Consider the following 144,179-nt stretch of genomic DNA (forward strand, 5'->3'; position numbering starts at 1 on the left):
GCAAGTAGATAAATAGGTACCACTCTGGTGGGAAGGTAAATGGCGTTTCCGTGCGCTGCTCTGGTTTCGCCAGAAGCGACTTAGTCATGCTGGCCACATGACTCGGAAGCTGTATGCCGGCTCCTTCAGCCAGTAAAGCGAGATGAGCGCTGCAACCCCAGAGTCGTTCACGACCGGACCTATTGGTCAGGGGTCCCTTTACCTTTATACCATGATAATATGCCTTTTTGTCAATGAAAACAGCAACATTTATACATGTCAACATTCAGTTGCTTCATGTCCCTTTCAATGTGGTGGTGATGTTGTTAGGAATCTATGTAACTTAGTGCTTTCACCCATGGATGAAGGATTCATGATTCTCAGGTCAGTAAATCATGAAAGCTTTATTGATAAAATCATCACACGATCTTAGCATCAACTCCAAGTACAGTACAGGTTCAATCGTAAGCAGAGTTCCAGGATACATGGCTAGGCATAACCAAAACTATTGTCCCCAAACTGTTGACACATACAGTCCAATACCTACCTAGCTATTTCCTGCTTCTGATATATTTAATGCAGTGTTTATTGTTTATCTTTTTTGCCATTTATTTATTTCTTACTTTCTTTCCCCTCCCACTTATTGTTACCTGCAATTCTTTCCCCCAGTATTACTGCTTCTTTTCATTCTCCTTGCATGAACAAGACCCTCCAGGCTCCACGGAAGCCTTCTCAACTATTATAGCTTCCCTGACTCTACTTGTAAACCATATTGGCAAGCTCTTGGATTGTTTGCAGCTTTTCAATCAGTAGCATACATGCTAGCCAAGCTTCTGTTATTGTGGTTTTAAATAACTTCCATGCATCCTAAAGAGAATTGGCCCTCTTGATACCCTCTTTTAACCAATTTCCTCATCCCCCCCCCCCTACTTTGAAATTAAATGTGGCTATGCCTTCCACTTACATATTTGTTAGCACTGTGATTACTGTTTCCAATCAGTCTGACAGCACATATATCTCACTTCAGATCTTGGGCACCTCTTGGGATGCAACCCTGGACTGAATCCTATGATTAAATGTTCCAAAGCATTTACTGTATCAAAAGGTTTTGGGTCTTTCCAAGAATTCCAATGTGCACTTTCCCAGTAATTGAAAATAAAGAACCATTTCAAGATTATTCTCATAGCTTTGGCAAAGGCATGACAATACAATTCTCGTATCAAATCTACCTCCCTCAGAACAAAGCAAAGCATGCAAGTATGTTGCTGCTACAGTTCTTCCCATAGGAAGCATTCCTCCCCTTTTTCATCTATGTCATGTCATGACTTCTTGCATATTCTGCCCTATCGTTAATTATATGACCTGGAAGACTTACACCATTATTCTTTATGGAAGGATCATCCTGAACCCGATGAGTCTAAGCTCCTGATGGCTTTCAAACAGGAAAGAATTTAAAAGCTGATCTGCAAGCTTTCTGATATCAAGTGGCAGTTTTCCAGTTCCGCAGTGGTTTAACCACTCTACCAGCTTTGCTTGAACCAAAATCTCCCCAGTACCCATGCTATATAAAGCCTTTCCCCACACCACCACCCTGTTATCCATTCGCTGAAAGTAGCCCCGGATTTGGACATTTATAAAATGTCCTGAAATGCTTCTTTGGAGATCCTGAATTTAAAAATCTTAGCTAAGTTTTCTTCTTCTAGGACTGCAGCACTACTTTTCTCAACAGCACTTGGATCAACGTGCACCAAAGCCACGGATTTCTCTTCTGCATTTTCTAGATGGCATTCAATATCCATATCCTTCACACTTTGCAGGCAAGTCACCTTGCAGTAAACATGCCTATTACAGCTCCACCTCATTGCTGTTCATCATCAAATGGGCCCCTTTTAAACAACTATTTCTCTCTTCCTCAGTATGATGCCTTCCTATCCCCAAGGCTCCATTCTCCATCACAACAGATTATATTGTGCCATAACCTTGAAGATCTCATATACATACCTCTCTTAGCTTCTCCAGGTTAGCTACCCTAGCCTCAAGGGAACAAAGAGCCAGGAGCTCATTGTCTTAGGGACACACCAACAATTTGTTCCCTGCCAGCAGATAACCATACATGTGATGCCCTGTACATTACACAGGAAGTTACCTACTCCTGCTGGCTTTCTATCTCCATAACTGATTGATTAAACTGAGTATAAACCTGTTTTAAATTCAAAAGTTAAGGACTAAACCCAACAAAGTTAGGCATGGTTAAGCCTGCTGAAATCAGTGGGATTAAGCATGTCTCCGTTGGATTTATGCCTACGTATTTAAAGGGGCATCATGAATAATATAAATACTGTTGGCTGCAAATTGGTTGGTTATATATTGCATAACCTAAGTATAAACAAGGAAAGAATGCCTTCTTGAGAAACGTCTTCTTGAATATCTGAAAACTTTGTAGTTTGTACCTGGAAGAATTGAGTTATTCCCCTCAACAAACACCCTGTATTCCTCTTAGAAATCTACTGTGATTTGCAGGGATAAGACAGGGATGAACAGTCTATTGCTGGACTACAACTTCCTTCATCCCTGGCCATTGACCATGTTAGCTGGGGCTGATAGGAGTCAAACAACATTTGGAGGGCCATAGGTTATCCAATTCTGCCTTAAGACCTATGCTACAAACAAACTTAACAGCCATAGATTCTTTCCAAAGAATTTTGGAGTTAAGAGTCTTTGAAGTGTGGGAAGCAGGCAGGAATCTAGCAGCTTTGAACACAATTTTACTATCTATAAAACTGAATTCTAACCAAAACTTTAAAAAAGAACAACCTATAGTTCTCAGATTTCACTGCAAGAAACCAAATTGATCTTAGTTAAAACAAAGTTGGTAGCATACAGATGCCTTAAGACTGGATGTGCTGTAGAGAGCAACTGATCTCTACTGGATGAGGGGGTGACCCATGTATTTGCTTCATCTTTCAAATGTCAGGAGATGTGCTGGAAGCATAGCTATATTCATAACAGCTGTGCTTTTAGAGATGACAATGGCCATAAAACGTAAGGTAGGAAGAACCATGGAAGAAGCTGGACAGAACACATGTTTTGCTGGTGTGGCGCTCTCTTTCGTAGCCCAGTTTTGATCTGAGAGATGAAAACTATTATTGTGCTTTACGGAAAGTTTGTCTCAGAAGGGGGGGGGGACACAAGTTGATAATTAAGAGCAGGAAATTAAGTTTGAATTCTGATTCAGAAATCTCACTTGAAATCAGCCTTTCCTACCACAAGCATTTGCCAGATGTGAAGTGTGGCTGTGAACTGAGCTGTTTTACAAACCTGGCACTAGAAGGCTATATTCCCAACCAAATTTTGGGTTTCCCAATTGTGTCCCAGTATTAATCACAGCTTCCGTGAACTCAGCCACAGTTCACAGCCTTACATAATGCTCCTATTAGTCAGCTACTCTGTGGAATACACAGCTTGAGCAGTTTTCCCGCCTTGAAAACCAGTGCACATAGCCTTCCAACTGGAAAGGGGAGGGCAATATAGCTTCCACAAGCAGCAACTACATCTTTTCGAAGTTATAAAGCACATACACTTTAAAGGCATATGAATGGTGGGACTTTCACCAACCAAGCACGGAAGCCTGTCCCTAAGTAAGCTAACTCCAGAAGAAAATAGCCACTGACTCCAGAATTGCAGCCTGAAACTACTACAAGGAAGTAGGACACAACTATTGAGTTCTCAAGCAGCTGAGAAGTGGAAAATACAGCAAGTAGGGTTGCCACTTTTGGTTGGGCAAAACATGGGGCAGGTCAGGCAAAGAAAAGGCAGGTTGTGGGGGGCGGGGATTGGGGGACTTAAAAGTGCAAAAATGATTTCAAAGCAATCTATTACAATGATCAAATGGAAGCAAAGTTCAAACTGTAACAGCAAACATTCCAACAACAATCCTGAAAGGAAATCCTCCCCACCTGCTGAATTTCTGCCTGCTGGAAGGATGAATGTAGAAACCCAAACAAACAAACAAAAAGAGAAAAGGAGGGGGGAAGGGACGAGAGAGACAGCAACAAGTTCTGCTTTTCTTCCTCACAGAGCTTCGCCTTCAACATCGTAAGGCTTGCATAACCCCTCATCGAGGTACAGTGAATTTGAGAGATCGTAAGTTTTGGGGAGAAGAGAAAAGCAGCGGTGCCAACTTGAATATAAAAAAATGGGAGGGGGGCTCCCAGGTAAGCCCCGCCCCACATAATCCATCACATGATGCGCTGCACACACACTATGTGAATGGCAATGCCCATCAACTGGGGGTGGAGGGGCTCAGCCCCTTTAAAAATTTGATTGGTGGGGTGAAGACACCCTCGGCCCCTAGGAGTCGGCTGCTATGGAGAAGAGTATTCACACGCGGGCAGCAAAAGCGAAGTGGGTTTATAAAGTGGAGTCACTGACGGCGCCCTCCCTCACCCCACGAGCCGCAATTCCCACAGACCCCTCGTGACCACTCCACGCGCGCCACAGGCTCCCCGCTCTCTTCTCTCCCGGCAGGCCTGGCGCGGCCCTCTTCTCCTGCTCCCGCCTCCTCGCGGCCGCCGACGTCGCCACGGTCGTCCTGCGCGAGCCGCGCCGCCCGCTTCCCTTCGCCCGTGACTCCTCCCTCCCCTTCCCGCTCTGTCCCAGGGCTGACATCACGCCCGGGGTTTCCATCGGACGAGGGGAGGGGAGGGGGTGACGGAAAGAGGAGGAGGACGCTGTACGGAGCGGCTGCGGCAGCGTGATGGCGGCGGCGGCCGGGAGGACTTAAAGCAACGGCGTCGCGCGCCCGCTCACCTCGGGGTGGTTTTTTTAACCCGTTCTCTTCCCTCCCGCCGCGCTCTTCCCTATTAAACCGCTTCTCTCTGTTTCTGAGGGGGCTCGCGCTGCTTCTCCCTCCCTCCCGCCCCCCTCTTTTTTTCCGGGTAGGCCAAGAGGGAGGGCCAGAGAAGCGGCAGAGGGAAGAGGAGAGAGGGAAGAGATCCCGGCAGGCCCCGGAGCGCTCCTTCCTTCCTTCCTTCCTCGAGGCCCGGCTGCAGCGCTCTCCCCCTCGCTGGCTCCTCAGGAGAGGCCCAGGCAGGCCTGGCGGTAAGTGCGGCCCGACGGAGAGCGAAGGAAGAGGGCAGGCTGTGGGGATCGGAGAGAGGCACGCCATACCTGGCCTGGTCGCCTTGTGTAGGCCGCGGTGGGGCAATGGAAGGGCGGAGAGAGAGGGAGGGAGCCAGCCAGCTAGACGGGAGTTGGGAGCCGAGGCTCCGGCTTGAGGAAGGAAGGAAGGAAGGAAGGAAAGGGCCCGGCCCAGGCGGTTTTGCTCGGTTCTGTGTGGAAAGCGGGCGAACTGAGGTGGAGAAACGCCGCTTTTGTTCAGCCGCTGCGCCTCAGGCCGGTCCGTTTGTCCGACCGCCTTCGCTTTCTCGCTCTCAGCCCCCGCCCTCCACCCCCATATAGAGGCTCGCAGGAGCCGACCGCGGTGCTGCTGCTGGTTGTCTTTTTCCCCCTCCTCCGGCTTCCCCCGCCATCTCCCTTTGTTTACCAGGCGGCCGAGGAGAGGCGGTTATGCAGGACGCAGCGAGGCTTTCGCAAGCGGGGCGAGGAGGGGAAAGGCGGGAGGACCGCGGCCGGCCTAAAAAAGAAGCGGCGGCAGTAATAGTGGGAAAGGCGCCCCGCGAGGAGCAGCAGGAGACACCCGCCGCGATAAGGGGGGAACCGGAGGGAGGGGAGAAAGCCCATTTGTTTTGGCACCCACTAAATCCACGAGGCCCGCTGCTCATTGGCTGACAGGCTGGCTATCAGGGACTCGGTGCGGTGCCTTCCTGCTGCTCTGATCAGTGGCCCCGCCTTTTGCTTGGTTCCCTTAAATATATATATATAACTGGGTTGATTGAGACCAAGTAGATGATCTTTGCTGCTATGGTATTCCCTGTTAGCTTGTATGGTGCCCAAAGGACGCTGACTTTCTAAGTAGCTAGAAATTGCTCTTGTGCTGGTGGCAGTAAGAATTAGCAGCACAAGAGTAATTCCAGCTACTTAACAGAGCTGGCCTTAGTATAGGATTTTGAAAGGGGCAATGCCATAGAAATCATAGTTGGGATCTGTGATTTGTACATTCACTATGGGTCAGGAAAACAATTTTGTTATAAATCAGTCTTACCTATGTTTACTTGCAGTTTCAGTTCTCAAGTAAGCAGTCAGGAGACTGTAGTTTTAACGGGAGTGAGCAAGCTGCATTTTACTGGTGCAAATTTATAAAATGGTTCATGTATGCATGTTGCTTACAACACAGTCCTATGTATGTTTACTCAGAAGTCAGATGAATTGTTATAATAGGACATGCTCTAGTGAGTTGGTTTAGGATTGCAGCTTTACTTTCAGAAGAAAAAAGTTCCAGCCTGCACCAGCACTACTCCCTTGCTTTCCCTTGGCACTGCCACTAATGGCACTGCTAATTAGATCAATGTCAGAATGCTTCAGAAAGGATCAAATTGGGTTTTCCTGTGTATGAAGTTACTTAGCCTCTGAAGAATAATACTGACCCTTCTGTATGAACTTACAGGTTAAAGATCACTGAGAGAATCCATTATTCAATGTCAAACTAGGACTGGAGAGACTCAGGTTCAAATCCCCCACTCAGCTACAAAGCAACATTGGGCCAGTCACTATCTCATGGGTTTGGTGTAATTCGAAAATGGATGGGGGATGGGAATGCAGGGTTATAAATGTAACAAATAATTCAAGAATCTGATGAACTGCACATATCCAGCTAGTTTACTGCAGTATCCTCAAATAGATTACAGATTTGTAAACATTTCACATCTTTATTATTTGTGTATTCATTTTTTAGGGTAACTTGGGAAAAACAAATAACCGCTGAAGTTACATGTGAAATATCTGAAGAGCGAGGAAGACGACTCTCTTAAGTGGACATTTCATATCCAGCTTCCAAACTGGAAGAACTTTATTTATATTTTTATTTTGGTGAATATTTACAATGAATGGGCACAGTGATGAAGAAAGTGCAAGGAACAGTAGTGGAGAATCAAGGTATGTACTTAAAGATTTGTCTCTGGTAAATCTTACATTTTTGTGAAAGTGAAGTCTTTACCATAATTAAATTGCTTATTTTGAAGTATCGGACCAAGCATTCTTATTTCAAATAAGGACTCTGGAAACTAATTGAATTTACTTAGAAATAAGAGTGTGCACAAGGCTCAGGACCCAATTCTAGTGAATCCATTAATGGTGTGCCTCAAACAGTAATGGAATATGGTTAACTAACACTCAAATATGCATGTCTTTGCAACAACAGTATGTGTAATGGTTTAGATAGGGTGCTTAGCCCAGCCTGTCATATGTATCTGATTACACAGGACTAAGTGATCTCCATAGGATACATTTTGTGACCATATCTTAGAAGGTTCCTGCTCCAGAATCATGTTCCTCACTTGAATTTCTCACTTTCTGTCTCAGTGGTACTTCATGTCCTCCTTGTGTTGTGTTTTAAGGGTGAGAGGAGGGAGTACCACCTCCATATTTGCATGGAACCAAGGAATGGTTTCATCTAGAGTGAGTGCTGGAACTGGAGTAGCTAATTCCTGCATTCCATACTTACCTGGTTAAATAAACTTGAATCCAATTCTATACCATCTTAAGATTTGAACCTTATTTCAGAGCAAACCCATGTGAAGTAGCACATAGTATCTTGGGACTTGTACCAGTGAGGGTTATGTTCATTCTCTAGTGTTGCAGGCAGTATGCATTTGAATACTGGAAATCACAGGTGGGAAGGCTGCTGTTGTATTCAAATTCTCCTTGTGAGCTTCCCATATGCATTTGGTTGGCCACTGAGGACAGGCCTTTGGCCCAGTCCAGCAGAGTTCTTATATACACTTATATACACTTGTGTGTTGCCCAGTCTTGCAAATAAAGGATCCAATCCTATGCCATTTTATTTGCAAGTAAACACTGTTGAATGGAACTTAAGAATGTATATATTGAATTGTACTGAATTGTACTATAGTGAATTGAATTGTATATATCATGTAGTTTTCCTTGTATGGTCATATCTTACGTGCTGTAGGGTGTCTTGAGCAGTGGTTCTCACAAGCTAGATATCAGAACACCCCCTAGCTGAGTAGCTAGCTGTAAAATTGGACTTGCCTCTGATAAGGCCTGTCTTAGAAGGCCACTTAATGTGTCTCTTTTTGTTCTTTAAGGGATTCCAAAAAACAAATGGATAGGTTTGTTTGTTCATGTATGTTGAAAACACTACATGTTTATAAATTAGAAGCTTTAGAGAATGTAAGAGGAGCCCTGCTCTAATCCAGCATCCTGATCACAGTGTGGCTATACAGTGGTACCTCGGGTTACAGACGCTTCAGGTTACAGACACTTCAGGTTACAGACTCCGCTAACCCAGAAATAGTACCTCGGGTTAAGAACTTGGCTTCAGGATGAGAACAGAAATTGCGCGGTGGCAGCGGGAGGCCCCATTAGCTAAAGTAGTATCTCAGGTTAAGAACAGTTTCAGGTTAAGAACAGACTTCCGGAATGAATCAAGTTCTTAATCCGAGGTACCACTGTATGTAGTGAATTCTTCTGGAAAACCCACCAGTAGGACATGAAAGGAATAGTCCTCTCCCCACAACCCAGTAACTGCTATTCAGTAGCATAGCGCCTCTGAACCTGCATGCACTGCGTAGCGTATATTGATGGCATGCCTCGGAATAACAGTTGGTGGGGAACGCAAGCGAGAAGAATGCTGTTGTCCTCATATCTTGCTTGTGGGTTTCTCATAAGCATGTGAGAACGTGATGCCAACTGCTGCTTATTCCTGTACTTCACGACCATCTAATCCTCCTTTAAAGCCATCTCAGGTAGTGGCCACCACACCAAATTTCAGCAGTGAATTCTATAAATTGTGTTGTATGGAAGATGTAGTTTGTTTTCTCTCTCGAACCTACTACCACTCTGAACTTAAAATGTGAGGAACAGCTCAATTATTTTCATGGTTCTTGTAGATTAAAATTACAAGGTTTCCCTTTATCCTAACACTCCCATGAATATTCTGTATTTGGTAATGTTTTGGTACAAAAATAATGTGACCCTCCATTTTTATTGTAGTATGGAAACTCAAGGGCAGCTGTCATTTGAGCCTTAGCTATTATGGCACAGACAGCTGTGTCACAAAGATGGTTACTTGATTTGTAGATAGGTGATCCCCATCAGTACTAGTTGTGGAAGCAGCCTGTAGTTACTAGTGAGGTTTGGCATTGCCTGTTTCTGCAGCCTGGTGGAATGTGTAGCAGAAGCTACCCAGAATTGCTCCCGCTTTCCATCCCAGCCTTCATCTCCTGCAGACTGCAGATTAGTAGTTTGTCATTTCTCTTAATACATCTGGAAATATATTGGAGACTTGGAAGTAGTGCATGAGAGGTAGTATAATTGTGCTTATATGGATACAACTTGGGATGCAGATGAAATTGCCCGATTATGTTCTGTTTTAAGAATTTTGATAGTTTGAGTATGCTTTTCTTTAAGTGTATTTGGTGGAATAATTCATATATTTTCCATATTAGTGGAATATTAAAGGGATTCCCAGGTCATGCTCATTGGCAGGCTAATATGAAACAAGATAAATTTGTAATCAAGCCATTCTTATCATTTATAAAGATGCTCTATATGTCTGAATAATCCAGTCTGCCTGTCTACTTGCTGTTCTTAACAGCTTTGTTGCATTCGTGGGAAAGTTTTGGTCAGAAAGTTGTGGAATGCAATAGAGTGTCTTTGTGGCATCTGACTTCTCAGCTGTGGAAGTGCCCCTTCAAAACCCTCCCAAAATGTCTATTTCCCTCAGGGAACTACATTGAGTAAAATCACTTTAAGGCAGCCTGAGAAGGCTTTGTGATCTTGCCAGCCACTACCACTTCAGTCCCATGCTTTTGTATTCTTTCAGCTATTTGTATTCTACTGAGAAGGTGTATTAGATACCCAAGGATTAACTATAGCTATGTAAGACAGGAGGAAAGATGACATGGAGAGAGGTGGGCTAGGGTTAGTTAGCAGACAGAGGCCAGGAGGCTGAGGAAATGAGAGAGGAGGAGGGCTGGAACAGTGTCTGTGGAGTGGTGTGGAAATTATAAAAGCATGACGTACCGTATATGGTTGTAGGAGAAAATGAATGTAGGATGCATGTACTCAGGGATGAGGGAGGGGAAATGGGTTCTGACCAGGGGCATAGCATGGGGGAGGACTGCTGGAGTGATTGACCTGGGTGCCTTTTTTCAGGGGAGGGGTGCTGCTGCTCACACCGTCCTCCCCAAGCCAGTCCTGTGCTGCTTTGTGAGGCTGGGATCATTCCAGCCTCACAAAACAGCTCAGGGCTGGTGCTGCTCCAGTGGCAGCAAGGGCTGGGCTGGTGCGCAGTGAGCTCCTTTTCCCTCCTGCACCTGTCCCCCCCAGCGCATGTGCGCCCCAGGCACTATTAAAGCATGCTCTGCGGCTAGTTCTGACTCTTGCTTACCACATTAAAATACATGTTCCCATCTGAATGTCTCTTCTGTCATGAATTTATAAGATGGTCCCTCTGTCTTAATCATCATTTGTGAAAGCAGGGCAATACCAACAACCTACCTTATGGGGTTTTCTTTTCTTTTTGAATAGTCTGATATGTATGTATGTATTTGAAACACTTTAGAGACTAAAGAATGGAATAAATGTGTGTGGTTATTATTAGCAGTTAGCATGATGATACTACTTTTCTCTGCTGGGTTTGCCACGCTGATCCTTAGAAGTATGCCTAATTAAAATAATGAAAAATTTTGAAATCTGGGTTTAGCATTTGATATCTCAATTTATTGTTTAGTAAATGATCTAATTATTTGATTAATCAAAGTAGCATATTGTAAATCTATATTCAAAAGAATAGAATTTCTTGATTGGTTGACAGCCCTAGTAATAAGTAAATGTGTCCTATCCGACAAATAGTTTGTTGGGGTAGAGCCTGTTTTATGTGTCATGGTGCATATTCTCAAAACTGATTCTAGATTCTCAGTCTCCCCTGGAATCAACAGATTGCAGCCTACTGTCTCTAGTTCTTTTGTCTGAGACAGTTTTAATTATAACTTAATTTATAAATTATAAATCAGGGTGTTTTTTCCCCTATTGGTACACTGTCCTTTTGCCTCAACACTGCTATGATCCAAATGAGCTGTGACATCTGTAGTTACAAAACTGCTTTGAATTCAACCAATTTGATTTTCAGCGGAGCCTGGGAAGCACTGAGTACTTTTTTCAACTAATACATTGAACAGGCTTTATTGGTTTGGTAGTGCTTCAATTCTTTGCAAGGCAGAACAATAAAGCTAGGCTTCTAAGGTCAGTTTAAGGTCTTTAGTAGTCAAATCTGGTCACAGAGGTCATATTGTGGGAGGTAAAAATTCTTAACTTGTGAAAATTGGATAAATGTAAAATTTGTAGTAGAGATTATTTAAAAGTGCCAATACATGTACAGGAAATAGTTTTGAACTTAAAAGTTCTTTTCTGAACTTAAAAGATTAACATGGCATAAGTTTTAGACTGAAAATAGTAAGTAGACTCTGTTGGTCTGCTTATTTAATGTGCATTTGATCCTGGTCCAATTGCACTGGGTACCAATTAGTTTCCAGGCCCAAATCAAAGTGCTGGTTTTTACCTATAAAGCCTTAAACAGCTCAGGACCACAATACTTCAAGGATTGCTTCTTTCCATATGAACCAGCTGGACCCTGAGATTATCTTGTGATGCCCTTTCTTCGTGTGCCTCTTCCTTGAGAGGTCAGGAGGGTGGCAACACAAGAATGGGCCTTTTCTGCAGTGGTTCCCCATGTGTGCCAGGGAAGTTCGCCTGGCACCTTCACCATACACCTTTAGGCGCCAGGCAAAAATGTTCCTTTTTAACCAGGCCTTTGCCTGACCTGATCTACATCCTATACCCTTTTTAAAATGCTGGCTCTTTTTAGGTTTTTTTTTAATTCGGTTGTTTGTATTTTGATTTTATGTATGTGATCCTCTATGTGAACCGCCCTGAGACCTTCAGGTATAGGGCGGTATAGAAATAAAATTAATAATAATAATTAGGTGGTCTGCTTTTATGAGCAAAGTATTTTTTAACGTGAGGTTTTTGAGACTTAATTTTGTTGGTGCAGCTGTTAGTATGTAACATCATTAGCTCTTTGCTTTCAGTGTGACACTGAAATGTATCATAACGTTGTAGATCCTACTATTTTCTGAAATGGTACCATTAGTTGTATGTACTTTGTATTCATTTGAGACAATGTTACTTTAAAACGTTTTTTTTTTCAAAGGCCTGTTTTTCGATCAAGCTGTGTGTTTGTTTTTTTAAAAAAAATGATAATAACAATCTGTGGCAAATCTTGGCCTCACATATTCCTCCCTTTTCCATTTGCAAGGGGAGGAGATTGAAAGATTCCATGTTAAATTGCACTTGTTCGGATTCTGTGAGTTCAAATTTGAGTTTGTTTGAACTAACAATTGGAATAAGCCAGTTTCCTGATTTTGGATATCACAGAAAACGTACGTACAGTGGTACCTCGGGTTACATACACTTCAGGTTACAAATGCTTCAGGTTACAGACTCAGCTAACCCAGAAATAGTACCTCGAGTTAAGAACTTTGCTTCAGGATGAGAACAGAAATCGCACGGCGGCGGCAGCGGGAGGCCCCATTAGCTGAAGTTGTACCTCAGGTTAAGAACAATTTCAGCTTAAGAACGGACCTCCAGAATGAATTAAGTTCTTAAACCGAGGTACCACTGTATTGAAAGTAGTAGAACAAACTTGAACCAAAATTGCACATAATGCTTTAGAGACAATTGAGGAGCTCATGAGTTTTCATATTAAAGTTAAGGATTGGATATTATGCTTGCTCCGACAAAGTCCATTCTTGGCTAATTTAAAATACTGTTACTGATAGTGTATGAAGTAAATATAGCAAGATACTTGTCTTGTTTGGATGATCATATCTCAAAGGATATATGAATGAGACCTGTTCCTCCCCATGCAGCTATTTCATGTTGCATGAGCAAATGAAAAGCCAGGAAGTTTCAGTTAACTATAGTTTCTCACTATATCCAAACTGGCCACAACAGGTTAATGGTTTCTAAATATGCCATGTTATGAAACTAACTTTAAACTGTGACTTTATATCTTGACTTTTTTAGAAGCCATAGTTTCCTAGTTCAGTAGTAAAACTGATTCTGAGAATTCCTGGTTTATTTCCCAACCTGTGAGAAGGAAAGAAAAAAATTGTCTATGTGTTTTTTTGTTACTAGGCCAAGATGTGATCATCTGAATGCAATCTTATACTCAAATATGAACACAATGATGTCTAATTAGTTTGTCTGAAACACTTACAAATTTAACTGATACTTACATAATTGCTTTTTATTAACTGATTAGTAGGTGAACAGGAAACTGAAAGCTGATAATGAAATGCAATGAGGGAGGGGGAAATGATATTTCAATCTGGAGGCACTTGTGTAGTATGGTCAAATTGATTAAATCAACACCTTAGCTAGCTTGGGAACAGATGAATAATAATGGATCCTAGCCAATATAGAAATTGTATATGACTAACATCAAGTTTTAATAGGGAAATTATATCCATCTAGTTAGAAAAAACATACTGAAATAATAGAAGTTGAGATGTAGCAAATAGTAATGAAGAGATTATTCTGCTACAGATGTGAAAGCTTAAAAAACACATAAAATAAAATCTTTGCATCAACGGACCTAGGGAGCTTATCAGTAGAATAGCCCCCTCCTTGACCTGAAGAAAATCATTGTTTCCAAGACTCAATGTTAATCAATTTAGTATTTGGAAATCATTGGAAATCATAAATGGAATAGTCTTATCTCAAGTACTCTGCAGACCACCTGATACTTTTAAACATTACTAATGCAAGCTGTGGTGATGAGTGAGAGAGAGAGAGAGAGAGAGAGAGAGAGAGAGAGAGAGAGAGCGCGAGCGCACTCCTACTTTATTCAAACGACCATTTGGAGGACACCTCATTTCCATTGGATGTGTAGGTGTGATAACATTTATAATAACATAAAGAGAGCCCCTGCTGAAAATAGGCCACCATCCGATTTTCCACAGTGGCATACTAGATGTCCCTTGACAATAATGGCCTTCACCCTTTAATGTTCTCCACCAACAGGTATTCAGAGCCATAAGATCAATAACTATTGTCACTTATAATTATTGATGGAGACCTTTCTGCAGTGCTATTTTCCCATTAAAAATAGTATAAATGGAAACAGGACCAAGTCAGAAAATTACTTAATGATGCTGAGCCAGAGTGGAGTACTAGAAGTTTGTTATTTCTCTTTCAAATTTACTGCATTCCTGGGAGTTTATGGCGTTCTACTGCTCGTCAGAGGAGGAAGGGAGGAACATTCATCTCTTTCAAGACAGGCAGAGTGTGGACACTGTCAACTGCTGTTTCAGTGACCATGTTTTCTGATGAGTACAGTTCTTGATGGTACTCTGCCCATTGCTTCATCTGCTTGTTGCAGCTTGTGATGATCTCTCCCAACTAGGTTTTCAGTGGTCCATTTTTCTTGACTGTTTGTACAAGGCTTTCTTCATGCCTGCATCCATTTTGCAAGTGTTACCACTGACAGTAGCACGTTGAATGCTCTGGCAGTAGTCATTGGCACATTGTCTGGCAATCCACTGGGCATCACTCCCTGCCAGTCTTCTTGCAGGGTGCACACTTGTAGGTCATAAGAGCTCTCACTTTGCAAGCAATAACAGGCTCCATTTCCTTAATGTCAGCCTCAAACCAGTCAGAGATCTGTGTCTATCTCTCCGTTTGAAATATATCGACTATTAGTTGCCAAGCTCCACAACACAAGCCATTAGAAAATCTACATTTTAAATATATGAGTCTGAAGTTTAAAACACATTTTTGTCTGTCTGTTGGAGGAAGTTGCTTGTGTGCAAATGTAAGCAAAAGCATGCAACTGCACGTCCATAGCTCTAAAGCATGTGGCAAATTAACATTTGAGCAATTGTTACTTGGATGGGGAAACATTAACATTCCTGTGTCCAGCATGCAGTGTTCAGTTAAATAGCAACTAGGTGTCTAAGGTCATTCCATTCTGTACTTTATCCTATGTTCTAAGTATGTGTGTTTTTTAAAAAAAAGCATATTCAAGGCTCCTTAATTCATTGACACTCCATTTGAGGGATTTATTGCGAGAACTCCAACTTGCAGATGCAGGCATTACTGCAAAGACTGATAATCAGCTGGTCATACTGTTGAAGCAGCAACATTTACTATCTAAGGCTAACACTTAAGGGGCTTTTAAATGAGGACTGCACACCTGAATCTGTTCTTCAACCTTCTTATAATATTTACTTTTAACTTAAAATTGCAGCCAGTCAGATGATGATTCTGGTTCAGCATCAGGTTCTGGATCTGGTTCAAGTTCTGGAAGCAGTAGCAATGGAAGTAGCAGCCAGTCGGGAAGCAGCGATTCAGACTCTGGTTCAGAGTCTGGCAGTCAATCAGAATCTGAGTCTGATACATCTAAGGAAAAGAAAGTCCAAGCTAAACCTCCAAAGGTTGATGGAGCTGAGGTAAGGTGGACTCTCTCCACAAATGAGAAACTCTATTTAAATGGTTGTTGTATTAAGTGAGCATCTGCATAAATAGTGTAAATTAGAAAGTACTTTAGTAATATGAAACATTGGAAATGCTGATAAAAATATCAGATGGCAGCAGTGCCAAACTTTCACCTTTCTAAGAAATACCCAGTGTTGACATTAACACTGCCTGGGTTATTCAGCAACGTGTGTTGTATCCACTGCTGCCATTCTACTTGTGGAACAGACTTGCGCTTGCACAACTTCACCCTCCTCTCCCATGCACCCTCAAAATCTGCTCCAGAGGATTGGAACACCCTCCAGAGCAGGTCTGGTGGGTGCAAGGATTCAAGAGGAAAGAGAAGTACCACATGTGGAACTCAGTTCATGCAGCAGTGAATACATTGGATGTTTCTGGCAACTCTTAAGTAAAAGTCTCTTTTAAGTTTAGAAGGAACTTACAAAATAGTATATTAAAGAATCGTGTCTAATTTTTGCCACACAAAAGGCAACAGTATTATAGCCTTCTAGATGCAATTTTGACGATGGCATGATATCCTTAGCATATCAATATAACTGTAACCGTTTCAGTTGAATCAAGTCCCCAGGCCACCCCACCCAGTGGAATAAATATATTTCAATTGTGTTCATTTGTTTCTTGATAACTTTTCTTGTATTTTGCATCTACCTGTTACTTGTAAAGTTTGTGGACTTTACTGAAGAATGTATTTTATTGCTTGTGTTTTATGTGACTACATAATTGTTTTTATTTGAATTCTGCTTTAGTTTTGGAAATCAAACCCAAGTATTCTGGCTGTACAGAGATCAGCAATGCTCAGGAAACAGCAGCAGCAGTCAAAAGCAGCATCCTCAAACAGTGGCTCAGAAGAGGTGAATAGTTAGCTAGTATTTTAAATATAAATGTAAACACAGATCTTTACTAGCCAATGCCAGTATTTTAAAAGAAAAATTGGAGTCAACGTATCTTTTAAGTAAAGTACCTTTCAAATCATTGACTTGTATACTACTGTAGATGCCAACTGTTACCTTTCTTGGGGCCAGCACAGTATCTTTAAGACTGTATGTCATACTTGCTTTCAGTATTCACAAGATTATAATATATGTAGTTGAATTCCCTTGTAAAAGAAAAAAGGTGTCGAGTTCAAATGGGCTGGAGGACCAATTCAGGGGCTAATTTGACAAGCAGCTTTAATGAGGCAACCAGTAGTTGGACTGAGGATCAACTTTTCAAATGTCCCTTGCCATCCAAACTTAATGTGCCATCCTTCCTCATCTTACCTGCAAAATTTCCTGCAACTTCGGTGTTGAAATGGAATAGCAGTGTTAAGAGAATGACTGTTTGTTTACTTCCTTATGGACCTTATATTTTGTTTTTCTATGCAGGACTCATCAAGTAGTGAAGATTCTGCCGATGACTCATCCAGTGAAATCAAGAGGAAGAAACATAAAGAGTAGGAAATTAAGTATTACATAGCTTGATGTAGTGTTTTAAATTTATCTGATCAGTAGAGCACATGACGTTATCAATGTTATTTTATCTCAGTGGTTGCTTAGTATCCAGTGAATAAACTACTTGCTTATCTGTATACTTGTATGGCTATCCATATAGTGACACGTTAGGATTTGCATATTTAAGATCTTTGCATGGAAATATTCTCATTTTAGAAACAGACAACTGCAACAGTATTAGGAGTTTAATTGCCCAGAACATATTTCTTTCCAAGAGGTTAAAGCCCCTTAAGCATCATCTGGTGAATGTTTTCTGTGCAACTGGCCAACCAAAATGTTTGCTTTCTATCACCCCATCATTCTCTCACTGAGGCAGATCAGGTCTCTGACATCACACTGTTTTATATATACTCATAAAATGCCTCAAAAGCATGTTACTAGCTCAGGAAAATTCCATGCCCCTTCCCTCCTGAGCTTGATACTGAAGGGAGAGAGAGTAGTCATCTCTGCAATCCCACTGCAGTTCTGAAGCTTTCAGAAGTGCATCTGATGTTGAAGGAGCTCTAACTGTCCTTTTGAATTTGGAATTTGCCCCTGCCCCTTCTCCCACTGTCCTTTCTACTGAGCTTAACCTTAGAAATTATCCACCCCAAGGAATTGTCCTTTGGATTATCCAAAGTTGTGCTTTACTTCTCCGAGTGCCTCCAAAAAGCAGTACAGTACAATTATAAGGATGGTCCCCTACCTCCAGCTACAGAATTAGAAGGAAGGCTGAGGCTCATTAGGGTTGGGGAGAATTTGGAGCATGGCCAGTGCTGCTAACATATTTGTGGACCACAGCAGGTCTCATTAAGGTTCATATATTCAGTTCATATTTGGGTTTTTTAAGTAGCCCCTTGCTTCACTGAGATTTGCTTCATTTAAAGGTTTTTCCTAGAATTTACATATTGCTTTGTTTATTTAATATATGAAGGTTTGAGTATTGATGGCAGTGAGAAAAAGTCATTAATGTGGAAAATCTATATAGTTAGCATTTCATTTTAATGAATCTGGAATTATTCCAGATAGTTCTCCTATTGTGTGAAAGCTGTAGAGACAGAATTTTTAAAGAAAGTGGCAAATAACTACTTACCGAAATATTCACAAATTCCTGTAAATCATTAACTATTCATTTTAGTCGTGCAAAGTTAAAGGTTTAACCCTTTTCCTGTTAAAGGTTTAACCTTCCATCTACATTAAATTTTCTGCTAATTTCACTTGTTCAACATTGTTGTTTTCAAAATGTGTCAGGATAGTGGCTCACTCCCTTTAAAATTTTATACTAAAAACTTGATTTTGTAAGATTATTCTTACTTCTATTGATCTACATTTAGGTATATAAATGTTCTTTTTGTAAATTTAATTTATGTAGTGAAGACTGGCAAATGTCTGGGTCAGGATCTGTCTCTGGAACTGCTTCAGATTCTGATTTGGAAGAAAGCAGAGATAAAAGTAGTTGTGAAGAGAGTGAATCTGACTATGAGCCAAAAAACAAGGTCAAGAGCAGGAAGCCTCCAAGCAGGTATGTGAAAAATATTTTCGATTGTAAAGTGTCCCCCTTGTTTGGATAAAAAAAATATAAATATCCTCCCTACATGTTGCCATCTAGGAGTCCAGTAAGTAGATGAGGTAGTCTTTGTACACTGGGATGCAGAAGAAAGAAAAGTTGTCTTCTTGCTGAGGGGGCATCTCCCATTTTCTCCATATATCTACTATTTTTCTTGCCTCCATTGCAGAATGATCTGCTACCTAGTTTAGACTGCTTTAGGCCAAAGCTTCTCTTTGTTTGCGAGCTAGAAAGAAAGAAGCTAGAAGTCTTTTTGAGCACTCAACCTACTTGGGCTGAGTTTGTGTCTTGCAATTTTTGTGTTCCAAGGACAGGTGGAGTCTATTTTACAGCTGCCTGTCTTCCTCCTTTATTGAAGATAGTTAAGAAACATTATGATGATTATGGTAATTATTAGGGTGGTGGTTTATTACCCACTGTTCATCCTAAAGTCCCAAGGTGGGTTACAGTGCTACAAACAAACAATTTAAAACAACTTTTAAGAACAATTTATTAAATTAAAAACAACTTATAACTTTAAAAACAAGGTGCGTCCTTAAAACATACTCATGGGAGATGCTTCCTAGTTCAGCCGTCAGCTTAGTTTTTCTTCTAAAGAACTTGCTTTCTATTCTATAGAGATATCGCCCTGTGTCTGGATCATTTTCAGATGAGACAGAAGGAGAAGGCACATATAAGCTAGTTCTCTATTTTACAGTGTTCAAATGCATTCCTAGGTCCTGTCAATATTATATTTTATTCCTTTTGATTGACCGGAGTGGCAGCAACCAGAGTACAGAAAGCATTGGGCTGTGGCAAAGTCAACTGATTAGAATGTGGTGACAAAGGCTTTAGAAACTAATATGTCACTCGCAATGGCCGTTCTTATTTGGATAGTGTGCAATTGGGCCCGTTGAATCCTTTGTCCATCTGCTTTGTTTTGCTTTTGGAGAATGAGATGACTTTTTATTTCCTAGCGAGGCCAGGTCCAGTTAAGGCTCTTCTGTGAGAAGCTTGCAACCTCAGGCATGTTAATTCATGCTGATGTGCTTCAATGTGGCAAGAGAAGCCACAATGCTTCTTTAGGGTGGAGCCTAGAAGCCTGACCTAGAACCCAGCTGCTAAAAGAAACCGGACCTGTTCAAGAAGAACCATCTGATAATAGAAAGATGGGAGAAGTGGTTGTTGGGAGCTCTTACCCCACCCCCAAAGAGAAAACCTTCAACCATGTGTTTTCGCCACTTGGAGCATAAAAGTAATAAAACCCAGCAGATTAACTGTGGGAAGCTGGCTGTCGAGAGAAAGCATTTTAGATGTTTCCCTGTTGTGGCTGTCGCTGTACTTCAGAATCCATCCACAGTAAATGCTATGCCAGCAATGCCTGCGGATTAAAAACAAAACAACCAAGGTTATAATGTGTCTTAATGCCCCAAAGGGCTACTCTTTTCACAACCTTGGCCCTTGCCTTCTGATGTGTTCAAATTCCATTGGCATGGTATAAGAAACTGGCTAGACTCAACTCCTTAATGGTGTTGGGACGGTTGGGTATTTTATTTGAATAGACAAACATTTAGTATAATAAAAATGTTTTTAAAATGTCAAAAAAAGAAAAGAAAAGAAATCTGATTCAGATTCAGAGATTTACTACAGGAAGTTAATAAAAATTGGTGCTCCGGCACAACCTACAGGGTTCTGAGCATCTTTGCCTGCCATTTATTCTAGGGCTTTTACTGATGAGTGTTATGAAAGTCTGTTTTTCTTTTATTTTTCTTCAAATGTTTAAGAATAAAGCAAAAAAGTGGAAAGAAAAGTGGGGGGCAGAAGAAAAGGCAGCTTGACTCATCAGATGATGATGACGATGACGACGATTATGATAAAAGAGGATCTCGCCGCCAGGCAACAGTAAATGTTAGTTATAAAGAAGCTGAAGAAGCAAAGACAGATTCAGATGATCTGCTGGAAGTCTGTGGAGAGGATGTCCCACAACCTGAAGAAGATGAATTTGAGACAATTGAAAAATTCATGGATAGCCGCATTGGAAGAAAAGGAGGTAATATTGACTTATATTTGTAAAACTTCTCAAGCTGATGAATAATGTTTCAAATTATTTCTATTGGATGAAATATATGAGAAGTACATGTTGTGAATGGTACAGTAACTGATACTTTAACAACCTTGTTAATAAAACTGCTAGGGTTTTTTGTATGTATTACAAAATATTTTGGTTATATATGTTGTTTCAGTGCTGTCCTATTTTTCACTTTCTTTGCTGTAGTTTTGCTGTATATGTTGGTGTCAACACATACTTTTGGCATTAATATAGTTTGTATTGAACTTTTAAATAGCACAGCGATGTACCAGCATTCTAGTACAACTTCACGGAGTGATTATAGATGCTTCTGTCATCTAAAACCAATCTAACAATGTTTGTTGTGCTATCTAAAGCCATTTAGTATTGCAGTTGATGCTGTTGTCATGCTCTTTTTCAGCAACTGGTGCTACAACCACTATCTATGCAGTTGAAGCTGATGGAGATCCAAATGCAGGATTTGATAAAGCAACAGAACCTGGTGACGTGCAGTACTTGATTAAATGGAAAGGCTGGTCTCACATCCATAACACTTGGGAAACGGAAGAAACCCTGAAACAGCAGAATGTTAGAGGAATGAAGAAACTGGACAACTATAAGAAAAAGGATCAAGAAACAAAACGGTGGCAAGTATTGTTTATTGTAAAAGTATAATACAAGCACATATTGTATATTATTGAAGTATTCATTTGGCACATGTCTTTATTCATGCATGAACATAATTGGCAGAATGCTGAATAAGGCAGATGTAATTTATTCATAATGTTTTTTTTAAAAATTCGAAGTACTATAGTACTGTTGATCTGCAGATTTAAGGTTCAGCATTATGCAGGATTCTTAATGGTTACTGTGTGCTGTATCCAGTTGTGGCTTTGTGCCAGCAGAAATGCTTCCACTACAACAAGGTGAGGTACCCTATTTTCACCAATCCCTCTTCTCAATTGCAGCCCTTTAAGCCATATTACAGGGATAACCAGTGTGGTGCCCTCCAGCTGTTTTGGACTACAGCTCATATCATCCTGGGCCATGCTAGCAGCGGTGATGGGTGTTGTAGTCCACAGCACTTGGAGACCACTCCATACTGTTCCAGAAGAACCAATAGCCTTTTGGTAGGATGGAGGGGCTACATTGGGTAAGAAAGAATTAGTGAAAATATGGATTCCAATATATTTCTTTGACTCAAAACACTAATAGTAGTTACTGACTTGTCAGGGTTGCCAACAGGATTCATTGGATGTAGTTCATTGAATGCAGACTGAGCTCTCTGCATCTCCACACACACACACACACACACACACACACACACACACACACACCGCCCAATCTATTGGCAAGAACCTCTTATGTACATATATCAACTGAACCTCATTTATGTTGTGGGACTGTTGCAAAAATAAAAAGAGGAAGAGGAGAATAATAGAATGTTACCTCCAGGTTGTGCTTTCTAACTTTATAGATTTCCAGTTTACTTACCTTCTAATCAGTCTTCCTGTACTTCTGTTGAAAGTTAGAAGAATAGTAAACTATACATTCTACAGGGTTATAATGAATACACTGTGTAATTTCATTCCAGGTTAAAAAATGCTTCTCCAGAGGATGTGGAATATTATAACTGCCAGCAAGAACTCACAGATGATTTGCACAAACAGTATCAAATAGTAGAAAGAATAATTGGTAAGTGACAGATTTTGAAACTAGAAATAATGATGATATACCAGCATAATGCATGCATTTAAGTTTTTCTGTGTTCATGTAGTTGGAAAGAAGTTGTATCTCATCATACTTTATAAACTATTTTAAAGACTTTCAATGTACATGTCAGTGTCCCTACAGCTATATCCATAAGTTGTTCATCTATTCATGAGTTGTTCAGCATAGTGCCTTATTTGAGCCTAATTATCTGTCAGTGTTAAATTTCATTTTAAACATATATTTCCCACAGCTCATTCAAATCAGAAGTCAGCAGCAGGTTATCCAGACTATTATTGTAAATGGCAGGGTCTCCCTTACTCAGAATGCAGCTGGGAAGATGGTGCTCTCATTGCAAAAAAATTCCAGTCACGCATTGACGAGTATTTTAGCAGAAATCAATCCAAGACAACTCCTTTTAAGGACTGTAAGGTGGGTACCTTAGTGTTTCTTTTAACAATGTCTCCTTCAGTTGAAGTAATATCCGGTGTCAGGCTATACCACTGCCATTTTGCAAATGGCAGCTCAATTCAAAAAGAAGAAGAAACCTGCATAGAATACTATTGATTAGGAATAAGGGATTAAGCCTAACGTTCTTCCCGACATCTTATTTTCTGTGTCAGAGAATTATTTTGTATAGAGAGGCATTTGACTGAATGATGCCAGGCATAGCTTTACCACTTCATCTGCTGTATGTGAAATCTAATCCAAAAAGAAGAAGTATAAGCTTTAATGGTTTCAACTATTTAAGAACTACTTTTTTAAGCATGATGCTCAGGGTGGAAGTTGGTCCTTGGCTGTAGTAGATTCAGTTTTTCACTTGCATAACGATTGTTTTAATTTTCTATACTTGAATTGGAAGAAGAAGTGATATTCTCACCACTCCTCTTTTGTCAGGTTTTAAAGCAGAGGCCAAGGTTTGTGGCCCTAAAGAAACAACCATCTTACATTGGAGGGCATGAAAGTTTAGAGCTAAGAGATTATCAGTTAAATGGACTGAACTGGTTAGCTCACTCTTGGTGCAAGTAAGTACATTATAAAATGTTGCAATTATATGTTAAATACACATATTTTATTTTACAAGCTTAACAGGACCATAGTCATACACATTTGCCACTTAATAAATATATCTCTTTGTGTGGTAGTTATGTTTATGGATTGTACAAAAATAGTTATTTATATCCCATTCTTATTTTCATGCATGACTTTTTTTAAAAAAAAGCATGATCATCAAAAATTGAAAGCTAGTTAAAATCTGAAGATAGGACTTAAACTTACATGGTTCAGTTTTTATTGTTTGATATGTGTGTTTAAATGAGCGGTGTGTGTTGATTCTGTGTGTACCCTGAATTACAAGTTGAATGGAAAAAAATTGGGGAAGGTTCTCAGATCCTAGGTCAGATTGTGCCATTAACAAAGCATTTCTGTCCTGTCAGTGACTACGTAAGCTTCTGAATCGCTTTGCTGCACCTGTTGTCCGATGGTACAGATGACCATGACCTAACCCCACCAGTGACATATGCTGAGGGAGATATTTCCATACACTAGACTTTCCTGAGAGTCTGGCCTTTTTTGCCAACCTTTCGCACTATGCAGTGATGAAATTTTGCTATCCTGGGGAAAATAGAGGCTATATCCCCAAAATTCATTGTGGGAAGGAACAGAAGCCCCTCTCAAAATCCTTGGGGTAACAGGGTCTTTGCTAGGCTCTGAAATGTCCTCCTCCAGTCTTTCCTGGGGAACTATTGTCTTTTTCCCACTGCCCCCCCCCCCGGATGATTCCTCTTGTACCCACTGCAAAATGGTGAAATCTGCTCTTGTGGGAGAAATACTGCAACTGTCATTCTGAAATTTGCCATGTTTTATATACCTCACTTTACAGGAGCAACAGTTGCATTCTTGCAGATGAAATGGGCTTGGGCAAAACAATACAAACTATCTCCTTTCTGAATTATTTGTTTCATGAACACCAGTTATATGGACCTTTCTTGCTGGTAGTACCACTTTCCACTTTGACATCTTGGCAAAGAGAAATCGAGATATGGGCTCCCCAGATGAATGCTGTAGTTTATCTGGGGGATATTACTAGCAGAAATGTGGTAAGTGATCAAATTCTACAGTGTCACTGTATTCTTAGTAGATCCAAAATTAGTGCTTATACAGAGATGGTATTGGAAAGATTAAAATTGACCAAATTTCACATTTATTTTAAAGAGTTGCTTGTTTTTGGTAATATTTAATATTTTTGTAAGTAAAATAAAGTGTCTATTCTCCAATATTTTGATACTTGGTTGAATTACAGAGAAATATTAGCCTTTCATTTTTGCCAAATACATTGCTGCTATCTAGGAAATGGCAGAGACTCTTCCATTGTTTGCTAAGACAAAGGGAGGCCAACTAACCAAAAAGCAGTATTCATTCAAGCTTCAGTTTACTGAACTCACATAGTTAAAATGTAATAATTGATTACTTTCATTAGAGAGGTATTTACGGATAATAGCTTTATTCAGTAATGGAATGGACTGTAAAATATGAAACTATAGGTCTTAGCATGTTATATTTGAAATTTACATTATGCTTATCAGTTCTTTTGAATCTACTACAAATGCAACTGAAAATAATACTTCCATTCATTTTGATTTAACCTTCTTTGTTACCCTTGAACTAAGCAATATTTTAACAGTCTTTTAATTTACAAATTTTCTTAATAAAATTCACTGACTGCTTTTTGCTGTTTGTTAAAATAAACTTCCTCATAGTTGATCAAGAAGTAAAGTGTTATACTGATCAAGCATTAAGCACATTTAACTCCGATACTCAAGGAGCTTTAATTCTTTCTTGGGAACAAGACAATAGTTTGAGCTACTTTGAAGTCAATCTCTCTTCATGGCAGAATGCAGGATTCAGATTGACAAGTTATTCACAAAGTAATTTATTTGCTGGGGTGAAATGCTTTCCTGCCTCTAAAGAGAAAGAAGTGTTTGGAGCAAAAGGGAGGGGGAGAGAGAAGGAAGGAAAGCTAGGAAACAAAAAAGTACTGCAGAATAACAGTTCCATCTTTCAGTTCCTCATTTGTACAGTAAAACAGGGCAGGTGTGTGGTGGGGCAGATGACCACTCTGAGGAACAAACCATTCAGGCAAGAACATGATTAACTGTTACTCTTTATCCCTCTTTCTTCCACAGTAAGATATATTTAGCCAGGTAGCAGTAGTGACTATAGCCGTGCCAGAAACAATCCTGTTCCACAGAACTTCTCCTGTCTGTCACTATCATGATTGAGCCTTCAGGCAGTACTCACCTAGACTCAGAAGGACCTGTTTATAGGATCTCCCAACTCACCAGATACCCATTTTCGAACCAGTGAAATGTTTTCATGTGTCTCCCTACAGATCCCCATCACGCCATAGGACCCAACTCTCCTAAAGGCCCAATAGCATAATCTGGATTAGATGTTACTGTCCGAAGAGAAGGGTGCGGTGGGAATTGTGGTAGTGTAGCAACTTCAGGTGCCAGAGGATAAAGGGTTTTCCAAGACCCTGCTAAGTATCTCAGTGTGCTTTCTAATCAGTGGCACTACCCTCCTGTCCTGCTTTGTAAGTGGGCAGTCATTTATAGCCTTTGCAATCTGAGAGATGACAGCATCAGATCAGTTGATCCTGGAAAATGTCAGAGAACAGTGCATAATAGAGTGATGATACTAATCTAGAAATTGGTTTGTGCCCAGTACATGATTGAAAAGCCTTCTCAGGCACTTGTTCAAAATCAGTCATATCTGCTTCAGTTTCAAGCTTTAGAAATGGTTCCAGCCCATGAGGCATTGGGCATATTTTTTTACCATGCTGGAAATCAGTAGGAGGAAACGAGCCATTCTGTCTCTGAAGTACTTCAGTAAATTGCTGGAGAAAAGGTGCTCCAAGTTGTGGATGCTGAAGTTCACAGCAGCACAGCCAAGATATTTCCTTGCTTTGTAGATGCAACAGAAGTCCGTTGCTGTATTCATCACCACTTCCCTGGGCAAATTGTGTTACAATTTGAATTCCATAGAATTCCTCAGAATTCATTTGACTCAAAGTATATGTTGAGCTCTAAGCAGCGCTGTTAAGTCTCCTGGAATTTCAGTATCAGTTGGCAAATAAACAGGCGTAATTCATATAAACAGGTGTACTAACAAGGTTTATATTAGCAGGCAGTTGAGCAACAGAAACTTGTCTCATTAGGTTATTTGGCACAGTTCCTAGGTCGGCGTCTTGAAAAGGTGGTGGTTGGGTTTTTTTTACTTACGGACTTCTCATATAGTTATGAACCTTTGCTTATAATTATCTTTGTAAGCCTACACACACTTCCACGGATAGTTAGATACAGGTTTTACATAGGTAGAGATACATGGATATAAAATGTGTGTTGATAAATAGATATAATGCAGCATTTTAATACCACCAAGGAGGTCTGGGCAACCTACTTGATTCTGGTCCCCATTCCAATTTTATCTTCACAACAACCTTGTGGAAAAGGTTAGGCTGATAAGTTAATAAATTACTTTTCAATGGACCTAAGAGAAAGCTCTTCCCTCATCAATCTTAATCTTGCTTCCTCTCATCCCAGAGGGAATGACTTTGCCACAGTCTGGTCTGTTATCTTGTTTCTCAAGGGAAATAGAGATTTACAAGTAAATAAAAAGACAAAATATGCATTTTCTTTTGTGAAATGTGCTTGTAAATAAAAGCTAGTTCCCTGGCTTCTACCTCTGTTTAGTGTAGGATCTTTCTTCCATAAAGGCTCTCTAGAAGGACCAGAATGAGCAAGGTAATTGCTTGTGTTGTGTACTGCATGTGTGGTTTACACTCAAAGTTGGATCAGTTTCTCTGTTTTGTAACATAGCTGCAAAGGGACAGTTACAAAGAAACAGGTTAAGTTGTGCTGGTGCAGAAGTATATTGCATTGGTTGTGCAGCACTAGCTGCTTTCTCAATAGGTAGCTATTCTAATCCGATCCTACTTACTCACTTTCATATTTATGAGCACTTAGCTTGTGTGTAAGCTAATGTTTAGAAGCTAACAGCATCGAATATTATCAGAATTTGGGTTATTTCATAACCTTAATTTCTCACCAACTTTGTCTGCAGATAAGAACACATGAATGGATGCATCCGCAGACCAAAAGATTGAAATTTAACATCCTTCTGACAACTTACGAAATTTTACTGAAGGATAAGGTAAGTAATTTGACCACCACTCACTTCTCAAAATGAAAGCAGAATACTGAAGGAACTAGACTTGCCTGTCAACAGTTCTTAGGTTCAATAGAAGAAGTGACTTGTGAATTTTATTACTGAAAAAGGCAGTCGTTTTCAATTTTGTGGAAGAAGGTAGAATTTTTTTAATAGATTAGATGCTCATTTTTCTTCAGCATCACTTAAATTGCCATTTTAAATGCTTAATCTCTGAAACAAAAAGGCATTCATTTTTATTTTATTTGAACAGTCATTCCTTGGTGGTCTGAACTGGGCATTTATAGGAGTAGATGAAGCCCATCGATTAAAAAATGATGATTCCCTCCTGTACAAGACATTAATAGACTTCAAGTCCAATCATCGCCTCCTTATCACTGGAACACCTCTGCAAAACTCCCTGAAAGAGCTCTGGTCCTTGCTGCACTTCATCATGCCAGATAAGTAGGTAAACTTACTATACTAGCCATGTACAGTTAGGAGAATTATTTAACTAGCACTCCTTGAAAAATGGTAGGGACTGCAGCTTTGCTGGTTTGTCTATTGCTTTGTTTTGGTGCAGAATGTCTGGAGAGTTTATTTGTTTATGGTGTTAGCCTGCTTTAAGTGACACTGGAACCATGTTAAAACAAAACAAAAAGTCCAATGCCTCTGGGAAGCTTACAGGCAGAACATAATGGTAACAGCCATCAGAGGTCACCTATTTATTTTAGCTGCTTTGGCTTGTGTCCACCTAAGTTCTGCTATTAATGGGCATGCCCAATTTATGTATACTAATTTCAATGGGTCTACTCTTGAGTAGAATTTAGTTGAGAACAACCCTTTGTTTTGTATATTTTCAATATAGTCTCGCAATAGAGGTAAATAATGGTCTTCTGATATTTTGGCTACTTTTATCTGTTTATGTAAACCATACATCTTCAACATAGATTTGCTTTTAGGGTAGCGAAGCAAAATAATAAGAAACAGGAAATTAAAATGATAGTAATGATTATTCTAATAATACAGGAAACTAATATATCAAATAAAAAAAAACCCTTAAACAGCAACAGCCAATTTAAATAAATTAAATAGAATCACTTAGACCAGTTTAATTTTAAAGGGTGCTTACATTAGCAGTTTGTAGATTTGTGCAACTACAGAAAGCTGCTGAAAAGACTCCGATTATTTGTTTACTTCTACTAACTACTATACATATTTTTATTAAGATAGAAACCTGAGCATTGTGGCTATACTAGGAATCTTGCTGGGGATTATTGGAGAACCCTTTGAAGACAGGGGTGGGGTTTTTTGTATCCGTATGATCTCTGCCAGTAGAATCGTTTATATCTCTCCCGGTAAAGTCTTGTTTGTTTACCTTTTACTTTTCCTTCAGTATGTTGAGAGAGTGACAACAGCCTAAATATTGCTACTTGCCCATATTTTTCTTATGGACAAGTATGAACAAAGTGGAAGGAAATTAAAATGGGGGTGAACTGTCAGAAAAGAAGGGAGAATAAATTAGCAGAGCTTTTTCCCCCCCCTTTTTTCTTTTTTGGCGTGTCACTCAGAAGTAAGTCCCATTAAATTCAAGTAGGACTTACTGCTAAGTAAGTGTGTATAGGAATGTGTACAGTGCTTAAGCTGCTTTAAAACTAAGTAGCATAGAACTTAGTGAAATGTTTAAAAACAAGGGTCATTTATTTTTCATAATTCAAATTTTCTATTGGCTTACTAACTTGGCTGATTACACGCTTGTTTTTCTCAAGTCTGAGAACTTGTGTGTATGTCCAGGATGTCATGTATAATAGTACAGTAAGACTACTGGCATAGCATGTATGTTTATTTTGAAAATCTACCACAATGGTTATATTGAAAATTTGCCACAATTTAGAATGTTACATTTTATATTGAAGGTTTTCTTCTTGGGAAGATTTTGAAGAGGAACATGGGAAAGGAAGGGAATTTGGCTACGCAAGTCTTCACAAAGAACTCGAACCATTTCTATTAAGGAGAGTTAAGAAGGACGTAGAAAAATCTCTTCCTGCCAAGGTTGAACAAATTTTAAGAATGGAGATGAGTGCATTGCAAAAGCAATATTATAAGTAAGTAATTTATTGTGGCTGTCAAAATAATTCATACAGTGAAAAGTGAGCAGGTTTCTTTTATACAGTAAAGAGTTTGCCTGCCTGCTTGCCTGCAAGCATTTTTTAAAATTTTCTGTTTTCCACAGTTTCATTACTGACAATACACTTTTTTTAAAATATCAGGTGGATTTTAACTAGGAATTACAAAGCCTTAAGTAAAGGTTCAAAGGGCAGTACCTCAGGCTTTCTGAATGTCATGATGGAGCTCAAAAAGTGTTGCAATCATTGCTACCTCATTAAACCACCAGATGATAATGAATTCTATATTAAACAGGAGGCCTTACAGGTAAAATTTCACGTCTTGTTCTGTATATAAAACAAATTAAAATGCAATGATCAGATTACTGGGTTTTTAAATGTTAATTAAATAGCCTAGGAAATATATTATTATTATTATTATTATTATTATTATTATTATTATTATTATTATTATTATTATTTTATTACAACCACCAAGTAAACATATCTGGGGAGGAAGTTCCACAAACATGGTGCTGCAGCTGAGAATGTTCCCCCTGCTTGCCCACTGCATGGTGTAGCTTTTTAAATCTAAGAATTCTGTGCACAGGAATAGATGTAATCGTGTTAGGCATATTCAGACTTCCTTAAATTTTTGATTTGTGGTTTCTACCTTTGGTTTCTGGTAGTTCCCACAAAATGCATTAACGTTAATGTACAGACATATCTTCCATGCAGTCGTTGATTTTTTTATGTCCTGTGTTTTCTTTCTAGAATTTAATCCGGAGTAGTGGGAAGCTCATTCTTTTAGACAAGCTGCTGATTCGCTTACGAGAACGTGGCAGCAGAGTGCTTATATTTTCTCAAATGGTGCGGATGCTGGACATCCTTGCTGAATATTTGAAATATCGTCAGTTTCCCTTTCAGGTAAGAGCTTACTGTTAAATTATATCACTGGGCGCACATTTATTTGTTGGCCTCATGCTGTTTACACACTAGCACAGTCTTAGTCTAATTGGTCTTTTTCTCTCCAGAGGCTAGATGGGTCAATAAAAGGAGAACTGAGGAAACAAGCACTGGACCATTTTAATGCAGAAGGTTCTGAGGTAATGTGTTCACTTGCCTGTTTTGTGTTTTGTTTTATCTTTCAAGGAATGTGTTTTGTTTCTAGCAGCAGAAAAGGATATTTCCCATCTTATAAACAGCTATAACAAAAACCTTCATAGTGAAATCCAGGATTTTATGTTACAAAATGGAACTGTAGTACTTTGTTTAAGGTTAGCAGTTTATTTTACAACATTGTTTGTGTTGGAGACAAATGTTTTGGTACAGTTTTGGGCAGTTTTAGAATAATTGCATTCTTAAGTAGTTTAAAACAATTTTAATGTATACAGTACTTTGAATGTCAAAATGTATCAGTTAACTCTCCTGTTAGGTATATTTTTAAGTTTTTGTTTCAGCCTTCCCGTCTCTCTTAATTTCAGGACTTCTGCTTTTTACTGTCTACCAGAGCTGGAGGTCTAGGCATAAACTTGGCATCTGCAGATACTGTTGTTATATTTGATTCTGACTGGAACCCTCAGAATGATCTGCAAGCACAGGCTAGAGCTCATAGGATTGGGCAGAAGAAACAGGTACATATGTCTTGTTTGATTTAGGTATACTTGGTTGGGGACAGGAACAAATTATATGAAATCCAGTTTACATATATACGTGTGTTTATCTGTGTTTATTCCCCCCGCCCCTCAAGTGACGTGGTTTGAATGTCTGGGTCATGTTTTATGGATGTGTTAGTTTACTTGTCTTTATCAATATGTGGTTTGTTTAAGGGGGGGTGTGTGTTAACAATTAACTAAAGAATTTTTAATAGAAAGACAACTTTAATGTGCCCAGTTCCCAAAACTAGCAGCCTGACTCCAACAAACACAGTACTAGCATATAAATGTTTATGATAGAATATATTTAAAAGAGTGCAAGTACGCTTCGTATACCTTGGCTGCAGTCCACCAGCAGTGAACTGTGTGTGCTCCCATCTCCACAGAGACAGAGGAGCTCTGCTCCCCATAAACTATGCACAAAGCTTTCAGGCTAGCCATGGAATTCTGGAGATATTCCACCACTGTGATCAGCCTAACATCTCCTTGCATCTGTGCAGGGAAGATTCACAAAAGGGGGAAATGCTGATAGCAAGGCCATAGGAAACTAGATTTGGGTTTCACAGCAGCAACAGCACTCACATATGAAATTTTATTTATTTATTGCCTACCCTTCACCCTAAGGTGCCAGGGCAGATTGCAACACTAAAACACAATATGAACACTAGTTTAAAACAACTTAGAATCACAAAAATAAGGTGGATCCTAAAAATATATACCTCAAACGTAAAAGCCAAGGTTATAAGCTGCACCTTCAGTGTTCACCAGAAGCTGTACATTGAAGGTGCCAGACACACCTCTGTGGGGAGGGAATTCTACAACTTAGGCGCTGCCACAGAGAATATCCTCTCTGGGCCACTACCCCCTGTGTTGTTAGAGCAGAAATTGATTCTCACTGCAGAATTGAGGGCTTGCATGGTTTCTTGTTGTAGAATTGCAGCCTCTGGAGGTAGAAACGTGTCTTGTTGGAATATACTGTTCATTCAAATACCTCTAAAAGACTGCCACATAATTGCTCCAAGCGCATTACACATTTAAGAGGAGTTAAAAATATGAATGCCATTTTAAATTTAATATACAGTCGTACCTTGGAAGTCGAACGGAATCCATTCCGGAAGTCCATTCAACTTCTGAAACGCTTGGAAACCAAGGCGTGGCTTCCAATTGGTTTCCTATTGCACAGGCGCACCGGAAACAATAGCGGAAGCCGCGCTGGACGTTCAGCTTCCAAAAAACGTTCGGAAACCCGGAACACTCACTTCCAGTTTTTGATCATTCGGGAGCCAGAACGTTCGACTGCCAAGGCATTCGGGAGTTTTATTTGTGACTAAAACTTCACATTATTTCATATTACTTTAGTGATTCCCGTAAATCTTTATTTTTTGTTTGGTTGTTCACAGGTAAACATTTATCGGCTAGTCACTAAAGGATCTGTAGAGGAAGATATCCTGGAAAGAGCCAAGAAGAAAATGGTTTTAGATCACCTTGTCATTCAGAGAATGGACACTACAGGAAAGACTGTGCTGCACACAGGTTCTGCACCTTCTAGGTATACCTTTGGGGATGAACTGTAAGCATATCTAACAGACAACTTCCCAAAAATGTGCAGATAATCCTTCACAATGTTAAGGGAGTTATGTTGACTTGTCCAAGGTTACAAAACTTGCCAATTATCTTCTTTCTCTCAGGATGTCAGGGCTAAATCTCCTGGCTCCTGAAGCTAACAGCTCACCTGAGGTATCGCTTGCTTTCCCATCATGCAGTCCTTTCTGCCCTTCTCAAATGATAGAAGATGGCTTCAGACTGATTCCTTCCTCCCTTATTAGAGCAATGGTTCTGAAGGAGCCAAACTGAATTGACCCAGAACTACTGAAAAATATAATAATAGAAAGATAAACATAGGGGAGGGTTGAAGAAAGGAGGGCAGTAACCAAAGGAAGAGAATCCCTCTGCCTGACGTTTTCCCTATTGCTGTGGATTACGGTGACCTAAGAAGCTTAAGGAACCAAGACACAATTCTAGGAGAAACTCTGAATTTATGTTATTGATTGAATGTGTCAGCTCATTGTCTGTGGGCATCTAGTATCTTAGAGACACACATTTTTGTGCCTTGTGCTGAGTAAAAGAGTAACATGTTCCCTTTATTTTTAGCTCTGCTCCTTTTAACAAAGAGGAGCTGTCAGCTATTTTAAAGTTTGGTGCTGAGGAACTTTTTAAGGAACTGGAAGGTGAAGAACAAGAGCCACAAGTAAGGTTAACATCCTAGCATTTGATTTCTTGGTCTATTCAAATCAACATTCCACCGGTAAGATTTTATTTTTATTTTTTTCAGGAAATGGACATAGATGAAATCTTGAAGAGGGCTGAAACACGGGAAAATGAAACTGGCCCATTAAGTGTCGGAGATGAATTGCTTTCCCAGTTTAAGGTACTGTACTTTTTCATTCCATAATTATGTTAAGCAAAAATTATTAAAAACAACTCCGTTTTAGAAATGCTTTCTGTTAAAAGCTCCAAGTTTTTCCTCGGGAAACAGTTTTTCAAAATCTGTTTAGAAGAATGTGGTCACCTCTACCCCTTTTTAAACACTTGAATGTTGAAATTTCTTTAATTTTTTTAAAGCTCACTAAGAACTTTCGTGCCTCTTCCCTGTATGCAGACCCATAAAGGGGGAGGCAGGTACACTTGCCTCGGAAAGCTAAACTGGCAAGGGCCCCCCACCAGGGACCAGATGATTTTTTTTGTTCGAGTTTATAACTTTATTCTAGCAAGACTCCTGCCCTGGGCTTCAGACAAACTCTGCATGGTCCTACCTGTATGGACTCCAGAGAGAAAAGAGGAAAGCTTACTATTGTTGTTAGAAATTTCCTTGAGTTTCTGGAGAGGTATAGTGTGTATAAATAAATATATAATCATCTGACACTGTGGCTGCTATCCTGTGAGTAAGTATTGAGAGTAAGTAATTGGACTCGCTGGAACTTAACTTCCACATTAGCATGCATAAGATTGGTCTGTAAGTTAGCAAGCCCTCAGTAACTTTATGCTAGGGCCTCTAACACAGACAAGCAGAAAAGATGACCAAAACACATTTGGGGAAGACTGCACAAAGGATAGGATCCCAGATTAATCATGCTTAGAGTTGACCCATTGAAGTCATGATGCTCAGGTTAGCCCTGATTCTTGTATTTGGAGTGTGTTGTCATTTGTAATTACTTTTATCAAAACTACCATTTTAACAGGTGGCAAATTTCTCCAATATGGATGAAGATGACATTGAACTGGAGCCTGAACAAAATTCAAGGAACTGGGAAGAAATCATTCCAGAGGTCCATAGGAGAAGATTAGAAGAAGAGGAAAGGCAAAAGGAACTGGAAGAAATTTATATGTTACCCAGAATGAGAAACTGTGCAAAACAGGTAAAGATTACTTTTGAGAGGCTTTCCTTCCCATTGCGTTTTGTACTTGAAATTGTACTTGAAATGTTGAAATTTGCTTTAGTTTCAGAAATGGAACACTTAAATTTTGCACTGTTTTTTAAAATAAAAAATACAGATCAGCTTCAACGGAAGCGAAGGCAGACGTTGTAGAAACAGAAGGTATTCTGGATCAGATAGTGACTCCATCTCGGAAAGAAAACGACCCAAAAAACGTGGAAGACCACGGACTATTCCACGGGAAAACATTAAAGGATTTAGTGATGCAGAGATTCGGCGGTAAGAAATGGGGAAGGGGGAAGATCTACAAGGGGAAAGTAATAGGAAAATTCTTCATTGGAAGTTTGAAATGCTTGTATGTTACATGTCTTAAAAATCACGCTTCCTTTTCAATTACTTTGATAAATACTGTTTCACACATTACATTAAGCTATTGCATTGAGGGTACATGTTTGTTTGAATTCAAATAGAGTGGTTACATTTACAGAATTTTGGGTTTATATCGCAGTACCTGCATCTTCCCCACCCCATTTAAAGTTCTACAAGCCATTTTAGAAAGAAACTCAAATTATTTCCTTTTGCTTGGGTTGCCAAATAGCATGGATTTTGGATTGAAATAAATTAATATTTATACAATCTATAATGGCAATTCAGTATAGAGAAGGTTGTAGTCCAGCATCTCTTTCTCTCTGTATGGCATCTGGTAGTGTATGGAAATATTTAATAGTATCTATTTTGACATATTAGACACTTTACTGTAGTAAACATGAATCTGGTTACTTTCATAATTTAAAAAGTATTCTTACTCTCCATTGCCATATTTTGACAGCCTAAAACATCGGTTTCTGAAGTGACTTTGGTTTCAATCCCATCCCCACAAAAAGCTCAGTGGAACCTACATTTGAGTAAATGCATATAGGATCGAGACCTTTTTTATATTATTTGTGGAAGATAGTACATTTTTTAAAAAAGAATTTTGAAATTTAGCTTTGTATTTACACATTATATTCTCTCATATAGATTCTTTGTGGGCACGCTAACTTCAGTAGAATATCCTCTATAGATTGTCTTTATTCACTGAAGTTACCAAATATTTTCCCTTCTTAACTTTACGTAGTGTATTTTTCTTGCATGCATATTTTACTGGTTTATCTTGAAAAAGATGTGATATAAGGACCACGTAATTAACATATCACTTTTTGTTTTTACAAAAAAGGTTTATCAAGAGTTACAAGAAATTTGGGGGACCTCTTGAAAGGTAAGCTTGCCTACCTAGCAGCTGGGAACCTTTTAAATTATAATGAAGTATTCCTGCATTGCATTTTTAAAAGGCAAAAACAGCATTGACGTTTCAGTGATCATTCATTGAAATGGTGATGGATAGATTTTTCCAGTGCAAATATGATTGTAGGTATTAAAATCCATTTATTCATGGGAAAGTATAATTATTAATACTGCTCCTTGCATGTTCAAGGAGCACAGATAAGGTGGTTTTGCTATTTTGGGGGGAGTCAGTAAATGAGTGGTGCAGTTCAAACAAACAAAACATAGCTTAGTTCAAGCTTTGCCTCAAACCATGGCATCTTCTTTCTGCTTGGCCCCCCATGATAATTCAGGAAATCTATTTCTTGGTTTGAAGTTGGCTGGGGACCCTGGCTTGTTCTGAGCATGGTGACCATAGTTGCCATGTTTGGACATAACAGGAGACTTGCACTCCAAAGATGTAAGAGGCAGCAAGCAAAGTCAGAAGCATAATTCACACCTGAGATGTTCAGTAACGTGATATTTTTCTAACACAGAGCAGGTGTGTGTTTTAGAAAGAGAGAAAAATTGTCCTAAAGCTAATTTACATTACTCACTTAGCAAGGGACTATGTCTAATCAAACCCTCTTTCTCTGAAATTAGCAGCGGGCTCCTACTGGGTGTGTTAGAAGCTTGGGATGGGAGGAATCTACTCATATTGCTGAGGGGAGATCAGCCGCTGCCAGAACAATGGATAAGGAATTTGCCAGTGCAGTATGCTGAGTGACCAAATAACAAGTGTGCCTTGTTAGAGCACCTGGTGAGGCTAGGGTAGAACAGGTATTTAAAATATATATATATATATGCATCCATTGCCTGCTGTGACCACCAGGGAGTGCTACCACAAGAGGCTATTGGGGAGGGTTGATGTCTTGAATTTCCTCAATAAGAAGGTTGTATAAATATCTAGCATTAATGCATATTCTGTTTTTCATTTCTCACGTACTGATACGAGAGCTATGATACTTCTGCTCTGTTGCAGGTTAGATGCCATAGCAAGAGATGCTGAATTAGTTGATAAATCTGAGACAGACCTCAGACGGCTTGGAGAGCTGGTACATAATGGATGTATCAAGGCTTTAAAGGACATCTCATCTGGACAAGAAAGAGCAGGTACAGCTTCCAGGGGGTGGAGGGAGAGATTGCTTATAACCCATGCCAAGAAGTAAAGAAGTGAGCTCCTGTGACTCTTCTTTTTCTGCCCATACAAGCAGTCCCAACCTTCCTTGGCCATGTTCCTGAGTGGACAAACACAGCCTTTGAACAGAGATATGGGATTGGCAGTAGTTCCCATGATTGTTCTGGTGTTTCTTCCTAGCTCCAAACCAGCTAGACTCATAACTGTACAAATAAATACAATTTCCAGTAGCACCTTAGAGACCAACTAAGTTTGTTCTGGGTATAAGCTTTTGTGTGTATGCACACTTCTTCAGATGCATGCAGGAGAGAGCAGGAGATGGGATGCAGAGCCCTCCATTAACTTCCTAGAGACCAGCTCCTTTTGTTCCTGAACTGTTTCCAAATCAGCCTGTTTTCATAAGCACTTTAAAAACTGGAGCCCGGTCTTGCTTCCCCACCCCCCAATCTCTCTCCCCGTTCCTTTTTCATTTTCTGTTGTGTCTGTTTAGATCAGTGGTTTTCAACCAGTGTGCCATGGCACCATGGGGTACCTTGAATGATGGTCAGGGGTGCCACGGGCAACACTGGCCTCTGTCCCTCTTTCCTTCCCTCCCTCCTCTGATGCCCTCTTGCATCTCTGCCTTCCAAAGGCTTGCACAGCTATTAGTTGCAGCAGCGGCTGCCCGGCGGTCTCCCAAGGAGAGGAGATAGGAGGCTGAGGGAACGCTCCACAATAAAAGGGTGTTCAATAAAAGGGTGAGAAGCTGCCAGCTCTGCAGGCAAGGGGTGACATAACTGGGCTCCTGAGCCCCACAGTGGTGCCACAGAAAGAATGTAGATGGTCAAGGGAGCCGTGAACTCAAAAAGGTTGAAAACCTCTGGTGTAGATTATAAACCTCAGGACAGTAACTTGCTTGTTTTTAAAACTGCTCTGGGTGTCTTTTTTGGCAGAAGCACAAAAGCTGGATGTTACCAATTAATGGATTAAGTTATGTTGTGATAAGATTTATGTAGATGTGTGAGGTATAAATGAGGCCATATTCTTCACTTGACCTGAAACTGTTAGTCCATGTCAGCAGCACTCCTTGTTGCTTTTTTTCTATCTGGCACAGTGTTGGTTCATGCCCTTGAAGCACATTTGTATTGATTACCTCTTCCTTCTAGTGACCTCATGTTGAAAGGGCATCTTGTTCCTTCACATTTTGGAATAGTGATGCATAAAACTGACCTAACATTTACCTGTTTTATATTCTTATTTGAAAGGGGGCAGACTTGGAAAAGTTAAAGGCCCAACGTTCCGAATATCGGGAGTGCAGGTAAATGCAAAACTAGTCATCTCTCATGAAGAAGAGCTGGAACCGTTGCATAAATCCATTCCTTCCGATCCAGAGGAAAGGAAGAGGTTTGTTACATTTGTTTTATTTTGATTGGGGGGGGCAGTATGTTGCTAGGGAGTTCTGACCACATCATTGCTCAGGAGTTTGAATATCTCCATTCACATAACAGCACCCTCGGCTTTTGCCACAGCTGAACTAGCTTTTTTCCTGTTCTAGCCACTCTTATGCACAGATCGGAGGAGTGAGACCCATGAAGAGCAGAGCAAGTGTCGTATAGTGGTTGGAGTGCCTGATAGTTCAGGAACTCATGGCCTATTTGGTAGAGCCCCTTTCTGATACCAGCATTGTTGCAACTTACCTGGGAGGGGGTTGGGCGGAGGCGTGGTGAGGTCAAGGCTATGCAGATGGACCAACAGAGTCAGTATGGCACTCTCAGCAGTGTGCCTTCACAGTTTCGTCACCATGTTTCCCCCCCCCCCCCAGCCCTTCCAGGTAATCTGCAGCAGTACCAGAGGGTAGCTCCATGGCTTGCCCCACACATGGGTCACTATTGCTCATAGCACTGATGTAAAAAATAAAATGAGAGGGAACCATGTGTTCTACACTGAAATCTTAGAAGAAGAGTGCCATTAAACTTCTGTTTTTGCTTCCTTTTTTAATGATTATATTGTATCTAGCTGCCAGTAGAGGTAATACTTGTGAACTTACTGTTTTTCATTTAGATACACCATTCCTTGTCACACTAAGGCTGCTCATTTTGATATAGACTGGGGCAGGGAAGATGACTCTAATCTTCTAATAGGCATCTATGAATATGGATATGGTAGTTGGGAAATGATCAAAATGGACCCAGATCTCAACTTGACACACAAGGTAAGTCCTGCTGTCTGTCTGAACATAATGTTATTCAGGAGATCAAAAATTGCTGGTTGAATAGTTACGGGGGTAGCCAAGTGGACTGTATTCTGATTTGAGACATTTAGATGAGACTGACTGTTGTATCTCATTTCTCACACTCTGCATTCCCACTTTAGTCTTTTATGTTTTTAGTTCTTCCATGGTATCCCTGGAAAATTTTACAGAGGGCTTCCTTTGTTACTGGTGCATTATTATTGTCTTTCCTCTCTAATGGACAGCATGAGAGCCAACAAATTGAAGCTCCGTCTAGATAAGATTGCGGCACTTATTGGGCGGTTCCCTAGACAGTGTGGGTGGGAGGTTGCCTGCTCTTGATGGGGTTACACACTTTCTGAAGAAGCGAGTATGTAGCTTGAGGGTACTTCTGGATCCATTGCTGTTGCTTGAGGCTCATGTGGCCTCTTCAGCTAGTGACCCAGCTGCACCCCTATCTGGACAGGGATAGCCTAACTTCTGTTATCAATGCTCTGGTAACTTGTAGGATAGATTACTGCAATGCATTATATGTGGGGCTGCCTCTGAAGATGGTTCAGAAACTTCAGCTTGTGCAGAATTCGGCAGCCAGGTTGCTCACCAGGGCAAGACAGTTTGGGTATATTACCACAATCCTGGGTCAACTGCACTGGCTGCCGATTAGCTTCCAGTGCTGGTTTTTACCTTGAAAGTCTAAAATGGCCTAGGACTGCAGTACCTCAAGAACCCCCTCTCTCCATATGAACTGCCTCACCCTGCGATCATCAGCTGAGGCTGTTCTTTGTGTGCCTCCTCCATGAGAGGTGCAGAGGTGGCAACATGAGAACAGGCCTTTTCTGCGGTGGCTCCCTGTTTGTGGGATGCTCTCTTTGGGGAGCCTTTCCTGGCGCCTTCATTAGATATCTTTAGGGATGAGGTGAAAACCAGGCCTTTTAAGAACTCTTGTGTTCCATTTTTGGTAAGAAAAAGAAAGTTGTGCTGAAAGAATCTAGATTCAGACAGCTTCTCCCAGTTTAGTGAATCTTTTCTTATCCATCAAGCTGATAAAACTCTCTGTACTTGGAAAAAAATCATCTTAAATTGCCCTTTCAGATTCTACCAGATGATCCAGATAAGAAACCCCAAGCCAAACAGTTGCAGACCCGTGCAGACTACCTCATAAAATTACTAAGTAAGGATCTCGCAAGGAAGGAAGCACAAAGACTATCTGGGGCAGTAAGTTATTTTCTGTGTATTCTCTTTTTAAGTGCACCTACTTGAACTTGTATCTAACATGGCACTTTTCTGATATTCAGGGAGGCTCAAAAAGAAGGAAAATGAGAACTAAGAAGAGTAAGACCATAAAAGCAGCAAAAATTAAGGAGGAGACAAAGAGTGATACATCACCACCACCTTCAGATAAGTCTGAGGAAGAAGAGGAGGAAGATAGTAAGGTGAATATCTAGAAGTTTGAATTTGTGCAAAAAGTAATAATTTTTAAGCATTAGATTTATTTGTTCGATTGGCCATTTTGAAGTTTTATCATTCAGATAGCCCCCATATTTCAGCCAGGGGGCTGTAGTGAAGAAAATAGTGGTTTTCCTCAGACCACAACAAATTCAGATGACATTTCATCTCATGACTTCACCCCTCTGGTGAACTAGCTCTCTTGACTTGAACCACTATCAAATGAAATATGGCCAGAGTATATAATAGATTGGGCAAATAACAGACAACTTGCAACTTGCATGGTAACTAGGTTCCAGGGATTGAGCGTACAGCTAAAACCGCGCATAGCCAGAACAACCCCAGAACCCCCACCCCGCCTTTCTGGAGCCGAGTGGGCCTTGTCTCCCATATGAGGCAGTTTCTAAGCTCTGCCTGTCTTCTTACCCAGCTCTGGGAGGCTCCCATGAGAGACCGACAGTAAGTGGAACAAACTGAACATTGAATTTAAATTGGAAGTTGGTGCACCAGTCTGCTGAAGCTCTCTTTTCCATCTACCTCTGCTCCATTGAATGTGTAGGTGAAAAAGGAGCAGCTGTGGCAAATAAAAATTTGGCAATAGAACTGAATGGAGGGCTATGTCACCAAAAGAAATGACCAAGTACTAAATGATTCTAATATTTATATCTGAACTTCTTAAATTAGCATTTTGATGTACACGCGTGTATGTTCCAGGATGAAATGGCTGCAGTAAAACATCCAAGCAAAAAGATAAAAGCAGAAAAAGAAAATGAAGAAAAATCTGATGCAGATATTGTCCTGAAGAAGGAGGCTGATGACAAAAGAGAGGCCAAGGAAAACAAGAGGGAGCTGAAAAGGGAGAGAAAAGAAAAAGAGGACAAAAAAGAATTAAGGGAAAAAGATGCAAAAGAGAAGAAGGAAAGTAAAGCAAAAGAGTACATGCAGAGAGAGAAAGAAGTAAAAGAAGAGAAGGTAATTAAGTCAGAGCCATATTAGACCACTTCGTGCCCATAATAAGCATGCTGTGTTTTTAGTTCCTCTCCCGCAGGGGTGGGGTCTGAAGGGGGGGTAGGCCTGATGCAGAAGTCAGAACCAGGTGGAACTTCCTTACTCTCCTGTACTCTTCACATGGATTGTGACTAAGCTCTCAAAAGGAAGGGAAAAGCCTTGTATGCTTCATTTTGCTCTCTAGTAACATCATTGTGTACCCAGTCTATATATATATGTTATGTGTGAAATGCTGCTTTACCTGAATGTACATCACTCTGCTTCAATGGTGGTTTTTGGTTTTTCACAATCAAGCAGTATATGATCTTTTTTAATGAAGTGAAGATTTAGCACATCACTTCAGAAATTTTGAATCTCTTAATTTCTAGATGAATGAGTCCAGATCTGAAAACAAAGACAAAAGCAAGAAATCTCCTTCGGCAGACACTCCTGTTCATATAACAGCAAGTAGTGAGCCAGTTCCTATATCTGAAGAATCTGAAGAACTGGATCAGAAGACATTCAGTATTGTAAGACTTCTTCAGAATATTTTGTCGTTTGGTCATACTAATTGGCATGAGGCATGTGATTCACTGTTAGCAGAAAAAGCGTTCATTAGGCCGTCGGTTAAATACGGCTTTTGAAAGATGATGGCTACCCAGTTTGTACTCTGCAAACTGTCTTTAAAAAGTTTTAAACCATGCTTTATATGTTCATATGGATTATTAAGTTTGATTCTCCATATAAAATTTAAATATTATTTTATTTGTACCCCGCCCATCCATCTGGTTTGCCCCAGCCACTCTGGGCAGCTACCAACAAATACAAAAGCATAATAAAATATCAAACATTAAAAACTTCCCTATACAGGGCTGCCTTCAGATGTTTTCTAAAAGTTGTATAGTTATTTATCTCCTTAACCTCTGATGGGAGGGCAGTCCACAGGGTGGGTGCCACTACCAGAAGGCTAAATTGGCGATAAATTGCATTTTCTTAGAAAACACAGTAAAAGCAAGAGTGGTGGGCAGAATCTTCATGTTATAGATGTCTAGTGTCTATAAATGTCACTTTATGTTGATAGAATGCCAGATCTCTGAATATTTCTTTATTTTTACAGTGTAAAGAAAGAATGAGGCCTGTCAAAGCAGCACTGAAACAGCTGGATAGACCAGAGAAAGGTCTTTCAGAAAGGGAACAACTAGAACATACTAGACAGTGTCTTATCAAAATTGGAGATCATATTACGGAGTGTCTAAAAGAATACACAAATCCTGAACAAATAAAGCAGTGGCGAAAGTAAGTAATCTCTGAGGTAGGAAAAAAATTGTCTTCTAAGTGCCCCTGTTAGCACCTATGGGCAAAACCTCTATTTTGCAAAAAATATATTTCCCAACCTGTGGAAAAGCACTTGGAGGTGTTATCATGAGAGAGAGAGAGGCTACTTAACCTTTTGCCAGCCGTTTCTTTGATCAGGACCAGCCACTTCTCTCTGTATGAGGTGAAAAGCAGCCTTTGTAATTACGATGGTGGAGGTGGCGAAAGCGTGTCAGAGCCTGTCATAGAGATTCCTAATAGCATCTTTAATTTACAAATTAATGAAACCTGTTCAGAAGGTTCAGCATGGGTTCATACATCTGAAATTCCTGCAGTTACTGGAGAGAAGAGATCCAGAAAAACAGTCTTCTGAAAACGCTTATGTGTACAAATGCCCCATTTGTACATAAGGTTCAACTATTCAGTTTTTATGGCTGTACGGGAAAAGCAGTATGGTTTGCTGCCTAGCTAGCTTTTTTAATGCCTAGGCACTTTCTTTTTAATTGCCTACTCTTTATGGCCACGTGGAGGGAAAAGTAGTAAATATTGCTTGAAGAAAATGTGTTCAGCCCACTTACAGTTTGCAAGATGACTGCTAAATTATATTTTAATTTAAAGTTATGTGAACCAACAGAGCTACATATCTGCTATATCATAGTGCAGTCTGTATACTAACCACTAGATGGAGGCTCAATTCTGTTATATCTCTGACTAGCTTGAGGTACACTTTGCTGTGCAGATTTATATATGTGTAACTATTTCAGAGTTACTTTATAAAATTATTTTTTGTTTTTAATATGATGCAATTCACTCCATAATAGTAAAAGCAATAACAGTGATAGTGATGTACAAGTAAAATAATGTACTGCAGAACCAGGAATGTGACCTGCTAATGATCTTTTTAAAAACTATACCACTTTTTCTCTTCTATTCTAGAAACCTGTGGATTTTTGTTTCCAAGTTTACAGAATTTGATGCCAGAAAGCTACACAAATTGTACAAACATGCAATTAAAAAACGCCAAGAAACACAGGTATTAATAGACTGCCAAGTAATACAGAACAAATAAGCTTTTACCTGTGTTATTCTAACATTGCTATTAGTACTTCATGCAAATGAGACATATTTGGAACTTTATTATTTCGGTTTAATTTGGTAATAAAAAATTTCCTTATTTTTTTCCCCCAGCAGCACAATGACCAGAATATCAGCAGCAGTGTGAATACACATTTGATTAGAAATCCAGGTAAGAACCTCAGTGTTGGGATGCTAAATTTTATACAATAAACAAATAGTTCCCATTCTAGATAGTAGGTTCGATGTAGAGAAAATTGCATGAATGGAGCTGCTAGAAACTGACTTCCCCACTCCTCACCCCAGCAGCTCTCCAAGCCACTCCAACCAAAGAATTGGGGACTGGAAGGGGGAAGGACTGAGGGGAAAGGAGTAGTCCCTGAAATACAGGTGTGTTCTCTGAATGAAACCTGGGGGTCTGTGAGAGCTGCCTAAACATGCATATGTGTATGTGAGTGAAGCAGGGATGCGGGTGGCACTGTGGGTTAAACCACAGAGCCTAGGACTTGCCGATCAGAAGGTTGGCGGTTCAAATCCCCGCGACGGGGTGAGCTCCCGTTGCTCAGTCCCTGCTCCTGCCTACCTAGCAGTTCAAAAGCATGTCAAAGTGCAAGTAGATAAATAGGTACCGCTCGGGCGGGAAGGTAAACGGCGTTTCTGTGCGCTTCTCTGGTTCACCAGAAGCAGCTTAGCCATGCTGGCCACATGACCCGGAAGCTGTACGCCAGCTTCCTCGGCCAATAAAGCAAGATGAGCGCCGCAACCCCAGAGTCTGCCACGACTGGACCTAATGGTCAGGGGTCCCTTTACCTTTGTGAGTGAAGCTAGCATCATATCAGTGTGTAGCGATGTACTGCTATCTCAGGTGGCATGTATAAATTATTTGTTTGAGCAACAAGTCTTGAGATTAGCCTGCAATTTACTCAGATCATTAAAATGCATGGAAATGGGTAGTTCTCATTATGAATTTTAGCTTATTACAGCCAGCCATGAGAACATTGGGAATTGGTGAGACTAAGGGTTTTAAGGATCAGGCTGCAAGTTTCAGTGCTTTTGAATCAGGCTTAGAATGTGTGGGAAAAGTGAAAGCCTTCTGTTTAAATGTTGTCAAATGGATTATTTAAATACATTAATTTAGTTCTTCACTTTTTCAGCCCATTTGCTGATCTTGAAAACATTCACCTGGTAATTTATGTTGCCTATTTACAGCTAAACAAATCTCTCTACTTTCATTTAAGCAGATGTGGAACGCCTAAAAGAGAATACGAATCATGACGATAGTAGCAGAGACAGTTATTCCTCTGACAGACACTTATCACAATATCACGATCATCACAAAGACAGACTTCATGGAGATACCTACAAGAAAAGTGACTCTAGGAAAAGGCCTTATTCCAGCTTCAGCAATGGAAAAGATCATAGAGATTGGGATCACTATAAACAGGATAGCAGGTGAGTTTGTGACAGCCAGCCACGTAACCCTGTTTTCCCAATTACTTCACAATTCTTCTGCAATATTTCTCACTAACGAGAGGATTAGGACTTTTTGCTCAGAAACTGTTGGCTGTGTGTAGGGCAAAAACATGCATGATGATAATACATGTCTGAACGCACTGCTATTTTTGGTTTTATATTTGGGGAAAGGGGTGGCCAGGAGTGTGATAGGGCTGCAGTTTGTTGGTGTGCAAACCCTACAACTGATGCAGTTAGCATTTTAAAAGATCAGCAGCTTAGATGCAAAGATCTGTTTCTTGCAAGGGCCCCCAAACTAGTCCGCAAGCTTCAATTCAGGCGATCTGTGGCATGTCTGTAAAAATACGAATAAAAGTCATACATAGCACATTACAATTTCAGCAACAGGCAGATATAACATTAAAAGGTCCGTCGGCTCCCATAGCAGTTTTCAAGTGGTCCATCCAAGGGGAAGTTTAATGTCACCTGTAGTTTGGTTCACAGTTGCATTGCTAAGAGAGGAAAGTGATGCAATGCTACGCTGTGCTATCCTGTCCACCTCACAGAGCACATCAGGATGCTAGAATCAGTTGGTTTTTTCCCTTAGTTTTCAGGAATCTTTTATTGTTTTGTTCTTAGAAGAAGGTGTGTGTGTGTGTGTGTGTGTGTGTGTTTTAAAAAAAATCCTGTTGCGTTTCTACAAGCCCTACTCTTTTAAGATAGCTTCTACTAGTATTTATTTTGTGTTTCAGATACTACAGTGATGGAAAGCACAGAAAGCTAGATGACCATAGGAACAGAGATCACAGGTCCAGTCTGGAAGGAAGCTTAAAAGACAGTCGGTCACACTCCGATCATCGGATACACTTAGACCATCGATCCAGTTCAGACTACAGCCATCATAAATCTTCGAGGGACTATAGGTATCACTCGGACTGGCAAATGGACCACAGAGCTTCCAGCAGCGGTCCTAGGTCACCATTAGATCAGAGAGCTTATGACTCCAGATCTCCCTTAGGACACAGATCTCCTTTTGAACATTCATCAGATCACAAAAGTACACCGGAACATATGTGGAGTAGCCGGAAGACATAGCAAAGACTAACATTTCCTGGACTTTTTTTTTTTTTTTTTTTGCCATACACAATAAACTAACACAGCAATTGCCTTACATGACTTGAAAGACATGGACCGTATGTGCTATGAGTAGCAGTATTGTTACTACTTTCCAGTATGCTAGGTCTATTACCCCAACAGAAGAGAAAATATTTTTGTATTTAAAGTTTTAATGCTGCACTGTGCTACAAATGTTGTAGCGCATTTTTTTAAAGAAAATATGTTTACTTTTTACAGGGACCTCAACACTGCCCCACTCAGACTGGATCTTAATCTGAACTCCTCCTCATCGAAGTGGTTTTATTCTGAACACAATTTAAATTATGTTTTTAGATGAGCTTTTACATGTTGACCTGTGATCATATTTCAGGAAAGAATCAAGAGGTTGTTGTTTTTTTTAAAAAAATAAAGATTCAAGGACTCTGTTCACTTTCCAAAGCTACTTGTTTACATTGTACACTGCGACCACCTTGCCACTTTTTCATCACAAGCTTGAATATTTAAATTCTGTACCTAGAATTGTAAAATAGCCACATGTTCCCCAGTTTGATCAGTTGTAATGCCCTTTTACAAAATGGCTGTAAATTATTGTAAATTAATTAAATGAGCTTCTCCTCCCCCAGACATTTCCGTTCAGACTTGGCCTACCTTCCTCAAATGTGAAAAAGTATTAATTTCTAAAATAAAATATCTGATGCGGAGTCATTGTTCAGACTAAAACTGAGAAAAAGTAACCTCTTTACCATAGCTATATAATAAGATATTTTATTTACATTATTGGTTAGCCTTTTAAAAACTAAAATTCTGCTTCTTTGATGTTGTAGTGTGAGAACTTCGAGTGATGCTTGGATATTGTTTTTATAACATAAACAAGTCTCACTAAGTGAGCATGGATTTGAAGATTGCATATCCATAGTCATTTCAATAAATTTTCATCAGTGTTTAAACACTGGCCATCACAATTTCAAATAGTTTGAGATAATTCATTTTAGCAAGACTAAGCAGTACATAGTTACTTTAGATTTCTATTTCTGCTGTTCCCTAAGGACTGAGACTGACAACTTGTTCAGTACCAAAATGCAACTTCGAAATATATCCTGAATCAGAGGACCCTGGCTAATGTTTTTACTTTACCCTCAGTGCCAATTTATAAATTTGATGCAGCGATTTTACTGGTTGGTACAGTACTGACTATATTCATACTACTTGAAGGTCAAATGAATATTTTAAAAGCATATGTAGTCACCATAGATGCTTACCATTACGGAGCAGGCACGTTCCAGAATTAACAGGTTGAATCAACAGTGTTAATTTAATCCATGGTACTTCTGAACTGGAGCAAGGAGAAGACTACAACCCAGATGTTTCACTACTCTGCTATAAATATGGAGACACAATCAAAGGGGGCGTGGGGTTCCCTGCTTCTAATTCTGGAAGACAGTGACCAAGTCCCGGCAGATGAGTACCATATTTTTCGCTCTATAACACGCACCCGACCATAACACGCACACAGTTTTTAGAGGAGGAAAACAAGAAGAAAAAAATTCTAAACGAAACAGTGCATGTATGATTTTTGTGGTTCATGCTGTGGCCACAGACATGTGATCTGACAGTGAGTTTGGAGTAGCCCAATGCAAAAATCCTGAGGATCCATGTGGATCCATGCTTTGTAACCACGTTTTTGCAACAGGCAACAGTGGGTGCATGATTTTTTGGGTGCAAGATGTAGCCATGGGCATGTTATGTGATCTGATGGTGAATTTGGGGTGACCCAGTGCAAAAATCCTGAGGATCCACGTGGATCTGTGCTTTGTAACCATGTTTTAAGTGGGGAGGGAAGGAAAAGCACTCAAGGGACAAGAAGGATGCTGCTAATAATGCAGAAGAGGGGTTTAAGGGGAGAAGAAGCATGCGTGGGGTGGGTGGAGAAGGATGCTGCTAATAATGAAGAAGAGGGGTATAAGGGGAGAAGGCTCCTCTCCCGCTTTGCTCCTTTGAAGCAAGCAGGCTCTGCTTTTCTCCCTCCTCCCCGCTCATCCCCGGCTTAGCGAGCTGAAAAACTTTGCTGCTATTTAGCGAGCTGAGTGGGGAGGAGAGAGGGACAGAGAGCCTGCTTGCTTTAAAGGAACCAACCGGACAGGAGCCGCTTACACTCATGTAAGCGGCTCCTCTCCTCTCCCGCTTTGCTCCTTTAAAGCAAGCAGGCTCTCTGTCCCTCTCTCCTCCCCACTCAGCGGCTCTTCTCCCTCTTTGCTGTTTCAAAGCGAGCCACGGAGGAGGGAAGGAAGGGGAACCATGGATCCTCTGCTCACGACTGCAGCAGATCCCCCCCCCCCCGGCTACCCGTAGGCATTCCCTCCATAACACGCACAGACATTTCCCCTTACTTTCTAGGAGGAAAAGAGTGAGTGTTATGCTGCAAAAAATACGGTATTTGAGTTTTGTTTTGCACGGCTTGTGTTAACATCCTTGCTGAATTATGAATATACTGAATAGTCTCTGGCCCTTTCAAGTTCTTGCTTGTGAAATGGGAGTAAGAGTGATGCTGGAAGCTTATGTAGTTTGAGAAATGCTGTATGAAGGGTTTAGCAGGGGTGCTGTGCCAATTATATAGCAAATATAAGATGACACACCATCCTTAGTAGTCCCTGTGTTTTAATGCACATAGAGTATGTTTGCAGCAAAGTGGATTCAGAATGTTCTGTCAAGCTACTGAAGAGGGTTTGGCTTCTACTACTGTAGATACATTTTAATTTAACTATCGCCTCAGCCACTGCTGCTGAGATGGATGGAATTTCTTGAGTGCTTAAAACCTGAAAATATTTCTCATTAGCTGAGACGTAATTGGCAAATTTTGCTTTATTCAAACTCAAAATTCCTACCTGTTGGATTCACAGGTTCTTGCAAGCCGCTGTTTTTTTACTGACCTGAAGTTTGATGAGCTATGATTATGTTGGCAGCAGGTGAACTTTGGTAAATTCAGCACAGATTGAGCAACATGAGTGACGGGGGGGGGGATATCGAAATGATTTATCCAAGTGAAACCAAGAACAAAGAGAATCTGCGAAGAAAAGCATAAAACCAACTGAGGTGTGCAATTTTGAAGTCAATTTTATCTATACAACTTGTCCACCTTGAATGGAGAGGACAGGTTGTTCGGGGAGTTCACTGAAGCCGAGCAGCTACACAAGGAATTGGCTGCACGAGGATTTGTCAGATGGTACCAAGAATTCTCCATCCCAGGAGAATGGATGAAACTAGTCCAGGCTAACTTGCTTGTAGTGTCACAAGCAGAACAGCAGGTGGCAGTAGTGATAGGGCAGCTAAGCTGTGGCTTGCCATCTTTGAAATGCTGTCTGCCAGCTCTTTGCATTTTTTAAATCACCTGGGGAAGGGCATTTTATTTGCCTAAACCTTTAAAGACCTTCCCCTCTTTTCTACTTGCTTTCATAATTTTGTTGATTTTAAATTCTTACGTTGCTCTAGGAATCCGAGCTGAAAAGCTGCTTGTTACGATTTGGCAACAATGCAAACTTTGGATGGTAGCGCTATGTGATTATTGCAAAGTGAAATTGGAGATTCCCCAGGAGATCTTGCGATCTGTAAGAATTATGAAGGGATCCAGTGTTCTCGCTGAGCGGAATGCTGTTGAACAGAGTCAAAAACAAGAGGAGTCTCAGATGTGTTAAAGCATGCATTACATCGAACTATAAATGGACTTTAGGGAAATGATCTGAATTGCTACAAATGTTTTAGGTGATAAAAGTGAGTAACGGCATTGTTCTCTTCTTTCCGGTTGCGAGAGACAATGCTGTGGAACCCAAATCCTGTGTCTGTCTGAGATGCAATAGTACTGGTTGCCACTGGGCTTTTGAACCCAGGCAATCCTCATATATCAGGATTTTCTGGTGCTTCACCCTGACTGCAGAATTAGTGACTGAACCTAGTCCCACAGAGGCAACTGGCATGAGCAGGCCTTTGCTCTCAAAAGACTGATGTGAGGCAACCCTTGGTTTAATCCAAGACTTCATTCAACTGAACGCGTCAAAAATCGTGTTACATCATGTTGAGCATACATTCATATTTACTGTTGTCCAGGGATACAGCATAAGAACCTGCTAGGATGAGGCTGATGGCCAATCTAGTTCAAGCATCTTAATTCTCACAATGGCCAACCCGATGCCTGTGGGACTCCAGCAAGGAATCTGCTTGGGGGCGGGGAGTGAAATCCTACTTGGTTCAAGCAGTCTAGAGAAAGCATGGGGAAAGCCCGGAATCACAGGTTTTCTTGTCTCGATCCCAATGAGTTGTGGCAAAAAGAGCCATGTTCTCTCTGCAATTCTCTGCACATGTAGAGGCCTTCTGTAGACCTAGCTGAAGCAGTCTAAAGGTAAAGCTCATCTTGTCCTTAGCGCAAACAAATGAGTTATTGTCAATGAACAATCACATAAAGAGGTTGTATGAAAGGGCCACTGCCCTTTCACTTCCACCATTCTTCTTTGCAGTATAGTATGTGCAAGATAACAGCCTTGTTTCAAGCATCTTTTTATAACGACAAATAAAGTTTTGCTGAGAAAGGAGGCCTCTAAAGGTGGAACCAAAAAATACAACAAAGTGATTCCATGTCCTTTTTTTTTTTTTAAGAATGACTTGGAACCATGAAAAATAAAACACAATTATGGTATTTTTTTTAAAAAAAACAATTTACATACTGCTGAGGAGGAGTTGTAATTCTTACTGACGCCTGCAGTATCTTTTTTTACTTTAGTGTGCTGACCTTTATAGCAAGACATTGTAATCCTATGAATTTGTAGTGGAAGGGGATGTAGCTCAGTAATGGGGCCCTTTGCATGGGAAGGATCTGTTCAATTCTCCACCTCTCCAGGTAGGGCTGAGGAAAGATCCCTGTGCGAGACCCTGAACAGTCACTGCTAGGCAATGTCAACAAAACAGCCAGAATGACCAATGGCCTGACTCTATATAACACAGATTCCTACATGCTCAGCAGTGAATCACATTGGAAAGCTGGCTGCTACTGGGAAAGGGGACCAGGGTGGTGCTGTGGTCTTAACCACTGAGCCTCTTGGAAGGTTGGTGGTTCAAATCCCCATGACGGGGTGAGCTCCCATTGCTCTGTCCCAGCTCCTGCCAACCTAGCAGTTCAAAAGCACACCAGTGCAAGTAGATAAATAGGTACCGCTGTGGCGGGAAGGTAAACAGCGTTTCCGTGCACTCTGGTTTCCATTGTGGTGTTCCAATGCGCCAGAAGCGGTTTAGTCATGCTGGCCACATGACCCGGAAAGTTGCCTACGGACAAACGGTGGCTCCCTCGGCCTGAAAGCGAGATGAGCGCAGCAACCCTATAGTCGCCTTTGACTGGTCTTAACCCTCCATGGGTCCCTTACCTTTTACCTTACTGGGAAAGGCCATAGTGCAGCATCAGAGAACATGCTTTGCACACTAGAACAAAAAACAGGTCCAAATCCCTGGGATCACAAGACCCATTGAGATCCTGGGGCAACGTAGACAGTGCGGAACAAAACTGCCCTATGCCTTGGCTCAGGATAAGGCTGTGTTCCATCTTCTTAACACGCAGGAGGGCAGAAGTTGCCTTGGCACAATGCAGCTGGCGCTAGAAAAAACCCTTGTAGCCCAGCCGCATCACACAGAGCTTATGAACATTACCCGTCATCTCGCATGTCATATACTGACATCCACCAGGGGTCAGTAAAACCACATTACAAACATTCCACAACATGGTATGTAGCTTTATTCTATCATAATAATTTAAAAGTATTTGTACACTTGCATGGTCACTTTGTTTTTCTTTGTTTTTACACAAATGTATACTTATTTGTATATCCATGAACCACATCTAAAGGGGGCTTTGCAAAGACTGGGCACACTGTGGGTTCTTTCTTTCTTTCTCTTTCCTTTCCCCCCTTTCTTTCAAGCATAAAAATAAGTTTGAAGCCTTCAGGGAGAGAGAGAGAGAGAGAGACAGCCAGCCGTTTGGAGTGTCTGTGAAAACTAGTGTTCCTTCTAAGCGCAAGCTGTCCCCAGACACCACTCGCTCGCTTCAAACTATCCATATGTTTGGCATTAACCAAAGCTCTCTTGACTGTGATGGACTTCGAGAGCCAACATGTGCAAATAACATTTTCTCAAGAAATCCCACAGCAGGAACAAGAAAGAAAGAAAAGAGAAGAAAAACCCCACACACTCCAGGTTCTAACATTTCTGAAATATTACTTATCTCTGGACTTTATGATTTAGATATTAGTGTACATAGATACTCGCGGGGCTTGGGAACACAGGAAATTAGCTAGCACACAGCTGCTCTTTACGATGGGCTCACACAGCAGTTACACCTCTAAGCTTGTCTATCGGGCTTCTTCCACAAATACCTTTCCACTTGGCACACAAAAAAAGGGAAAATCCAACTATTCTAAGACCATCAATGCTTCTCTCCAGACAAGATTCAGGGGAAGGGGGGGGGGAGGTTTTGCTTCAAATTCTGTGCTGCCCTGACCAACAAAAAAAAAGGGACAGCTTTACACAAAATTGCCGTTTTAAAACCATTCTGGCAGTGGGGAAAAGAGGACTAAGCGGCAAATTCAGCGCTATACTTCCGAGTGCCAGCCCAATTCATTTACACAGTGGCCAGAAGTTTCACCTCGCCTAGGAACTTTTCCAAAAGCATTTCCAACTTTTTCCACAATTATAAAAAAAAGGATGTAAATATTCTTCTCCCAAAACTGATCAGGATTCCCACGAAGGGAACCAAATATTATGAAGCTTTTGTTTGGCTTTATTTCAGTACTTCTTACCTCCTGAACTGGTCCTGCAATGCAGGCCAATATTATTATGGCCACATTTTAGATTTGAGGCAAATCTAAAAAGGAGCATCTTGTCCAAGGGCGTTAGTAGGTTCACAGCTCATTCTGCTGAACAAATGGCATCTAGCCTCATCCCAACAAGGCAATCCTCACCTGTATCCCCTAGCCTAACCCAAGGCTAGTCAACATGGCTCCTTCCCAGTGTTGTTGACTACAACTCTCATCCCTTTGTCATTGCCATCTGCATTTCAGACGGAGGAAATCTGGCCCAGCCCAGGACCCCAAAAGCCAAAGAAGCAGGTGGGTGGAGCCACAGGTCGCTGTCAGATTGCACCTCTGGGTACTCCAGTTAAAATGGCCTGGGCAAAATTCTTCATGTTCATCTAGGACCAGGTTCTTTTGCCAAAAATTATCCAGGAGAAGAAAGCAAAAATTTTCAGGAGTTCAGAAGTTTGTTTCTTTTGAAAAAAATATTTCAAGAAGTTTCAGCTAAGCCCTAGCTCCGTACCTTCCTTTACTTAGCCATTTCAGCTACCCTACCCCTCTGCTCACTAAATCTGGACCCGCCTAGATGCCAACCTAGAGCTCAAAGATTCTCCCAAGTGTCCCAGTGGGGCTTTCCCAGGTAAAAAGGGAGAGGGGGGGAAGTACTCTTAGCTTCCTCACCCCCAGGATGATGACGAGAACATAGGGAGGAGGGAAAACATGGCTCAGTTGACAAAGAGCCTTTTGAAAAAGAGCTGGCTGTAGGTCCAACTGCAGCTGCAATATGCCACAGGGTCCTCTAGCAAAACACAGGAGTGGGAATTGAGCCTCTAAACATAAAATGTGTATATGATTGCCTGCGCCATATGAAAGGAATGATCTTGGGGCACCTCAAAAACTTAACACGATGTACACTTTCATAGCTGCACCCTGAGACAGAAAAGTTGCGGTTCTCCAGTTGTTGTTGCAATGTCATCCGCTTCTGCCAGCATGGCTGACGTCAGGAATGGTGGGAGGTAGAATCCAGACATGTTTAAGGTGGACTGCGGCTTCGTGGGTTACCGCTTGCATCACCAATCTGGTAAAATCAGTCAGATCTTTAAAGGTGCCTCAATTTTCTCTTTCGGTGTCTGAATTTTGTAACAGAAGAAGCTACTGCAGTTTAGCAAGTTGCAAACAAAAAACTAGATCTGGGAATGACGAACAGGCAACCTCTGAGCAAATGCTTCTGTTGCCTTAGGCTGCTCAGGCTCCAAATGTAAAATATAGGCTGGCACAGCAAGCTTTTCGGACCAAACTGTGGGGTTCCCTTATTTTCTCCTTTTTTAGACAAACACCTAAGTCAGAATTCTAAAAGGTTATCTCCAAAGCTTTGGGATATTTTTTTTGTAGGTGTTGCAAAAAACTGATTTAGGTAGGCTGAGGGTGCCTACATTTTTGGAGGGGTGAGGGCAAGGAGGAGAGAGAGAAATCAGACATGATTAACCCAGTGAGGCCTACCACTATCATAGGGAACACACTTAATACAAACCACTTGAAGATATCCATATAATCGATATATATTAAGAGACCAAGCCCCAAAAACCTCGGCGAGTTTTGGGTTTCACACGCGTACGTTTGGGAAGGAGACAGAGACACCGTTTTCTACGTCCGTGCCCTTCATGACCCGAGGCGAGAAACGCATTTTGCACTTGGCGAGTCAATACCCGAGCACAAAATGCCACCTCCCCGCCACACACAAGAAAGCAGTCCTCAGGAGAAGGGGGCGGGAATCGTCTGCATCAGGAATGATGCAGCAAGGGGCAGTTCCAATTGTGAGGATCAATATCAAATGACCTTTTTGTTCTTATGGAACACAGGCTGGCTACTGGCCCAGGGTCCAAAAGGAAGAATTAGCTCATCCCAGACCTGCACCTATCTTCCCCCCTCCAGCCAACTTCTTGGGTTTGCCTCAAAAGGCGAAGCAGAGAGAGGAGGGGGAAAGGACCGCAGAAGCTCGTGAGTTCAGCTAGGTAATACTTAGAGGGAGCACTGGGTATGATGTATGTACACGTGGCTAAATGCTTTACATATTACCTAGATACACATAAATATTCAATATATAAAAAATAAAGTGCTTTCTATCGGGTCCTGATGAAAGGACATTATAAAACATTTCACCAACTGCAAAGCAAAAAATTATTACAATCAAAAAAAGAATATTACATCCAACGTACATGAGGAAAGAAAAACTAACACAATATGTACAATCCGCTGGGCGTCCCAGGAGGAGGGGGTGGGAAAGGCGGAAGCATCCCTTCATATACATGGTATATACATATATAATCTTTAAGTCAATATATTATGACAATATATATTTTTAAACCTTTGTTCTCGGGGATGGGGGAACCCAACACAACCCTACAAAAACACAACAAGCATCAAGCACACGAGTCCAAGACTAAGACACAAAAGCTGCTGCCCTTGGCCAGCCGCCCCGTTGTCGGGGAAGATGTGCCACCGCTCCTTCCTGGGGTGCAGAGCCTCGACGTCTTGCAAGGCACTGTGGGCAGCTGCCGTGAAGTTGGCATCGCCGGTGGTCAGCAAATCGAACACGCAAGAGTAAAAATAGATGTCCTTCAAAAGCATCTTCTCGTGGCATTTGGCCGTGGCGCTCTCCAAGGTGTACACGGACCGGGTCTGGCTGGAAGCGCCCGGAGGAAGGAGCTGCCCCATCACGGGCAAAGGGAGGTGCCCGCTGTCGTCGATGCGCTCGCTGGAGGGGCAGCCGTTCACACAGAGCTGGAGGTCTTGGCTCTCTTCATAAGCCATGGCGAGCTCTTCCGGCATGCGTATGGCGAGCGTTAGGTAGCGGCCCAGCTGGCGCACAAAGACCGTGGTCCCAATGTACCGGGCGTGCATCTCCACATACTTGCCGCTCACTCGCTCCACGATGTGCAAGCTCTTGGTGTCGCCGTCGCCACCGCTGGTCGTGCCGTCGACAAAGGCGGCAGGCAAATCGTCGGTCACGGCCTGGTACACTTTCTGATCTGTGCAGTCTTGGTAAGATTTGAAGATGATGGTGATCTGCAGAAGGAAAGGGAAGCCAAGAAGAGCAGAATTAGAGCAGGGAACGACACGACACACCTCTCGGCTACGTGCAGCTGTTTAAATTCCACTCAAAAAGACTCCATTCGCTGCCGGGCACCAAATTCAATACCCGCTAGGATGCTACCATTAGCACAGTCCAATTATCAGCATGCAACATTCAATGAAACAGAAATCAACCTTGCCCCAAAGTAGTCTTGGGAGCATCACAAAATGGTGTATCTGAATTGTATGTCATGGTGCAAACAACATCTTCTACCAGCGTTTCTCAAACTTGGGTCTCTAGCTGTTTTTGGACTACAACTCCCATCATCCCTAGCTAGCAGGAGCAGTGGCCAGGGATAGATGGGAGTTGTAGTCCCACAACAGCAGGAGACCCAATTTTGAAAAACACTTTCAGATTATCCTTTTCCCCAACCGGATGCCTTCCAGATTTTTTGGACTGCAGACACCAAATGTCCTAAATTCTAGAAATCACAAGCAGGTTAACATGCAACCTTTCTAAAGGTTTATTCCCAGCGCTTTGGCTTCCTACTCCAAGACTGAGCAGTTCATGAGGGAAAGAAGAATTAGCAGCTCACTGTATTGTTACGTTCTAGCTGAATTGCCAGTTAATGGACCGAGAGTATGCTCAAACTCCAGAACTATTGAATGATACTTTCACAGAGTGATAAAAAGAGAGTTTTATGCCACAGTAAAGATGGCATGAAATAAATGTGCATTAGGGTGCTTATAGTGAAGACAAACTCCTCAGGTTTCGCTACAGGCCAGGAGTCAACTGTAAGAAAAGCAACACCCCTTCAGAGTGGCCAAAAGAGTTTGGGGACACTGAGGGATGAAGCAGCAAGGTGTGTTTTTTTCTGAGGGCAACCACCTGTCCCATGCTAAGCAACCAAGAAAGATTCACTGCAATGATTGTGAGGCAGGCTTCCCCGCTCCCACAAATGGTTCCATGAAGAACTTTCTGACTGTAAAAGCTGTTCAATGGTAGAATGGTCTCCCTCAGGAGGTTGTGGGCAAATTTCCATCCTTGGAGGTTTTTAAGCTTCTGTTTGGGGCTTCTCTTTTAACTACTTTAGCTGAGATTCCTTCAATGACCCTCAGGGGCCAAGACCACGTAACACCGGTCTTGAAAGACCTACATTGGCTCCCAGTACATTTCCGAGCTCAATTCAAAGTGTTGGTGCTGACCTTTAAAGCCCTAAATGGCCTCAGCCCTGTATACCTGAAGGAGCGTCTCCACCCCCCATCGTTCTGCCCGGACACTGAGGTCCAGCGCCAAGGGCCTTCTGGCGGTTCCCTCACTGCTAGAAGCAAAGCTACAGGGAACCAGGCAGAGGGTCTTCTCGGTAGTTGCGCCTGCCCTGTGGAACACCCTCCCATCAGATGTCAAAGAGATAAACAACTACCTGACATTCAAAAGACATCTGAAGGCAGCCCTGTTCAGGGAAGTTTTTAATGTGTGACATTTTAATGTATTTTTAATCTTTGTTGGAAGCCGCCCAGAGTGGCTGGGGAAACCTAGCCAGATGGGCGGGGTACAAATAATAATAAATAATAATAACAAATATAATAATAATAATAATAATAATAATAATAATAATAATAATAATTCCAACTCTACAGTTCTACGATGCCCTCCTGTGAGTATGAACACATCCCTCCCTGGGGAAGTGGATTGGGAAGCTCTTAGTTCTTTGTGAAGTACTGGTTTGAACATTAAAGCTTGGGGAAGCTTCCTTCAGGTATTCCTATACAGACAAGTTGCCCGAACCCTGAGTTTTCAGAGAGCTACGCAGCAGTAAGAACTTTAGCAGATGGTGGGGGACCAAGAAATAATGTTGAAGGCAAGTAACGTGTTGCACTGTAATACGCTGCCTGGAGAGAGAGAGAGACTTGCAGCCCATAGGAACCCCAGGAAAAGCACTCTGAAAAACATGCAGACTTTGCAATGCCTGAGGGTCCCAGACCAGGCCTGCAGGCCTGATTTCAGCACACTGAAAGAGACAGAATTGGGGTGCCGCCAAAATCAAGGAAGCCAAAGTTGGGGAAGGAGAAGAAGCAAACCCTCCAAACTCAGAAACAGAAGGTTACAAAATGCCCTTCCACTTTTCAGCCTATGCTCATTCACAGGGGCAAAGGGATATTCAGATCCTTCCATTGAAGCCTTTCTTATTACTGAGCCCTTTCTTTGGTGTGCTGGAGGAGTCTGGACTCAGCCTGGGGGGACTGGCTGTTCTCTGTTATTGCCCTCCCCTCCTTAGCTGTCCAAGATGGCTGCAGAAGACAGGACACTCCTCCTTGGAAGGGCCACAGATCTACACACATATTCCAGGGCAAGATTACAAAGAAATTGAAGAAAAGAGGTATGCAGGAGGGCTCCCCCACCATGACATTAAAACAAAAACCTTATTCCACAAAAGACCAATTTTTCCCATTTTGCTTTCGCCACCCCATTTGTGCTACAAGGAAAGTAGGTCTTCGGCACAAGATAAATGCAACCAGGTTGCCTATTAGTCTGCACAGCTTATCCAGACCTTTGCAGAAGACAGGACATTGAAAAAAGTGAAATGTGAATTCACCAGGAGAGTTTTAAACACCCCTTTGCCCTGACATCCACCCTGCCCCCCAACCCCCCTCCCTCCTCTCCACCCCAAAACACACACCCTCATTATTTCAGCACCACATGTTCCCACCGGTGCTGGGTGACTGGAATTTTCCTACGGTTTCCTTCGGTTTAATCACTTTGACGGCTATCTGCAGACCAGCTGCAGCCAAGCAATCTGTTAAATGCATAGCCGGGGGCCACAGCTGAGACCAGTGGGGACTTTTTTTCCCCAAAGGGGGGTGGAGGGAAGAGAGCAGTTGACTTTGAGTGTTGTCTGGATTGGAGCAAGAATTCAACCCCTTTCTACTCCACTGGAGCAACTCGCAATCCCTCTTTTGGCATTAATCATGTTAAAGCTCCGTTTGAGAACCCTGAGGGAGGATACGCTGGAGATTGTCTCTCCGAGTAATTTGTTGTGTAGCCAACTCCTCTGCCGAGGAGTTCTCTCTGAAGAGAGAAAAAGAGCAATCTGAAAACAGCTGCTTTCCCCCCAGAACAGGAAGCGGAATGATCTAGCAGCTCCAAACACAAAAAGCAACATGACTTCGGGCCCTTCTCTGCAGCCTCGCTAGTGCCGCTCAGCGAGGGAAAGTTAATTTTGGCAGGCCGGATGAAATAAGTGCAAGTCTGCTCACACTGAAGTGAGAGATTAGCAGGACAAATCACTTCTAATGAGAGACAGAACTCTCTCCCCCACTGCCATCTTCGCTTTGCACGTGCCATAAAATTGACACCAGCCATGATGAAGGGGAACATCTCTCCGAGAAATCACAGAAAGGGGCTTGTTTTCTTTTATCAATCAGCTAGTTCTATCCTTGGGAGGAACTTGATTTACAGTGGTACCTCGGGTTAAGAACTTAATTCGTTCTGGAGGTCTGTTCTTAACCTGAAACTGTTCTTAACCTGAACCACCATTTTAGTTAAGGGGCCTCCTGCTGCTGCCGCGGCCGCACAATTTCTGTTCTCATCCTGAAGCAAAGTTCTTAACCCGAGGTAATATTTCTGGGTTAGCGGAGTCTGTAACCTGAAGCGTCTGTAACCTCAGGTACCACTGTATAAGAATTTTGAGGGTGTGGGGTAAAAACAGAACAAAAACCCAAACACCGTTGCTCCCAATATGTGCCTAATAGGGCTGGCATGGTGAAACTGTGTCCCTCCGAATGTTGCTAGAACACAATTCAGATCCTTCCTGACTATTGATGATGCACACTTGGCCAGCAAGATCGCGAGGGTACCAGGTTGCAGAAGGGTAGAATCATAGCATTGGAATAGACCCTGAGGATCATCCAGTCCAGTGTTTCCCCAACTTGGCTCTCCATTTGGACTACAATTCCCACCATTCCTGACCACTGGTCCTGCTAGCTAGGGATGGTGGGAGTTGTAGTCCAAAAACAGCTGGAGACTTAAGCTGAGGAAACACTGAGCTCGCTCAACATCCTGGCCTCGCAGTCCCACTAAATGGGGGGATGCGTGTACCATGAAAAGGACAATAAAAGGTCACCTGCTCTCTTTTGGTTTCTGCATCTCCACCCCCATTGTTCAGCCCGGACACTGAGGTCCAGCTCCGAGGGCTTTCTCGCGGTTCCCTCACTGCGAGATGTGAGGTTATAGGGAACCAGGCAGAGGGCCTTCTCGGTGGTGGTGCCCACCCTGTGGAATGCCCTCCCATCAGATGTCAAGGAAATAAAACAACTATTTGACTTTTAGAAGACATCTGAAGGCAGGCCTGTTTAGGGAAGTTTTAAATATGTGGTGTTTTATTCTGTTTTTAATCTGTTGGGAGCTGCCCAGAGTGGCTGGGGAAACCCAGCCGGATGGGCAGGGTATAAATAATAAAAAATATTATTATTACTACTACTACTATTCATGAACTAAAGGGAAACTTTGGCCCTCCAGATGTGGCTGAACTACAACTCCCATCAACCATTGGGCCATGCTTGCTAGGACTGATGGGAGTTCCACAACTTCAAGGAGCAGCACATGTTCCCCACTCCTGGTATTCACCAACAAATGCAAGGGTGAGAATTAAGCCTAAACAAGATCCAGGGAAGTAGAGCTTTGTCCACAGACCACTTAGCCTTGAAAAGGTGCCAAGCAATTGTCTGCCTTCCTGCTGCCCTGAGTGCAGCGCTGCTCTGCAACTGGTCTCTACAGGCCACACAACTCCTATTAAAAGGCAGCAAAGTTTTCCAAAGCCTGTATTAAGTAGGGTAGTTTTTTATAAAAAGAAATGGATGCATTATGCAAGGCAATGTAAACATCTCTCTCTCAATTTAGAAACCATAATGCAATATAATCTGAAACGTATTAGTATTCTTGGCTGAACATCCCACCTTTGGGATAAGGACCTTTAAAAAAATATATTAAACCACACATTTCGAGTTGCTGCTTTCCAGCAAGGCCAGGATCAAGCAAATAAATAATCATCTTTCATGGATTTAACTTTTAAATCAGGCGCAGAGCTCCATTATTAACAGGTCTACAGAATATCCTCAAACTGCCCTAAGGTATTAAGGAGTCACAGACTGCGACTCAACTGGCTAACCATTTCTCAGCTCAAGGACAGCATTCCCTTCTAAGCAATCTTTCAGGAGCCACATGCCAGTGGACGATGGGGCCAGAGGCAAAAGTGTGATTAAACTATGGAAATCGCTGTGGTGGTCCCCAACTTGAATGGTTTTTTTGAAAAGGAGCAGACAAATTCAGAGAGGAGAAGGCTAGCCAAGGTTACTAGCCATGATGGCTATGCTGTGCCTCCATGGATTGGAGAATACCATTTCTGAAAACTACAGCAGAGAAGAGTGTTCATGTTTCCTACAAGGCTTCCATAGTTGGTCACTGCAAGAAAAGGAAGCTGGATCAGGTAGACCTTTGCCCTGAGCCAGCAGATTCTTATGTTCTTATAATTTTTACTTTTGTACAGTACAGTGGTACCTTGGGTTAAGTACTTAATTCGTTCCGGAGGTCCGTACTTAACCTGAAACTGTTCTTAACCTGAAGCACCACTTTAGCTAATGGGGCCTCCTGCTGCTGCTGCGCCGCCAGAGCACAATTTCTGTTCTCATCCTGAAGCAAAGTTCTTAACCCGAGGTACTATTTCTGGGTTAGCGGAGTCTTTAACCTGAAGCGTATGTAACCTGAAGCGTATGTAACCCGAGGTACCACTGTAGAGGGACGCGGGTGGTGCTGTGGGTTAAACCACTGTGCCACTTGGGCTTGGTGATCGAAAGGTGGGCAGTTCGAATCCCCGCGACAGAGTGAGTGCCTGTTGCTCTGTCCCAGCTTCTGCCAACCTAGCAGTTTGAAAGCACATCAAGGTGCAAGTAGATAAATAGGTACCTCTCTGGCAGGAAGGTAAACAGTGTTTCCGTGCGCTGCTTTGGTTTCACCAGAAGCGGCTTAGTCATGCTGGCCACATGACCTGGAAAAAACTGTTGGAGGAAGTAGACAAACGCCGGCTCCCCCGGCCTGTAAAGCGAGATGAGCGCTGCAACCCCAGAGTCCTTCGTGACTGGACTTAATTGTCAGGGGTCCCTTTACCTTTACAGTAGACTAACTTATACACACACTCCTATCCTCTATTCAGGAAAAGAAAAGGCATTATAAGAGTTCAAGATGGCATTCTAGCCAAGCCACAACTTCTCAAGGAGGGTACAAAGTAGGACCGGTAAGGGATATGACATATGGAGAATTCACGGGTTAGTTAGAGGGATACATTTTGCCCCCAGATCTGAGGTCTTCCCTCCATGCTTCAGGGCAATGTCCAACGTCAATCACACTCAGAATACCACCCACTGAAAACCATAGACTTAAGGCCATTCATTTCAACGAGTCTACTCCATGTAACATTGGACATTGTCTAGTAACCAACTGCAACATCCAATCCTATCACAATTTCTATTTCTATGCAAGGATGCTTCAGACTAGATCATAAAAACAGCCTTCCCCGACACTATACCCTCAACACAATGTTGTTGGGTCAACACACTCCAGACTCCCCAGCCAGCAACACCAATTGTCAGAGATGACAGGAGTTGTAGTCATATAATGTAGTTACCTCTATTAGTTTTTAAGGGTTTTGCTGATTTTATCTGTGCTTTACAGACAGTGATTTTATGTATATTTGTTTTTTCAACAGCTTTGCGTATTTTAGCTTGGCTGAAATCTTTTTATTTATAAAGCTTTGTCATCAAGCAGTTAATGAATCTTTCTAAATAAATAAATAGTCTAACAACATTTCAGGAGAAAAAGGCTGGTTGCAGACCCTCCAAATGTCCATAATTTCCAGTGACAGTCCAGGATTTACAGAAGCCATCCCAGTTTCTGACTTGATCCTGGAATGTCCCACTTTTTCTTAGGGCGTCCCTAATTTCATCAGAGAAATGTTGGAGGGTATGGAGTTATGCAACCCCTGAGCCAAGGAGATAAGTGACTATACAACCTTTAGAAGACATATGAAGGCAGTCCTGTATAGGGAAGTTTTCTAAATGTTTAATGTTTTATTATGTTTTCATATACAGTCAAGCATCAGTTGTCGAACGTAATTCATTCCGTAGCCCATTCGGCTACCGAAATGAACATTTCAGAGGCGTGGCTTCAGATTGGTTGCAGGAACTTCCTACACTCAAGCGGAAGCCGCGTCGGACGTTCGGCTTCCAAAAAACATTTGGAAACCAGAGCATTTACTTCCGGGTTTTCAGTGTCCGGGAGCCGAAACGTTCCAAAACGGAGGCGTTCAGGATCTGAGGTTTGACTCTACTGTATGTTGGAAGCCACCCAGAGTGGCTTGGGGCAAGCCATTCAGATGGGTGGCGTATAAATATTAGTAGTAGCAGTAGTAGCAGCAGTATTGAACAGGACGTTCTTATTTTCATCAGAGAAATGTTGGAGGGTATGGGGTCTTGGCAGAGGCAACCAGCTGTTACTGTAGCAGACCCGCCGGCGAATGTGCTGTTTCAGTCTTTGCTATGAAAGAGAATCAAGGTATGATTTACTGCTCTCCAGTAAATCAAAGTCCTCCAATGGTCACTAACTGCTTTCCAAATTTAGCTAGCAGGCTCCCAATGCAAGCAGGCCCAGCCCTGGATGAGCTATGCAAGCCCATCCATCTTGGATGTAACTGCAATACACAGGAACTGCAAATGCATTTTTTTCCAGGATGCTAGTCTTTGACAGAGTGGGGGAGGTATCCCCTCAGGACAACCCCACCCAAGCTACAGACTAAGCTGCTGTGTCAATTACTGCCCCTTAAAGGTTGCTTCCCACACATCCCACACCAACCCACCTTGAGGAGGCTTGTGCAAATGTTTTTTTAGTCACTGAACCTCCAGACACCATCCGCATTGCTTACTTGTTTCTCTGACCTAATCCATAAACTGCAATAACTTACTCTGGCACATTTGGTCTCTTACCACACCATTTATTATTAATAGGTAATATTGTTGTGCATTTAAAACATCAATGCCTTTGTTAAACATTTCGCCTCCCCCACCCCACCCCACCCCAACTTTCCTTCCGAACTACTTTGGCTCATTCATTTTTAATGCTTCCATTCCACTCGATCCTCTCAGCTCACCAGCAAGGAGCACTTGCCATAAATCCCAGCTCTCCTAAGACAACCTACGCCACACAAACACCTGAGTTCTATACTTAATGCGCAAAGTTCAAAGCTCTACTCGGTGTCACCTCACTGGGTGGCGCTAAGCAACCTCTCTCGCTCTCAGCCTGTCAAAGGTTACCTATGAAACAGCGTTCAAAGCTCAGGTATACAGTGGTAGCTCGGTTGTCGAACATAATGCGTTCTGGAAGACCGTTTGACTCCCGAAATGTTGGACAACCAAGGCGCAATGGACGGTCGGCAAATTCCATTGAGAAAATGGAGTAATAATAATAATAATAATAATAATATTTTTTTATTTATACCCCGCCCATCTGGCTGAGTTTCCCCAGCCACTCTGGGCGGCTCCCAATCAAGTATTAAAAACAATACAGAGTTAAATTTTAAAATGCGCCTTGGAAGCCATTCAACTTTCAAGCCGCATTCAAAAACGGAAGAATTTATTTCCGAGTTTAGATGTTTGAAAACTGAAACGTTCGGCTTACGAGATGCTCAAAAACCGAGGTTCCAGTGTATAAGCGAATCGCCAAATGGCACCGTAAACCTTTGTTGCAGTGGCCACAATGGAACGTCTAGGCACCTTTCCCATCAACGGCATTTCTTTTTACTGTTATTGATATTCTTTTCATTTCTATACTGCTTTATATTTTAAAGGGGGGAAATCTCAGAAGTGGTTTACAATGCATCAAAACATCCAATAAAACAATCCAGAATCAAACAAATTCAAACTTCAAGGAAAATATTTTGGATCCTTCTCTCTAATGGACATTTGGCTTTCCCTATACAGTGGTGCCCCGCAAGACGAATGCCTCACAAGACGAAAAACCCGCTAGATGAAAAGGTTTTCCATTTTTCGATGCGCTTCGCAAGACGAATTCCCCTATGGGCTTGCTTCGCAAGACGAAAATGTCTTGCGAGTCTTGCGATTTTTTTGCCCCCCCTTTTTCTAAGCCGTTAAGCCGCTAATAGCCTTTTAGCCACTAAGCCGCTAAGCTTTTAATAGCCGCTAAACCGCTAATAGCGCTAATCTGCTAAGCCGCTAATAGGGATGCTTCGCAAGACGAAAAAACCGCTAGACGAAGAGACTCGCGGAACGGATTATTTTCGTCTTGCGAGGCACCACTGTATACCTATTCAATTTATAGAGCTGCCTTGCAGTAGAAGTACTCTAGGAAGTCCATGTGGTGTAGTAGTTAGGGTGTCGGACTAGGACCTGGGAGATCAGGGCTCGAATCCCCACTCACGCATGACCAGAGAGAAAAGATCTATTGCACAAGGAAAATCTCTTGCGCTGGTGGAAGGAGTTAGTTGGATATGACCCATGTATGTTCCTACTGCATGGGTTCAAATTTAAAACTGGATACTGGGACACCAATTCAGCATCCCATAGCAGAGTTTCTGGGCCTCATGGGTTTCAAAAGTATGTTTTGATAATACAGAGGCAACTTCTAATGTCACAGGTGGGTCTGTGCATGATTCCCAGGAGCCAGAGACTGAAGCTCCAGTGCCCCACGGAGCACATTGTCCCTGCACATCAGTAGGTGAATCAGACTATAAATTACAGAAATTTTCCATAAATTTGCTTATGTTTACATAATCCATGCAAGACAATAGTCTCAACGCCGGTGTTTGGTTTCTAAAAAAATAAAACACACAAGTTGTCCTGGTGAAAGTTTTTGTTTTCCTGGGCTCTTAGGAAATTGCCATTTTCATGGGCGCAAGCTGCCCCGTCTGAGACCCGTCTCCAAGGTACATCAACATCTTTGAAGTCCCAGCTCCTATTTTTCACAGACGAGGAACATCAGCAGCAGGAAGGAACCGTGCCCATTAGAACAGGGAGTGCTGGCCTAGATGGGCTAATTGCCTACCTCAATATAAGGCAACCTCTCACAACTACAATCAAGGAGACATTAGCTCTGAAGACCAATGACCGAGAAGCTCCTGAGTACATTTACAAGTGCCCGGATCTTACGAAGCAAGACATAGGCTGCGTACAAAACCAGACCTTCAATGCACAAAGCTTCTCCCAAAGAATCTTGGGAAGTGTAGCTTACCCCCAGTGTTATAATTCCCGGCGCTCTTAAGCTACAGTTCCCAAGATTCTTCAGAGGAAACTCATGCGCTTTAAAAATGAACGGTGTGTACACAGCCCTAGAAATCCTCCCCTGTTCTGCCGCCAGCAAGATCTCCGTGTTGTCAAGTCCCTCCTTGGAAGGCTTGACGTTTGCTTGGGAAAGACTCAGGGCTGATAAGACCAACCTAATAATAATAATAATTTATTACTTATACCCCCACCCATCTGGCCAGGCCTCCCCAGCCACTCTGGGTGGCTCCCAACAGAATATTAAAAACATGATAAAACATCAAACATTAAAAACTTCCCTAAACAGAGCTGCCTTCAGATGTTTTCTAGAAGTCAAGTAGACTTCTAGAAGACATCTGATGGGAGGGCGTTCCAAAGGGAGGGCGCCGCTACCAAGAAGGCCCTCTGCCTACGTTTTTCCAGGCATCCTCTAAGCCAGTCTTTCTTAACCTGTGGGTCCCCAGATGTTGTTGAACTACAACACCCATCACCCCTAGCTAGCAAGGCCAGAGCTCAGGGATGATGGGAGTTGTAGTCCAACAACATCTGGGGACCCACAGGTTGAGAACCGCTGCCTAAGCCATAGCAAAGAGCCAGCAGCACCTCGTCTATCGCTACAGAAAGGTAGGTTTGCACTCAAACTTGAAAAGAGAGAGGCGGCCGTCTCATGCACCTGCTATGGGGCAGAATGAGGGCAGAGTGACCTACTGCTCTGAGATGCAGCGTAGGATACTGTCCCATCAAAAGTAAAGTAAGTAAAGGACCCCTAGATGGTTAAGTCCAGTCAAAGGCGACTATGGAGTTGTGGAGCCCATCTCGCTTCAGGCCAAGGGAGCCGGCGTTTGTCCACAGACAGCTTTCCGAGTCATGTTGCTAGCATGACTAAACCGCTTCTGGTGCAACAGAATACCGTGGTGGAAACTAGAGTGCATGGAAGCACCATTTACCTTCCCGCCACAGTGGTACCTATTTATCTACTTTCACTTTGACGTGCTTTCGAACTGTTAGGTTGGCAGGAGCTGGGACAGAGCAACAGGAGCTCACCCCGTCGCGGGGATTCGAACTGCCAACCTTCTGATCACCAAGCCCAAAGGCTAAGTGGTTTAGACCACAATGCCACCCTATTGTCCCAACAAGAGTATCAAAGATCCACCACTAGCCTGCTCTGCTTTTGTATGAAGAACCAGATGGTGCAGGGGTTATATTGCCCTCTGACCCAGACAGCCATATGCATTCAAATGGTTCTGTGCACAAGGCCTAAATCCAGGTGCATTTTCTAACTACAGAGGTAGATAAGAAATGCAAATTCCTTTTCATGCTGATGAGCACAAAGGTGTTTCCTCGCCGTACCCAAGAAGGCCTACTGTATATTTTACTGTACCTAATTCTCTTCCGGAAATGTGGCTGGGATGCAAGTCAGAGGCAATCCCTAAACAGGTCTGTCTAGCTAGCATATCTATCTATCTTTTCAAAAGCACAGTCGTCATGCAGGCTGCTGAAATGGCACTCTGACTCAACAGGAGGCCCACATATGACTTTTTGTGTGTGTTTTTTGACTCCTTGTATTTTCTGACAGATATTTTCGAAAACAATGCCGGTGGCCCAATGCCATTTTTGAAGTACAGAACCTATGAATGTTACTTACCAGAACAGATGGTTACCTGGATTTACCTGAAATAAGCAATCCCTTGAGAAGAGCGAAAAGTGAGGAAGGATGGAAAAGGACAAGATCCCATCAAGATAGGGCAGTGACTCACTGCGCACAGGTGCGAGCAGTTACAAAACTGGCATTTCAAATGACACCGAGAAACTAGACAACCAATCTCCTTTTTTTTTTCCTTCAAGGAAGTGAAACCAACATAAGGACAGAGAAGGTAACCCTGAGGTCAAACTTATTTTCTTATTTTGTCAATGCCAGCATTCTCCCTCCTTGTTCTTTTGCTACCTATTTATGTTGATTCCAGGTGAGATCTAATCAATTTGAACCATCTGTTAACTTCGTCAGAGCAATGCTGGAAAGCAGGTCAGAGAGATCCAGTGCTCTGCCCTGTAGATTTCAAGAAGTCTGGATTTACAATGCTGCCAAGTAAAGATCTTGCTGAGTTCACCTGCGGCAAAGATAGCAATTCAAGCTTAATACTGCACAGAAACATAGTAAGTGATGGCAAAGGTGAATTCAAGAAGGTGGATAATACACAACTCTTTGGCCTCAGTGTCACAGAAACCAGAAGACAAAGCTAGTCTCAACCAGTTAAGTAAATTGTGCCTCCATTACTAATTGCCAAGCTCTGCGACTCACAGAAACAGGCACTAAAAGAAGCAATTTAGGCTTCTTTCCATGAGTGCTTTAGTTGAGATTTCTACATTGCAGAGGGTTGGACTAGATGACCCTTGGGATCCCTTCTAACTTTACAATTCTATGAAAATGAACAAATTGTTGTAAAAGTTGATGTAAGCCGCCACACTCTTGACCTGAAACCTGATATGCTCATCTTCTACAGATAAAAAAGGGCATGTGGGACACAACTGGAGATTAAGAATCTCCTTTATTTCAACAATGTTACACAACACGCACCTAAGGTGTAAGAATTCTTAGTGCCAATTGTTTGCCTCCTATCAGAGAGATGAACATTTGCCCGGAAAATTAAAGAAACTGCAACAGAAGGGACACGAAAACAGCCATTTACCAAACCGTAAGAGTCAGAGCCAGTCAGTGAAAGGCAACAAAGGAGACCACGAGAAAGGCGAACTCTTCTCTACAACACAGATTGTTTACAACCTCGATGACTGCATCTGCTGCAAGGTACTCCCAACCTTGCAAGAAACCAGCAAAGGAAATGAAGCAGACCTCTTAAACCTACCCTGATTGGAAGTAAGCATAAGATCATCAAAGCTACAACAGGGTGTGTCAAGGAAGAGGTTTCCATAGAATGCTGTGTTAATTCACAGCAATCAGTAATGCTATATTACTCTTGCAGGGAGATGAGTAACTTTTATGTCCAGTCTCCGACTCGCTGGAGATCTTCTGCTGCCAGCCAAAACCCAGCACCACATCAGAAGCACATTCGGAGATTCCACAGTTGTTACTGAAAAACCCACACTGGTGCCTACGGGAATACAGTGGTACCTTGGGTTACAGATGCTTCAGGTTACAGACTCCACTAACCCAGAAATAGTACCTCGGCTTAAGAACTTTGCTTCAGGATGAGAACAGAAATCGTGTGGCGGCGGCAGTGGGAGGCCCCATTAGCTAAAGTGGTACCTTAGGTTAAGAACAGTTTCAGGTTAAGAACGGACCTCCAGAACGAATTAAGTTCTTAACCCGAGGTACCACTGTACAACACTTGCAAAGTTCATTCCATGCTTCCTGATTTGTAAGGTGCATATTGATTAAGAAGAGCAAGGCATTCCCCACCCCCACCAACTCAAGACAGGGGGTGGGGCTTTCAGGCCTTATGAGTCAGATGTGAAACATGGGCCGCCAGTTCCCCACCCCGGTTAAATTTGTCATATCTCCAGACAACGTGAATTACTGCTCCTGCCTATTTTCTCCAAGGTCACCAAACATCCAAATTCATTTTAGTGTGCAATACAGGTGCCCAGCCTGACTTACGTGTGATTACACGACCACATATATGCACATCGCAGGGAAATAATTAACTAGTTCAATTCAAACCCAGAAATGGCGGGAGAGAGCTGAAAAGTCCTCACAGCTTGAGAGGAGATGCTCCCCCAAAGAGAACATCATTGAGGGCAGAGAAAGCCCCTAAGAAACCAGAGGTGCAGTGGGGCTTTGCTTACGCTGCGCAGCCTCCCCGCCTAACAGCTGATGTGTGCAGTATCGTAGCAGCAACAGCCACGGCTTCCCTGAGCTGTCTCCAGCCAGCCCCAGAGCTTCCATCCTAGTTGTGGATATTTCTGGATACAGGGGTACCTCGGGTTAAGAACTTAATTCGTTCTGGAGGTCCGTTTTTAACCGGAAACTGTTCTTAAGGTACCACTTTAGCTAATGGGGCTGCTGCTATGCCGCCGGAGCACAATTTCTGTTCTCATCCTGAAGCAAAGTTCTTAACCCGAGGTACTATTTCTGGGTTAGCGGAGTCTGTAACCTGAAGCGTCTGTAACCTGAGGTACCACTGTATCAGTATTTGGGGTCTGGATTGGAGAGAGAGGGGGTTCAAAGGGTGCTCCCCACTTTACCCGATTTCACTTATGTGCACGGAAGTAACCTCCACGTAAGTGGGGGGGGGGGGAGCTGCCTGTACTGTGTATGTTGTGTCTTTTATCAGATAGTTAAAATGGTATTGCCCTCCTTGAGATTAGGTAAATACATTCCCCCTTGGCTAATGCTGAAAGAGGGCTCTTACTTTCAAACCTAAAAAGAACGCTGCTGAAATTCCTGCTGCTTTAACTCACAACCAAAGTGAGCAGTCTGTTCTGGGGGAGGTGGGGGATATTTATTCCAGTCTAAATTCAGCCTGTTGTCTTTTTAATGAGAAATCTATACTGCTTAGCAGAACTTGTAATATGCAGACTTTAATTCCAAAGACTCGTTCTTCCAAAAATAGGTGACCGTTCTCGCTCACTAGATGTCTTGTTTGGAGAGATCACTTTTGACAGCAAAATTAATAATAATAATTATCATTATTATTTAACCGGGGGGCGTGGTGTGTTTTGTTAAAAAGAAGAGAAGCGACTGACTTGTTGTCATTAAGCCACCCTGAAAATGGTGGATGCTTTATGCAACTTTGCATGGGTAAACGTGAGAAAAGAACTATAGAAAACGGAAGATTTTTCCATAACGCATCTTTAAAAAGGGAATGTTTAAGCAACAGAACTCAAAGGGTTTCAAGTAAATGCATTAAGGCTTTCAGAGGTATGTCATGCACGGCTTCCATGACAGCACAAAGGTATTCTGATAAAAGCCTAATTGCCTGGCAGTGGAAGCAAAACCTCAAGGTCTGTGTAGCATCCAATAGAATCACCAGTGCCAAGAAACCTCTTTCAGACATCCTACAGTCAAAGTCTCTTTAATGAACACACCCACATCCCATTAGTTGCTTCTGCCTATTTGAACATCCCTGTGGATGCAGATGCACGCTTTGGATCAATCACCTCTTAACATTGACGATGGTATTTTCATTTTCCATTTTCATTTTTTGTGCTTGCCGGCTTCTGTTGTTAAAAGGCAGGGTGTTGAACGCAGCGCTTTCCCCAGGATTGCGAGCCTGGGCAATGCAACTTCAAAACCACATTAAGTAGTAACAAAAGACAGCACCACTCAGAAGAGCATCCACTTCGGTATCTGACAGCTCACTTACTCAAACCTCTCTATCCAAGAGAACTAAACGTCACACAGAAATTTATTTTAATTTCACCTTTAGCTCAGCCTTCGTCAGCAAGAGATCGCGGGGAGGGTGACATAGTTTAAGATAAAAAAATTACCAAAAGCCAGCGGTTAGAGCAGGGTTTCCCAAACCTGGGTCTCCAGCTGCTGCTAGACTATAACTCCCATCGTTCCTAGTTAGCAGGACAAATGGTCAGGGGTGATGGGATCTGTAGTCCAAAACAGTTGGAGACCCAAGTTTGAGAAACCCTGGGTTAGAGTGCTGAACTAAGAGCTGGGGAGATCAGATTTCAAATCCCTACTCGGCCATGAAGCCCAGTGGGTGACTTGGGGGTCAATCATTCTCTCACAGCCTAACTTACCCTGCAGGGCTGTTGTGAGGATGAGAGAAGGAGGGAGGGAGGGAGGTGTACAACGCCTTAAGGTGCTTCGAGAAATGGTGGGATACAAATTCAGGGTTGTGGGCTCCAGCCCCATGTTAGGGAAAAGATTCCTGCATCGCATAGGGTTGGACTAAATGACCCTCATGGTCCCTTCCAACTCTATGATTCTGCGAAAAACAACCACCACAAATATTGCACCTGCTCTTCTTCAATATCTCTATTGCTGGCCTGACAAATTAAGCACCTGGTGGAAAAGCTAAGTTCGTAGCCAGCATGCAACACTAAATAATATTGGTGCCAGCCATTTTTCAAAGGGGAGGGCATTCCACAGCTGGGGTACCACCTAGGAGAAGGCCTCTCTCAAGTTGCTGAACTATGAGCATGATTCAGAGATGGTGTCAAGAGCCTTCCCAGTAGAACTTTAATCCCTGACAGGACAGAGTAAGGAGAAGGGGGCCTTTGGATAACTGGGTTCCAAGCAATTCAGGGCCTTAAAAGTCACCATTAAGTTATTGAACTGGGCTTGATAGCATGTTGAGTAAAAGGTAAAGGGACCCCTGACCATTAGGTCCAGTCATGACTGACTCTGGGGTTGCGGCGCTCATCTCGCTTTATTGGTCGAGGGAGCCAGCATACATGTGGCCAGCATGACTAAGCCGCTTCTGGAGAACCAGAGCAGCGCACGGAAACGCCATTTACCTTCCCACCGGAGCAGTACCTATTTATCTACTTGCACTTTGACGTGCTTTCGAACTGCTACGTTGGCAGGAGCAGGGACCAAGCAATGGGAGCTCACCCCATCGTGGGGATTCGAACCACCGACCTTCTGATCAGCAAGTCCTAGGCTCTGTGGTTTAACCCACAGCGCCACCTGCGTCTCTTAGCATGTTGAATAGTTAGGTCATAAAATGACTCCATGGCTACACACACACACACAAAAAGCACTTTGGAAGGTCATGAGGGTTTTTTGCTTTAAAAAAACATTAACACACCCCAGATCAAATTGTGTGTGCAGCTTCGAGCTGATATGCAGGCAGAATTTTTTGGGGGGAGGGAGGGGAGCAGGGGCTGTGGTAGCATCCTCAACACCAAATTACAGGCATTAAGGGTCAATTATGCATAGAAAAGGACCAAACATATTGTTCTTCCCAAAATACTTATCTTACAAATTGCTAATTGTATGCTTCCACTGGCACTCTGAAAGCAGCATTACGTCACTTTTGTGTTGTTGTTTTTAATAACCACCCTGCACTTCAGATTGCTCTTTAGCCCAAAAGCCCAGAGGCACTAACAGCGTTTCCTTAATGAAGTCATTCTCAGAAGCAGCTTCTAAGACAAATCTCCATTTTCCCCTCCGCGGGTCTTAGCATTTGAACTCAGGTCTCATTGAACTTAATGGACTACAACACTGGCTCAATATGGGCCAAAGCCATCTTTGAGTCAAGAGGGAAGTTCCCCACCCACTAGAATAATGTCAGACTAAATCTGCCAAGAGCAGTGACCCAGAGCCTCCACCTTTTTAATTTATACAAACAAGTCACGTCTTTCATACAGCTCTTCTCAGTCGGAAATATTCCTCATAAGGGGGTGGGGAGGTGCTTTTCAGTGTTTTAATCCTACCACTCACAAAATTTAAGACAATAGATGCCAGAAGTGCCATTTATCCCACTAGCATCAGCACTGTATAATTTAATTTGAATGTATTTATTTATTTTAATAATACTAATAATAAACATTTAAAAAGAAAACTTAGCATTCTCATAGTCCAGCACACTTTACATTTACAAGAGTGCGTTTTCAGGATCTCTTTAACAGTGGGCATTAACACATCTCTGTCGTGTGATCCCAAGTATGTACTCTTGCTAAAGAACAGAATAATTCGTAGAATCACAGAACTGTACACTCGGACGGGACACCAAGCATCATCTAGTCCAACCCCCGGCAATGAAGGAATATGCAGCTGTTCCTTATGGAGATCGAACCTGCGACCTTGGCCTTATCAGCACCATGCTCTATCGTGTCAAAATCCATCTCCTATTGCACTCAGACGCCAGGCACAACACAGCCAATCGAAAACTGGCTAGTAGAGCTCAATCTCCTTTCCACCAAACCTTATTTACAGACTGTACACCAACAAATGCACTTCGCCACAGTGCAATTCCTTCCAAGTTATTCCCAACCACACCTTTCCTTCGGGATTTGGAGACCTTTAATGCTGCTCATATACCCTCCAATCTTCATCAACTCTCAGCCAATGTTCTCTGCCCACAGCACAAGAGACCTTCCCTTGGTGATTGCATAGCATAGGCAGGTGAGCTGCTCCTTAAAACCAGCTGTCTCTTCTTGGCCAACTATCTGTGAGCATGCTTAATGATTACATATCCTCTAGTCTGAAAGAATTAAACATGCATTCACATGCATCAGCTCTGCTTTCACGCCACCAGCACCAAAAAGGGGGAGGGAGGAAAGTTTCGGATTTAAAATATTGTTATAAAGATCGTGTGCCGCCACTCTCTGCAAGATCCCAGGGGGTTCCAGGCACCCACCCAGGGTCAGTACTCCTTTGCAGAACTGAGACACGTCAGAGACTGCCGCAGCTTTAAGAAATCTGGTTTAATCACCTATTTACCAATTCAGTCTGCGGGGAGGAAGCCCGGATCTTACAGCATGGTCACTTCAAGAGGGGCTTGTCCCCCACAGCAGTGAAGCCAGCCTTCAGCCAGCCTGCCCAAGATGGATCCCAGTCTTTCTTCTCCCTTCTTCTTCCCAGAACACCTTGCTATAAAAAAACCCAACAACTCTCTTTTCCTGTCACCTCAAAAACGTACCCCATCACCTCAGCAACATCTGTCTCTCCAGGCCAAAGGATTCCTCTGGGATGACCCATGGACACCCTTTTGTCATGCTAACAGATTTACTAGGTCAGCCAGGCTGGTTCGCATAAGCCAGCCTAGGGATTCCTTGCCTGGCACAGCTTTGTGGCTTGTCCTTTCTTCCATATCGCAATTCATCAAAATCCTGCCGTCTATAAATTTCAAATTCCACTGTAACTTTTTAAAGAGGAAAATAAGGCGTGGGCCTTGAACGCACCTTATTTGTGGCAGTGGCGCTGGATCTGGGGACCACGGGCACATTTGTCACCTGCACCGACAAGTAGTTGTTATCTATGAGGGGCCACGCCCCTTCCACTTTGCACGTCTGAAAGTGATCCTTAAAGGTCCGCAGGTGTGGGTCTCCAAACAGGCCACAGAAAAAGTACGTGGGCGGAGTCTGCTCTCCTCCCCCGCGAAGTTCGCCGGCTCCCTGGCGGCCGCTGTAATTACACGGGTCGTGGGTGATTTCGGGGTTCGTGGAGGAGGTCGGGCCATCCTTGGAGCAGTTCCTCTGGCTCATGAGATCGCTGATCCCCAGCACAGCCGAATGGTAGACCAGGTTCCCGCGACAGACTTTGGAGTTGCGGTAGGTGCAGGCGGAATAGGCACGCAAGGCTTTGCAGAATTCCAAATCAAAGCCATCAAGGGCAGAGTTCAGGTGAGAAGTCAGCGACACAAAGTCCGTGGTGCACTTCTGGATTCGACATGGCGTCTGCAGCTGGCAATCGCCTGGGCAAAAGAAGAGCGGACATTACTGGGCGTGATTTGTTTTCATAAAAGAAACAACAACAACAACATTATTTATATGCCACCCATTTGACTGCCCCAGCCACCCTGCACAGTTGCTAACAAAATATTTAAAAACACAATAAAACATCAACCATTAAAAAATTCCCCAAACAGGGCTGCCTTCAGATGTCTTCTAAAAGTCAAATAGTTCCACAGTGAGGGTGCCACTACAGAGAAGGCCCTCCACCTGGTTCCCTGTAACTTCACTTTGCAGTGTGAGGAAACTGCCAGAAGGCCCTCGGATTATATACAGTCATACCTCGGGTTACAGACACTTCAGGTTGCGTTTTTTGGGGTTGTGGACTGCCAAAACCCAGAAGTACTGGAGCGGGTTACTTCCGCGTTTCGGCAGTCGCACATGCGCAGAAGCGCTAAATTGCGCTTTGCGCATAAGCACCAAATCGCAACCCGCACATGCGCAGATGCGCTGCTGCGGGTTGCGGAGACTGTGGGTTGCGAACATGCATCCCACACGGATCACGTTTGCAACCCGAGCGGCCACTGTATATGATATGTTCAAACAGATGGACTTTCAAACAGTAGGACTTTCAGCAAAACTTTTTTTATTACTCCATGAGAGCATGCTCCAAAAGGGCTTTTTCTTATCCATGCTCAGTCAGAAGAAAAACACCAGCGACTTCAGAGAGGCTAACTCCAGATGAGTGAGTTGCAGCTTCTATTGTCATCTGGCTCAGTCGGTAGAGCGTGAGACTCTTAATCACAGGGCAGTGCATTCAAGTCCCACATTGGGCAAAAAGATTCCTGCACTGCAGGGGGTTGGGACTGAATGATCCTTGGGGTTCCTTTCCAACTCTACGATTCTATTAATATTCAATTTGGCTGAAGGCTGGCCAAGATGCAATTCCCAGAGTTCCCTGTGAAAGAGGGATTGGCTATTGAACCACTCTGGAAATTGTTGCTCTGCAAGGGGAACAGGGGACTCCTAAGAACCCTCTGTACCTTTACCAAACTACAACTCCCAGAATTTGGTGGGGGCACGACTGAATAAAGTGGCGTCACAGTGTTTTAAACATATGGCGTGAATGTGACCATGCACATAACCTGCACATATTCTACAAAGCAGAAAGAAAAGAGCCTGTTAAGTCACACTCTTTATTTGGGAGAGTCCAGATTTTAGTCTTACTTTCCTTCATGGCTGAAAGCGGAGTACTTGGGGTTTATTTTTTTTAAACAGAGATTTTGCCCCACCTCTCCCTATCGACCACAGTCCCATAATTATTTAAAACTACACTTAATATTTGTTAACTACGGAAACCACATGCTGCAGCTACGCCTGGCTAGCCTAAGGGGGAGACGGGCTATGGAATGCAGGTGGTAAATTTACAATTCAATTCGCATTTAAATATAAAAAAACCAGACTCTCCCAACTTCACACTATTTCATGACTGCCTGGGTTTTTTGAGGGGGGCAGGAGTCTGGCTCAGTGAGTGCCTGGAAAAGTGTCCCCCCCCCCCCATTCTCAGTTATTAAGGAAAATCACAGAATAATAGAATTGTAGACCTGGAAGGGACCCTGACAATGATCCAGTCCAAGCCCCTTCAATGCAGGAATTTGCAGTTGTCCCACGCAGGAATTGAACCTGCAACCTTGACATTATGCTCTAATTCATGGGTAGGCAAACTAAGGCCCGGGGGCCAGATCCGGCCCAATCGCCTTCTCAATCCGGCCCATGGACAGTCTAGGAATCAGCGTATTTTTACACGAGTAGAATGTGTCCTTTTATTTAAAATGCATCTCTGGGTTATTTGTGAGGAATAGGAATTCGTTCATTCCCCCCCCCCAAAATAGTCTGTCCCCCCACAAGGTCTGAGGGACAGTGGACCAGCCCCCTGCTGAAAAAGTTTGCTGACCCCTGCTTTAACTCAACTGAAGGCCCACAAGCCAGGAGAGCCCTAGTAAAATCAACACAATAGGCCATCTCCATTTGCACTCTGGGACCGCTATGCACATAATGCTTTCGACAGGCGCATGCAAAGCACATGGCCAAACCATAATGCGCGAGGGAGCTCCCGACCTGTCAGAGGTCCCCTGTTGCACATATGCTTCTTTAAAGCATGTTTTCCAAGAGCATGGAAGAAGCCAACTAACAATATGTACCTCAGCCACAGAACAGCAAGGAAATCTTGCAGCTGAACAGCACTAGTTTTCTAGCTGCCCTTCCAGAGGTGCTTAATGCTAGTCCCTCGAGGGTCTCTTGCTCGCTCCCTAATGATGCAGCCTACCTCATAGGGTTGTTGCAAATATAAAATGGAGGGGTGGGGAGGGGAAAAGAAGAGAGAGCCGCGTGCCATCTTGAGCGATTTGCGAGAAAAGTGAGGTACAGTGGTGCCTTGGTTCTCAAACACCTTGGTACTCAAACAACTTGGAACCCAAACACTGCAAACCCAGAAGTGTTCTGGTTTGCGAACTTTTTTCAGAAGCCGAACGTGCTCCGTTTTGAGTGTTACGCTTCCGATTTGAGTGCCACACTTCCGTTTTGAGTGTTACGCTGAGGTTTGTCTGATTTTTTGCTATTTCTTCTGCGTTTTTGTGGCTTTTTTCTTTTTCTTTTGTGACTGTGTGGAACCCAGTTCAGCTACTGACTGATTGTGTGACTGCAGTACATTGTTTATTGCTTTCATTTTATGGATCAATGGTCTCGCGAGATAGCAAAATTCATGTTAAATTGCTGTTTTAGGGGTTGTTTTTAAAAGTCTGGAATGGATTAATCCATTTTGCATTACTTTCTATGGGTTTGGGAACACTTTGGTTTTGGAACGGACTTCCGGAATGGATTAAGTTTGAGAACCAAGGAACAACTGTATACACGAAATAGTAAAGTGAGCAGGGAAGGAACACGTTTTAGGATGCTGGGGCAACTTCCGCCCCCTTAAAAATACATAGTGCCCGTATTTAATCCTAGTATCAGACACAATGCTTTTATTGTAGAAAAAAGATACTGGTACTGTGTACCCAATGCTTTTTTTCCAGCCGGAACTCTCCGGAACTTAGTTCCAACACCTCTCAGGCGAGCCTCATTGTCATTCTAAGAGTTCGTGGTGAGTTTTTCTAGAAAAATAGCACTGCGCCTACCCCTGAGTACCTCCAGAATAAAAGTACTGATCCAAAGCTAAGTAATTTAGAAAAGCTAGCATTCATTGTGGGGCTCACAGAGATATGTTATGCATAAGCTTTAAAAGACAGGTTGGTTTTTTTAAAAAAAGAAGAACTTAATTATGATAAAGAATATAATTTCATGGCTCACTTGTTGTAAATTTTAGGGCTTTTATCATGTTACTTGAATACATGTTTCAGTTAAACCAGTTTGCAGATGTAAGACTTGATGGGCTGTGTCCACAACTGGGGGAAGGGAGAGAATTAACAACATGCCCTTTTAAAAATAAAAGAGAATTTATCATGCTAATTTGAAACCAAAGAAGGCTGCAAGGGAATTAAGCTTTCCAGCACAAACTGATGAAATCTTGAGTGTTTTTCTGCATCTTTCAATGCAAACTTTACACATGTAATTCTGACATGTTTAATTTTTTAAAAGGATACTTGAAAAGAAATCGGAATGTCCTAGACCTGTGGAATTATCTTCAAACCTCCCAAAAATAAAGCTGGCTAACACACATACAAACGTATGATGGAGAAGGGAAGGAATAAAATGATCTTTTCTCCATTATAAAGTTGGATAGCTTTTCACATTTGGGGGGTTGGTGGGGAGGCAGTTTAGAGGAGAAAGAAACGAGAGAAGTGCTCTAGAAGTGCTATGCACCGACATAATTAAATCCAGTTTTTTGCATGCTCACTGCGCAGCTAAAGGGTGTAGTCTCAAATATCTTGAACACTTGTCTTTTCATACTCTCCAGCATTCCACCCAGGATAAACTTCTGAAGAGTCTAAAACAGCATTCCACACACAAAGCCTTGCCACTTTTCAAAACAGATTTAATTACATTGCCCAGTGAAAAGCTAGCCATATTAAATTGCCCTGTATTTTGTGCTAAGGATATGCTCATTTAGCGAAAGCTATTTCTAAGCCATATACCATGGATTTTGCTTGAGCATCACACGGGAGCATTTCAAAGGAGTGCCATAATGTGCTTTGCTCTCTTAAGAAAGGATGGTGTCTTGGGAACTGTAGAATCATACAATTCCTACTCCAAACTCCCTGCAATGCAAGAATCTCAACTAAAGCATCCATGACAGATGGCCATCCAAACTCTGCTTAAAAACCTCCAAGGAAGGAGAATCCACCACTGCAAGCTGTAAAATTCAGTTGTGCTCACATTAGTAAGCAATTTCCCAACTAATCAAAATGCCAAGATGAAGAGCAACACAGAAACAGTGGGGCATCTGTGTTTGGTTGTAAATGGAGAAAGCAACCGAAATAAATGACAATAGCATTCATTTCCCCCTTTTAATTAACTGGTTTCCATGGACACCAGAATGCAACGGCTCTTGTTTTCAAACTCAGATTAACACAAAAGTGCACCAGGGAATAAAAACCCTAATAAGGGTAACGCATGACGTTGAGGGGTTTTGTTGCTGTTGTTGGTTTCCCTGTTCACTGGGAAAGAAAATCAGTGTCCTTCTGCATTACGATTTATAGATCGGCCTGTTTCGTCACATCAACAGAAATAAAGAAATAGACCGTCTCTGATTGCATGGCAATAAAAGCACTTGTTTCTGAGAAGAATCTGCTTTCTAAGAAACTGGGGGGGGGGGAGAGATTTGAGGGAGGGAAAGAAAAAGAAAGAAAGAAAGAAAGAAAGAAAGAAAGAAAGAAAGAAAGAAAGAAAGAAAAGCATTTTAGGAGCTTGGTCTAGTGGGGATTTGAACCCTAGTCTCCCAGGTCCTAGTTCAACCGTCTAGGCACTGCACTCACAATAGTCCCTTTAAGACCTGTTATAGCACTCCAGCCGAGAGCCTACTTCCTATTGCTGAGGGAGGAGTGTTGCAAGCTAGAGCCTTTTGTGAAATTATTGTGAGGTTTAATAAGTTACTGTTTATATTTGGACAACTTTTCTGCTGTACCTTTATTGGAAGGAGAAAAAGAATCATTTCCTTAATAACAATTCAAACCATTTATTTAACTAAAACAATAACATTACAGCATATCTATCCATGTTTGTTTAACTGATGTGGTTAAACAATTAAAAAAAAACAAAACTTAGACTGAGTTTTAGCAAACATGAAAAACTTAAAAAACAAATCCTTATTTCCTGATAAAAAGCCTTTGGACTATAATGTAACTTAAACAGAAAACTATCTTTAGAAAGATTTTTTTCTCCAAAAGTGTTTTATTTAAAAATCCAATCTGATTTAAATCTTATTTAAATCAAATAAATCCAATTTAAATTTTTAAAAAATCTGATTTAAATAAAAAAATCATTCATACACACACACACACACACACACACACACACACACCATTGATTTTTATCCACCCTGGTGTGTACTGAAAATAATAAAAGATTACAGGCCTACAACTTCATGACTAAGTACAGGACAGGGCCAGCAGCAGGTCACAACAGGAAGACCTGCGAGACTGAGCCTCAGGAAGCAGAAAGAAGCTCTGCCAGAAGTGGGCTGGAATTGGGTGGAGGTATTCACCCTGACCCTTACTCCTTTATCCCCATGTATGAAAAAACCTGAAGTGTACCCACCTTTCTGCTTGAGCACACATTGAAACATCAAATAAAACAATCCAGACTATAACAAACTCAAGCTTCCAAGGAAAGTATTTCAGATATAAGGGACATATATGGCTTTCCCCATATTTCTTTGCCTACTTAATTTATAGAGCAGAAGTACTCTAGGGAGCCAGTGTGGCATAGTGGTTAGAGTGCAGGACTAAGACATGGAGTATCAGGGTTCAAATCCCCACTGAGGCACAAAGCTCGCTAGGTGACATTGGGCCAGTCACTTACCTCTTAGCCTACCTCACTGGGTCTTTGTAGGGATTAACTGAGGAGGGGGTGAACCATGTACCCCTTGAAGGAAAAGACGGGGCGCAAATGCAAAAAAATATATAAGTTCTTCTGTTTAAGAAAGCTGGAGGGGCCAGCCAGATGGAGATGTCAGTCGCCATCCTGGCATCCAAAGATCTGCACATGGTCACAAAAAGCGCTTGGCGCCTGGCTAATTTTGAACACTGGGTTCTTTTATAAATCAAAACATGTTATGTATATAATACTGTACTTTTCCTGCATGGAGCTCTTCCAACAACTGGTGGCATTGATAAGTCGTGGCACATGAGGGGGCAGAGCTGCAGTGGTGGGGCTGAGGTGGTGGGCAGCTTGTAGGTGTGTGCCCACCTGCTCCAAGATGGCAATGTAGAATCATAGAATCCTAGAATCATAGAGTTGGAAGAGACCACAAGGGCCATCGAGTCCAACCCCCTGCCAAGCAGGAAACACCATCAGAGCACTCCTGACATATGGTTGTCAAGCCTCTGCTTAAAGACCTCCAAAAAAGGAGACTCCACCACACTCCTTGGCAGCAAATTCCACTGTCAAACAGCTCTTACTGTCAGGAAGTTCTTCCTAATGTTTAGGTGGAATCTTCTTTCTTGTAGTTTGGCTCCATTGCTCCGTGTCCGCTTCTCTGGAGCAGCAGAAAACAACCTTTCTCCCTCCTCTATGTGACATCCTTTTATATATTTGAACATGGTTATCATATCACCCCTTAACCTCCTCTTCTCCAGGCTAAACATGCCCAGCTCCCTTGAACCAGCCTTGAACTCACGGGTGCTTCATTCCAATGCAACCCACTGAGTTGGCATCGTTTTGGAGTAGCCACAGTCAACATCTTGCTTATTTCTGTACACGTTCTCATTTACAGTGCTATCTGTAAAAACTTGTTTATTCGTACAGTGGTACCTCGGGTTAAGAACTTAATTCGTTCTGGAGGTCCGTTCTTAACCTGAAACTGTTCTTAACCTGTGGTACCACTTTAGCTAATGGGGCCTCCCATTGCTGCCGCTATGCGATTTCTGTTCTCATCCTGAAGCAAAGTTCTTAACCCAAGGTACTATTTCTGGGTTAGTGGAGGCTATAACCTGAAGCGTCTGTAACCCGAGGTACCACTGTATATCAGACCTCCTGGGGTGCAATAGGACTTACTCCCAGGTAAACGTGCCTAGATTTGCAACCTTAGCATAGGATTTCTCATCAGGTCCCAGCTGGAAAATCTTAACAGGGGTTCCTGGTGTCTTTAATGTACATTTTTTTAATATTCTCTAACCCGCAGAAGTATGTCTATTTTGGATACAGTTCTGTATATTTAACATACCCCCAAGAGGGAATCAGAGATACCATGTTGGAAAAATAATTTCCAGTTCAAATGCTATTTTAAGCAGCTTGGTGTTTTTCTTGCAGCCCCATCCTCCTCAAAATGTAAATATTCAATGCATTTACGGCTGCAGTTATACAGATTAATCCCACTGAACTCTATAGGACTTGCATCTGAGTAGATGTGTATAGGATGGTGCTGTATGTAAATTAAAGCAAGCCATACATACTTTTAGGAATAAGAGACACTGAGAATTTTGTATTTACAGTATTTTAGTAACTAAAATTATGGTGTTACAGAAGTTGGGGTTTTTCATTTTAAAAATTGATGTTTTGGTTAAAGATTAAGAAAATGCAGAATAGATGAAAAGGGTAGGTCTACATTCCACTTTCTACCACAACTCTTTCCACTGAATGTTAATCTTGGTAGGGAACAGGAAGTGTAGCAGACCCAGCATGCCTTGCCTTGTTGCCAGTAAAAGGAATTGCTTCAGTGATGCACTTAATAAGCGTCACTGAAGCCATTTTCTTTTGATGGCAGCAAACATGTATGTATACATACTGGAGATGTACCCTCATTGAATATTGTACAGTGGTACCTCGGGTTATATACGCTTCAGATTACATACGCTTCAGGTTACAGATTCCGCTAACCCAGAAATATTACCTCGGGTTAAGAACTTTGCTTCAGGATGAGAACAGAAATCGTGCTCCGGCGGCACGGCAGCAGTGGGAGGCCCCATTAGCTAAAGTGGTGCCTCAGGTTAAGAACAGTTTCAAGTTAAGAACGGACCTCCAGAACGAATTAAGTACTTAACCCGAGGTACCACTGTATGTGAGTTTACAACTCAACTACTGCATACCAATGGGACATAAGAGTGTACACCTGTTGAATGCAGCAAGTGTGTGGTGTACATTTAAGAGTGTTTGTTGGGAGCCCAGGGTTCAAATTCCCCACTTGGCCATAAAACTCACTGCATGAGCTTGTGCCACTGCCAGTCACCATCTCTCAATCTAGCCTACCTCACAAGATTGTTGTGAAAAAATAAAATGGAGGCAGAGGAACCATGTACACCACATTTAACCCCTTGGGGAAGGGGGAAATGTGGATAGTTCAGTTGGTTAGAGCGTGGTGCTGATAACACCAAGGTTGCAGGTCCGATCCAGTTGCATTGCGGGGGCTTTGACTAGAAGATCTTGAGGGGCCCTTCCAACTCTACAGTTCTATGATTCTAAAGTGTAATAAATAAACTGAATTTAAAACAAAACAAAATACCATATGAACTCTCCCTTACTGTTTTGGTTCATAGTATTTGTTACAAAGTTCCAAAAGAGACAGGACTTTGCTCTAGGGCCTCTTTGTAAACAGAAAGAGAAGTTCTGGATCCAAAGAAACAATATTTCTGAATATTTCATAAAGGAAGTCACAAAGAGAATTTGTTCTTTGTTCAGTACTGACTTGTCAGTGCTACACCTTCTGCAAACAAAAACCTCACACATTCTACGGCTGCCGGGTTGGTAACCTACACACAAGAATCAAAAGCCACAAACACGAGTTCACTTTTGATTAAGGACCATCGCTTCTCTCGGTGGACCACTGAGAGCATGAAGCCTATTGAAAGCTAAGCTACTCTACACCCGGAATCCTAAATTTAGCTGGTGCTCTCAGATTGGGACAGGAGCCAGTTTGTCAACACATTCTTCCTTAAAATTCAAGAAATGTTGGCCTCTAGTACTTCAATAAGTGGTGTGCTCTATCAGAAGCTGTATAATACAGTTTCATATAGTTAAATCTCATTGGGAAAACTAAAATCAACCCTTTCCTTAAAACAACCACAGTAATACCACTCTCTTATGCCTTGCACAGACCACACCAGGAATACTGTGTCCAGTTCTCAGCGCCACCATTTAAGAAGAATATCGGCAAACTGGAATGTGTGAAGAGGAGGGTGACCAAGAAGATCAAGGGTCTGGAAATCAAGCCTTATGAGGAATGGTCGAAGGAGTTGGGTATGTTTAGCCTGGTGAAGAAGAGACAGAGGAAACACGATTGCCCTCTTCAAACAGCTAAAGGACTGTCACATGGAAGATGGAACAAGCTTGTTTTCTCCTGCTCCAGAGGCTAGGACCTCTATCAATCAATTCAAGTTACAAGAAAGGTGATTCCAACTAAACAACGGGAAGAACTTTCTGATGGTAAGAGCTGTTTGACAGTGGAACAGACTTCCACAAGTGGTGGACTCTCCTTCCTTGGAGATTTTAAAGCACAGGTTGGATGGACATCTGTTATGTATGATCTAGCTGAGATTCCTCCATTGCAAGGCACTGGACTAGATGATTGACCCCTTCTAACTCTACAGTTCTACAAATCTCTGACACGGTGATCTCACTCTGTGAAATGTCTCTAGTAAGCTCTTCTCACAGCAGTCCAAGGTTGTATTACTGCATAATTTTGTGCAATCTAGAACTTCACAAAATACATCTGTGTAGATTTCCATTGGGACTAATGCATCTGATCTCTGCTTTTGCACAAAGGAATACCCAGAGTGGGCCTCTCTCAGTTTCTTTCTACTGACTGAACAATATTTTCAAGTATTTCTACTAACTGTTGTAGTTTTAAATAGTTTCTAAATTGATATTGTATCATATCACCGCTGTCACCTTCAGAGCACGTTGTCCAGAAAGGGGGCCTACAAATATTTAAAACTGTATGGCTGACCAAATACCCCAGCACAAAATCCTATTGATTTCAGAGACTTTTTATTTTTGGGAAACTTCTTGGGTGCTCCCACTCGCTCCGAGAAAAAGAAAAGCAGTAATGAAATCTTTAAAAGCAAGACATTCAGAAGCTGAAAATTGCTATGGTGTGTCAATAGCGACAGGAAAAGGTCTTACTTGATTTGTAAGCAAAAGTGTGAAAGGCACAGAAGCCCTATCAGAAAAACAGTTGGGGACCCAGATCCCCTTCACACACTGATGTAAGATGCTTTGCTAGGAAGAGCAGACGAAATCTGCCTTAGTCAGGCAATGGTCCATCTACCTCTGCACTGCCTACCACTGACTGGAAGAATCCCACCAGGATTTCGGACTCTCCCATCCCTAACCTGGGGATGGCCAAGGACTGAAGCTGGGATCTGCTGCACACAAACCAGACTCTGCCCTTCCCCACACACACCATAAAGTCCCCCCACCCACCCAAGCCATGCTACAAACCCAACCTTTGTTCATGAGTTTGCCTGAGCCGGGGGAGTCCTTTGCCCAGCAAGCTTCCCTGGGCGAAAGCAAGCAAAGGTTTGGGCTCCTACAGGAAGGCCAACAGAAATACCATTTTTTAAAAAAAGCATGACAGCTGACAAGACAGAGGCATCTTGCAGAAAACAAAACAGGAGCAAGCCTCATCCCGTTGCACCACTGGAGCAAAGAAAAGAAAAAGTACGAATTCCAGCCGCGCAAACAGATCCGCATTCAAAGTTCAGCCGCTGGGAAGAAGGGAAAGCGACGACTTTTCACCGAGATCGCCTCGCCTTCTCCTCCCAAAATCCTTCAACGCCAGCTGCAGATTAGAAGAGCCCAGGCGCTCTCTTTCCTGCGTCGCGAAGGAGGAGGAGGAGGCGGCGGCGGCGAGGAGAAGAGAAACCTGATCTCGGCGCTGACTTAGTAAACACCCGGGCAGGGAGGGAGCGGTGCCAATCAAACTCACCCAGACACGGCAGCCCCCTCCCCCGCTCCGTCGAGCGGGGCCAGCTCCGCGCCCCCGCCTTGCTGGGGAGAGAAGGCTCGCAGACTTGCTTTTTAAAAGCAGAGACCGCGGAAAGGAGAGGAGGAGGAGGAGGGAGAAGCCTTCGCGTGTGTGTCAGATTCCTCCGGGCTGCAAAACAAGCGTTTTGGCACAAGCGGCTCCCACTTGCAAGAGCAACCTCGGAACACCACGCGCCTTCAGCAAGGAGCCGTCCGCCCCGCCTGCGACGCTCCAGGTGGGTCGCGCAAAAACTTCAGATTCCTCTACACACACACATACGCGCGCGCGCACTTTCCGCGATCGCGGGCTTTCCACTTGCTCCCGAGGAAGTGAACTCCGGATCTGGACAGCCCAGCTCGGCCACCAAACGTCCCGTTAAGAAGAAAAGAAAAAGGGAACCCCCCCCCCAAAAAAAACCAACAACTCGCGAACAAACACGTCTCACTACACAGCTCCGCAGCCGTCGGGGCGTCGCTTCCCGCTCCATCCCGGCCCGTTTTCTTGGGGGTTTCCACCCTCCACCCCCGCCCAAAGAGGGGCCCAGGCGGTACCTGTGTGTAGGAGCAGCACCAGGCTGAAAAGGACGAGGAGGGCAGGCGGGGGGCGGCGCTGCTGCTGCTCAGCCCTGGCGGCGTTGGCGGCGGCGATGGCGCAGAGAGGGGCCGCTCTCCCCATGCCCGTCCATGCAGCTCGACGGGACTCCAACGGTGGGGCGGCGGCGGCGATGGGGATGCTGCATGAGCAGGCGATCGGGCCTCCGCGCTTCCTCTTCTTCCTCCTTCGGATCAACCCCACGGCGGAAAGAGGCCGCCAGGCCACACGGGAGCAGAGGCGGAGGCCAGCGAGGGCGGCATCGCGGAGAGGCGGCGGTTGGTTGGAGGGAGGGAGGAGGAGGAAGAGGGGAGAAAGAAGAGAGACACAAAGCGGGTGAGCGGAAAGCCACCGAGCAGCCCCGGAGATGGTCGGCCCCGTCCTCACGCCGAGCAGAGCGAGACCTGGCAGCAGAAAAGCAGACCGACACCCTTCCCACTGGAAGCAATCTCGGCTCTGCACACACACTCACACCAGGCTCGCCCGCCCGCCCCACTCCTCCCGGCGCGCTCCCATTGGCTCCCAGAGCCCGTTCAGCCAAACAAAGGCAACCCTCATAGGAGGCCGGAACTTACCTCCTCCTCCTCCTTCTCCCTCCTCCAACTAACTAAACCAATTTCTGGAGTAGATTTTTCTTCTCCAAGGAGCCAGTCCTACTTGCTTAGGTGTTTACTGTTTGCAATGGCTGGCTGTCGGTATTATTATTTTTGCTCTGGCCAATTGCACAAAACAAAAGCGGAAAGCAGGCTGCAGATTTAGTGCAGAGTCTCCTTACACTAGGAGGGAAAGGACCCGCCTGGAAGAGACTTTTTTGTTTTTACTGCGGAGCCCTCACACTCCAGTGATTCCCACCCCCTCGCTGCCGGGAAGTCTGCGCCTTTACGCACCACCCCCGGGCCGCGTCTCCTTCCTCCCAGCGCACACATTCCTGCCGAGACTATACAGTACTAGAGATCCGGCCGGTGAGCGCTGGCTTGATGTAATCTAAGCTGTTCTTTCGAGGGGAGGGGGTCCCCCCACGTGATTCAACTTTTTCTTTTTCTTTTTAAACGGCCAATCACGTTCCCGGCCCAGCGCAGCCCTGGACTCTTCACACTGGAACGTTGACTAGGCAAACCTTCCAAATTAGAATCCTGAAACAAGGTTGAAGGCTGCTTGTTTTCAGCAACATGGTTGGAAAGTAGGGGTGGGGTTTGCCCGTAGGATTCTGCCTGAAGGGGTCGAGAGAGCGCTGTGTCTTCTCCCCAGTAGAGATTCAGCTTCAGGTTAAATTTCCTGTTAACTTTTTGCGTCCTCGATTTAGCAGCGAAGTTATTTGTTAGACGGGGAAAGTGGGGCATACGACTTCCTTAGGCATCCCTAAAGAAAGGGCTGGATTTTAATGTTGCCATCCTAAGCAGGCATGCTTTGAAATTAGTCATCATTAGGACTGAGGCGTCCTCCAATTGGTCACTTCCAGTTCTCATTTTAAAAGGGTGTTGTTTTGTTTGAACTGGTATAATTAATCCGTAACAACCACCCTTCCCTAGTGACTTGTAAAGAACAACAAGGAGACCGGAAGCTCCACTTATATATATTATGCGGGGGGGGGAGAATCTATAATTAGCAACCTGCCTATTCTTAGCTCGAGTGTATTTTCTAGAAAGAAAGATCGGGGGAGAGAGGGCTACACACACACACACACACACACACACGCAATTGGTGTACGGTTGGTGCATTAAAGCGGCTTAAGCGAAACAGGGCAATTTAAAGAGCAACTAATCCGCGTTACGCTACCTTGACTAAGCATCTATAGAATAATCACTTATTGACAGGAGGGCAGCTCTTATTGAAATGGTTTATGGATTGTGATGTAAACGTTAGCAGCACTGATCTCGTACCGAGCTGCTGCTTCTGTCTCTCTGCTATCCAGAGGCTGAAGGCAGTGTACTAAATTGCTGCCAGGCACGCGGACAAGGAGTCTGCCGAAGAGGGGCGGGATATACACAACGTGGAAGCGAGAGGGGGGTGTCTAACAGCATCCAGTTTCCTTATCTGTAAGTGTGAAGTGGAATCTAATCTTCACGAATTGCTTTAACACTTGAATACACTTTCCTTTTCATCAGCTCGCACGCATATCTCCTTGGGGCAGTCAGAAGGGCTCCTTTTTTAAAAAAAAAAAAAAAAATTAACCCTCTTTCCTCCAACCTGGATAGAGGCTGTTTCTTGGAAGAATTGTTATGCAAAAATGAGAGGCCTGGAATTGAGCCAGAGGAAATGTTGATGATCCTACTTTAACCTAATCCTGAAGTCATTTAGGCAAGAACTTGCTATTCGTTGCATCCCTGTACCCTCACTGAGTTCAAGGGGAGTGACTCTCTAGCAAGGGCACAAGGGCCTTGTTAAACACGTGGCCTCAACCCCCAAAATATGTGTTTGGAAGTCCCACCAAGGTCACAAAAACTAACTTGAAATACCACCATCATTCTCAAGCTATTTGCCTTTGGAGTGATTTGAGGGAGTGTTTGAGGTTTCACTTATAAACAACAGTATAGTCACACATTTCAAGCAAGCAATCCAGGCAATTTATTTTGCAATTGTTTTAACCGATGCTGCTCCTGTGCCTTTGGCAAAAGTCTGAACTGCACAAGTTGATCAGATGAAGTCCCCCAACCCCAACCCCCATTGATTATATCCATGTCAATAAGAGAATGCAAACCTACCTATACAGTGGTACCTCGGGTTAAGAACCTAATTTGTTCCGGAGGTCCGTTCTTAACCTGAAACTGTTCTTAACCTGAAGCACCACTTTAGCTAATGGGGCCTCCCGCTGCCGCCGCATGATTTCTGTTCTCATCCTGAAGCAAAGTTCTTAACCCAAGGTACTATTTCTGGGTTAGCGGAGTCTGTAACCTGAACTGTGTGTAACCTGAAGCGTATGTAACCCGAGGCACCACTGTACAGGCAGGGAGTCGTGAAGAGTGGTGGCTGGTTCACTGGGGCAAGTGGGGCAGTGCCTTGCCAACCAGCCCCCACCTGCCCACCTTATTTCTCACGACTAGTGCAGTGAGTAGTGGGAGAACCCATCAACTTCTTCCTTAGTCCCAGAGTTGCCCTTGTATAACTTAGCAGGAAAGAGGATGATGGGGAAACTAAAATTAGTTGACTCTGTCTGGTACTGGCTCAAGCGCCACCTACTGTTTGGGATCCCTGCATTCTGCCCTTCCAACCTCAATGGGCACCAGCCATCTCTGTTCACACAAACATGGGCCAGCAGTCAACACTCAGTTGGTTTATATAACAGCTGGTGGTCTAGCAAGATCTGAAGCGGGGATGGGGAACCTCCACATAATATTGGGCTACAGTTCAGCTCCCATTAACCCTGGCTATTTTCTCTGCTGACTGGGTCTGTTGGTAACTGAAGTCTGACAACATCTAGTGGACCACAAGTTCCAGATTCCTAATCTAGTTTTGAGGACAGTACACACTGCACATCCATCAAGTTATAATGACTAGCAAAAGTGGCTTTTGAGATGCATGAACTCCCACAGAGAACCTGTTGTTTCAGTTCTTTACCACTTATGTGGAAGTAAGCTCAATTGAACCCAGGACTTCCTTCCTGAGTAAATATGTACCAAACTGTACTAAATAGAGTGTATTTAATTACTGCCTCAAAACCAGGTGCTTCTCAACAAAGTCATCGCATTCACTGGATACATTTGTGAGGCAAAGTAAACCACTTAAGGTGTACAAATTTCTAGTATCACCATAAAATCTTATAAAACCACTGTGTGATTTTAGCTAGTTTACAGCCCATCTGTTTCATTCCAAGTCCCACAGATTTCAGTAGAACTGAGTCTGCAGTTATATACACATCTACTTTTGACTCACTCCTTTTAAATTCAGTGACATACTTCTGAATAAATATGCATAGGAGTGCACTTTGCCTAAATAGTAAAATATCTGTTTTGCCAGAGATTCACAAACCATTTGTCTCTGGTAACTTTTTTAAACAATAAAGAGACACCGGTCACAACTTGCGCTATACCTCCACCTGCATTAAGACAATTATGCATTTCTAAAGTATGACCACTCGAAGAGTTGGGGCCCTGCCCTCTTTAAAGCTCTGTTAACTGCTGTAACCTGTACTAGATTCAGGGTATATAGAGAAAATAGTTCAAAGCCAGAAATAATCCAACCCATAAATGAATTGAAGTTAGAAAAAATCAATGTCAACTTATATAAGTATATTAAATGCAAGTTGTTGTTTTTTTCAGGGCAGTTGACTCTTCAGCATAGATTACAGGAAGACCATCACTGAATGCAGAAAATTACTTTTTTTTAGAAAAAGAAACGCTGGAGGAAAAGGCTCTCTCTTCTCTCGTTCTACTGCATGGCAGCCCTTCACACTGTAGAGGGCGCTCTTGAGTTATTGTAAACACACAGGTCATGAAATGTTACAGCTTTCATTAAAAGAAGCTACATTTCACCAAAGGGGGCTTGATTGTTCAGTTGTAGAGAGGCTGGGAAATGATGCTTTTCAGTTGCATCTTTTGCAATGATATAGATGCCACTGTTAAGAGATGTGCTACATATACATTCTCTTTATTTATTTATTAAATATGCTGATGCCGACATAATACCCCTGAATTAGAAAGGTTACTCCCCCCGCTTTTAAAAAAATAATATATGTCCACTAATGAAGTCTTATTTAGATCTGTTGTGACCAAAAAGTTTGGTGTTTGAAGTGCTGGCATGTGTTTGCAAAGTTCCAACAAAACCATCAACTGGAAATAAACCACTGAGCAGTTCAGTTTCTCCTTATGCTGACGGAGGACCCCCTTAAGTTTGGACCACATGTGTTCCACATGTTACCAGCTGCAATAGTAGATGTTGTCTGTCATCCACTGACCATGTTCCTATGGCAGAGCCTTTTGAAGGAAATGCCATGGTCACCTTGATTGCTAACTCACTAGTTGGCCCTACTTAATTCAGTGTGACATAGTTTCGAGCCTAAATATGGCTACTCAGAAGAATGTGTGTGTGTTTTAAGACAGGGATGTGGAACTTGCGGCCTTCCAGATATTACTGGACTCCCAACTCCCATCAGCCTCAACCAACACGGCCAATGGTCAGGGGTGATAGGAGTTGGCCTCCATTTGAGGGCGTCTCCATCCCTTGCATAAGGCCGGGACTTTGAGAAAGCAAGAAAACGCTGCCATCCACTGGTGGAGGAAGAGGAGTGCAGGGGAGCGCATCGCCCCCGGCAGCACGATCCCGGTGGGGTGCCATCGCAGCTGCCCCCCCTCCCCGTGCTGGGTGCCACGCCCCCAGGACGCATGTTACGCCCCTGCAGGTGGCACGCCACGCCCCCGCCTGCTCTCTGCCCCTGCCCCGTGTTCCGCCACTGCTGTCATCAACAAGACAGATCCACACACAGCTTTAGCTTAAATACACACAAAGCACCAGAGCACTTCAGACTCCTACTAAATCCATTAAATTGTAACAAGATCACTCGGTTTTTTACCTCTCATCCTTAACCGCCTTACTTGACGGAAGTCAAACGGCAAGAGCCCTGAGCACCAATATCTTGTTTATTTGCAAGTTTATTGGCAAGTACACCTCAGATGTACTTGCAAGTAAAGAGGCATTAAGGTCCCAGTTTTGAGCACTTTCCCCTGGGAACAGATTCCCTTGAAAGTAGACACTTTTAGATAAAGTATCTAGGGGTGAAATCTTTCCACCTGAAAGTGGCTCGCAGCCACTAACACCTTGCTGGTTTGCCCAGCTAGGCTGGGAGACCCTATATGAATGAAATCTTAACAGGGGATCCAGTCAGCCTTCCTTCACACTTAGGATCCAGCAGTTACTGTCCAGGAAGGAGGCATCAACATGTAAACAGAAAACCCGAGGGAAGGGGAAAGTGAAACTTGGAAGGATAGTGTAGCTGGTCATGTGTCAGGCATATGCTAGGAACGTTAGTGAAAGAAACTGTGGCTTCTCTATCAAACAACACTAGTCCCCAGAAGGAACGTGAGCTGCTTGAAGTGCCCCCCTGTGGATGCGATTTCCGTTTGCAGAACTGTTTTGCCAGCACACCATTCTGAATCCTGGAAACTTGGTGGATGGGGTCTGTGTTTGGACAGATTCAGTCCGCAGGGGGGTAGTTGTAAAACTCGAACCCAGAACTCCCGGGGTCCCATTCCATCTCCCTCCATTGCTTCTCTCCTCCGGCCATCTCGGGAAGTCTGGGCACAAACGCGCGCGCGCGCCCCCACCACCGAGCGCTTAATAAATCCGCTTCGGGCGAAGAAGAAGAAAAAAAAAATACTTGGCTACTTACATCATCTTTAACCCTTGCGGCGCCGAGCGAACCGAGGGCGTCGTCAAACCTGCATCTCCGAGGATGGGACGCCGGGTAGTTCAGGACCTGATCGGCAGCGAAAACAACAACAGCAACCGTAAATAAATAAATAAATAAACAATCAAGGTAGCGGTGAGACAGTCCCTCTTCCCGGGGCCGGGGGAAAGGGGCTTTCTGCTCGAGCCAGGCTGGAACGAAGTGATGCGATCGCGCGGGTAGGGGGGGAGGGTTTTTTTTGCAGCGCCGAACTGCAAAAATGCAGAGTAGCAGGTGCAAAAAGCATTTGGGAGCCGCTGGCCAGAGAGCAGGGGAAGCAATTTGCTTCCTGCCCATTTATCTCAGGAAACCAGCACGCTCGTCCCTCCGAAACAAAGTTTAACCTCTTGCTTCCCAGCAAGGAAGATAGAGCCCTTTAATGTGTTTTTCAGGCTCTTTGCTTTCCTAAAAACGCGGGTTATGAAGGCTGTCAGGAAGACGGAGGGTGGAGAGGGGGGCTCCCCCCCCGCACTTTCTTTTCTTTTTTTAAGGTAGGGTCCGACATTGCAGATTAGCTGCCCTGAAATTGATAAGGACACATCAGACGCAACTTACTCCGCGAAGCTCAGTTAGTTCCTGGCTTGGTGCTCCCTTCCTTCCAGCGTCAAGTGCGGGCAAAACCAGTTTCCCTCCCAGTTTGGTGAAACCGCGGAAATGGGCACGCTTTACTTGGAAGAAAGATATCTCAGAAAACTCTTAGAATCCCAGAACTGTAGAGTTGGAAGGGACCACAAGGGTCATCTAGTCCAGCCCCCTGCTATACAGGAATCTGTCGCCCAACGTGCGGCTCACACTCACGACCCTAAGATTGAGAGTCTCAGTGTCTCCCAAGTATATATTACATGCTAGGATTTTACCTGCCAATTGACCGAGGGTGTTACGGAACCAACCTCCCCCCCCCCCCCCAGCCTCCGGCTTTGCTTAGAAGTATGGAAACCCACTGAAATCCTTGCAAGGAGGGGTATTTTAGGAGCGGACTGTGGGATCACCGCGCTCTGAAAATTCAAAGATCGCAGCCTGGCGCTCCCGAGCCTAGATTTTATTCCCAGGAAAACTGGATTTAAGGATAGCAAAAGGCTTGAGAATGACATTCCAGGGTAATGTACACGGGCAGCTTCCGAGGAAATCGCTTGAGAGCGAGGCAGTGTGGCATAGTGGTTAGAGGGCCAGACCAGGACTTCGGGTTTCACACTCGTGCGTTCAGCCACAAAGCTCGTTGGGTGGGCATTCTCTGCCTCTCTCAGCCGAGCCTACCTCTCAGGGTTGTTGTGAGGATAAAAACGGACAGGTGAGAACCAGTGGGATGTGGTTGCTTCATTCTCCGCAGCAAGCTGGCTGCTCTGACCCCCGCCGCCTTCCCCACAAGTACAAAAAAGAAAATTCTTCCAGGTGCTTTGGAAGGGGAGGGGGGTAATCTCAGTTACTGATAACAAAAGATCGCTGCTCCTTATTGCTACAGCAGGTGCCGGTTGCTCGACCCAGGCAGGCACTGGAGATCGCTGGTTACAATGAGATCCTTTTGCAACGACGATCTGGTCACTCAGTATAAAGGGATCCTTGTGTAGGCATGACCCGATTACCTCAGTCGTCGAGATCCACCATCTCTTGACTGCTTACTGAGAAATCCCAGTGTGTGCGCTGGGCTTGCTCCCGGGTAAAGCGCGTGGTCAACACTAACGAACCCCCCCCCCCTACTTTGAAAGCAGTGTGGCTCAGGATCCGGCTGCGCGGCTCCTGGATCCTAAGCAGCTTTCTCTCCGCAGCCTTTCCCTGCCACCGGATGAGGCTCAGACAGAGCCAGGCTGGCGCTCCGAGCCTCGCATGGACGGAGCACTTTTTCCCGCCGGCGCCTGCAAACTCCAGGTGTGAGGTTGGCCCGCGGCGAATTCCCTCCACAAGTGATTTCCCAGCTTCTATTTGAGGCGGGGGAGAGGCCGACCCCCCGGCGCGAAGGAGTGGGAGAGGCAGGGAAAGTCCATCTCCCTCCCGCTCCCTCCCTCCCCCGCGGGAAAAGAAACTCACCGCGAGCATCGCCTCGTCACTTGCATCGCTGACGCTCCCCGCGCTGCCAGCCAGCCAGCCAGCCAGCCAGCGAGGAGGTGCGGCTCCTCCGGGGTCTCCGGATCCGCCACCAGAAGCGCTCGCTCCGCTCCGGCCTCCTGCGCTCCGTAGCGTTGACACAAAGGGAGGGAGGGAGAGACAGAAGGAGGGAGGGAGGAGGCAGGCGACGAGGTGCCTTTAACGACAGCGCCACGGTCTCTCCGCAAACAAATGAGGGAGGCGAAGGCAGCGCTGCTCCCAGTCCCAGCCTCTCGCTCGCTGCTCCCTCCCCTCGCGGAAACCGCTGGAATGTACCTGAACATCTGGACCATCAGCTGGCTGTCCCTCCTGGTCTCTGCCATGAGACAGGAAGCGACTTTCTTGCCTACCTTTTGCAACTCTTTCTTTCTTTACTCTGCTCACAGTGCCTGTCACTTTTTTTTTTACCCACCAGGTTCCCTCTTTTAATTCCAGATGTTTCATTCTCCCCACACCTCCTGCATCCCTTCCCTTTCTGATTGCCAGTCAGAGCAGTTGTTATTATCTGTTGTTGTAGTAGTTCATTTCTGGAGCCGGATTGCATTCGGAATGAATGAATAGGTAAACAATATTTCCCCAAAGGAAAGTCCAGGGTCCCTTTGTTCGCACACCACCATTGCTTGGGTAGCTTTCCTGAATTCACTAGGGCTTCTTATGTTGGAGTAAACTTTCTTTTTTTCTTTTTCAGAGAGCATCCTCACCCTCCTGGGAAAGTCAGGCAGAGACTTTGCCCTCCACACGTTCTTTGAATCAGAGGTCACTTCTGAATTTCACAGCAGGTATTAGTTTTCCTCTGTCCCCGCTTCAGATCTGGGACAAACAGAGAAATCAAGAAGTGAAGCTACAGTAAAAAAATTAAATAAAATCAACAATTAAAAGCAATTTCATGTGTAAAAACAATTTTATGTATACAAGCAAGAAAAAGCATTCCATATGCTTAAAAGCATTTTCATATGTAAAAATAATTTTGAAATCGGTGCAGACTGGGTTAAAGAGCCCAGTTATCTTATTCCAGACTTGGCTTTGGTTTATTTATATACTTACACTTAAATGGCTCCCTCAGTGCAGCTCACATGGGGGATCTCAGTGGTCCTTCTTCCAGATATTAATCAGCCTTGGCACCTCCAGTACAGCAGATTACCTAATATATATATATAAATTTTATTTATATCCCACCCTCCCCAGCCAAAGCCGGGCTCAGGGCGGCTAACAACAATAAAACAGTACAAAAGTACAGCATAAACAACATTCTAAAATCATTCATTATAAAATTAATTAATTCAAGCCACTGGCAACCATTGGGCCAGAGCTCCGTGAAGACTGCCGAGGGAGGGAGTCAGGCTGTGCCCTGGCCAAAGGCCTGGTGGAACAGCTCTATCTTGCAGGCCCTGCGGAAAGATGTCAAGTCCCGTAGGGCCCTGGTCTCTTGTGACAGAGTGTTCCACCAGATCGGAGCCACAGCCGAAAAAGCCCTGGCTCTAGTTGAGGCAGGGGGCAGATCACTCACCAGTTCACCTGTGCCCTATCCCAAGACTTGCCAGCTACCAGCAGGCAAAGATTGGCAGCTGGATATGTGGAATAAGATGCCAGGCATGCAAATTATCCATAGGTCTCTTTATGGTCTGGAAGACAAAGCCGTAACATCTCTGAGACATGATATAATAACTAGGAGTGCTGTGGGATGGGAATGCCTTCCGCAACTTCTACAATTTCAACCACAAAGGGGTCAGGGAGGTGCAGAGTACTATATCCTCATCCTTATTGTGTGCATCATAGAAACTATAAGTCCTGGTGCTGTTGATCTTTCGTTGTTTTTTCTTCTTCTTTTTCTTTTTCTTAGCAGGGGGCAGATGGGCATTATGAGCAGGATCCTGTATTCTAAGCATAGCTGTCAACTTTTCCCTTTTTTAGTGAGGAATCCTATTCGGAATAAGGGAATTTCCCTTTTAAAAAAGGGAAATGTTGACAGCTATGATTCCAAGTCAAGTAAAGCCGAACTTTGGCAATAACTTGCACCCAGCTCCTACACGTTTAGCTAGTATTTCTTTCTTCGGCTTTGTGTTTTCATTTCAGTGAGTCCTCCTTTCCCCTCTGAATTGGAAAACTAGTATCCAGGAATTCTCCTAACTGCCCCATTGCCTTGAAGTGTGTTAATTGGCTTGCCAACTTGAAGTATCCAGATTGCTGTACCGAATTATGCCTTAAGGCACCTTTGATACAACATGAAATCTGTAGTGCCCACCTGTGTTTCTGCCAGGGTTTGTTTTGTAATTTTTATCAGCTGCATGGCAGGCAGGCATTTAAGACCAGAAGCTCCCCATCACTTTACCATCTTGCTAGGAAAAGCTTCCTCAGTTGACTTTCTGGTTTGCTATTGTTCAAAGCAAATTGTCCCACTTTCAGGAAAAGGGCAAATCAGAGAAGGTTCCCGAACAACTAATACTTCTTCAGTTCTTCCCATGGTGCTCATGCTTTAGGTTTCCAAAACCACATCGGTGACACACGAGAAAGAAATACTGGGTAACCTCAAGGGATACACAAGCGCAAGAAAACTGGGGGGGGGGGGCCTAAAAGAGACTCTTGGTTCATGAGGAAGGATCCTGACAATTGAATGGAGGGCAGAAATAGAGTGAAAAATATGGAAGAAAGAACCATCTCATTGTCTGGGTAAGTTATTTGCTGCTTCACACAAAGAAGCTGTTTTTAGATGTTCCTAGGGATGGAATAAATGCCAGGCCATAGACATCTGTGGATAAAATTTGATAAATTTAATATAGCTAGGATTGGACACAATTGTGTTCACCCCACCCTGAAAAACAACAACAACAACAACAACAACAACAACAACAACAACAACAACAACAACAACAACAACAACTGATTTCTACCCCGCCCATCTGACTGGGTTCCCCCAGCCACTCTGGACGGCTTGCAGCATTTATAAAAACTTAGTAAAACATTAGTAAAATTGAGGGAGGAAATGGAGAGAGATGGGAGGAATCCAGAAAAAACAATCTAATAAGAACTGAACATGCTCAGTAGGCAAATAATGTTGAATGACTGTTTAGTAGGCGGGCATGGAAAAGAAAACCAGAAGGAGTCGGATGGAGTGGAGTGGCTTTAGCAGAAGTACACCATGCTGCCACAGTTTGTACCTCAATTGTTGTTTCCTAATAAGGGGGGGGGGGGAGGCCTTGTCTTTTTTTATGAGCAGAAAGAGCCAAATTGACTAGCCGCATTTGATGGCTTTGTTCCTCATGGATGTGTCTAAGTCCCTCTTAAAGTCATTCACAGCAAAATCCTATAGCTTAACTCTGTACAGTGTAAATGAGGACTTCCTTTGTCAGGTCTGAGTCTCTCAGCATCTAGTTTCATTGGGTGACCCCAGGGTTCTAATATTCTGAGAGCAGGATGAAAAGTTCTCTTTCTCCACTATCTCCCCAGCATGCATAATTTTATATACCTCTGTCATCCCTTCCCCCGCTTAACCAAAAAGCCCCAAGTATTGTAACCTATCCTTTGAGGGGAGTCACTCCAGTCCCTTGATCATTTTTGTCACCTACACCTTTTGCAGCTCTACGACGCCTTTTTGAGATGCAGTGACCTTAAATGCACACAGTATTCCAAGTGTGGTCACTTGTACCAGGGGGATGCAATCAAGAGTGGGACTGCAGTGAGCAGGAAAAGGGTTCAACCCATGCCACAATTTGGAGATTCTCTCCTAATGTAAAAAGCAGCTTAAGGGGATAAGGGAGGATTTTTATCTGGCCTGTGAGGGTCTTGATCTCCAAACACGGTGGTTACCGAAAGCAAAAACAGCCACATTAAATGCAACGACTCATTTATTGTGCAGTTTGGCTTTTAAAACAAACTTTTAATTAAGGCTCCAATCTTAACTTACTTGGATGCAAAACTGGTGGAAATCAGCTTGGTCAATATTTTTAGTGTTATGGTGCTCATGTTTTCGGAAGTTCAGTATGAGGGATGGAGCTTGCCTTCTCAGAATCTACTTTTTGACTTATTTCTCTCCCTCCCTGTATAACGTGGTGCCACCATAGGTTTTAATAGGATTGTTCTTAGAAGTTTTGAATATGCTAAAGTGGAATGCCATTTTTCAGCATAGTTGGAAAGGCCTGTATCTTTATTGCTGGCATGTCAGGAGTTTTCATAAAAGTGGTTTAGTGCCTTTCAAAATGTTTCTGCCCCCCGATACAAAGGAGGTATAATTGGGGAGGGGGAGAGATGTCCTCTCAACAGGAGAGGAGGAGCTTCTGCCTTTTCAAGCAGAGCTGCTTGTTCAGTGTTCAAAGAAGAGAAGAGCCTGGGCAGGGAAGACAGCAGGAGAGGGGCTAGCAATGATCTTTTGCTCTTTGTCGTGTGTGTATCCAAAGCCACTTGGGAGCCTAATAAAAGGCCTGAAACTCCAGGTTCAAAAATTGATCTGTTTGTAGGTCACTGAAGTTCTGCAGTTTGAGGAAACCAGCAGTGATCGTGCTGTAAGAAAGGGCCCTAAAAGTGCAACACCACATTTCTCAACCGGGTAACAGCATTTTAGCTCTTTGGGGCTTCCATAAATATACCAAATGCCCAGAAATGTATCAATACTTTTTTCTCATTCTAGGAATCAAGTATAGATCTCCTTTTTTATTTGTGGAGCACAGTGCATAGACATAATTGTTGTATTTATCTCTTATAGTGATCTTTTATTTGATATTCTAATATAACATAGTCAAATAATTGCCTGTGTTTCAATATTTTAATTCTCTGGTTCCATTTTCCTTTTAGAACGAAACAAATCTCAGTATAATCTGTTGTGTGTATTGAGTTTACACTTTATTTCCCACGAAAAACAGCCCTAAAGCGATCAACATACATCCGAAGTAAAAAAATAAAAAGCAAATAAATAAATAAATAAATAAATAAATAACATTATTAAAAACAGATTTTATACTGCAATAGCCTACTACTGATGCTGCTCAAATGTCTGGGAAAACAAAAAAGCATTTTCTGGGTGCCAAAATTCATGATAATATGGGTACCAGGCAGTCTTCCCCGGGGACAGCATTCCTGAAAACATTGGTGGGGGGAGGATAGTATAGAGAGAGCCTGTTTTCTCATTGCCACCTTTAAGCCTTACTCAGGTACGGCATGCAGACAAGTGCCTCATGGTCAGGGCAGATTTATATGGGGAAATGTGGTCTTTTAGGCATAGTGGTCTTAAAATTGCATATTGCATTGCAATATATTAAATAAATACATCCTCTGATGGAACCACTTTGGCAGAAGATGCGGTGCTGGCCACATGCTCACTAAGCTGAGATACCGTTGTTTAACAATCTGCTTCCTGCTCCCCCAAAGAACACCTTAATTATTGAAGGCAGAGCTCAGAAAACCGTAACCATCATTAACATCCCATTCTCCCTTGAGTACATTTGGAATGACCATCTTTCCGTAGTCCATAGGATGGTGTATATGGCACACGCGTCCGAGTGACATCAGAAGATCAGATCAAATAAGAGCAAAGACCTGTACTTCATTGTCAAGATGCATGATTATCTTCCAGAAATAGGATAGCCATATCTGTTGTCCCTGATAAATCACCTGCAGGCCCAGTGGTGTTTGTAAACGTAAAAAAAATGGTTGTCATGTATAGGTCACCAGACTTGAATCTCCCTGACCGAAAACTCGCTGCAGCAGGAATCAGCAAAGCAGCAGCTTTGATTTTAAAAATCCTGAAGGCAACTTTGGTTGTTCCTCTCTTCCCTCTCCCTCCCCTCTCATAAGCGTAAAAGCTATCCTGTGCATGAAATAATGATGAGGAAGAGTTCAAAGCAATCCCAGGAAGCATGCCTGTGAGGCTGTTTTGTCATGCTGTTCCAGCATCTTCCCCGTTCCTCTTCCTGTATCATGTCATGAATGAGGGTTCTTTCTTTCTTTCTTTCTTTCTTTCTTTCTTTCTTTCTTTCTTTCTTTCTTTCTTTCTTTCCCTGGCTTGGGAAAAGAGAGAACTCTAGTAAGGAGAAAACCGCTCTTCCCTTTCTCTCAAGGAAGATTAGGCAGCATGTCTAAGTACTTAGCTTGTTAGGATTAAAATAAACACAGTAATGAAATAAACACATTGTAATTCAGTCCAGAATTGGCCCCTTCAGTTCATCATCAACACAAGGGACCTTGGCTTTGGCAGCCGTTCCCTGCCTGATTTTTGTCTGATTTCCAGCCCTTTCTGACACTCAGAAGAATGATCCCCTCTGGGGTTTCCTTTGGGTTTTAAGCAACTGGAAACATTGCAGAAGATGCAATGAAAGCTGCCCATCTTCTTTGGCTAACCTTCAAAGTTAGAGGCAGGAGAGGGGCGGGGGAATCCACAATGACATTAGCATTGGTATAATAAACAGGCTTCTTTGAGCTGTTCTGTACACAGTGGACTGTTGAGAGCAAGCAGAAAGATTTCTCCAGCTGCTGGGTGCTGTTGATCCAACATCCTGATGTACAGAATTGAAGGGTGAGTCGCTTTGGAAGAAAGATAACTTTGTTTTCCATAAAAGCAGCAAGAAACCCTTAAAGAATAACAAACGTAATGGACTACACTGAAATAGCAAAGGTGACTGGAAAACGCAGGAACCAAGAGGACAAAAACTTTAAAGAAGAATGGGGAAAAATTATAAATTATCTAGGAGACCGCTGCAAGCACATGAAAACATTAGCAGGTTTTGAAACCCACTTGTAATGTAACAAATACTATGGATAAGATGGATTGATTTAAAAAATAGAATATGGAATAATATGCAGTTGTAAATGTTGACAATAGGACCCATGGAGGGGATGGCGGGGAGTCTTGAGATTCAGAGTAATCTCTATATATGGATATGCATTCGGAATGTTATAAATTTATATTTGTAAAATCAAATAAAAATGATTTCAAAAAAAGAAACAACAACAAATGTATTATGAGATAAAGTTTTCAACATCACAATTCTAGTCCTTGTGCCATAATAAATTTGTTAGTCTTTAAGAGGCTCACATGGACGTGGGTGGCACTGTGGGTTAAACCAAAGAGCCTAGGACTTGCCGATCAGAAGGTCGGCGGTTTGAATCCCCGCAACGGGGTGAGCTCCCGTTGCTCGGTCCCTGCTCCTGCCAACTTAGCAGTTCGAAACCACAAAGTGCAAGTAGATAAATAGGTACCGCTCTGGCAGAAGGTAAACGGCATTTCAGTGCGCTGCTTTGGTTCGCCAGAAGCGGCTTAGTCATGCTGGCCGCATGACCCGGAAGCTGTACGCCGGCTCCCTCAGCCAATAAAGCGAGATGAGCGCCGAAACATCAGAGTCGGTCACGACTGGACCTAATGGTCAGGGGTCCCCTTTACCCTTTACCTAAGAGGGTCACAAGATTCTTGATCAACTTTGCAGCAAGAGATCAATGAGGCTACACCTCCCGAATTGGTATTTGATACACATCCATCCCCCAACCAATCCCTCTGTGCCTGCTTCTAGTCATCATCATTTTATTATGAAGCTACACCAGGCCTGGAGGCAACACCCAACATCCTTAGGCATTTCTCAGGGTCCTAGGTATCTGGCAGGATCTACTGCTGCTGGTCGGCTACCCAGTTGCAGATGCACCTATTTTGGGTTCAGCCCTCATTATGGGACAGAATCTGAACCTGGTCACTGTGTTGGATGCCCTTTACCAACAAGAGGGAAAGGGGAAGTGTGAGGTTGTTACTCTTATTTGATTTCTCTGTGGTGATTTCTTTGATCATGGTATCCTTCAGGACTGGTTTATGAGGCAGGAACTGGGTGCGCACAGTATTGGGGGCTGGCTTTAGGCTGTAGCACTGGGGGATTGTACTTCACCTGCTATGCTGTGATGTGCCACAGGGTGCCAATTTGTTCCCAGTGCAATTTAACATCTATAGCAAAGGTTTTTAACCTTTTGGAGTCCATGGCTCCCTTGACCAATTACAGTGGTACGTTGGGTTAAGTACTTAATTCGTTCCGGAGGTCCGTTCTTAACCTGAAACTGTTCTTAACCTGAAGCAGCACTTTAGCTAATGGGGCCTCCCACTGCCGCCGCACCGCCGGAGCATGATTTCTGTTCTCATCCTGAAGCAAAGTTCTTAACCCGAGGTACTGTTTCTGGGTTAGCGGAGTCTGTAACCTGAAGCATATGTAATCTGAAGCGTATGTAACCCGAGGTACCACTGTACATTCTTTCTGCAGCTCCCCTGTGGGGCAACACGTTCCGAGTCTCAGGAGCTCAATTATGTCGCCCCTTGGTTAGCGAGCGGTCAGCCCCGGACCCCAGACTTCTGCCCAAGCAAAAGTGAGAGGTGGTTGTGAAGCCAGTGTAAAGTTCCTTCTGCTATTGTTGCTGCTAATTGCTGATAAACTTTTCCAGGTGCCCACGGATGCCAGAGACCCCTTCACACCTCCAGGACCCAGCCTGGGTCTCCATAAAATGAACATCCCTGCTCACTTCAAATATCTCCTTTAAGCACATGGAACGAGCTGCTTACTCTCATGTATCTTGACGAGGGGTGGGCAAGGTTTACCTCGCCTGGGCCGGTTCACTCTGGCGGAGATCCCTCCATGGGCCAGCGTCCGTGCAGACACAATTTTTGGCGCTGCAGAAGCGAGTCCCCACGCCACGCTGTGCCGTTTTAGCGCAGAGCGCAGGGACTAGCCAAATGGGCGGCTCGGTTCGGAAGTGGCTCATGGGCCAGTTAAACAACCCCTGTGGGCGCTTGTGGCCCATGGGCCTTAGGTTGCCTACCCCGATCTTGACTAGTGGTTAAGAGCGGTAGACTCATAATCTGGTGAACTGGGTTCGATTCCCCGCTCCTCCACATGCAGCTGCTGGGTGACCTTGGGCCAGTCACACTTCTTTGAAGTCTCTCAGCCCCACTCACCTCACAGAGTGTTTGTTGTGGGGAAGGAAGGGAAAGGAGATTGTTAGCCGCTTTGAGACTCCTTTGGGTAGTGATAAAGCGGGATATCAAATCCAAACGCCGCCACCTCCTCCTCCTCTTCTTCTTTTTCTTCTTCTTCTTCTTCTTCTTCTTCATGGAATCCAAGGTGCTGAAGATGTTTGACTTTGGCCTATGCTTCATGAAAAGGGTGAGGGATCTTTTTCAGCCCCAAAGCTACATTCCCTTGATGCCTGCCTTCCATGGACTCCATTCTAGTGATAGGTGGAGTCAGAAAGAAAAGTGTGAGGAGGCAACTCTGACCTTGGCAGGTTACATTTCAACCTGGGTTCCACATAGATACCTCTCCCTCCACTGAGGAAACATAAGTTTTATCCCATATCATGTTCCAGCCAGGCAAAAGCACCCAAAGGTGTGGAGCAGGTTCATGAAGCAGGGTGCTCTGGGGAGAGAGGGTGTGCTACCCAAGGAGAGTCACAGGGGCCATAGAGAGAGACCTGAGGGCCACATTGGGCTCCTGGGCCGAAGGTTCCCCATCCATGCCTTATTAAATGAAATACATCAGGGCATGGGAACAGTGATTATTTCTACTGAGGAATGAAATAATTTTGCTTTTCTTGGTGAGAGCACCATCCTTGTATTGCAAGCTCCTTGATGACAATTGACCTGGAAATATGAAAGGTAAAGGTAAAAGGTAAAGCACCCCTGGACGGTTAAAGTCCAGTCAAAGGTGACTATGGGGTTGCGGCGCTCATCTTGCTTTCAGGCTGAACCGGCGTTTGTCCACAGGCAGCTTTCTGGGTCATGTGGCCAGCATGACTAAACCACTTCTGGTGCACCGGAACACCTTGACGGAAACCAGAGCACACGGAAATGCCGTTTACCTTCCCGCCATAGTGGTACCTATTTATCTACTTTCACTGATGTGCTTTCGAACTGCTAGGTTGACAGGAGCTGGGACAGAGCAACGGGAGCTCACCCCATTGCGGGGATTCGAACCACCAACCTTCCAAGAGGCTCAGTGGTTTAGACCACAGCGCCACCCGCATCTCTTGGAAAGATGAAGCACATGTTGCATAACGTCTATCCAGGATCATCCATGTTTACTTTCTCTTTCTTCTCCAAATTATACTGCATACATTTGTTATGCTGGAGACACCTGGGAAGATTGATAGTGGGCTCAGAAAGACAGTTTCCACCCCCTCCAGTTTGCGAATGTCAGATAAGCAATGAATATTAATACTTTTTTCATGCAACAATGTTAGCATTTCATTAATTTCAACTCAAATAGTCCATTATATCATTTGATAGGGAAGCGATCTCTCGTGGGTCATCTATCCTATCCCCCTATGGCAGAATAATTTGATTGCTATTGAACTTTTTAAATTGATGGGTGTCAGGAGTAACCTTGAAAACGTATGAACTGATAGCAGTTGTGCAGCTGCTCCTGGCAACTCTTTGCTGCGTTGCCAAACAATTCCTAATTGCCCTCCCACTAGAATTTTCCATCTTAATTACATCCCTAGAAATTCTCTTTTTGTTGCCACTGCCTCACACAAGTAATTGATCTCTGATTGATCTTTATTTATTTATTTGTCTTAATTTAAATCTCTAATGCCTTGATAAGATTTTCAAATGGATTCATAAGCAATTAAGGTGAGAAAGCCTTAATTGTGGCCTTGCGGATAAGATCATGAGCTATGAGCTAATAAGTCCTGGTTTCAAATCTCCGTCCATCAACTAGTTTGCTGGGAAAGCAATATGAGGGGGCTTAGGTAAGCTGACCCAGACCAGTCTGTATTATAAATTGCAAGAAAAAACAGAAACCTAGAATTATACAGTTGGAAGGGACCACAAAGGCCACCAAGTCCAACCCCCCTGTGATGCTGGAATCTTTTGCCAAATGTGGGGCTCAAAACCATGGCCCTGAGATTAAGAGTCTCATGCCCTACTGACCTTTACTTATCAATGCTGATTTGGCATTCATAAATTAGAGAAAAGGGGAATCATTCAGTCAGTGTAGTACAGTGGGTGGAGTAGACAAGGGTGGAATCTAAACACACGCAAAAAAAGAAAACCAAAACCCCACTGTGAAAATGCTATTTTTAAAAAACGTTTTGAAAAATACATTGAATTTGCCATAGCTCACTGTCGCCATCTAGTGTCACATTTGTGTTTTGCACTTTACAACACATTTAAAACGTTTAATTTGCCGCTATATAGCTGAGTGCTAGTTCTGAGTTCTGCACATGGCCATGAACCTCACTGGTCGACCACCAGTTCTCGACCTAATCTATTTCACATGGATGCTAAGAGTTTGTGTATGGTGGTTATGAGGCTCATGAATGTTGCAGATATTAATATCTGCACAGCGACTGGAAGCGTAAGAACTTACTCCCATCAAATATACATCCAAAAAAGCCATACAATGTCTTGTGCTGTCCAACACAGGCTCAGCTTCTCAGAAAATGTGAAATAATCCAAACAGACCTAGAAGCAGAGGTCAGTTTCTCCCCACAGCCTGCATTCCTGCCTCCATTGGCCTTAGGCTGTTTATTCTCCCTTCAGGAGAGCTTCATTTACATCCTCACTCCATGGAGTTTGGGAGAGGGGGGGAGGGAAACAGCCACCACCCTTCCAAGATGGCGAATTTGCAACTCCATGCCTTCATCACATGATCAAAGGTTCTTTCTCAGCACAGAGTAGAAAACAATCAACAGTTATTCATTAACCCACTGAGGAGCTCAGAGTCCTTTAGAAAACAACACTGGAAAATGCTAGCAACCCATCTGCAATTTTCTATTTTAAACCTTCATTAATACACATACAGGGGCGCCGACTTATAAAAAATATTGGGGGAGCCCGCGAAAGCTCATGAATAATAAATAAGCTCATGAATATGCAGATAAAGTGGCGCCGCCTCCTCGTGAGCGAATAGGGGAGAGCGTGCTGCGCCTATTAATCAGCTCCGAAGGAAATTGGGTGGAGCTTTTGCTCGGGAGGGAGGGCAGGAGGCATGCAGCCCGACCCTGTGCATTTTGGGCTGGGGGAGGGGCGGCGGTGGCGCTCTGCTGGGGGGGCGCCCGAGATTATTGGGGGGGCGGAGCCCCCCCAAACGAATTTTTGAGGGGGCTCGGGCCCCCTCAGGCCCCATGGCCTATGTACACATACGGTACATTTTTCATTTCTGTGTGAATTAAATCGCATATACAGTGGTACCTCGGGTTAGATACACTTCATGTTGCATACGCTTCAGGTTACAGACTCTGCTAACCCAGAAATATTACCTCGGGTTAAGAACTTTGCTTCAGGATGAGAACAGAAATCGTGCTCCGGCGGCACAGCAGCAGCAGGAGGCCCCATTAGCTAAAGTGGTGCTTCAGGTTAAGAACAGTTTCAGGTTAAGAACGGACCTCCGGAATGAATTAAGTACTTAACCTGAGGTACCCCTGTACTTAACAATGAATACCACCTTGAACTCTTTGGGGGAACAGAAGACAAGATATAAATGTAATAAATAACTAAAATCTGTTGCATCAGCTGCGAAAGTGATGCAGTTTCCTGCTGGAAAAGCAGCCCATAAACTAAGCAATTGATTAAGTACATTTATGAAGGAAAGAAAGGATGACCTCACAAAGGTGAGGATGCCAACGGCCTTGTGTCACCAATACAAGGGATGATGCAGAATCTGTTCTTTCCGGGGCCCTGTAGGTTCAGGCTGGCATCAAATAACTGCAGCTAGTGCGGAATCACTGGGGAACTGCTTCAGGGCCACGCCACCCCCCAAATTCTTCAGAAAGCAGTAATGAAACATGAAAACGTTCATGAAACTCAGTCGTTTGGAAAATACAGAACGATCTGAAATAACAATAAGTAAAGACAATGCTATCTAATTTGCTCATAAAGTCCATAAAACTTGAATGATCCTTCCCTTAAAAAAAACTACAACAACCCGAAAGCTTCTTCTCATGATTCTTTTATGGAGAGAAGACAGCAGTTCAAATAACATTCACATTGCACAGATAAAACGGTGGGTGACCTTGAAACTGCACTTAGAAAATGATAGCTGGGTTACCTGAGGTTAAACTTCAATGACATCAGCAGAGTTTTGTGAAGGGTGAAGATTAATTTTTGCAGTGTGTATAATAATACCAGAAGCAGAAGCCAAATGTCTAATTTTCTGTTTTCCCCACTCCCTTGTATTAATGTGATGCATTCTGGGGTTGTTATTCTTTTGTTTTTGAACAAAGGCCTTGAGTTAGATTTACTAGAACATATATTTTGATTTATTTCCAAGAGCATTATTTTCATGCAGCTGTTACATGTTACATTTTAAGGTTCATATCAATATTCAGCTGTGGAGCTGGATTGCTCTCTGATTTATTTCTCAGCTAATGGTAGGATTTTAATGAAAATGGGACACTTTGGCAATTTAGAATATTCCTGTACTCTGGTTGGTGATTGCTCTCCCCTACCTTCCTTTGCAGCTGTCTGGATTCAAAAGCAATTGAGGTTCAGGGAATCTGCAGCAGGTTGATTTAAATGCAGAAAGCTCCTCCAACTTCATATTAACAACTTTAGTTAGAAAGTGATATGTGTCTTTGGGGTTTGCCTGTGGCAGAATAATCTAAGGCTGAGTGAGGGACTACAAGATTTAAAATGCAAGAGCTTTTCATAATTGCAAAGGCCAGGAACGGGTAAGTCTCTGAAATTGAATTTCTTACTCTAGCTCAGAACTGTTTTTATCACTAAACTCATAATTGTGATTATTAACTTGCAACTCACTCCTGCTCCAGCGATTTAGGAAGAATCAATAATGAAATTGTGGCGTACAAGGGAGCTGGTTTGTTGAGATTATGATAAACTGACCAAGTTCAAGTAGGCTCCTTCTGGAACATTGCAGATTATTTATATGTGTCCAGCACAACCATAAGATATCAACACAGGAAACTGCCTATCTATTTCTGCATTGCCCTTATGCTGACAGGCAGCAGTTCTTTAGAGTTTCTGACAGAGGCTGTTGCCAGGAATTAAACCTAGGACGCCATGCATGTGCTTTACCACTAATCTATGGCACTTTCCCAGTGTAGGAAGTTGCCTCAAAAATCATTAATAGGGTTGCCATATATCTAGAAGTAAATTTCAGGACACAAAAGTTGTTGAGCTTTCTTTAGGAAATGAAACTCAAAGTTGTTGAGCTTTTCCCAGACATTTTGCCGATTTCCCAAAATTCCATACGTATGGCAACCCTACTCATTAAGTGAACATTTCCAGGTGCAGCATAAAATGGTTCTGCTGCCATAAAGGTTTCAGCAAGAAAACAGAGGAGGAGCAAGAGAGGGATCCGGCTAGGAAAGAAAAGGCAAGGGCCTGGGGGAGTTGCTACCATTTTGCACAGGGGAACAGCAATTTTGGATTAATGTTGACTATTAAACACTGGAGCAGGTGCTACTTAAATGGGACAATTTGCTGGAATCCTATACACATTTTCTTGGGAGTAAGTCCCATTGAATCAACATAATAGGCAAACAGAGGATTGCACTGTGAATGGTAAGAAATTGCTACAAGTGGAGTATTGGGGAAATCAACCCATAATCTGTAAGAGTGGCCATTAAGGCAGTTCTCTGCACATCCAGAACATAACCTAAAATGGTATTGCAATGTGCAGATGCTATCCCTATAAGGGCAACCCACTTGTTGAGACTTTGAGTACATGCAGCTTTTGGAAGAAGAAGAAGAAGAAGAAGAAGAAGAAGAAGAAGAAGAAGCAGAAGAAGCAGAAGAAGAAGCAGAAGAAGCAGAAGAAGCAGAAGAAGCAGAAGAAGCAGAAGAAGAAGCAGAAGCAGCAGCGGCGTTTGGATTTGATATCCTGTTTATCAACCCCCTAAGGAGTCTCAAAGTGACTAACAATCTCCTTTCCCTTCCTCCCCCACAACAAACACTCTGTGAGGTGAGTGAGACTTCAGAGAAGGGTGACTGGCCCAAGGTCACCCAGCAGCTGCATGTGGAGGAGCGGGGAAGCGAACCCAGTTCACCAGATTACAAGTCCACTGCTCTTAACCACTACACCACACAATTAGTGTGTTGGCTACAAGCAAAGTTAAACAGAGTACAGTCATACCTTGGGTTACAGCGGCTTCAGGTTGCGTTTTTTCGGGTTACTGACCGCCGAAAGCCGGAAGTACTGGAACGGGTTACTTCCGGGTTTCGGCAGTCGCACATGCGCAGAAGTGCTAAATCACGCTTTGCACATGCACAGAAGTGCCAAATCGCAACCCGTGCATGCGCAGACGTGGGTTGCGAACGCTGCGGGTTGCGAACGTGCATCCCACATGGATCACGTTCGCAACCCGAGCATCCACTGTACATGAGAAATTCTGCTTGGAGACAGGAAAGCCTAGCAACAGGTGGTGATTGGCTAGTTCTTCCTTATGAGCTGTATGACAGCAGTTTGTTGTTGGAGTGTTGAGTTTGGAATAGGAGTTTGAATCTCGTCTGTGTATATATAGTGACTTGTACAAAGCTGTGCTTTATTCTGCTGTATATAATAAAACTAAATAAAAATCAAGTTACTAGTCAGCAAGTTCTGTTCCTGGTCGTCGTCCTGGAGTTTACTGATTTGGCAGCTGGTAGCAAGAGTTATGGTTAAGTTCCATCAACAACTTAAATGTGTTTTGAATTGGCCCATTGTGTTACATTTACAAGAAAATAGTAAAAATGCGCTATTCCAAATGCTATAGTGGTATCTCTACAGTCATAGCTACAGGATATAGCACACTTAATTTTGAAGGTTTGGATAGTATCCACCTACTGATTATACTTGCTGTTTTAAAATACACATATCAATGACACACAGACTAAGCCTTGTCATCAATATATGCTGAACCATTTTGGTGAATGCCGTTGGTTGCTACTTCTTAATACATAGAAGTAACTTTGCAGCTCATGCTTAATGAATAACGAGTGGTCATGCAAACTGAATGCTGATAAGAAGTGCTAAATCAAGCTGAAAGAGAGATTTTTATCAGTCATATCTATGAAGATAAAATGCCTTATATGCCAGACTGACAGGTATGAGATTTAGGCATAAACTGAGTTGCCGTTAATTATGCCTGCTGATAATATGGCTCGGTACGAGCTATCTACTATTGACAGTGAGTTCCTCATCACAAATAATCTGTCATTAACACATGCAATTTTCAGGTTTCCGTAACACAGCTGTGGAAGATCAGATGTTTGATCCAGATTCACTTGTGCACAGCATTCTAAACTGTGTCACATTTTCTGATATGCACACCCTTCTGATAATAGCCCCAACTCAATCTTCAGTCTTCTCAGACATGTGTGTTGTTGGTTTTTTTTTTTTTTAAAAAAAAATCAACTGATTGTATTTTAAATTTTATAAAACTTTAACTCATTCTGAGCCCTTGGGACAGTGGAAGACGGAGCAAGCAAGCTACAGTGCAGTCCTATACATGTCAGAAGTCAACCCCACAGAATTCAAATACAGTGGTACCTCGGTTCTCGAAAATAATCCGTTCCAGAAGACCGTTCAACTTCCGAAACATTCGAAAACTGAGGCGTAAAGGGTTGGCTGCAAGTTCAATTGGAAAAATGGAAAAACACACAGTGGAAGCCATTTGACTTCCGAGGCACGTTTGAAAACAGAAGCAATTACTTCTGTGTTTTCGGCGTTCGAAAACCAAAACGTTAAGCTTCTGAGACGCTCAGAAACCCAGTTTCCACTGTATGTATAGGACTGCAGCCTAAGTAAGTAAGGCTGCAGTCCTTAATACTCAGGCAGCACGACCGTAACCATGTTTACTTAGAAGTCCCAAGGGCTTATTTCCAAGTAAGTGGGGTTAGGTGGCGAAAGCCGTGGGGCTGAGGCCAGCTCTGCTTTTGAATACCAGTTCTGAAAACCATAGGGTTTTCCCTCAGGCATCTGGCTGGCCACTGTGAGAAGAGGATGCTGGACTAGACAGGCCTGATCTAGCAACCTCGTCTCATATTCTTAGTCTTTCAGCACCATCTGTGAAAGAAAGTAATTGCAGCGTGAACCATCCCTTTTGAATGGTTAGTCCTCATATACGTTTATAAACCAATAATAATAATAATAATAATAATAATAATAATAATAATTCATTTATACCCACCCATCTGGCTGGGTTTCCCCAGCCACTCTGGGTGGCTTCCAACAAAATACAACAACCTATTAAACATTAAAAGCTTCCCTAAACAGGGCTGCCTTCAGATGTCTTCTAAAAGTTTGGTAGTTATTTTTCTCTTTGACATCTGGTGGGAGGGTGTTCCACAGGGCAGGTGCCACTACTGAGAAGGCCCTCTGCCTGGTTCCCTGTAACTTGGCTTCTCGCAGTGAGGGAACCGCCAGAAGGCCCTTGGCGTGGGTCTCCGTGTCCGGGCTAAATGATGGAGGCAGAGACGCTCCTTCAGATATACTGGACCGAGGCCGTTTAGGGCTTTAAAGGTCAGCACCAACACTTTGAATTGTGCACAGAAACGTACTGGGAGCCAGTTTAGGTCTTTCAAGACCGGTGTTATATGGTCTCAGCGGCCGTTCCCAGTCACCAGTCTAGCTGCCGCATTCTGGATTAGTTGTAGTTTCTGGGTCACCTTCAAAAGTAGCCCCACATAGAGCACATTGCAGTAGTCCAAGCGAGAGATAACTAGAGCATGCGCCACTCTGGTGAGACAGTCTGCGGACAGGTAGGGTCTCAGCCTGAGTACCAGATGAAGCTGATAAACAACTGTCCTGGACACAGAATTGACCTGCACGTGCATGGACAGCTGTGAGTCCAGAATGACTCCCAGGCTGCACACCTGGTCCTTCAGGGGCACAGTTACCCCATTCAGGACCAGGGAGTCCTCCACACCCACCCGCCTCCTGTCCCCCCAAAACAGTACTTCTGTCTTGTCAGGATTCAACCTCAATCTGTTAGCCGCCCTCCATCCTCCAACTGCCTCCAGACACTCACACAGGACCTTCATCATTTCCTCAGCGGCAATGATTTGACTTTCAAAAGGCCTCCTTGTGCATTTTGACCTACTGGAACTGCTGTGATATTGCCGCCATTTCTTCTTAGTTCATAAAGGAGGTTCATAAAAGCCGATTTATTAATAAAAATGTTTGTTTGGGAATAATAGCCTAGGAACTCTATAATTTCCCCCCTTTTCTCTTTTAATGAGCATTGCTTGGCAGCCCGGCATCGAGAAATAATCAAAGACAAAGTGCCTGCTCGGGCTCAGGTATATACGCGCATTAATGCGCAGCTCAGTGGGTGGTTGTGAGAGAAGGAGCAATTAATAATGCATAGTGTTCGGCATAATCCAAAGCTTTGTATGTTTGTGTGTGGAGAATGCATAACTATAAAGATCTATGTGTGTGTGCGAGAGTAAGAAAGTGTGTGGGAGAGAGGTCTCTCTATCTCTCACACAAATACAAAGGTTTTGTGTGTGAGAGATGGAGAAAGAAAGTTATGCGTGTATAACATGCGCATACAAACACTTTTAAGTCTCTCTCTTTCTCTCTCACTTACAGACAGGTACAGTGCCGGATTACGTATAAGCTAAAAAAGCTATGGTTTAGGGCCCCACTCTCTTGGGGGCCCCAAAAAAATTTAAAGGGAAAAACCTGGATGTACATTTTCAAAAATATAAGATAAAAATAAAATAAAATAAAATAAAACCTAAATACAGCAACAATGTTTTGTGTTGTGTAGGCTCCTATGATGTAAGTAATGGGCCCCGCCTGCTAGCCTGCTCCCTAAAATATCACTGGTTTGCTCATTTCTATGAGTGCCTATAGGGTGCCTACATTCTACATGTGCAAATGGCTTTAGATACCTATTAGGTCCATAAATTACCATATAGCGTATATTCAACACAAAACAGCGACAATTTGTTGTTGACAAAGGACAGCTGGACATATAAAGGGCCCCATTACCTTTAGTAGATTAGGGCCTCATCAAACCTAAATCCAGCCGGACAGGTATGCAGTGCTTCCCCACCACCCAAAAAAATATGTTTAGGGGTACTCTCATTTTCCTACTCATATTGAAATACTGCCCCTCAATGAGGCCAAACTTAGATTCACAAAATGTTTAGGGGTATGCGTACCCCCGCGTACCCCCAGAAAGAAAGCACTTGCAGGTATGTATTCCCCACATACAAACATAAGAAGCTTGTGAACATAAGAAGCTTGTGTTTGTGAGAGAGGTGTGGGGAGAGATCTGTCTGTCTGTCTGTCTCTCTCTCTCTCACCAATACCACCATTGGTAATAGCAAATTAAGCTCTGAAATATAGCAGAAATTCTGAGGCACCAGGTAAGGAAGAGAATGAAGCACTTGTCAGATTCAGAACACCATGATTATTGGAAAAATCCAAGCACTTTATCAGCCACCAGCTGTTCTTAGAACAAAGGACAATATAATAAAAGGGAGAGGAATATAACAGAACAGAACTGTCTCTTCCACAACCTGACATGTCAAATCAGTTCAGGATTTTTATTTCTTTTTTAAAAAAAAAATTCTCTCCAGGTAAAAATTATCTTTTGGGGATGGGGATAAAGCTCTGACAATTAGGAACTACTGCCTACACCTTGCTGAGTGGGGAACAGAGGTCGCCACAGCCATCCTGCTTTTTTCAAAAGTGAATTGGGAAACTGCCAGCAAACTCCCTCCTGTCACATGAGGGTCAACCCATTCCTCCTAAAATTCTGTTTTTGCAAACTTTGGATCAAATTGCTAGAGCCTCTGGCCTGGGTGATGAGATACTGTAGTGTCCTGAAGCAACCAGCCAACTTCCATGTTTCCAAAGGGAAAAGGGTTTATTTTAAGATGGTATTGGTTCAGAATGGGGATAGGGAGCTTATCAGAAGAGTTCAATATAAAATAAATAATATTAAATAATAAAACATATAACTTCAGCATAATGCATACTTAGCACAATTTACAAATCTTTATTCTTCCCCTGTCACCCCAACCTACAAGGATTCCCTTTTCTCATGGAGAAAATTTCCATCTGTACAACAGTCTTTTTGAGAGGTGGTAACTAGAACTGCTGTATTCCAGTTGTGGCCCCATCATGTATTTGTTTTCCTAATAATTCCTAGCATTCAACATTTCCATTGAATGACCTGCACAGCTTCAAGGTCTCTTCTCAGGGGATGGGGGAATCTGTCAGGGTTATTTTCTCCCAGTTTTTCATTTTTTCAGTCTTCAGTTCTTCATATTTCCATATCAGTTCACCATTTTTTTTAAAAAAAAGTCCTCATGAAAACTAATCAGCATTTTTGTGTGAATTTCACCTAATATACACATGCATGTATGCAATTTTCTTTAATATACACATTTTTTGCAAATTAATTTCCCCTGATAGAATGTGTTTAATGTTACTTTTTCTATTGGATGGTGCCTCATAAGCCTCCTCCTGGCAATTCCTGCAGTGAAGCTAGCTTTACCCCCCAAGGCGCACTCCATTGTCTCTCGAGAGACAGATGGATGGCAACAATTTACCCGAGTATATGCATTTTTGTACACATTACTTAGATGGAGAACTGCATTGCAAAATTCAGTTTCAGAGGATGGCTGCATTTCATTTTCCGTATTGTTTCAGAAAGTAGACTGGCCTTTAAATACAAACTGAATCAAGTTTCTCCCCCGTCCCGAGTCTCTTTCCTGTTCAGCACTAATTCAGATCCCATCAGTATATAGGTGAAGTCAATACTTTTTGCCCCAGGTTGCTTCTATTTATGCTTGCCTCAATCAGCCATTGCCCATTCACCTAGTTTGGAGTTCCCTTTCTGTGCAGTCTACTTGCATTTCCAGTACTCTGAATTTAAGCTTATGGCTTCATAGTCTTTAGGGTGCTACATGATTTGTTTTTACTGCTACAGATCGACGCAGTTAGTCCTCTAGGAACGCAAAGTGCATTTTTATTTATCCAAAATGTTTCTCACCTGTGTGACAAAACAATTTGGGGCTTTCCAAATACAATAAAATCAACAACTAACATATTTTCCACATTGGAAGAGAGTAATCTCATCAGTTAACATTGCCACTCGATACAACAAGGTGGTGAAGGTTATCTAGGAAATTAAAATATTTCCCTTTGAACATGTCATCCGTACTCTTCCTATCCTTTTACCAAGCACGCTGCTTGTGGCGCAGGGGGTGGCGTCTGTGGAGAGAGAAAAAGAAGACCCCCTCCCTTCCTGATATTCCCCTTGGCAACTACTTAGAAGAGGCTCTTTGAAGATTTTCCATTTTGAATAATTTGACTTAATGGGGATTTTAAAGCATAGGGACATTTTTATGATCTGAAAAGTGTCTGAACCTTTTTGGAACTGAAAGCATGTTAACTTATCCCACGAGGATGAAAACTGGGAAGAGTTCCTGCTTGAGAGAAGAAGTCTTTCAAGTGGGAGTACTGGTTGCAATGTCAAAGGCAAACTCACCCTGTAATCTGTTTCCCAGTGTGAAGGGTTCGGAAAACAACACACAGCTATCTCACACCAAATGGAAGGTTTAGGATTGGGGGGGGGGGGGAGAGAGAGAGAGAGAGAGAGAGAGAGAGAGAGAGAGAGAGAGAGATGAGCCAAAAGAGAAGATTATCTTCTCCTTCTCCTCTCCAGTATGTTGGTAAGAAGAAAAACCACTGCTTTATATAAAGTGTTTTGATAACTGTGGGCCTGGTTTGCCAAACTATGCTTATGTTGCATTTTAATTGTATTTTATCATTTTTATTGCATGGCCTTATATAGCTATAGTGATAAAGTTCAATAAAATAAACCTAGCTGTCTGGGCATTTATTTATCCATTTAAAACCTTGCTATACCATCCTTCCCACTAGTTTTGTCCATAAGTAAGGTAAAGGTAAAGGTACCCCTGACCATTAGGTCCAGTCACGGACGACTCTGGGGTTGTGGCACTCATCTCGCTCTATAGGCCGAGGGAGCTGCCGTTTGTCGGCAGACAGCTTCCGGGTCATGTGGCCAGCATGACTAAGCCGCTTCTGGCGAACCAGAGCAGCGCATGGAAACACAGTTTACCTTCCTGCCAGAGCAGTACTTATTTATCTACTTGCACTTTGACATGCTTTCAAACTGCTAGGTTGGCAGGAGCTGGGACTGAACAATGGGAGCTCACCTCGTTGTGGGGATTCGAACAGCCGACCTTCTGATCGGCAAGCCCTAGGCTCTGTGGTTTAACCCACAACGCCACTCGCGTCCCTTTTGTCCATAAGTAGCTTACAACAAAAGGTTAAAAGCACAACCAATCACCTTATAATGTATACAGCATGAATGTCTCACATCAAATGCAACTGATCTGTAGAAAAACCCTACAGCCCGAAAATAGAGACAATGCATGTACTTTTGTAACCTAATAAAACATTTTATAAAAACTATTTTTTAAACAACCACCACCACAACAACAGATCAGATACAGAAGCCATAAAGCAGCGTAAAAAGTGCTGAAAGTCAGAAAATTAAATGCTGCTCAAAGCATGGCACACAGAAACACTTTTAACTGGCTCCTAAAAGGTAGCACTGTAGAAAACCTGAGAAATGTCCTGGGGAGTGTATTAAAGTCTTGATGCAACCACTGAAAAGGCCCTGTCCTTGGTAGTTTTGCATTCATCTCTGAAGGTAGAGGATTCCTGGAGTAAGTATTCAGAAAACCCCTCTGCTTTGTATGGGGAGTGAGAGATAAGCACAGGCTGCTTCCATAGGAGCCAACTCCAAGCCGCCTCCCGAGAGAGAAGTTCAGCTCCGCCCTCCACAGCCAGCGAGTGAGGCACCCTTTTTTGGGGGGGGGGCCTTAGACACAGAGGCAGAGTCTCTCTGCTTCCAAGTCCAAGTCCCTTCCCACTGAAAAGGGTCCTTCACTGGCTGCGAAGAGGAGGAAGAAGAGGAGCCACTGCTGGCTGCTGCAACATTGGTGTGCGACGTCACACTCACAAATTTGACATCACATGCTCTACGTGAAGGTGTGTGTGTGAGAGAGAGAGAGAGAGAGAGAGAGAGAGAGAGAGAGAGACGTCACATGTCTGTGTTTGGTGGCAGGTACCCACAATCCTGAGGGCGTGATGGCACCCCTGGCTGCTTTGAAGGTCCAGAAGCCTTGCTTGAAACCTCTACCCTTTGTAGCCGTTAGGAAATTTCCTCACCCTTTGTGAATCTACTGATGGCCATAACTAGAATGGCACCATGATTTGTGGGGAGTGGAACTATTTGTTCAGCTTCACAGAGCAAATTCTTGGGCACCCACTATTTTGATGTTAGGAGCTCTCTCACAGCCCACAGAACAACAGCAGTGGGAGTAGAGGCAGAACTTTGGACAGCCATCTTAAGCTTACTTACTAGGAAATAAGCCTCATGGGAAACAATGGGATTTGTTTTATGGATATTTTATGATGGACATTTTATGAATAAATCACTTAGTTTTTCAGAAACCACCACAGAATATACAATCTGCTTCCTTTTAGATCCCCTTCTGCCTCCCTTTCCATTCCAGTTTTGCAGAAGCCATGCAAGACAATGAATCAATAATACAGGGTAGAATTATGTCACCTAACCGGCGTTATGTTGCTGGATATTAGTTGGGAAAGCAGACACACATGTCACCACCTTGTATTTTGTTAGAAGTGGATGGAAGCAGAGTGGCACGCGTGTGCATCCTATGCATGTCGGTTCAGACACGTAACTACAAGGAACTGATTTTGACAGCCACGGCCGCACCCCTTAGCAAAGGGCAAATGTAGCTTTGGTTGATTCAGACATGATGTACTTTGATGAGTCCTCTTGAGAGAGGAAGCACTGGCAAGCAGGCTTCACATTGCTAGGATCAGACAGCAGCCTGTCAGACAGAGTTCAGGCACAATGGTGTTATCTTTGCTACTTTCCACTGAATCAGCTTAACAGTCTTCTGACCCTGATTTTGTGTGTGGGTGTCTTTGGTAGTCTGTATCCCATTGATCATCCAAGGTTGGAGGAAGTGGAAGCTGTGAGGGTCTGCTATTGTGCTGTCTCCATTTTATAAGGCAAAGCGGGAGAGTAAACTCTAGCCATTTCTCCTAGTGTCTGCTAAACTAGGGAAGAAGAGGAGTTTGGATTTGATATCCCACTTTATCACTACCCAAAGGAGTCTCAAAGTGGCTAACAATCTCCTTTCCCTTCCTCCCCCACAACAAACACTCTGTGAGGTGAGTGGGGCTGAGAGACTTCAGAGAAGTGTGACTGGCCCAAGGTCACCCAGCAGCTGCATGTGGAGGAGCGGGGAAGCGAACTCGGGTTCACCAGATTAAGAGTCCATCCCTCTTAACCACTACACCACACTGGGAAAGCTTTGGAGGCAGGGGCTTTATTCTACGAGATCCAAAGGGGAGGGTTTCTAAAACTGAGCGTTCTTGCCTGCCTGGAATGTGTTGGACAGAGGTTTTTGTTTTTCCAGATGAAGGATAGAGAGGGATGGTTGAGTGTGAAGAAATTAGCCTGCTATATTCATGTTTCTTGCTCTGCCCAGTTTGCCTCTGTCTCCACCCACCACTAGCATTTGGCCCTTGGAGACGGGGCGGCATCTGAGCCACCAATGCTTGCTGGGAAGGAGAGGATGTCGGGGGTGAGGAAGCAAGGAGGTCAGTGCAGTGCAAAGACAGGCATCAAACACAACTCTGTATATGAAATAAGAGCATATTGTACACTAAATATCTCAACGCAACACGTACTATGACTCAGAATAATGTGAGCTTAAAGAATATATACCGTATTTTTTGCTCTATGACTCACTTTTTCCCTCCCAAAAAGGGAAAATGTGTGTGCGTCTTATGGAGCGAATACAGGCTGCACAGCTATCCCAGAAGCCAGAATAGCAAGAGGGATCACTGCGCAGCGATCCCTCTTGCTGTTCTGGCTTCTGAGATTCAGAATATTGTTTTCTGAAATTCAGAATATTGTTTTCCTCCTCCAAAAACTAGGTGCATCTTATGGTCTGGTGCGTCTTATAGAGCGAAAAATATGGTATGTATACAGTCTCAGATCAATCTTGAAGCGGTATATAGAAACTTACAGATTAATTTCCACCGTCACCAGGTTCAAGGTTTCAGCTGTAATGTACTGAAGACCAGAGTGCAGATTCCCTGTGTTCAATCTTGTGGTTGAGAAACTGTGTACGAGGAGGACTCTGACAGCGAGACATCCTCTGGGTGAAATCTCTGTTTCGTCACCCTTCTTCAGGTCGGTCCAAGTACACTGATGAACAGGCAACTTAATGCTCAACAACTAGGTCAGCTCCTGCCTTGCCTGGGCGCTCAGCTCCTGGTAAAATATCACTATTTTTTAAAGGTTACTGATTCACTTATATGCCACCACCTTTCCTCCAAGGAGCTCAAGAGAGTGAATATACTTCCCCCTTTTATCCCCTAGAGTAGGTCAGGGTGTGAGAGAGTACTGACCCAAGGTCAACATCGAGGGAGGGGATGGTCAGGCATTTGCAGAGGGCCCACACCTCAGCAGGAGTCCACTGAGAGGAGCCCCTGGGCCTGTTCAGCATCACAACCTGCTTGCTTGCTTGGCTGCCCAGCTCTCTTTTCGTTCCACCCAACAGACAGAGGAATAATAGATGCTGCTGTCTGGTTGCTTGCTGGCTCCCGGACTGGCAGGCTAGCAAGCAGCCTCCATGATGATGGAGAGGAGAAGCAGCTGGAGCTGGTGATAATGGCAGTGAGGAAGTCGACTCACTGAGAGGGGTCCCATGGAAGGGTGCCTTGCCCTCCAAAGCCTGGAGCCAGCACTGCTGGTGGCTGACTTTCTGTCAAGAAAAGGGGCTCTTTGAGGCTTTGGCATGTCCTGGTCACCATTGGAGGAACAAATGGATGCAGATGGACAACTGGCTGCGTCAAGAAACTCTTTGTTCCAAGCATCTGGATTTGAAATACGTATAGATTACAAGATCTATTTGAAATATGTCTTGAGTCACACCCACATGCCAGCATCAGGGCTGGCACCAGAATTTGGCCCTGTCTACAGAGTGTTATTAAGATGTTTTGCTCTTTAAAAAAATGCAGTTTCCAGAGTTTTGACACAGATTTGGGGATTCACAGCCAGCTTGTATGTTTGTTCTTGATCAGCTATAAAACTATTCAGTTTGTACCTTTGTAAATAGATGTAATTATTGTGACACCACAAGACTCTCCCCCAAGTATTTCAAATGACATTGACTTCATAAATGCTGCCCTGAACTTCCCACCTTTCCAGGAATGAGAAGGATAAGTACGAAACTGCATACAAGGTTATCCTAATCAGACCGACGTCATTCATTGTGAAGCCCTATCATTATGCACAGGGAAAAGTCTACAATACAGATCTCTTTTCTGCAAGGCTCCGAGCTTCCCTCTGTTCTTTCAGCGCTTTAAACCATGCATCTGAAAACTCTGGTGCTTGTTCTCGGAGCACTTGGGGCAAGCCTGCGGGTAGCAGTTCAGCATTAATGAAGGTCTGCATGGCTTCTACCAATAAGTCCTTGGGAGAGAGAATTTTGATTAGAACATTATGTTGACTCTGTTAAAAGGCCGATAGTGTTATCACCACCATCATATGGCAGTGCTCATTAATAACTAAACTTCCACAATGGAGCTCGCTTGGCGGAGTTGCTTTTTAAGTGTCTTTTAGAGCAAGCCAAGTGAACTCTGCACAAACATGGGCTCTTAGATGTAGGAGGGCCTTAGAGGAAGTTGCTCACCTTGGAACATGAGAAGGAAGCAAGATCTGGTGCTCCTACTTAGCACTCTACATGAGACGGTTCTTTGAGAAAGTCTAGCAGAATGCTGCAGCTTTGTTATTGAGCCATGTCAGAGTCATATCACGTATATTTTTGCAGTTAGCACTGGCTGCCCATCTGCTTCTAAGCCCTCCTCAAGGTCTTTATCCTGACTTATAAGGTGCTATGAGGCCAAAGGACCTGATGTAATGTCTCTCTTGTGTCAGCCCAGCCGTTAGGATCTGCCTAAGGTGCAGGGACCCAAGTTAGGGTCTTCTTGGTTGTAGCATCTTCTTTACAGAACTGCTTATGGAGGTACGTCAGGCATAATCTTTATTTTAGTTTCTCTGGGCCTTTTTGGTTTTGTTTTAGGGAAGTATTTGAGACCAATAGATGACTGTCATATCTTACTGCTACATGGAGCTTACAAATTCTTTTTTGAGATTTAATAGTACAGTGGTACCTCAGGTTACATACACTTCAGGTTACATACACTTCAGGTTACAGACTCCGATAACCCAGAAATATTACCTCGGGTTAAGAATTTTGCTTCAGGATGAGAATAGAAATCTTGCTCCGGTGGCGCAGCGGCAGCAGTGGGCCCCATTAGCTAAAATGGTGCTTCAGGTTAAGAACAGTTTCAGGTTAAGAATGGACCTCTGGAATGAATTAAGTACTTAACCCGAGGTACCAATGTACAGTCATAGCCTGGAAGTTGAATGCCTTGCCAGTTGAACATTTTGGCTCCCAAACATTGCAAACCCAGAAGTGATTGTTCTGGTTTGCAAACATTCTTTGGAACCCGAACGTCCGTCACAGCCTCGCCTTGTTTCCCCAAAGTTTTGGAAGTTGAACAGACTTCCGGAACGGATTCCATTTGACTTCCGAAGTACCAGTACTACTTTTTATTAATTGCCCTTGTTTTTTAATGACCTTATCTGCAAACTGCTCTGCAATTTCTTATGAAGAGCAGTAAATAAATAAGTAAAATAATTGGGGGCACTCTCTTACTATCCTTTATTGATTTTGGGGTTTAGAATCTGTTTTTAACTGTGGTTTTTATACAGTTAAAATTGGTGAAGGATGGATAAAGAATACAAATAACAAAAACAATGAAACTATTGTTAGTGATAATTTCAGACCCATGTTCTGAAATGGGTGTACAAACCATAGTTTGGAGGCACTAGGCATAGTTGGCCTGACTTGGGCACCAGTCAAAACTGTGGGTGGAAGAAACCAAGAAGGAGGGAGGAATTGGCATGCCAGTGGAGAATAACGTTGAAAGGGACTTGTAAGTACATGACATGTTCCTGAACCCAGTGGTGCAGCTATGTAATTTTAGACCCTGGATTTAGTGGTCTCACATGGACAACTCCACTCCACACAGTCATGTGAATCCCTTCAGTTGTGAACACACAGTTAACATTTCTCTTCAGGCCCCCTCCCCAAATGTGGCCATTCCATGCTTTACAATTGTTTCATTGTTTCTGAAATGTTAGAGGGGCAAAAAAAGGGCTTGTCAGCATTGATAAAAAGTAACAACTCTGGGCATGTACATTTTTTCATCTTTAACTCACATAAATCATAGCACCTTGGGAACTAAAGAGGGTTTGCTTCTGCTGCCCTCGTTCTAAACACATTTACCTGTGAATAAGCACCATTTAGTTGTAGAAAAGGATAATATAAAAATATTAACATGAGATTCTGCAACCATGTGTATGCCCATTATGTTACATGCTATAATTTAAAAACAAAAACAAATACAAAAGAAAATGCCGCACCAACCAACATCAGTCCTGGTGAGCTCAGTCGAGATGTTGATGCAAGATTTGTTTGCCATTGCTATCACCATCCACCACTCTTTGGGTAGTCATTTGGGGTCCCCAGAGTGGTGGGGCGCCATGGTCCAGCTCTAGCTTCTCCACCGCCTGAACCTCCAAACCATAGTTTGGAGGATTGCCTGAACTGAATTGCTGGCAATGTGTGAACTTTCCCTGAGTAGTTTGATCATCAAGCATAATTCCAAGAATATAAACATTCTTTCCACACAGTCTTGTAGTCTAAGGCATTCTTCCAAATGAAATCAGAGAATCCTGTTGTGTAAATCAGTGGAATTAAGACCAGATGCAAAAGAGGGGAGAGGGTGCCATATAACTCTTAGCAATGCTTTGGCTTCACAAACTGAAACATTTGTGAACTGACAATAATTATGAGATGAGAGCGCCAAGCCCTATGTGGCTGGCAACGTTGACCCCACACACTTTCTGCCTCTTTGTTCTTCAGAAATGTACTTAACTGTTTTAATTGTAACTCTCACAGTGTCAAGCAGCTCAGAGTCCATCTCATTCAGATTTACAGCAATCAATCAATCAATCAATCAAATTAGAGGAGTTGGAGTACAAACTGAGAAGATTTCCACCACTTCATTTATGTTAGCATAATAAACAAAGGGGCAGTAGCTGCCTTGGTACAATGCCTCAAAAACTCAAGAAGATAAATGTCTGCCCTGTTTTTAAATAGATGAAGAAGTCCAAAGTAGCAGGCAGACACTTTTCACCACCTGGTTCAATTTTCATATCTCATAACATAATAAGAAACCTGCTGGCTCAGGGTATGTAGAATCACAGAACTGTAGAGTTGGAAGGGACCCTGGGGATCATCTAGTCCAGCCCCCTGCAATGGAGGAATATGCAGCTGGTCCATACAGGCATTGAACCTGCAACCTTGGTGTTATCAGCACCATGGTCTAACCAACTGAGCTATCCAGGCTCGTGAATGGTGTCAAAGGGTACAAGGCAGATTTTTTCATTTTACTTCATGGGTGTTTTGGTTGCAGAAAACAAATCAAAGATAAAATAGCGCTATTGAAACAGACCCCAAATTATCTTTGCCCAAGAGGTGGTATGCTGGTAAGACCAAACTCTCAAAAGGGGTATGCGATTATTGTAAGCTTGGGAAACACTGAGGTAGACTATATGATTGCAGGAGAGAGAGAGACCATTTTTGACCGCTCCTCATGTTAAAACAAAACAAAACCCTTCCTGCAAGTAAAACACTGGTGCATCAGGCAGAAAGGTGATAGTATAGTCTACTCCAGGCATAGGCAAACTCGGCCCTCCAGATCATCCCTGACCACTGGCCCTGTTAGCTAGGGATGATGGAAATTGTAGTCCCAAAACATCTGGAGGGCCAAGTTTGCCTATGCCTGGTCTACTCTGTGCAGCGCTAGTATAAGCGAGTTATCAGAGTCCCTGCATCCCAATCCCACCCTTTCTCTGCACTGCACTGATCCTGCATGTGGAAGGAATTAAAGATCCACAAGATATGGAGCAGGAAATGGAACTGTTCCTGAGGGCGACTTGCTAATTGTGTGTGTCTATTAGGGGCAGCAGGAGTGCAGACCCTCCAAGCGCCCCTATTTTCCAGGGACAGCACTGGATTTATAGAAGCCATCCTGGTTTTTGATTTGATCCCAGAATGTCCTGCTTTTCCTTAGGGTGTCCCTATTTTCTTCAGAGAAATGTTAGAGGATATGGTAGGACATCCCCTTTTTCACTGGAGAAATGCTGGAGGACATGGAGTTATGCAAACCCCCAAGCCAAGGAGATAAGTAACTATGCGACCTCTAGAAGACAGCGGAAGATTTTTTAAATGTTTTATTATGTTGTTATATACACATGTTGGAAGCCGCCCAGAGTGACAGGGGCAACCCAATCAGATGGGAAGAGTACAAATAATAAAAGCATTATTGATAGGGAATAGGACGTCCCTATTTTCACTGGAGAAATGTTGGAGGGTATGTTAGCAATTCGGTAATGTTAGACTCTGGACTTAAAGCACTTACAGGGGGGAGTTTCTCTGGACTCAATGAGCTTAAAATCCCCCATCCCTTAAGTATTATTTATACATTCTTTCACTGCCTACAAAAAGTTGTAGGCCTGCCCTGCTGCACTTTGGGACCCCCTGCTCATTCTACTGAGAGGGACCCTAGACCTTTGCCCCAAAGTTATGCCCTAGTAGTAGTACTGGCATGGGGCAATTGGGACAGAGCTTTTACGCTTAGTGCTCCACACATGCTGTGTAGCATGGAACAAAAGTTATTAGAAAGTAATTGAAGAGGAAAGTGATTTATGAGGAAACTGGAAGCTACCAAACAACCCGAGAAAATATTTCAAAGCTTCTCATTATCATCATAGTAGCCTACATTAATGTATCATCCTGATTAATTAACATAATTATAATGATTATCAGGAGGATAATACTTAAGATCCCAATTAATACCACAAACAATATTCCTCCAGAGTGCCATTTATGTAGCAAAACTGCTGCCATCCAAATGCAGGTTTGCCGAAAAGTCTGTAAATAGTTTACCATATTTTTCGCTCTATAAGACGCACCAGACCACAAGTTTTTGGAGGAGGAAAACAAGAAAAAAATTATTCTGAATCTCAGAAGACAGAACAGCAAGAGAGATCGCTGCACAGTGAAAGCAGCAATCCCTCTTGCTGTTCTGGCTTCTGGGATAGCTGCGCAGTCTGCATTCGCTCCATAAGACGCACACACATTTCCCCTTACTTTTTAGGAGGGAAAAAGTGAGTCTTATAGAGCAAAAAAATACAGTAATTTGAAACCACAAGTTTCTGAAATATAGTTATGCAACAATTAATGAATGCTCATAATGACATTTGTTTGTCTTTCTTTCCAACTGATTCCCCATGACTGGTCAATGGTAAATATTTGAACAGCTGGAAAGACTAAGAAGAAGGCTTTTGTCTGAGCCATAAGCTAAAAGAGCAAAGTTGGGAAGTAATTTTGATGGGAAATCTGATTAGAGAATTATCCAAATTAAATGGGAGATTATACATGATGAAATACAAGGGAGTCCTGCCTTGTATAGAGCAATGGTGTCAACTTCAGTAGTTACTGCATTGAAACCTTCATTGTACAAGAGCAGAATGCATGCACCCCTTTACTTCATTTCTCTGCTGTCCCTCACAAAATCCATACTTTATACAGAAAAGCAAAGTAATGATCCAACTCAGGGGCAGCAGTGGTTGGGGGGGGGGGTCGTGAGAGATATGATTTAATAAGATACGATAGAATTTCCCCTAAATTGAATAGGTGTGTAAATTCTTTGAAAGGCGAGAGCACTGAAAAGCCCCGATTCAGCAAAATTAAGATATATGCATAAATACTTCGACTCAGAGTCTTGAATTTTGATCTTGAGTTTCAGAATTAGTTTGGATTCCCCCCCTTCTTTCTAAATTTTCTATTACAGATAAACATAGAGAAGCACATACATGAGCCTACTCTTCCATATGTATGTACATGCACACATGCAATATATATTTTTATATAGAAAAACTATTTTATAATAGAGTGTGTGTGTGTGTGTGTGTGTGTGTGTGTGTGTGTGTGTGTTTGGAAGATTCTAGATCTGAACTGGCTACTTCATTGTTTAACTTTTGCCTCAGGAAAAGAAACAAATAGAGGATTTCCATCACCCACTGACCCTTGAAAGGAGAAGTTAGAAACAGCTGCATATGGGGGGAAGTGTTTGACATTTTCTCTCCCATCCTTACCTCTTGCTGTGTAATGGTGGTTAGGAGCCATCTATACTGCAAAATTAACCCAGTTTCTATGGTTACAACATAGCAATCCCCTACCGATGCTGGCTTGAGTTCTCCCTTTCAAACATCCATTTTATTAATTTGATTTCTGTAGTCTGACATTAATTGGACGGCATTGATTTTAGGAAAAATGACAGTGCAGCCCTGGAGATGTTGCCAGATTATGATGTTCAAGATTTGGACGAGGCTTGGGAAGTTAACAGTGATCCGAGCTCGTGAATGTCACAGCGGATAAAACACTAGATACGTTTTACAAGACTTTGCAAAAGGAGGCTGATGAAAAGCCAGGGCCGAACAGAACGGTGATCTTGCAGAACTTCGGTGCAAGCCGTTTTGCTGCCTGGAGCAAAGGGCAATATTCTCTACCCCGCCCCATCCTACTTCATTACTGGCAATGGGACAGTGCTCCTGCCACATCTCAGGGCAGCAAGGCAGCTGGGGAGTGCGAAGCAGGTTGCATGGAGAGCCCAACTTTATCCTCCAGCAGAGGGAATGATGATCAGCAGCCAGCCTAGGGAGATGCTCCTGTAACCTGCAGTCTTCCAGCATCTGCTGCCTGAGGTGAGGGACTCACTCAGCCTAATGATAGGGCTGGCCCCAGGTGCGAAAAGCCAGGAAATGCAGCAAAAGTTTGGACTTACAAGGAGGGAAAGAAGTTTAGGGGCGGGGACTCTACAGTTCTGGGTTTTTTTGTTTTTCTCTTTGGCCGGATTCAAACTTGCATGTCTATTGTTTATTTTAAGACATACTGTTCACTTCTACTTGGCAAGCCCACTTGGGGTGGTCAGCAGCTGAATCAATTATACTAGTAAAGGTAAAGGGACCCCTGACCCTGACCATTAGGTCCAGTCGTGGCCGACTCTGGGGTTGCGGTGCTCATCTCACTCTATAGGCCGAGGGAGCCAGCATACAGCTTCCGGGTCATGTGGCCAGCATGACTAAGCTTCTTCTAGCGAACCAGAGCAGCGCACGGAAACGCTGTTTACCTTCCTGCCAGAGTGGTATCTATTTATCTACTTGCACTTTGAAGTGCTTTCAAACTGCTAGGTTGGCAGGAGCAGGGACCAAGCAATGGGAACTCACCCTGTCGCGGGGATTTGAACCGCCGACCTTCTGATCAGCAAGTCCTAGACTCTATGGTTTAACCCACAGCGTGTAATTACACTAGCTTTGTAATATAACTTGTCCTCGCCCTGTGCACCCCCAGTCCACTAAATCTCCCCTAGAGGCTTGAGTGAACCCCCAGAGAAGATTTAGGGGTTGGAGGGGGAGGGTCAAGCAGGAGAGGATGGGGAAGTTACATTGCACATTGAAAAGTTGTGCTAGCATAACTTTTTAGTTGGCTACTGCACTTCGACTATGGCAAAACGTTGTAAAAGAAAGACAGAAAGAAATCAAACTATGCAAAACATTGCAGAAATGTGAATATAGAATATCCATTTATATAAAAGCATCTGTGCTGCCCTTCTGGTGCCCATGCATCAGTCAGGGTGGCTTACAATTTAAAATCACAATAAAAAGTATACATAAAACACACAACATATAAAATGAAACGTGCGGTCTCAGATAACTGGCAATATTAATAGCACAGCATTCATGAATGAAGATCCTGGGCTCTTTTGCAGAGGCGAGGGAGAATATTGCCTTACGGCAAAAAGGTGGATACAAGAGATGGCCTTTACTAAAGCTGAAAAACATCTAGAATGTAGGGGAGCCATCAAAAAAGTGGAAATCTAAGGAAGAAATGTAAGTGAGTCACTGAGGAGGAATCTGGCGAAGGTTGAGAAGGAAAGTGAGCCTTCACTGTTGCATAAAACAATGTTTTTCATATCCTTCAGGCAACCTTGGAAAGTAGCTCTGCAATGAGGACACGAGAAATACTAAAAGAATTGTAGAGGAATAATAATCCCTCTCAGTATCCAACAGTAATTCTCAGGCATGCCAAACTAGATATGACACAAATCCAACTTTGCATTTAACACATTTAAAATATATATATATGAAAAGATTCATCAGCTGGTGGGAGGGGTTAACAAATATCAGAATTGAAGCATGGATAGAAGAAGAATATAATGCTTCCCTTCCCTGCTGAAACTAGTATTTGCCTTCAGAGGAATTTATGTCTATGGGGGATTTCCTCACAAAAGCTTCAGAAAGGGTTATTCACACCACAGCCAAGGAGGAAATGGTTAAATTTCCCCTCTCCTGTACACTGTGTTCCTGATGCATTATCAGTCCTTACCATCCAGCTGATTTAAAAATATGTACATTTAAATACAGAGATGCATGACCATGGTGATTAAGGTAGATACAATTTGAATATTACCATGAAATTTGGGAATGGGACAATGGCACGTACCCTCAAATGAAGTGACCATGTACCTTCATTGTAAGGCCAACTCTGGAAATGCCTGTTTCAATGAAATCTTCTCTATAAGACTAACCAGGTTAATAGAGCCCCTTCTTTCTGTAATTACATTTTAAAGAAAGCAAACACAACTGGCAGGCATTCTCCCTTCCTCTTATTTCTTAATATTGGAAGCTTCCCAGTGTTGCCGACTAGGTGTTCAGCAATGTGTTATACGGTGCAGTTTTGAATCAGTAATGCGCTGGTGATGTACTTGACAGAGTTTCCTTGCGGTAACACATCAGATTTGACATCAATTGTTCTTTAGGTTGGGTGAGCACATTTGTGATGCTTACTTAGGCTTATGTTTTAATTCAGATTGAGTTGTTCAACTCTGAACAGCAAGTCCCATTATGGGCACAATCGTCAATGATTCAGAACTCACCACTAATGCTTTAACAGAAAATTGTGATAAGCCATGGGAAATTAACTTGTTATCGTGAGGCTCGCTTAAAAGCTTTGAGGAATATACAGTTTTATCTGCAGATTACTAATGTACAAGGCTGCTAAGGTAGCTGGGCTATTCCTGACATCCTACCAATAGTGCATATGTGTTCTTAAAAATCTGTTAAACCACAATAAGGGATTCTCCCATTTTCTTTTTAAAGGGTTCTAAATATATCTAGGAAGAGATTTATTTATATTGCTGGACTTTAGATGACAGCTGTCAGGAACTGCTGGTATTGTGATGCCAGCACTCTGCTCCCATTGTCCATGCACAGAAGCAGTGGTGGCTGAGAAAAGTTTTCTTGGCAGTGCCCAAAGTTGCCCACTGCAAAGAAGTTACTGTATATATAACACAGTCTTTGGTCTTAAGAAGATAAGAAGAGCCTGCTGGATCAGGCCAACCAGTGCCCAACCAGATGCCTGTGGGAAACTCTGCAAGCAGGATTCAGGCACAGGAGCACTCACTCTCTCCTGAGGTTTCCAGAAACTGGCATACAGGAGCATTGCTGCCTTCAACTGTGGAGGCACAACACAGCCATCATGGCTAGTGGCCTTCAATCACTCTCTCCATGAATTTGCCTAATCATTTTTAAAGTCATCTTGATTTGGGGCCATCACTGCCTCCTGGGAGGGAGCCAGTGTGGTGTAGTGGTTAAGAGCGGTGGACTCGTAATCTGGGGAACCGGGTTCGCGTCTCCGCTCCTCCACATGCAGCTGCTGGGTGACCTTGGGCCAGTCACACTTCTTTGAAGTCTCTCAGCCCCACTCACCTCAGAGAGTGTTTGTTGTGGGGGAGGCAGGGAAAGGAGAATGTTAGCCGCTTTGAGACTCCTGAAGGGGAGTGATAAAGCGGGATATCAAATCCAAACTCTTCTTCTTCTTCCTGTGAGAGCAAGTTCCATAGTTTAGCAATGCACCATTTTCACAGGATTTCCATACCTGATTATTTCCACATGTTATGCGATCTTTCATATGACATAAAAGCCACTTCTGGAAAACTAGTGGAATCTAGCAGGAATTGAGTGCTAATTTCCATGTTACTTGGTTCTTTGGGGCGAAAATAACAGTTTTCAACTTCATTCACTCTAAAAATCGTGGGCGTTTTGTGCTGCAACTTTACGTGATGAAATTTCAGGCATTATCCCAGAATACAGGGTTGTGTTTTTTACTGCCATTTAAAATTTAACACGACTTAGTGGCATAGCAATCAAAAAGTCATAGTTCCATAATGCAGTGTAAAAGGAACATTAGAACTGGAGATGGAAGCGACAGTATTATTGTCAGGAAAACAAATGCAATGAACCCCTTGTCTAAATGCGCCCAAAGTCTCTTTCTCACCAGCTGATTTTATGCCCTCCTGAGGCAAGCAAGGTTTTGGCCTGATCAAAAAGTCAGTTTTTAAAAGTAACAGATGTAAATGTTAGCATACCTTACAGTGGTCTCATGAAGAAAGGCAATAGCAAGCAGGATCAAGATTGAGATGGTGATTCGGGGATCCTAGAATTGCAGCACTTTAAAGCTGTAAAAGCCAGTGCGTTTTAAAAGCCGCATTTTAATCATTTTTGAATTAGGACATCCTTATATGTTCTTGTATAGTTTCTATGGAAATAGTTATTCAGTTGCCAGGCTCTGAATGCCTGGCTTACGTTTGGCCATTGCAGTGACCATTTCTTACCTCTCTGAAAAGCTATGCTGCCATGTGAATGTAAAAATTGTAAGTGGGAAAAATAAATAAAACAATTGTTTATATTACACTGTGGTTGTGTGTGTGATTTGATGTTTCCTGCCTGCCTGCCTTTCTTAGTGGAATTCCAGAGTTTGAAGTGGGGACCTTCTGTATGCCAAACATATGCTCTGCCACTGAGCTATAGTGCATATCCTGCAACTGTCCTGTTTTAAGTAGGACATCCCAAATCACAGAAGCCCATTCCGGTTTCTGGTTGGATCCTGGAATGTCCTCTTTAAGACTGGAACCCTGGCATGAGCCAACAGGGTCAAAGAGCTCTGAGATGCATTGAGCTGAGTCTCAGCACAAGAGGAGTTGCTTTGCCTACAGCTGGAAGCCCAAGGTATAGAAGGATTATAGCAAAAAATCTGTGGCTGAGCCTTAACTCGGATTGACCTAGTTGATTTTTACTGTCTTGTTTGTTTCTAAATGAAACCCAAGAATATAATCAAACTCCTTCCGACATACCATTCTTTGATCTTTGCCTTCAGATGTTAATACATCTGGATTTTTCAGCCCCTAAAGTTGGAGTGAACGAGTCGAAAAACAAGATTAAAAACTGATTTAGTTTAAGTAGTAGATAGGTAGCCGTGTTGGTCTGCCATAGTCAAAATAAAAAATTCCTTCCAGTAGCACCTTAAAGACCAACTAAGTTAGTTCTTGGTATGAGCTTTCGTGTGCATGCACACTTCTTCAGATACACTGAAATAGAAGTTGCCAGATCCTTCTATATAGTGAGAAGGTGGGGAGGGGTGTTACTCAGAAGGATGGTGGGAATGGGAGATAGGCAGATAGCTGGGAGAGCCTGTTGACGACTCTTAACGACTGTAATAGGTCTTACAGGAAAAGGCAAGGGGTGGGAAGGTGAGAAATGGTTTAGTTATGTATAGTGAGATAAGAATCCAATGTCTTTGTTAAGCCCAGGTCTTTTCATGGTTTTAAGTTTGGTAATGAGTTGTAATTCAGCAGCTTCTCTTTCCAGTCTATTTCTGAAATTCCTTTGTAGTAAAACAGCTACTTTGAGATCTTGTATAGAATGCCCTGGGAGATTGAAGTGTTCTCCTACTGGTTTCTCTGTTCTGTGATTCTTGATGTCAGATTTATGTCCGTTTATTCTTTGGCGTAAGGTTTGGCCTGTTTGTCCAATATAGAGAGCTGAAGGACACTGTTGGCATTTGACCTTCTCACTATATAGAAGGATCTGGCAACTTCTATTTCAGTGTATCTGAAGAAGTGTGCATGCACACGAAAGCTCATACCAAGAACTAACTTAGTTGGTCTTTAAGGTGCTACTGGAAGGAATTTTTTATTTTGATTTAGTTTAGGAGTTAAAGACCGTAGCTCTTTAAAGCACTGATACTTACGTCACATTGAAGAATGAAAGCCTGCACTAGAAATGCTCTTTAAATACTGTATCAGTTTAATTTACCCTCCTTGCGATACGGTTCTACAAGGCTATAGCCAAGAATCTATAGCGGACAAGTAGAGACAGTGACTTGAGCCATGAGATCTATGGACGGAAAGAAATGCAAGATTATAGGAAGCTGGCAATATAGCTTATCAAACCACTGGAATATCTAGGTTGGTATTGTCTATACCAGGGTTTCCCAAGCTTGGGTCTTCAGCTTTTTTTGGATTACAACTCCCATCATCCATGGTCAGCAGTATTAGTAGTCAGGGATGATGGGAAATGTAGTCCAAAAAAGCTGGAGACCTAATAATAATAATAATAATAATAATAATAATAACAATAATAATTTATTATTTATACCCCGCCCATCTAGCTGGGCTTCCCCAGCCACTCTGGGCAGCTTCCAACAAAACATTAAAATACAGTAATGCATCAAACATTAAAAGCTTCCCTGAACAGGGCTGCCTTCAGATGTCTTCTAAAAGTCTGGTAGTTGTTCTCTTTGACATCTGGTGGGAGGGCATTCCACAGGTCGGGTGCCACTACTGAGAAGACCCTCTGCCTGGTTCCCTGTAACTTGGCTTCTCGCAGTGAGAGAACCACCAGAAGGCCCTCAGTGCTGGACCTCAGTGTCCGGGTAGAACGATGGGGGTGGAAACGCTCCTTCAGGTATACTGGACTGAGGCAGTTTAGGGCTTTAAGGTCAGCACCAACACTTTGAATTGTGCTCAGAAACGTACTGGAAGACCCTGGTCTACGCTTACTGATAGCAGCTCTCTGGGGCTTTTCCATCTCCACCTGCAGATGATCTGGGCTGAATCCCAGACTTCATGCTTGCAAAGTGTGTGCTCTACCACGGAGCTTCAGCCCTTGCCTTAAATTCAAGGAATGGGATTTGCCCATTCCTTACCTCCAAAAGTCTCTTGAGAGGGTCATGAGACAGATGCGTTGGGACTGCTGTGGGTTAGAAGAGGGGGAAACTGTCTCCAAATCAGGCAGAGACATCTCAGAAATGCAGAAAACTCTCTTATACTGAGTGAGACCATTGGTCTATAACTAGGATTGTCTATGATGACTGGTAGCACCTCTCTCAGGTCACAGGCAGAAATTTCCCTCTCACGGCCACTTGGAAATGCCAGGGATCAAACCTGGGACATTCTGAGTGTAAACCATTGCTCTGTAACTGAGCTAGAAAAGCCAACAGACTAGGTACAAGGATGATGTCAGATTTTAAGGTGGAGCATGATGTGCTCATGATAAAGAGATTGCACATGGTATCAGGGTAGCCCAGATAGGACTACACAGAAGGTTTTTCTGCAAACCATGACCAAGACAGGTTTGATAAAGTCCTACAAAGGAGAAGGAGGAAGGGCAGGTGGAAAATCTGGTCACAGGAATAACAGATCTTGCTGGCTCTTTTTTGTGCAGGCAAAATATAAGAAGTACAGTCAGTACTAGACTTAATCATGATGGAAGTCATGTTTCGTTTAGTCAGAGATGTTCTTTGGAATGTTTGCCCTCCCTAATGGCTTATCAATAATATTGAATGTTTCCACATTGTTGGGGTTAATTTTTTTTTCTTTTGCCTAGGCAACTGCACTATCTTGCAATTGCCACTGTCAGGTTTATTATTTATAATTATTTCAACAGCCTATATACTCTTTAGTTGCTATTGTCTCTAAACAGTGTACAAAATATTTGATACAATGAAAATAAAAACCAGTGAAAATTATACAGTTAAAATTCAGTTGTATGCCTGCTGGAATAAAGCAAGCATTTAGCAGTTCAACCAGGGAGGCCAGAAGTTCAACAGAGAGGAGGCCTGTCTCACCTCAACTAGCAGGCTGTTCCATAAAATTAGGCTGCTTATGGGAGTTCCATAAAAGTTTGACAATTGCTGACTATCACCTGACAAAGTTTACCCTTGTCCTCCTCCTATCCATATATCGATATATCCTGGGGTGACTTATTTAGAATTTTTCCAGTGTATTCGTCTCATGCTTTGCTGAAAGCTATATTGATTGCATAAAAGAAGGCAGCAATCTCCAAATATATAGTTTTCTTTTTCACTGTTGGCCTGATGGCTGATTAATTCTGGCATTGTTCAGGATGCCTTCGAATGAAGTGCTTGCTTCAGTGCCAATAGCAGCTGAAACAAGGCGTTTATGTTAAGTAAAGGAGGAAGGACAAATAACTGTTGATAGCAATACAGCACTGATTTTTGAGTACGTCGTTAGATTTGCATGCCGTTTGTGCTCCATGTATAATTTTGCTCAAAGATAGTGTCTTGTTCAGGAAGAATCTGTCAAAAGAGTTTCCTCACAGACAATTCACCATTAGAAGGTAGGTCGTATTGTGTAGATCTGAGAAGGAGAGTGTCGAGCTGGTCTCTGACCATAATAAATTATGATGATGAGATGGAGAGTTAGTGGCTTGCCTTTGGCCAAGCAGTGAATTAATAGCTGAAGTGAAATTTCCCAGTCTTGCAGATCCCAGTTATATTCTTAGCAAATGGATCAGGTGACCACTTTGCCACTAACATATGAGAAGAGAAATAAAGCTGACCCTCTACCATAAAAGTGGCTGAGTTGACTAATCTATTGTTCAGGTCTCTATATTGAATGTGTGTAACACCACTGACCAGGATATCTGTACTGTAGCTACTGTGGTTATTGACACAGTACTGTTATTGACAGGGAGGCGGGTGGTGCTGTGGTCTAAATCACTGAGCCTCTTGGGTTTGCCAATCAGAAGGTCGGCGGTTCGAATCCCTGTGATGGGGTGAGCTCCCATTGCTTGGTCCCAGCTCCTGCCAAAAAAAGTGCAAGTAGATAAATAGGTACCGCTCCGGCAGAAAGGTAAACAGCATTTCCGTGCGCTGCTCTGGTTTCCAGAAGCGGCTTAGTCATGCTGGCCACATGACCTGGAAAAAACTGTCTGCGGACACACACCGGCTCCCTCGGCCTATAAAGTGATATGAGCGCCGTAACCCCAGAGTCGTCTGCGGCTGGACTTAACTGTCAGGGGTCCTTTACCTTTACCTTCTTTACTGTTATTGACACAATACCTTTTTTTTTATTAAAAAAAGAAACTCCTAATGAAAACACATCAGAATCTTAATGCAAGTTTACCTTACAATACACATTTTTTGGTAAGCCATTTTGACAACCATACAGATTTTTGCAAGCAACTTCCCATTATGTAACCCATTTTTGCATATTGTTTTTCACCAATGTACACATTTTAATAGACACTGTCCGCTAACATATGCATACTTGCATACATATGCATATTTGCACACATGATTTGGTTGGAGATTTGTATCGCAGTATTTAAAAAAAAAATATTGTCTTTTGGTTTGCAAAGTGTAGATCAGGTAGTTTCTCCTTAAAAGGCAAACAGAATCAAATTTATGCCCCATGCTTAGTTTGGCCTATTTGGCTGCAGTTGGCAGTTTTCTGGGACTGAATGATCCCTTTCGTATAAAAAGAAAAGAAAGAAATCCTTCTGCATCTGAACTGAGGTGGAAGGAGAAGGGTTCTAGTCTAGCACATGCTAGTCTTCCACGCAGAATGACTTTCTTTTGTATGGATACAAACCCCCTCACCTGCAGTCTGAAGGGGCACAGCCAATCCACAGGCTTACTACCTCACTGAAAGCTTGTTCTTAATCACATGAATCAAGGAGTAACCGAGCTCACCGTCCTCCAGGCAAATGTCTGCTCCTCACACATTTTTGACAGCTGCCCTGACAAACTGTCAGCTCTACTTAAAAGATACCGAATAAAGCATAAAAAGAAGGGAAACAATGGAACTTGAAACAATAGCCAAACAAAAAAACCCCACGAGATACATCTCCAGCAAAAGAACCCCAACAATTTCTTATGTGTGTCCCTCCTGTCTCAAAACCACAAAGAGGGAAATATAAAGTGTTTTCTTCTTCTTCTTTTCTTGTTCAGAGGTTTTTCCTTTCCTTGTAAAGTTGCCTTACACGATGTGTCCATTGTAGATGATTGCTATGGGGATTGCTCCAGAACTGGATGGAAAAAGATCTCTCTGAATTTGCAACCCCCCTCTCCGTTTTTCATTTTGACAAGGCAAATGAGAATATTCTGACAAAAGACACTTTGAAGAAGCCCCCAAAGGGGGTTGTCTCAGTGTTAGATTTCTCCTAGGACCACCAATACGAGCATCTTTCTTCTTCTTCTTTAAAAACAACAACCCAACATCAAACAGAATGGCACATTTTATTATTGTTGCAGCCAATCAGTGAGATAATACTGCATGTGCTCTGTATGACTGTCTGGAATATGTATAATGACTCCATAGACACAGAGGGATCTTATTCATTCTGCTTTCGTCCTCCTCTCCTACCATCATTAGTCCTAAGAAAAGTCACTAACAGGAGGAGACAACTTCACAGCAATTGCACCTACTGACGACCAAATGTTATTGGTAACCTGAATGTAAGATGGTAGGGCTCATGGCAGGCAGAAGAAACACATTTGCTCTGAGTCATCTTGGCTGCATCCACATGACAGTTTATTCTACTTCCTTGACATTTCCCTAACAGTTAATTTCTGCATTATATTTGAGCTTTCATGTGATATAACATTGACTTCTGGAAAACAAATGAAACACAGTGGATCTTAGGCACTCACTTCCATGTTTTTTTATTCCAGGAGAAAAACCCCATTTGCAACCTTCTTAACCTGGAAAATTTAAATTTGGGGTAGTATATTTATGTATGGTTCTTTCCTGCTGTTTTTATGGGGGAATAGACATACACATGTGAGGAAGAAAGGGAGGCAGCAACATTGTCTAATGATACATTGGAAGGACAAAAAGATGGCCTCTTTCAATCAATGGGTAGACGACATGACAACTCATGCAATCCATGAACTATTGCTTTGAAATGAAGATTTTGTATGGACAAATTTAATGATATTTGGAACGTATTTATCGAAACCATTGTGACCTATGAATCAATGTATACTTGAGGGAAACAATAAGTTAATCCATTTACTATATATCATGGGTAGGCAAACTAAGGCCCAGGGGCTGGATCCAGCCTAATCGCCTTCTAAACTGGCCCATGGACAATCCGGGAATCAGTGTGTTTTTACATGAGTAGAATGTGTCCTTTTATTTAAAATGCATCTCTGGGTTATTTGTGGGGCATATGAATTCATTTATTTTTTTCTTCAAAATATAGTCCGGCCCCCCACAAGGTCTGAGGGACAGTGGACTGGCCCCCTGCTGAAAAAGTTTGCTGACCTCTGCTATATTATATAGCTTTGTAACCTTAATTTTATTTTATTGTCATGTTGTTACTGTTGTTTTCATCCCCCTTTTAAAATGTTTTATGTATTCTTTTTCTTTTTTTTCTTATTTACTTTAACTCACTGTAAAAAAAAAAAATTGCCCAATGAGGTTCAGTCGTGTCACATTGCGCTCACTGGTGTGAATTAAATTTAGCGTGACATGCCACTATGTCGGACAAAAAGCCACAGTTCCATAATGCAACAGGTAAGGCGGTGTGGAAAAGGCATTAGAAAATGGGACAGAAATGCTAGCATTTTAATCAGGAAAACTAATGCAATAGTCTCCCTGTAAGAAAGCACTCTGTGCCTCCATTCATGACTCTTTTGATTGCCAGGCTCTCTCATTTACGCTTTTATTCAGCTTTCCATCTATCGATCTGTTCCTGACCCTGAAGTTTTTAAATGCTGGAGAATCAGAAACAAATGATACAACTGGAATGAGCTGGGTGAAGAAAGTTCATTTATACGAATTTGCTCTCTTTGTTCAACAAGCTGCAAAATGCAAGGATCTTTTGGTCCCAAAGCTCAGAAACACAGAAACTCACATGATGCCTGTCAAGGAGGCAAAACCTGGCCTCTCAAATGACTACAGAGCTGGGCTCCTAAATGCAAGCCACTCTGAAGCCTTTGCTGTTCCTTTGAATACAGTACGAGAAATAAATCTTTTGAGAAAGGCAGGGTGCGCTTTGACAAGGGGGCTGCTCAGGTCTTGATAATGGAACTAATCACGCTATTCAGGCCCGTGTGCGACACACTAGCAATGATGGCACTAATAGCTTATTGACCAGCACTGACTGAGTGGCCCGCAAAGCATCATTTAATCGCCGCAGAATAGCAATTCAGGCAATGGAACAAAGGTCAATGACTAATTCAGACTCCAGGCCTTCTCCTCCCCAAGCAGGCACAAAGCGGATTGTAACATATCTGCTCAATTATGCCTGGATGCTTCAATAAAAAAAAAAAAACACTTCCATATGCTTCCCATAATAAGAGTTATTAAGGCTAATCATGTCTCTTTTGCACTACCCTTTCAGCAGGCAAAGCTGCCTTGTCAGAGATGCACTTCTTTGCTTGGTTATATACCTTATACGGGCATCTCAATTCTTGACATCCGAGGATGCACAGAAGGAAGAAGAACGGGGGATTCGTAGAAAAGGGGAGCGTTCGCGATGGAATCAGAAAAGTGAAGTTGCTGAAGTGCAGCAGTTGACTCTGGAAAACCACTGTTTTATAGTTCAAATTGGGAAAAATAAATACGTACAGTAAATGGACAACAGTACAAAAAAATTGCAAAATGTTTAGGGGTATGTGTACCCCCAGGAGAAAGCACTGATTAGATCTATTGGTTTCACTGGGTCTTCTAAGTAACACTTCATTCGATGCAACTCACTTGGGTTAGTGGAGCAGCACCCCATTTGGCAAAATGCATCATCTCCACTGGTCATAGGCAGTCCTAAAGCAGAATCGCATGCACACTGTGGGGAAGGAACACGATTTCCTTGTATGTCTGAACCAATGCCACAAGGACTGATATCATTGCGCTGGGTATGATTTATTACATGTGCAACAATTTTTTTCGGGGGGGGGGGGGCAATGAGTGATGTTTTAGCCGCACAAGAACGCTGTGACTTAAGCTAGGTCGAAAAACAGTGACCTTGTTAAGCCAGATATTGACCCTTCTCGATCTGTGTAAGTTGAATTCAAACAATGTTGTTACCTCAGCAATAGAAAATACTTCTGTTGGAACCTCGAGCAACAGCGGCCTTCTCATCTGTCTCTTCTTAAGATGGAGGCACGAATGCGGAGAAAGCTAGTAGGTTTGCAGTTCGCGCCCTGACAAATTGCAGCTATTGTTCTAAACCTTTATCCATGTGTTCACTACCACAGAACCAACCCTTTTTCTCCCTACGCAAGAGGAAACAGGCTGGAACATGCTAAAGGTACATCTGTTGTCAGTGGATTTGTAACTGTGTGAGACAGGCGAGCGACTGCAGAGTTCTGGCAAGCTGCAAGGCCTCTTATGCTCCTTCACTGAGATGGATGAACTAGCCCTTACAAGCCTCCAGTGAAAAATATCCCACAACTCCCCAAGACAGTTGGACTCCTTAACCAGCTGCTATTTTAGTTTGGTGAGGGAAGGGGAACCCTCTAAATCTGTTTGGCCACTGCCGCTTCTCCTTTTTCAGCAGCATACAAAACAGCTGTTCTCAGTCATCTTTTTGGCAACTTCAGCCTCAAGGTGGACATGGGAAGGATTTCCATTCTGAAGCAAATAATTTTCCTGTGCACCAGTGAAATATATAACCCTTTTGTGGATGTATGACCCAGAAGGAGAGGGCATGGAATAAAGAGAGAGAAAGAATAGGAAGATGCCCTGACCCACAAAGATCAGAACAAGGAGGCAAGGAAGGAATTTATTCTCGCATGCATTGGAGTAAACTCATGTTTATTAGAAACAAAACAGCAAGACATTCCAGTAAGTTCTTTCTTCTCCTCTTGACTAACTGAGGTGTTAGTTTTCAGGAAAATTATTTGCACATAATCTCACAGTACCAGGGGCAGCCCAATATATTTGGTTCTCCCCAGTGCTATTTTTCTAGAAAAAGAGATGCCAGAACTCACAATGAACACCTCTAATAATAATAATAATAATAATAATAATAATAATAATAATAATTATACCCTGCCCATCTGTCTGGGTTTCCCCAGCCACTCTGGGGGAAAAAACACACGATAAAACATCAAACATTAAAAACTTCCCTAAACAGGCCTGCCTTCAGATGTATTCTAAAAGTCAGATAACTTGTTTATTTCCTTGACATCTGAAGGGAGGGTGTTCCACAGGGAGGACACCACTGCTGAGACGGCCCTCTGCCTGGTATTCTTAGAATGACAATGGTGCCCACCTGAGAGGTGCTGGAACTGAGTTCCGACAAGTTCCGGCTGCAAAAGTGCCCTGGTTCTTCCTGGGGCAAAGGAGAAGATGTTCCCCACTCTCCTCCATGTATAGAACCCTGCTGTAATGGCAAATGATTCTTATGTCAATCTTGGATCACTTCTTCCAGTGTACTTGAGGGTAGCAGGCTGGTTTGATAGGTATATGACCAGCCTGTGGCACCTACTACGGTACTACTATTATTTATTAGATTTGTATATTATCCTTCATCTGAGTATCACAGGGTAGCTTACAGTATAAAAACACAAAAATATATAACATAACAAACAAAACAATATCTGCCACAGTTTAAGAGGCCACATATGGCGCAATTAACCAAAGGCCTGTGGGAAGAGGAATGGCAATATTACATTTTGCTTCAATTTCATATTTCAGTTATTAAGTAGCAGAGGCTCCTCAGACATCTGACACCATGAATCAGACAGTGTTCCTTCCCAAGAGAAGATAAGCCATTATTATATCACATAAGGTCAGTTCAAACAAACTATGGACAGAGCAAACAGCTTTGGTTTCCCTATACGGTGGGCCGTACTGTAGAGCCGAGAGCACAATCTTCTAATATAAGACTAGCCAGGCAAACTTTTTCTCTCCCCTCACTCTCCCTCCCCCCCAATTAAAATCTACTTTTTTTGCCAAGGTTGACAGACAAGGAGGAAAATAAGTGCCCTTGAGCGAAAACGGAATAATAGGTTTCTTAAGTCTGGAATCTAGGGATGCGTAATGGAAGGGCTGACACAACCGTAATGAGTGATGGTGAACGGTGGCATTGTAATAATTGGCAGCTCGCAATGGCCAAAGCCATTTGCCTGAATTATTTATGCAAAAAAAATCTGACAGGAATTTCATAAGAGAAGATAAGGGGAGTCCATAGGGTGCTGTTTACATGATGCAATCACACGTCTGATTGACTGGAGGGCCACAGCTGTAGATGATGCTTTAAATGCCCCTGGGATGGGTTTATTCAGGAC

The 144,179-nt window shown here is 43.0% G+C and overlaps 2 protein-coding genes across 7 annotated transcripts; one reads left to right on the forward strand and one right to left on the reverse strand.

Annotated features, from left to right (window-relative positions):
- Window positions 1–368: 368 nt before the first annotated feature.
- CHD1 (chromodomain helicase DNA binding protein 1) lies at window positions 369–47,336 on the forward strand. 2 transcript variants are annotated; one of them, XM_083464371.1, is made up of 37 exons: window positions 369–5,079; window positions 6,833–7,032; window positions 15,431–15,632; window positions 16,425–16,529; window positions 17,043–17,110; window positions 18,520–18,669; window positions 20,478–20,743; window positions 21,183–21,408; window positions 22,356–22,456; window positions 22,725–22,903; window positions 23,369–23,496; window positions 24,354–24,570; window positions 27,596–27,685; window positions 27,954–28,144; window positions 29,596–29,784; window positions 29,950–30,112; window positions 30,559–30,711; window positions 30,819–30,890; window positions 31,269–31,418; window positions 32,840–32,988; window positions 33,591–33,687; window positions 33,772–33,867; window positions 34,679–34,855; window positions 34,992–35,152; window positions 36,090–36,131; window positions 37,158–37,288; window positions 38,558–38,696; window positions 39,354–39,504; window positions 40,615–40,737; window positions 40,818–40,955; window positions 41,683–41,940; window positions 42,345–42,485; window positions 43,073–43,251; window positions 44,206–44,302; window positions 44,458–44,515; window positions 45,585–45,795; window positions 46,548–47,336. In XM_083464371.1, exons 2-37 carry the CDS (start codon window positions 6,980–6,982, stop codon window positions 46,888–46,890), a joined length of 5,394 nt encoding a protein of 1,797 aa, XP_083320497.1. In that variant the 5' UTR covers window positions 369–5,079; window positions 6,833–6,979; the 3' UTR covers window positions 46,891–47,336. The 2 variants fall into 2 exon arrangements, with proteins under 2 accessions (XP_083320497.1, XP_083320498.1); XM_083464372.1 differs by having other exon boundaries at window positions 44,461–44,515.
- Window positions 47,337–52,658: 5,322 nt separating this feature from the next.
- RGMB (repulsive guidance molecule BMP co-receptor b) lies at window positions 52,659–96,795 on the reverse strand. Of its 5 annotated transcripts, none has more exons than XM_083464581.1 (5): window positions 96,551–96,795; window positions 94,472–94,558; window positions 88,110–88,336; window positions 75,951–76,462; window positions 52,659–56,801 (listed from the first exon to the last, which is right to left on the reverse strand). In XM_083464581.1, the coding sequence occupies exons 2-5, from the start codon at window positions 94,474–94,476 to the stop codon at window positions 56,136–56,138; spliced, it is 1,410 nt and encodes a 469-aa protein (XP_083320707.1). In that variant the 5' UTR covers window positions 94,477–94,558; window positions 96,551–96,795; the 3' UTR covers window positions 52,659–56,135. The 5 variants fall into 5 exon arrangements, with proteins under 5 accessions (XP_083320707.1, XP_083320709.1, XP_083320710.1 ...); XM_083464583.1 differs by lacking the exon at window positions 96,551–96,795 and adding an exon at window positions 95,783–96,533; XM_083464584.1 differs by lacking the exon at window positions 96,551–96,795 and adding an exon at window positions 95,084–95,135.
- Between the last annotated feature and the right edge of the window lie 47,384 nt (window positions 96,796–144,179).

Source organism: Podarcis liolepis (genome assembly GCF_965112155.1).
Source record: "Podarcis liolepis genome assembly, chromosome: 11".
Lineage (NCBI taxonomy): Eukaryota > Metazoa > Chordata > Lepidosauria > Squamata > Lacertidae > Podarcis > Podarcis liolepis.

Excerpts from the sequence above, each read along its gene's own strand:
- RGMB (XM_083464581.1), bottom strand. Across the intron at positions 76,463-88,109 it reads GGTGCTGCTCCTACACACAG|GCGATTGCCAGCTGCAGACG; the intron begins GTACCGCCTGGG and ends TCTTTTGCCCAG. Across the intron at positions 56,802-75,950 it reads GCGCCACTGCCACAAATAAG|ATCACCATCATCTTCAAATC; the intron begins GTGCGTTCAAGG and ends TTCCTTCTGCAG.
- CHD1 (XM_083464371.1), top strand. The coding sequence starts at position 6,980 with ATGAATGGGCACAGTGATGAAGAAAGTGCAAGGAACAGTAGTGGAGAA. Across the intron at positions 15,633-16,424 it reads CAAAGGTTGATGGAGCTGAG|TTTTGGAAATCAAACCCAAG; the intron begins GTAAGGTGGACT and ends ATTCTGCTTTAG. Across the intron at positions 45,796-46,547 it reads CACTATAAACAGGATAGCAG|ATACTACAGTGATGGAAAGC; the intron begins GTGAGTTTGTGA and ends TTTGTGTTTCAG.